This window comes from Patagioenas fasciata, chromosome 2 (genome assembly GCF_037038585.1).
Source record: "Patagioenas fasciata isolate bPatFas1 chromosome 2, bPatFas1.hap1, whole genome shotgun sequence".
NCBI lineage: Eukaryota > Metazoa > Chordata > Aves > Columbiformes > Columbidae > Patagioenas > Patagioenas fasciata.
Window position 1 is genome coordinate 76985173 of NC_092521.1, and position 137696 is coordinate 77122868.

The 137696-nt window shown below is 40.0% G+C and overlaps 4 protein-coding genes across 9 annotated transcripts; 2 read left to right on the forward strand and 2 right to left on the reverse strand.

The window, feature by feature from the left end:
- Window positions 1–1781: 1781 nt before the first annotated feature.
- Window positions 1782–10925, reverse strand: LOC136098828 (carboxymethylenebutenolidase homolog). 2 transcript variants are annotated; one of them, XM_065832546.2, is made up of 6 exons: window positions 10724–10925; window positions 7071–7284; window positions 6297–6404; window positions 4299–4441; window positions 3792–3883; window positions 1782–2154 (listed from the first exon to the last, which is right to left on the reverse strand). In XM_065832546.2, exons 2-6 carry the CDS (start codon window positions 7274–7276, stop codon window positions 1975–1977), a joined length of 729 nt encoding a protein of 242 aa, XP_065688618.1. In that variant the 5' UTR covers window positions 7277–7284; window positions 10724–10925; the 3' UTR covers window positions 1782–1974. The 2 variants fall into 2 exon arrangements, with proteins under 2 accessions (XP_065688618.1, XP_071660561.1); XM_071804460.1 differs by lacking the exon at window positions 10724–10925 and adding an exon at window positions 7553–7909.
- A 17032-nt stretch (window positions 10926–27957) lies between these two features.
- Window positions 27958–82711, forward strand: MARCHF6 (membrane associated ring-CH-type finger 6). Of its 2 annotated transcripts, none has more exons than XM_065831205.2 (26): window positions 27958–28065; window positions 33308–33404; window positions 34274–34347; window positions 42610–42753; window positions 46960–47032; window positions 49015–49183; window positions 50622–50814; window positions 50966–51027; window positions 52920–52952; window positions 54222–54273; window positions 56932–56990; window positions 57564–57644; window positions 58226–58294; window positions 58411–58485; window positions 59311–59445; window positions 62325–62444; window positions 63508–63608; window positions 64224–64361; window positions 66113–66314; window positions 70620–70689; window positions 71853–72034; window positions 73401–73535; window positions 75586–75675; window positions 77104–77236; window positions 78094–78229; window positions 80394–82711. In XM_065831205.2, the coding sequence occupies exons 1-26, from the start codon at window positions 28047–28049 to the stop codon at window positions 80482–80484; spliced, it is 2733 nt and encodes a 910-aa protein (XP_065687277.1). In that variant the 5' UTR covers window positions 27958–28046; the 3' UTR covers window positions 80485–82711. The 2 variants fall into 2 exon arrangements, with proteins under 2 accessions (XP_065687277.1, XP_065687276.1); XM_065831204.2 differs by having other exon boundaries at window positions 27965–28065; window positions 33305–33404.
- A 4794-nt stretch (window positions 82712–87505) lies between these two features.
- Window positions 87506–99582, forward strand: ROPN1L (rhophilin associated tail protein 1 like). Of its 3 annotated transcripts, none has more exons than XM_065832560.2 (6): window positions 87506–87724; window positions 89387–89544; window positions 91864–91987; window positions 92134–92295; window positions 94186–94361; window positions 95740–99582. In XM_065832560.2, exons 2-6 carry the CDS (start codon window positions 89414–89416, stop codon window positions 95801–95803), a joined length of 657 nt encoding a protein of 218 aa, XP_065688632.2. In that variant the 5' UTR covers window positions 87506–87724; window positions 89387–89413; the 3' UTR covers window positions 95804–99582. The 3 variants fall into 3 exon arrangements, with proteins under 3 accessions (XP_065688632.2, XP_071660564.1, XP_071660565.1); XM_071804463.1 differs by having other exon boundaries at window positions 87677–87766; XM_071804464.1 differs by lacking the exon at window positions 87506–87724 and adding an exon at window positions 87942–88157.
- Window positions 97504–106473, reverse strand: SNRNP48 (small nuclear ribonucleoprotein U11/U12 subunit 48). Of its 2 annotated transcripts, none has more exons than XM_065832562.2 (9): window positions 106236–106473; window positions 106048–106161; window positions 105805–105865; window positions 105026–105100; window positions 102191–102379; window positions 101122–101243; window positions 100555–100670; window positions 99369–99530; window positions 97504–97776 (listed from the first exon to the last, which is right to left on the reverse strand). In XM_065832562.2, the coding sequence occupies exons 1-9, from the start codon at window positions 106269–106271 to the stop codon at window positions 97737–97739; spliced, it is 915 nt and encodes a 304-aa protein (XP_065688634.1). In that variant the 5' UTR covers window positions 106272–106473; the 3' UTR covers window positions 97504–97736. The 2 variants fall into 2 exon arrangements, with proteins under 2 accessions (XP_065688634.1, XP_065688633.1); XM_065832561.2 differs by having other exon boundaries at window positions 99369–99533; window positions 106236–106384.
- Between the last annotated feature and the right edge of the window lie 31223 nt (window positions 106474–137696).

Consider the following 137696-nt stretch of genomic DNA (forward strand, 5'->3'; position numbering starts at 1 on the left):
GGATCTGGATGTTTGGCTACATGAGATACAGCTAGTGACCTCATATGTCCCTTTGGGTACCCAGGCTAACACAGGCTCGGATCATCATGCAGAAAACACCAGGTTGGCACGGAGATGCTGGGGGAGAGGGGGTCAGAGGAGGTTTGGAGTTGAAGGCGTCCCTGGAAATCACCGCTTCCAACCTCCCACCATGGGCCAGGATGGCTTCTAAGTCAGATGGAATCACTCAAGGTTTTAGCCCAAGGGATTTTGAAACTCTCTGAAGGGGGAGATTCCATCACTCCTCTGGGTAGCTTGCTGCAGAGCTTGGGTGTGAAACAGTCGACCTCTTGCTTGCCCATTGCCAGGAGTGCAAAGGGTGGTGTCAGCAGCTGGGATCTGGGGCAGGGAGGTCTCTGGGCAGCAGCCGGTGTCAGGCTGCAGGTGCTTCACCTCAGCAGGGTGCAGAGTGGCCTGGTACTCCCCGGGCATGGTGGGACCGCCTGGGGGGAGCCACTGGAGCAGTCCGGCCGGAAGGGTCACTGGTATTAAAGAGGAGCCTGGACAATGCCCTCAGACACATGGTGTGAACTGTGGGGTTGTCCTGTGCAGGGATAGGAGTTGGACTTGATGATCCTTGTGGGTCCCTTCCAACTCAGGACATTCTATGATTCTGTGATGTATTTTTATTTTATCCCTCTATCTCGATGTCAGAGGAAATGTTGCTGAGCAGCATATGGTTTGTACAGTGCCTTTAAACTTGTGACTTCTCACAGCAATAGCTCAAAATCCTCAGGCTGTTGAGGTGTGCAGACAACCAGCAGACTGTGACCAATTAGTTATGCTGACGGGATAGCGATGTGCAAAAGTGCCAAACATTTCTGATATGGAAGAGAAAGCAGGATCCGTTCAGTACCCTTGATTTATGACTACTTTGACAAGGAAACAGGGTAAGAGACTGACAAATGTTGAAGAAAATAAAAAGGGATGCAGGTCCCTTAGAGGATCTCTGAGTAAGCACGAGTTGCCAAGTCATTGCCAAAGTAGTGAGTTTAAACAAAAAAAAAAAAAGAAAAAGAAAAAAAAAAGAAAAAGGAAAAAGGAAAAAGGGATGGGGAGCAAAACTGGAGCCAGTGTGGTAAGAGTAAACATGGCTATTTATTGTTGTTTATATGTTGTGTACTTGTGAGGAGGTAAGTGTGATAAAGGGGAAGAACTTAAAAGAGGAACAAGGGATATAATGTTATAATGTAAAGCAAACAATGTAACCAGGACTGAGTGGAAGTATGTGTTTGTCAGCCCTATGCCTGACCACCATAGCATGAACCAGCACAATAAACCCACTGTTTCCACAGTGTGTTACTTGTTCAGCCAGGAGGGATGGGTTATGCTTTCCTTTGACATTGATGAAGGAATACTAGAAGTACCCTTCTTAACACTGCCAGGAGAATACCCAGGGGTTGCCACCTAACAATATAATTTCTTCGTCACTCCTTAACATAGCCAAATGTCCGTTTCATGCATGGGGAATTCTGCTCAATACAGCAGTATACCTGAGACAAACGCTTTGTAGTTAGTTAATTAAAGTCTATATGCAAAACTAGGGCATTTCTGGGTTAACACATGTGACCACCAATCATCATACCAAAATAAATCCTGAAACTACTCAGGTAAAGTCAGAATGAAGTCTTGCACACTAGCACAGACAAATGGATATATCATAACTATTGATGTCATAATGCAGAATAGTGAAGCAAATACAAAGCAAGATAAATTCAATCGACTTTTAATTCTGAATCGTCCTTTAGTCCAACTTTGGTTTCACAATCTTGTGTAAATTTCGTAAAAAAATAATTAAGAACTATAAATTAAAATGTTCCTTTTTTTCTTTTTGACAGTTTTTAAAACCAGATAGTTTTCTCTTAACATTTTCTTCTAAAAAAATTAATTAAATTAAATACTGATCTTGAAGCTTAATGTTACTTTATTCCTTTGTCAAATAAATTGTTTAATCCAATCAATCATATCCTTTCTGGCTTCTTCAATGTAAGGTTTGTCTTCAGGTTTCATATCTTCTGGCTTCAGCTGTGCAAACCCATGAACTTGTCCAGGATACACTTTAATTTTATATGCAACTCTGCAGTACTGTTTCAACTTGTCCTCCAGTAAGGTGATCTGTAAAATAAAATATTTTTTCCATTATATTGTGGCTTTTTTTTAAGTTTGCCAAACTTCTTGTTTCTCATACTGCTACATCTATGCCTTTTCTCAACTGCCATGCTTGAGGCAGGTTCTGTTGCTCAACAGATGAGAAAACCCTTCTTCGGAATGTGAGAAAGAAAAGTTTTTTAATAAGTGTGGGTAAGTCTGAGAACCTCAACAGTTACTGCAGAGGTGGTTTAGTAAATCTTATTGCCATAAAGGAACAGGTGCATTTTTATTCAGAGACTTAATATGGCTTGTAACCTAATTTTCAGCTCTGATCTTGAGAACACACTCCCTAAACCTCAGTGATTCTTTGTCCAAAATATTTGGTAGGCTTAATAATAGAGTATGAGAAAGCACAGGGTTTTTTAAGTTTACTGTATAAGAAGAGACACTCCTTTTCCACAATCTTTTGATGATAAGTACACATATGCTTACACAAAGTACCAATCATATGATTATCTACCTGCACACATCTGTAGACATTTTGCGCTCATTTCCATTAAAAAGTCAGGGAAAAAAAGGCGAATGTTCACTTATTTTACCCCTTCGAGCTTAATTCTACCCATTGTTCAGATTAGAGGCAGTACTGTAATTTATTTCATGTTCACTTTTTTTTTTTTCCCCCCCCCCCACAGAGCCTTTATTCCTCAGTGCAGAAAACAATATATTTGGTTTGAGGATTTTTTTTTAATGCCGGATTTTTTTCTTACACAATTTGCACAGATAGCTCAGAGAGAGAGCTTCAGGAGAAAAAGGTATGGTTTCAGTGTGTAATGCATGATGGAAAAAGTGTATTCATGAAAATTGTGCCCCTGGGAAAAAGATACTTTCCCCATAAAAGGGGGACAGGGAGTGAATGATTTGTTGTCTTGTGCAGAGGAGACACATATTTGAGGTACAGATCAACATACTGAATAACACAATTAGAAGTAAATATTGACTGGATTCTGCATTCCCAGAGCACACTGCCAGTTCCTCAGTTAGGCCCTACTTCTACATAACAAACTATGCTAGAGGTGGAATGTTATCCCTGTCACTGAAGAGGGCACCAGTTTCCTACCCGTATATTTATCCAGCCTCTCAGATACACTTACAGTAGAGGTTATATGAGAACATGGATGGCAGCCAGGAGTCAAAACAGAGTCCATAAGTTGTCATCGTCTTGGTTAAAATTCACATCCACTCTTCTGACACAGTTCATTTTGCCTTCTTGTACCAAAAGCAATTAGTCATTGGTCCACATCATCAGAAAGTTCAGTTACTAGGCTGAAATTACTTTTTTATCCATTCAAAGTCCAAATCCAGTGGTTTAACTACCTGTTCTCTCAGCCAAAGCAGCATTATCCAAGTATTTGTGGTGTTAGGGTCACACCAGCTGGGTCTCCCCGCCCAGTTTCACACTCTGCTTATCCAGCCACTCAGAGACCGACAACTTGTCTTTACTGCATTTGTCACCTCAAAAAAGCAGCTTCGAATAACCAAAGCAAGATATAGGGGAAGGTGACATATAAGCAAAACAATCCAGACTGTTTGATTTTTCTATCTGAAAATGGTTTCTAATAAGCTAGGATTTCTGTTTGGGATAAAAGAGTACAACAGCTTACCTGATCATAAGAAATAGTGTGGTCTTTCTCACCAAAAATGAAAAATGTGGGATTTAATAAATCGTATCTTTCTTCAGAGTCCCTAATTATTCCTAGAATGTATTTAAGAAATAGCCTGTTAGTGAGGTTAACATTCTTGCAAGATAAATGTCAAATTAAAAGACAACATTTCTATTTTGGTTTACTCAGTAAGTACTTTCTTAAGATCAGGAGAGTTTCTACTTTGATGGGGAAAAAAAGCATTTGGAAAATATATTTCCCCACTCTTCAAGCACTAAACAAATAGATTAGAAAATTTCTGTGCAAAAGGAAACAACTTTTTTTTCTGGTTTCCACCATTCTTAAATTTTGATACTAATATAGTACGTTGCTGAAATAATCATAATTAAAATCTGCAACTCACCTTTGAGGTGACTGTTTACAGAAATTATTATAAAGCAGTAACTAGACTTACAAACTACGCATAGTCATGTGAGCCCATATAAGTTTTCATGTGTTATACATTACCATAGAGGGATACCCCAGCGGCTAATTGAGAATTTTTCAGCATCAAGTGATGTGCTGCCATTCCACCCCAGGAAAACCCAGCGATACCAATCTTCTTTGCACCGCATTGTTCCTTTAGATACTTCAAGGTAACATCAGTTTCCCTAAGACATGTAAACAAAAGCAAACTAAGAAATCTATTGCAGAATCAATACTCGACAATTTAAGAAAAAAATTAAAAGAGATTCATTAATTTTTCTGCATTTGCACTCCCAATCATTTAAAACAGAGAATATTTTAAAAACACATTTCAGCCCAGAGCAGCAGCTTCTGTTCTTAAACAGGAGTTAACATCTCTGATTCTAGTGTAGGAAAGTACAGGAGCATGTACTTAAATGCTTATCCGAATTGTGACCTGCTTCTATTGTTTTCAAAGCAAGCAAATTTTTAATTGAATGACTTTGTCTAGGACAGGAAAACTAAAGACAAGACATATCTGCCAGTAGAACAACATCTTGCATTATGGATTGTAGGAACAGATAAGTTTCACTGCGCTATCTCTACAGAGTTCAGCTGTTTAGATAAAGATCTATCTTGAGTATGTAATTCCTGTTGCATGAGTTAATACTAAAATATCCTACCAAGCCCACATGCAATAACGCTATAATACTACTATACTAAAGTAGTAATTACTCAAAATTAAACTGTCAGTAAATATAATTTTTAAAAAAATCAGGTATCACACGATGTGCAATAAAAAAATATGCAAATTATTTTTCAAGTCGGTCAGAGTAGGAAAATTTTTTTTAATGGCTGTCTTCTTAGGTCTTGGTAGAATTATCTTTTTTGTTATCTACAGAGTTCAAAGTGAATTTTAAATGCAGACTGCACATACTAATAACTGTATTTTCAAATATTATGCCTAGCAGTGTCGTCATCACAGGTTTGGTTAGTCTGACAAAAAAGCAGTATGAGAGAGACATGATCAGAAGATAGTGTCCTAGGCCTACAGTATGTGTGCTGTGAAAGAATGAGCTCTCTCAGATTTTATTTGTTTGGAAGGGTACTAAGTCATGGATGTGTTGCAGTCTTTGTGCTCTGAAAGTACAAAATATCTGACCTTGAGGGAAGCTATAGGTGAACCCTTAAAAGACAGTACAGGCATGTCGTTGAGGTCTTAATTGTCTAAGGGGGTGCCCACATATCTACTCACTCTTTGGAGTAGGATTTTTACTCTTTACAAATGTTAGTCATTTGTTTTTTTTTTTAAAAATGCTCTTTTATGGTCAAAAGCTTTGCTGAAATATGTTGAGGTTAGGCCTCTTGAAAGGGTCAGCAGAATACTTGTGACTTAAAAGATGATAGCTTAGTAATAGGGTGTCACTGCCTCACTATAATCTTCTGGAGTTTTAGGCTGTGGTGATAGATGCTGAAGAAACAGGGAGGCCTTGTTCCAGGCACTGCTAGGCTCTACAAATAGTGGGCACTCTATTTCACATTGAAAAAAAGAGTATAGTTTATCAGATGTATCTTAGGTTTTGGGCAGTCTTGCAAATTTTGATCTAATGTTGCTCAGCAGAATATCATCTGTACCTATCGTGACTTACAAGGCAAAAAGCAAGATGGGCAAGTGACAGCTGGCTGATAACATGAGTAGTTGTGGAAGAGTTTTCCTCCTTATCTTGAGGAACTGGAGGCAGAGTCAGCACTTGTGGGTGAGAATGCTGAGTATTGCTCAGCCTGTGAAACATGGGCTATGAGCCTGTGCGGCCAGTATGGCATAGTTAGAAAAGGGCCAAGAAAAACAAGATGAGGACAGTTAAGCAGAGTGATGGACAGAGCAGATGATCCTTTCCGAATCCCAGCCAAGACAGTGCTCAGAACCACGGAAGAACCACCCAGAATAAGCAGTTGTGTGTGTGCAGCCAGCTTGCCCTGCTGTCAGGTATCACTTTTAACATTTCATACAAATACCCCTCATTTGCTAGATGCTCTTTAAAGTTCAAACATGCATCTTACTTGTCTACTTTCATAGGATCATGCTCTTTCATCCAGTCAGCAAAGTCAGCCCAGTGGTCAGTAGATTTCCAGGGTTCTGTTCCCTTGAAGAAGTCTGGGCAAATGGTTCTGTGTGAGACACGAAATCAAGTCAATTTTCACATCCAGGTGGGGAGAGTCTGTGGATGTCTAAATGTCTCCTAATGTCTTTTCTACTCCAGAGTACACATCTACACGGTTACTATCTGAATCATATTCTACTCATCCTGTTCTGGCAATCAGCAGAGCTAAAAATATATGTCTTTCTATGGAAAAAACAACAATAACAACATCACCACCACCACCACCAACAAGCTACAGATAAACTCATTGTTTCCTTAGATATACTTAATACAAAAGTAAAGGGATTAAGCAACACTCTTGATTTAATTAAACATATAAATGCCCCTTTGCTAGTAAAAGCAACAGCAACTGTTCAAAAGGTTTGGTTCTGAAAAGCTTATACAACTTAAAGATAGATACCAACATTTATCTTTACATCACTCATGCTACCACATAAGCACGAACACTGGCACTTCATGACTCTCCTTGTGGCTTTGTGCCCAGGTAGCCATGTTTGATGGGTCAATTTTGGTAGCTTGGGTGACCTCATGGGAACATTTTGTCCCTTTGTGTTTTTATTCACTCAGACTGAGATGCCCTGTGTCTGTGGGAAACATCATAGGCCATGCTTAGCTTTGGGCCTGGTGATCCATCAGTGCATTTAAGAGGAAGACAGGAAAGATGGTTGCTTACATGTATCCATGACCTGCAATCAAATCGACTATATATCTAATGTCTGGGAACTGCCATCCAAATACATCATGAATCACAATCACAGCTTTATCTGTGAAAAAAGATGGTCTGCAAACATATGCCTTGATGTGCTCAATTTGTACTTCATGTCCAAGACACCCATATGGAGATCTTTTCCCAGTATCATATATAAAAGGATTCGACATTTGGAAACCTAAAACAAAAAAAAAGACAAAAATGAGAGCAAGAAAGCAAAAATAATTCGACAACACAAATTATTAAGAGAAAATAAAGGTAAATACAATCTGCAGAAAGTAGTTCAATAACTTCTGTAAATAACATTGGCATCCTTGCCTAAAGGAGAAAGTAGAAAAAAAGCAAAAGCAATGTTCCAGTGCAGAATGGCTCTTAACCCACTATGTGTTATTAAGCTGAGAATTAAGAGAAATACCAAAAAACAAAGTTATTAAATTACAAGCAACCTTGACAGTTAGGTCCTGACTCCCATGTCATGTTTGTTTTTCTCCCATGCCACTCTCTCAGCACTGGTGTGAAGCACTACGGCTTCAGATGTTACTCTTTCTCCTGATATGGGGCCATCACACCCATCTTCATGGGGAATCCCATGCTGGTTTCTCTGAATTATGTGATGTGTAGGGACGACAGCACTGCTACAGAAAAGCAGATTGTTCCGTGCTTCTCTCTGTGCCGGTGCCTGCAAACTAATCTGCAGTTTTGGTAGCAGCACAACAGTTGTTCTGGGAGCAGAGGTATTTGGCACAGTTGAAGGACTGCAGTATGGATTTCTAAATTAGGTTCCAATGCCTTTGGCTCATATGCCCTTGAAAGGAATTGCAAGAAAATAAGCAGATATGTAAATCTCATTCAAAATATGTGAGGGTATTTGGTTTTGTCCCTTTTCCAAAAATAGTAATTACAGAGAGTGAGCTAATAGCTGTGTTAGAGAGATTAAAGTCAAAAGTTGTTCCGACTCTTCCGTGTCAGGAGCCTGGAATGGACTCTGTGCAAAAAGTTGAATGTGATCCTGTAATTAAAAGTAGTGTTATAATGCATTTATACAAGGAATCTAATTAAGTCTGCAGAGGCAGTGTTAATAGCAGCATTTCCTAGCCATGTACTGACTTTTATCCTCAATGATACAGCACGCACACCTGCATATATATTATGACTGTTTCAGCTTCATTATTTCTACATCACCCTATTATTTCTGTTTGCTCTGTAACACATACTTCAGATATCTAGTCTTCACGGAAGTGTGGTAAATTCTGTTAGAAATGTAAACCTTCCTCAGCTCTCCATTAGCCACAGCAGCAGAGAGCTAGGTTTCACTGAGTAATGGGAAATTTTGCCTAGGCAATACAGGCTCATTTGGAACCACAGTGCACACAGACTGAAGAAGTCAATGCCACAGAGTCTCACTGCTTGCTTGTGCTTTACACATTTCCCAGCTTGCGTGATTAACGCAGGCTCAATAACAGCACTTAGATTTTATATGCATTTAGATTGCCTTATACCTAAGATAATCAGCCTTCCCAATGTATATTGCAGGGACATGTTCTTCCTCATCCTCTCTCAACTCTGGGGCTGCTGTCACCAGGTCTGACAGGGCCAGCACTGAGTTTGAACAGATATGCTTGATTACATCTGTAACTCCTGGCTGATAGAGCATGGTGTAGAGATACAGGAACAGCATGAATGTGGCTTTACTGCTAGAATCAAGCTGCTTCAGTAATAGCCATGAGGTGGATGATCTCACTTCATGAGTAAATCCCTTGTGCTGATAACTGAGAGCTGCTCAACTTTGTTGATTATTCTCCCACCTTTCTCAACATCTGAATGTCTGGGTTGGTGCTACAAAGTGTAAAGTAGCTTGATCTTCAGTGCTAAGATTGGCATTGTATGAAAGTGGAAGTTGTAACATGCATGGGAGAGTATGTCCTAGTTTAAGCTCCCAGTAATAGGCCTGAACATGCTTGAGAGATGTCCGTTTATGCAAAAGTACTTCCTACCTCTTCTTTTTTAACCTAAGATGAATGAGCTTGTCGATGTGCAAGAGGCTGTCTGGAGAATTCACTGACACTCCCAAAGACAGCTAACATCACTGGCTTCTGAGATGGTAGCCACAATCCTACCCCAGAAAGGTCTTCCCTCAGAAGGGCACAACCTATGGTGTCCCCACAAGGAAGTTGTGTTTAGGAGGCATTAAATTTTGCAATAGTTGTGGAACAGCTTACTGCCTATTACTTACTGCCTGTTAGTTGCTTCCCATAAATCATTTCTTTGGCCTGTCTTGACTGATGCCTAGCCAGCTGGCTCTCCTCCAGGCACCAGGCTGTGGAGAACGTTAGTAAATAGTCAGCCACACCTGAACTGCTTAGAAGTCTTTGATGGGATCCTGTTTAGTCAGATTTATTTGTTCCCACCCGCTTTGTCCCACACAACACTGTGTGTCAAAGCAACAAGCCAGGATATTTCCTACCTTTCCTGTCTCACCTCATTCTCTCTTCCCACTAATTACATCCTTACACTTTTCCTTTTCCTGCTTTCCCCATGGCACGGTTCCAAATAAGCAGAATCTCACCTTTACGCCCCGTTCCTCATCGCTGAGCTCCAGTACAGGAGAGACATGGAGCCTGGCACAAAGCTGGGAACAGAGGAAAAACTGACTGCTGCTAGTAGGGAAAAAAAGAGTATTATCCTGAGTCTGCTGACATCTTTCTGCTCATGAAGGGAAGGCCGCCTTATAGCTTCTGCTTCTTGCCGGTGGTTCTGCTCTTTCTTGGGTCTTCTCAGTACCATTTACTTTTTGTGCAATAATATAAAAACTGATAAGAGTCATTTACTATTATCACAAGGCAAAGGTGGGTTCCCTGGGTGGCAGAACAGACCTGAACTACTACATTTTTAGGGAGCAACAAATCACATAGTTAAATCCTGCAGAGTTTTAGTTTTCTACAGGAAAATACAAATCCTTACTTGGGAAGTGGGGCTGAAAATCTTTAAAAAACAAACAGGTAAAACAGGGGCAAAGATAGCCCTAAGGATAATCCCCACTTCTGAGAAAGTAAGTATGAGCACATAATCTCAAAGTTCCATGCTTTTTGCCAGCATGTTGGACTGATGATATCAAGATATGACATCTCTGCTCTTCTCCTGGGTCCAGCGATAACCTTTTAAACTCTAGTAGTATTTAATTCAACAGCAAGTGCTCCAATGGACCAAATAAGGAAAATAATGGAAATTAATTGCCGTAAGGACAAAAGAAATTATTATGGTACTTTAAAATCATCTTGCTACTGATGGACATAAAATGATTACCACTGTCCTCAGAAGTGTTGCTGTGACACAGCTTGCAGCAAACACTCAAAATACAATCCAGTCTTTTCTAAAGTTGACACCTTTTATCCTCACCTTACCCACTCCCTAACACTTGTTTTTGTGCATTTTTTTACTGAAACAAAAACTAAAGTCTCTCTTTAAAGGAGTGTTTTTTGCTGAATGTTTTGTGCCTTTTCTAAAAGCTATAGCTAACTGCTTAGCAATTTCAGATTTCTCCCTTTCAAAACAGCTAAAGTAGATAGTCTTTCTCTGCTGACAACTCAATCTTTGTGGACCAGCTTGCCATCACATACCTGGAGTGCAGGATCCTGTTTTAAACCAGCTTGCTGCTTCTGCTCAGAGAGATACCAGCTAGATTTCTCTAAACGCAAGAAGAAGAAAACCAGTTCTGCTGACAGTTGTGCTGTTGCTGCTTCTCATCCGGCTTCCACGTGCTCTTCAACTCTTCTGGAGACTTTGGGATTGGGAGGTGAGGAGGAGAGGCTTAGCACAGGAGTCATCCAGACTGGAAGGGGTGGGGACAAATCATGCAGAGAGGCAGGGTGCAGTAGGCTGCACATCAATCACCTTTTACTCCACCTTTTATTTATTTATTATTTAAGGAGTTTAGAAAGCAAGATACACATAAACACTACACTGCACTTATTTTTTTCATCTCTTTAAATAAGTGTCATTCCTAACAAATAGTAGAGAAGTTGAAACAAGGCTTCTGAATGTTATTGTTGGCACACTTCAGTTTTCTGGGAAAATTTCCCTTCCAGATCAGTACACTAGAAAGCAAATTATGTTTGTGATGCAGCCATTTAATAGACTGCAGAATCTTTTGACCTCAGCATTTATAGCTGAGACATTTAGCATCAGTGGTGCATTTGCTGAGGCATTGTTAAATTCAGAAATGTATTTTCATATAGCATATTCCTGCACTTCTGCTGTCCATAGAAGATGTTTTTAATGGAATTTGTGCTGAATTAAGATGAATCTGTCTTGGCAAACTTGCAGCACAAAAACATTATGGAAGTCTCCCTAGCACAGATTAAACATATTACAGCCACGCCCACAAGTATTCCCAACAAGTCCGAAAGTGTTCCATATTATTTTTGATTAGACTTGCTTTCAACAAGTTAGAAATATCTGAGTCCGAGCTGCTTGTTATTGATGGTGACTCTTTGAAATTTTCTGATCCTATTTCCATAATGGGCTTGTATGCAAGGAACATTAGCTTAGCCCTCAGGCTGATATCCACTATAGCTTTAGTTTTCTCTATGTGTGCATGTGGTTTGTATGTGTGTGTGTGCATGTTGGGGGGGGAGGAGTGAAAGAGACAAAAGAGCTTAAAGAAAATTACAATGCTGTTTCAAGTCAAAGGTGAATGAAGAAATTTAGATCTTAAGTATATAAGGCAAACAAGTTCCACAGTCACTCTGTAAATCCTCAGCAGTATTCTGTGTGGTAGTGACCACTGTGTAATCTGAGGACTGTGTAAAACAGGTGATGATTTGATTCAGTTCACCAAGCTTTGGACATTTACAATGAGGCTGTCTATGTCAGCAAGGTGTCTACACTCCCACAGTTGTCATCAAGATTTACAGTATGATTCACACTCTATGGGTGTCTTCTTTAGAATGAAATGGATGGCCCCCTAGATGCCACCAACTAGGCTGGTCACAGAGTTTAATGGCAGCCTACCCACCTAGTGCAGGTATAGATTCCTGTGCGGAGTGCACCATCAGTCAGGCAAGATGAGTCCCACCTCTGTGTGTTGTGGGAGCTGCACGTAACTCAAAATTAAGGTTTGTCATAACTAGATAGAGGGAGTTTGCCCTGTTATACCTGTCAGTATCTTTGCACATCACGATTGTATAAGAAACCATTAAAAAGATTGCTTGTGTTGCAAGGGAGGGACTGGGGAGACTTTGCTGAAAAGATGCACTTTATACTTTGACATTCATGGCATCTTGCTTGAGCTTTTCTAACCTCACCTGAGTAGGCATGCTGTACTCAGATCCACAAGACTGAACTATCCTCTTCCTGCCTTGCACCGCCAGGACTTGGGTCCAGCCGAGCTACAGTCCCCTGCACAACAGATTGGGCCAGCAGAACCAGACATCTGATCCCATCTTCATGCCCAGCATCTCCAGTCGGGGGTGGTTAGGGTGAAAGGAGAGCAAAGGACTCGCTCTGCTGTAACACAAGCCTTTGCCTGCACACTGTGATTATGTTTTGCCTGCAAACCCCAAATCACTTAGAACTCCCATACCTGAAGAGACTGTCTCTTTGCTCATAACATATAATCACCTCTGTAATGAACTCAGGATTATGGAGTTCATTACACACATGCATTTCCTACAGTCTCAAGCAACTTATACATTTCAAAAATATAAGGAAATAGAAGAAGACAGACAAGGGTTGGAATGAGCACAACAGATTCACTTCTTCAAACAGGCATTGGTCAAATTTCTCCTTCACCTGAAACACACAGTTTGTTTTTGTTTGGTTTTAACTTTTTTTTTTTTTTTCTTTCTGAAGGTTTGCACCAGTACTCCTCGAATCGCTCCTGATTTTATAGAAATGGGTGCGGAATAAAACACCGAAGTAAATCATCATGGCTGTATGTTAACATCAGAAATAACATCCTAGGATATGCAAGCCTGTGTCCTGAGGCAAAAGGGAAAGATATTCTCTCCAAGGCAACTGCTGATAGATAAAAACGCAGAAAAGCAAATACTCTGCTGGCTTCTCGTGCAGAAGTGAAAGAGTCCAATGGAGAGACCAATGGATAGGTTTAAACATGCCCTGTTTGCCACCACCTGGTACAGTATTTGGAGTGCTGCTGGTAGCAACAGACTTGTCAGAAAGTTGAAATCATTACAAACATTATATTTATGTTGTGAAAAACCTGTTCGAAGATCCTATGATGAGTGATGCTCTGCACACAGCCTAGAAGTTGCAGGTGAGGCAAGAGGGATGTCAAGGCTCCCATCTTCTGTTGCATGGCTCCTGGCAGCTTTAGCAGCCTTGTTAAGGGGTACCACCGCTGAGGGCACCTGGTGAGGAAAGGTGGAGAGGGTCTCAGGAAGAGTTAGTGGAGAAGCATGGTGGGTTGGGTCACAACAGTGCAGCTCTGCAGGGCCAGCTGCAATGCCAGTGAGGGCTCTGTACACAGCACCTGCCCTGAGAGCAAGCAGCATCCCTTGGGATTCAGATGGCTACAGGAGGGGAGCATAGCTAGTCCCTCTCACATTACTTCACTGAAAGGAGAGGACCTAATTAGCGGGCCTGTAATTTGGAGCTGGGTTTGTGGCTTCTGTTTCTGTACATTAAGAGGCTGTGTACCTAAACGTATCTACTGAGTCATCACTTGGGCGTGAAGAAATATAGTTTAACAACTCTAATTTCATTTTCCAGGTTTCTGGCTTCAACCTCTAGTCAGTGTTTGAATAAGACCCTGGAAAATCTTGCCAGCTCTTGTTATTGCTTATCAAGTCCTGGCAGGAGGTTAACATGTAACAGATGCTTTTGTTGTCATCAGTGGAAAACCAGTCTCACACTTAAGATTTTGTTCTTTACCATTTACCTAGAATTGTACTCTGGAATTCGTGGCTGCCTTTGCCTGAGGCATTAAAGAAGTCTCCAGGAATTCTCTGATTTGGTTAGTAGTGAGCCATACCCCTGCTCTTTCCCATGCTTTTCCAAGTGTCTAAGAGGAAAGGCTCTAAAGTCTCTCCTGCATGGGAGTGACCTTATCTGCCTCATCTGCTACAGCACTTACGGGTACCGCCGTGTTCCTTGCACCCAGCAGAGTACCCGCTGTTTCTTGCCGGGCACCAGGACCCAGGCCAGGGCAATTGCTGCTTCTTTGCTATTAATCTTTGCATCTCTCGCCATGTTCCCATTCCCCTGTGCTTTTATTTACTCCTAAAAAATAATAGACTCAATCTGTTATCACCTCTCCCCTTTGGCCATCTTCTCCTTGGATCTGCTCCCTTTCCTGGCTTTTCACTTTACTCCGCTTCTGTAAGTTATTTGAAGCCACTGGTGTCAACTGATTTCTTGTTGTCCCTTTTAATGTCCCTCTGAGTGTCCAATTTTTCTTATGGGTAGGTTAGGGTCAGCTCTTGGAGAATACAACTCCTTTTCTCCCTAAAATCAATAGTATGGCTCTGACCACAAGGACAGAAGAATGACCTGCATATAAAATGTTTTCAATAGGTATGTTGCTAATTTGTTTGTTGGCATGTAGAACTGCTTGACCAAACAGCTTCTGGGTTTCTCATGCCTGGTTTGGATTAATGTTTACCTAAAATAAATTGCAAATGTTTCACCTCAAATTTCCAATTTTGCTGAAAGAGCTTGTGGGATTTCCGAGGGTGTATTTTGTGAATTTTATAGAAAAAGGGTGGAGTGTAACTTTAATTACACCAAAGCAATAACAGTAAAACTATTTTAATATTGCAGCTGACACACAAAGAGGCGTATGAAAATTACCTAACACTGTCCAGGTGTTTCTAGGTTATTCAGTAGCTCACCACTTTATTAAGAAACACTTTAATGGAACGTCAGTACAAGGCACAGGATTCTAAAGAATAATGAATATTAATAGCAATATATAGGAAAAATAGTACATTTTGGAGCAGTGGCTCCAAAATAGGTACCCCAGATCAGAGGCCACATCACTGTTTCACAGAACACTATAAAAAGAAACATGAGCAAGACAACATAATTAAGATTACATGGATAACTGCATGCCTTAAGGTCTGACTTCCTTATCTAAAAACCTGAACGTCTATTGTTTGCATTATTTAAGAATATATCTATTATTTTTTCTTACCAAATATTTTGTTGTCTTCTCTGAAACTACAAAAATATGGAATTCAGGCAATTGACTTCCAGGATGAATTAACTTCACATAGTTAGTCATTGACAGCTAAATTTTTTATACAGTTTTTTCCCAACAAAGTGTTGACATAAAAATACATATAATTGGTCTGTTTTGCACCAGGGCACAAATCCTTTCTCTCTTTTTTTTTTTTTTTTCCTCTTGGTATGAGCTCTCTCCTTAAACAAAACTCATCTAACGCTCATTTTTTTATTCCAGGAACTTTCTGGGATTAATCAGCTGGAAGGAGGTCATTTTGTTTGCTTGGAATTGGGTCTCTATTTGCACTAAGACATACACACAATAAGTTGCCTTGGACAAAAAGCTGCACCTTGTGCCAGTAGAATTTACCCCAGTCTTCAGAAAAGGCATCTTTCATGAATAGAAATCTGGTTTCTCCTCTGCAAACTCCCAGTGTGCACCTCAACAGTTTGATTTGGCTGAGATTTTCCAAGAGATCTTTTTCAAAGCAAAGAGAACCTGAAAATTTCCACTTATATATGATCCCCTATAGGCTATACATCTTCTAGATGACCATTTAGGCATTTTTTCACCTAACTGGAAAAAGGTGATATGTTTGCTACTGTCACCGATCAATCAACAATTCTGGCAAAAATTACTACACTAAATCAGTGGTTTAAACTCCAAAATTTTAAACAGAGCACCAGGAAAAGAAAAATTCTTCCCATGTTTGCTCAACTTTAAAACTCCGGTTTTGCAAACATGTCTACACATTACTAATCTTGGACTAGATTCAGGCAGCTTTGGACTGTATCCCACAAAGCAATACAGACACCCAAGTGCAACATTAAAGCAGCAAGTTTCAGGAAAGTAAATATAAGAGCTTCTAATTATATTACAAGGTAATTACCATACATAGAACCAGAGAATTATAGAATCATAAAACCATTTTAGTTGGAAGAGGCCCTTAAGATCATCAAGTCCAACCATTAACTAATTCTAGCACTAAACTATGTCCCTAAGAACCTCATCTATATGCCTTTTAAACACCTCCAGCGATGGTGACTCCATTTTTTCTCTGGGCAGCCTGTCCCACTGCTTCAGAACCCTTTCTGTGAATGATTTTTTCCTAATATCCAATCTAAACCTCTCCTGGCACAACTTGAGGCCATTTCCTCTTGTCCTGTCACTTGCTACTTGGGAGAAGAGACCAACACCCTCCATGCTACAACCTCCTTTCAGATAGTTGTAGGCAGCAATAAGGTCTCTCCTCAGCCTCCTTTTCTCCAGGCTAAACAGCCCCAGTTCCCTCAACCGCTCCTCACAGGACCTGTGCTTCATGCCCCTCACCAGCTTCATTGCTCTTCTCTGAAATCTCTCCAGGACCTCAATGTCTTTTCTGTAGTGAGGGGCCTAAAACTGAACACAGTATTCAAGGTGGGGCAGAGCAATCAAGGTACTTTATTAAATACATTTGCAGAGAGTACCTGTTCTTAACATTTTTCTAAAGAAAAAAATGAACTTTGGCCAAGAAGAAATACATTAAATTTCAGTATAATTCTGCAAATGGTTGAGTCTGTGCTGGAAGTGAGTGCACGTACACTACAGTCCGTGCCAGTTTAACAAAATTATTTTTTAAGTGCCCCTGAGCATATGCTGGAATAAACACGTAATGGAGGGTCTCAGCAGAGAGAAAGGCTCCAGGCAGGGAAGGGGTCAGCCCACTGCATGTCTCCTGTCCAGTGCTGCCCAGGGCAGGCATGGGCAGGCACAAGGGCAATGTGTATTACCTGTGGAAGGGAACACCTGGGCCAGGGAGGCCATCCAGACTGCAGACACTGCCTACCCGGTTGGTTCAGAGAGAATATCTGCTGTGTGTGCCATCAAACATCATGGTGTGGAAGAGGTTGTCTAGCCCTCCCCGCCCAGACATCTGCCCCTGTCCACCTGCACAGTGAAAACTTTTGTGAGGGCTATTTGTGCTGAAGCAGCTGTGCCAACAAAGAGTGAACTCCCTAGCTCACTCTTCCACAGATAATTTGGGAACTGGAGAGTTTCAAACTGGAGGTTTCAGCAAGGAGAAAGCATGAACTCATGGAGGAAACTTAAGGGTATTATCAGATTTGCTCTTAAGCACTGAAAGTACCACCTCCAATCCTGACAGTTTTCAGCATTCTGCTTCCTTCTGATCTGAAACAAATGGACCTCAGTTGCCTGATAGACCCCTAATGAGATCACAGAGAACTGACAAGTCATGGCCATGAGGCAAAAAGCTTAGGGCCACCTTACAGAATCCTTCAAAAGGTTCCTCTCTAACGTGCTTTGATTTTCACTTTTTTCCCAGGAAGCTATAGAGATGATGGTCTGTATGTACTTGACAGAGCAACTATCATAAGGCAGGCCCCCTCCAGGGCCCTGTCTTGAGCTGCATCTCAGATCTCAAGTCATGCTCACCTGTTCATCACAGCCTGTTCTCCCAGTTCAGGAGGAAAAAACAACCCAAACCTGAAACCCTTCTCCAGCAAGCTGGAATCAAATCCTCAGTCACCTGCCTTTCTTCAGAGAGACCAACAGTCTGCATCACAATTTATTAACCTCCCCAGATCTCCCAGCTTGCTTGTAGGTTTGTTGGGGAGCCAAGAGCCTTCTTTTTGAGTGAAATCACCACTTGCTTCTAGTAAGCCAGACCCCAGTGGCTTTCCTTTCCTCCTTGTGTAAAACTTCTTGTAAGCCCAGATACAAACAACAAACAAGTTCTCCAGGGTGTGGATGATCTTCTGGCTTGTTATCTGAATAAAGAGAGGGAGAGAAAGAAGACAAATTGGCCATCTTCTCCACAGAAGGCATTCATAGTGTGTCTCCACCATCATACTCTTTCTCATGAGACAGTAATAGACATTAATGGGATGGCATTTGTCTGAATGTTCATACAAGAAATAAAACTTGGATATAAGATAGGAATAATGCAGTGGAAGGAAGTCTTGGATAGACTGGTCCTGAAAGAAGGACCCAGGACTTTCTATTCAAGACATGCTCCCCCAGTATGGCCTTGAATATTTAACATAAATATGCTAGGCCAGAGATCCTTGTTCAAGCTACTGCTCCTCCATGCTCATTCATGTAGAGACTTCCATACTCACATGGCTACTTCTTACCCTCTGTCTTCTCCTGGAGATCCTGCCTTTGTACTGCCACTTAATTTTTAATGTAAGCAGGAACCAGAAGCCTGGTTCCTCTCATTCCAGTCAGATACCAGCATACTATTAGCTATTCAAACACCCTCTCCAATTTTTAGCAGAAATTGGTGCCTGTAGCTGATCACTTCCCCTGAAATTTCTTCAAAAGAGGCACTAAAACTGAATTTTGATCATGTGGATTTTTTTATGATGGTATGTATTTGTCCCAAAAAAATCACATCCAGCTCATTTCAGCCTCTCAGAATTAAACGTCATGGCTTAGCTGAGCACTACCATTTCTGTGTATCATGAAACAATTGTGATGAGTTCTTTCTAGTGAGAAAAGACATAAATGTCAATATTTTTAAACTCCAAGCTCTGAGAGATAGATGAAATTCCCAGGGACAAACCTATATCATGTGAGTTGAGAGCAAACAGTAAGCATGGCATGACACAGAACAGCAATGAAAACGCACACTGCTCAGTGAACTTGTGAACTATGCAAATAGGAAGTCAGAAATTAAACAACAGAATCATGCCCTGACATCTGTAATTAAGTGTCTTTATCACCTCACAAGATGCTTTTATAACGTAGGTTTGTTTAAAGGCCTGTTTTATGTTTTGTGCTTTGACAGGATGTAAAGTTTTTGTGAAGTCTGGGAAACAACTAGTTTCCCTAAATGTAAACTAGATTCTGCAGATTTCACCTGGGTATAGTTCAGAGTAAGTTTTGATGTGTTATGTTCATCTCCCAGGCAGCTGAACTACTGGCAGTCATGTTGCTTAGTCCTGGAAACCTCCCAGAGAATCTGCAGACTTCAAAGCCTGTTAGGAATTCTTCAAGTACTTTAGATATGATATCTTTTTGAGGAACTCTGTTTTCTGTGATCTCCCAACAGCAGCTGAAAGCCAACAATTATAACCTTCTTGTCACACCTGTAGCTTTCTTTTCTCTTGTACTAAATGGCTCTCCACTTACCTTAAATGCAAATTTTACAAAGAAGAAAAAATATTTTTCTGAATTTGTTTTTTTCTGAAAACAAGAACTATGTTTTTTCCAGTTTGTTGTCTCCAAACTTTTTTTTAAAAAAGAACATGACTGACATGCTGAAGAAGAAGCCAAACTCAAGTCAAGTTCAGGAGAGCCAAGCCAGTACAGGTCCCAGTCCTACAATGCACACCACTTTCCCAAGGCCCCTGGGCTCTAGAGGGACTTAGATTTGCCCATGGAACTCAGCACTTAATACATATGGCAATTTTGTAGGTACAAAGCATTTAGGATGGACAACTGGGTAAGTGAAAATTGTTATCTTTCAGCTTCTGACTTTCATTAAAATATGGTCATATTCAATAACTGAAAATGAGTAGGCAAAGAATCTTATCAAGTGTCTGTGATTATATGTAATAATAAGGTGCAGGACATTAGTAAATGCCTTTGAGAAGCTGACAGAGATAGATATAGCAACTGGAATATAGCACATAGAGAAAGTAGGGTGGAAAAGTCATTGAACTGTAATTACATTTTAGTAAATGGCTTGTTGCTCTGCATATTATAAATATGGGTTTTCAAAGATAGAAGAAGGTCTTTAATGTCTCTCTTCACATGTGTATTTTGGTGACAATCTAAATTCAACCCTTTTTTGGTCATGACAGCTGATCTGGAATTGATCCTACACCCAAAATCTAAAAGCCAGTCTAAAGTATACTGCAGGTCCAAGAATATTTCAAATATAATCACGAAAGATATCTTAATATAAATACATCAACATGTTTAACATAAGCATACATTTTCAAAACCCAATTTTGGACTGCAGTAGCAAAATCTAAAGCAGAAAACCAAGCCCAAGCTCTCTTTGCCATACAGATTTTCAGTTCACCTAAAATCACAGATTCCCATTGCTTAGACCAGCTAGATAGTTCTGGGTCCCCTTTCTTTTGACCTGCTTGGAATTCCTCCTGTCATTGCACGAAAGGCTGCTGGTCAGAACACACCAATTCACATACAGATGCTGCTCAGTAGGCCTGTGATGACATTTTGCTGGACTAGATCAAATCCCTCATGGGCAGGCTCAAACCACAGGCTCCTCATGTGAGACCATTTGGTGCAACAGTATTGAAGTGCTCCCACACCCCCACCCCTGCCCCTTGCCTTCTTCCCAGTGGGAAGCTAAAGCCCTTCTCTTTCCTTCTGACTTTTGACTGCTTGATACTGCTGACAGGACCATTTGACCAGGTAGCGTTTTCCATGGAACTTCCTAGATTTCAACCAAAAATTCACTGAATGGCATCAGGGTGACAGTGACCCCTACCCGGGCCCTCATCGATAAGGCAAGTTTAAAAACTCCCCGCATGTTCTTCCCACATCACTCTGAGCAGAGGAACAAGAGCAAGTTCCTAGGGCAGGAGCTGGGACTGGTCCCTGCTGGGGCGCAAGGATTGTAGCACTTTCTGCAGCTGACTGGAGGCAGTGACCATCAGCCACAAGTACATCACCCAGGTGCTCCTCAGGAAAGTACCATGTCTTCACACCTTGCCCCCCAACCACCTGCAGCCTCAGCTGAGCACAGGCAATGACTGACACAGTCAAAGGGGTTTTGGCAGTCTTGGGCTGTGATCTGGGGATTATTCTAGTGAAGATATGGCAGCCTGAAGCAGAACAGCAGATTGACAGACCCTGGTGACCCAGTGACCAGTGCTGACAAGATGCATGTCATCCGTGCAGGATGCTGTTTCAGGCGGTGAAGGCTTTGGACACCTGGAAATGCCCGGGGGTATCTCCAGTAATAGGCTTACTCAGGTGACAGCATTCAAGGCAATAGGTTTTCCAACATCAGCAGCTGCTCATTTCATGGCACATCAAATTGCTGGATGGCCCCTGCCAGGTGCATACTACTTCAGTCCCTGCCTGCCTGGCTCACTGCAGACCCCAGAGATGCTTTCCTCTGCTGTCTTCTTCTCTTAAGCCACGTCCTGGATCTGGAGCAGAGGTGCCCTCTTGTGGCACTCATGGAGCTCTGCCACCTCTCTGGATTTGCCCATGCCCCTGCTGTTGGTCTACAGGTCTCAGCTGCCGAGAGGTTCTTTCACTGCACATTCCATAATCTTTCTGTGGACTGAGGTTAGTCTGGCTGACCTGTAGTTCCCTGGATTCTCCTTAATAGCCTTGAAGATGGCTATGACACTTGCCTTTTTCCCGCTTTCAAGGACCTATTACCAGTTCTTGACTTCTTCTAGTATCTCTCCTAGCTCCTCTTCAGTCACCTGTACACACACCCCTCCCAACTCACCACACTCATCTTGGCCATTCTACTCATCACTACCCTTTCTACCATGCTTTGCATGTGTACAGCTCTGGATGTTCTTCCTGCAGTCCTACACAGTAGGACCTTAGTACAGAGGAGAAACGCTATTTGCAGAGCTTCAGCTTACCCCCATTGAGGGAGGAAGAGAGAGTTGGCCATGAGCCTTTGCTTTCCTTGAAGTGACTGTGAGGTTCAGGCCTTCTGGAGAACTCCCTATATTTTACTATATAAGTTCTCCCCTGTCCTTATATACAAGCAGGATCAGGAACTTGCTCAGGTGGACCAGGCATGTGTAAGAAAACTAAAGATAGTTCATCCTCTCAGGAGGCTATAAATCATTTGATGAACACTGCTTTCCTTCCTGCTAGAAGATCAGTGAGAGAAGAGAGAAAAGGAAGATAACGTGAGGATCCAGGGCGAAACAAAAGAGGAGAACCGTGTTTTCCACCCTGAATATAAAGGTTCTGACTATAAAATTTGGTACAGGTTTCTGACAGCAATTTGTGTTCTCAGGGCTCAGCTGATAATGAGTCAGAAAATACAGGCTCTCAGAAGACTCATCCTTCTAAACGAGGGATAAACTATACACTTCCAAAGTAGGAGAGACTTTCCCAGATGTTCTCCTTTGAAAATAACAGATTCCAAACAGGGTTATTCTCAGTAGCTGAGTGGCAATGTTGAGCTGAGCTGCTCAGATACTCTTTGGACCCTCTGTGGATAAGGCCATGAGAAAGAAGTACCATGTACTGCCATTTCTGCATGTTTCATCATCCTTCTGAGATGACTCTTTCTTTAGCACCTTTAACCACACTGAGGCCCTGGCAGAGGCCCATCTAATATCATGACTGCATTAAAAAATGAGTAAAACAAAATGTTTAACTAATACACAAAGAAGAGCCAAGAAAGTACAGGCTTTGAGTAGTAAATGTGTTTGATGTTCTATGTCAGTCACTCAACTGAAAATCTGCTTCACTGAGCCAAGCATTTTGCTCTTCCCTTTAGATATGAAAAGCATTAAGTAGTTTCTTCACTGTATTCCATGACCCTATAGTAAAGGCAGAACACACAGCAAATGCATTATTGCCACAAGGAAACAAGCAAAAGCTGAGGTTTATGCCCAAATTCTCAGACTGCAAGCTACAGTGAAGTGAAAGTTTCTACAGAAATCAGACAAACTCTTAAAACAGAGATCATTGACTCTGAGCAACCTGTAATAACTCTGACCTTTAGACCATAGCTCATTTATCCCTGGTCAAGACAAAATTTCCATCCTTTTTCCTGTTGCTGCAAATGTTTAAGAAAAAGTAATTACAAGTCATTAGAAATCTAAACCCTTCTGTATTTCCCTCCTAGTCAGTTCAGGAGAAGCAGAAGCAGTAACATAGATGTCATTATAGAAAGTATCTGTAGTGACTATGTGGATCATTCTCCACAATAGATATGTTCTCATGCTCACAGTTTTAAATGAAGGAGAATTGAACCCTGCCCTGAGTTCAACTTAATGTGGTTGGCAGGCATAACCTGAAATAACATCTGGAAGGTCAAGAAAAAGGTCTCTAGCAAAATAAGATTGTTCCTGCTAAATACTAAGGATAATCCCTAAATGCTGTCATCTGTAAGGATATTTTCACAGATTTTTGAAGACGAGAGAATCAACATGTCCTCAGAAGGACTTAAAAGCAGTCGCTTGACAACAGTAATGTGTTTTACATCACAGCCTCTATTATCAAGAAGAGAAAAAAAAAATCATCCTAATGTAATGGCACAAAAAAAATGACTTTCTAAAAGGTTCACTTGAAGTGTTTTATTTAAAGAACTGTATGCCCCAAATGATACTACAGTTATTAAAAATTATATATTCCAGAAGACAAACACAATGAGGTTTTCTGTTTTGAACCCAGGAGTCCCTCACTGAGCAACAGCAGCTGCAGAGCTCTGAATCCCAGGTAGGTTAACAGCAGCTACCGGTTCTACTCTCAGCATGACAGTGGGATGCCAACGAAGTTGATAGGGTCTATGCTTTAAACAGAAAATCCACAGTAACTACCAATGTGAAAAGATCCCTGCTGTTTTAAAGCAATGCAACTTGGTGATGCACATTCTGCAGATCTTGAGAAGAGTCATGAAGTTCTGCAAATATTTCTTTAATGCCAGGAAACAGATATGTGTCAATCATCCAAGTATTACCTAGCTTCTTGAAATCTAGACATCAATAAACAGCTTTACTTTTCTTCTCAGTCAAACCTATTCTGCAATGATTCCTCCTGTAATATCATTTTAGACTAGTTTTTTTTACACTCTAGCAAAATGTCACCTCTCTCTGAAAATGGTAGCTGACATAGTTTCTGTCTTGGCTGAAACATTAATATTCAATAGGTTAAACCCTGGTGCATTGTCAAGCATGTCCTCGGAAATATTTTCTAAGATAAGCAGATCTGGAGCCTATATCATGGCTGTGACTGATTGCGGTGAGCGATTTTGTCCATCCCTAAATGTAAATTTGGTGCAGTACTGTTACATGTTCCATAGCACACAGCAGGTGTTTGATTCTTCAGGTACTACTAATTGTAGCCTAGGTTTGGTAAGAAGCAAATGCCAGCTGAAAGGAAGCATGTCAGTCAAAACCAAGGCTTCAGAGTCAGTGTCAAACACCAGTGCTACAGCCTGGGCCTTCCTCCTGGTGTAGCAGTAAAGATTATTGCATATGCAGTACCTTTGAGATCACTTCTGTTTCTGTGGCAGGAATCCGCAGGCACAGCAGCTGTCTGCTGGGCAAGGGCAGCTTTATAAGATGTCCTGGCAAAACGGACACTCACTGGGAAGCACGTCCCCTCAAGGCCCTGCAGCACATGGGGTAGATTCAGGCTGGTAGTGGCGTTCACAGTGTGATTTTTGCAGTCTGCGAACCTTGTTCTTTCTGATTGTGCTGGGGTAATTTTCTGTAGGCCAAACCAGGGTGCCTGCTTAAGAGTTTCTCTCCTGTCATGGAAACTCTGGAGCTCCCTAGGAATGGAGCATCAGTTGTTTAGGAACCAGAGACATGTTCACCCCCAATACTGCCTGATTGTTCAAAATAAATTGCCATCCATTTGACTTTCCTTAAGATAGTACATTATGCTTTCCACATTTCTGTAACTTGCTGTTCACAACCAGCTGAACCATTTTTTGTCGTGAGAGCTAGGCAGACAACTGAGGAAAAGAACTAGGACAGCACTGAAAAAAAACACAAACAACTGGTTAAGAAAATAAATGTGTTTTGAAATGTTCAGCTAAAGAAAAACTGAAAAGCATTAGCTTTTCATGTTTGGCTTTTTCAATGCAAAATGCTTTCAAAATAGCTCTAGAAACTTTAGGGAATCATTTTTATTAAGTCATTTTAAAATGGAAGAAAATATGGACATGTCAGTACAAACGCTGGATAGTTTCAATCTTGCAATATTTATTCTGTATTCTCTTGAGAGAACTTTTGAAGAAATGACAATATATTTCCTAGCATTTAAATATTACAAAATCAAAATATTCTATCAAAATAAAACCATATTCAAAAGAATCTTGTCTTTCTTCTGCTCTTCTCACCTACTCTATATATGCCCTTCCTTTTGCCATAACCTTCTGTGATTTGAAGTTACATCTGTTAATGTCTCAGGTTTCCACCTGCAAATTTTCCATATTTCCTCTGTCATCCAGGTAATAACTCATTCAGAGCAGTGTAGGGCAACAAAGATGATTAAGGGTGTGGAGCATCTCCCTTATGAAGAAAGGCTGAGGGAGCTGGGTCTCTAATTTGGAGAAGAGGAGACTGAGGGGTGACCTTATTAATGTTTATAAGTATATAAAGGGTGAGTGCCACGAGGATGGAGCCAGGCTCTTCTCAGTGGCAAACAATGATAGAACGAGGGGTAATGGGATCAAGCTGGAACACAAGAGGTTCCACTTAAATTTGAGAAAAAACTTCTTCTCAGTGAGGGTGACAGAGCACTGGAACAGGTTGCTCAAGGGGGTTGTGGAGTCTCCTTCCCTGAAGACATTCAAAACCCGCCTAGACATGTTCCTGTGCAACCTCACCTAGACATTCCTGCTCTGGTAGGGGAATTGGACTAGATGATCTTTTGAGGTCCCTTCCAATCCCAAACATACTGTGATACTGTGAGATTTTTCCCGTATGTTTGTTTAGTGCCTGTTGGCACTAATTCTTGACCTTGATGACAGTCAAAACCTAATAACAATCTCCTAACATCCTCTTCTATAACAAAAATTAAAAACTACTTAAGCCATGGGTATTTCTTAGGTACAGAACCCCTAATATATTAGCAAATAGACAAGGATCAATATGTTCACCAAAACCGCCAAGTAGGCTGAAATAGACAGATTTTATTTTACTTACAATAAAATATTCATTTATTTTTCTTTTCTGTTTAAATCATAATGGTCTGCCTTCAACTCATATTTTCCAGTAAACTATTATGTAGCCCCTACTGAAAGACTGAGTAAGAACAAAATTTTAGGATTAATTATCTCTAAATGCTGAGAAGATGGTATAAATGTAATGTTTGTTAGGTAATTTAAATGGCTGGATAGATACTGACAGGAATTAAATTAGTCGCTGGCAACATACAGCAACTTGTTTCTCAATCTTCCTTTTAATTTAAAAAAAACCACTGTGAAAGACTGAAATTGGAGGATTATATACATTAATCCTGCCATGGACTTTTGAATGTGAACATAATTTAGAGAATTTTCTATGACATTTAATTTATATTTATCACATCAGAGTAAAAACATTTACATGTTTGGTAAATAAGGAGGGAGAATTATCAATGTACTTGGAAACTGAAATACACCATTTCTTTTTTTCATTTTTTTTTAATTTGTCCTTGTTCAGACAAATTGAATGTACTGGAATTTTTGATGTCATGCTGGCACTTTTCTGATATGCCAAGATAATATGTCAAGATTAAAATGAGCTTAATTTTAAAATAAAATGGACTTGTTTTTTCGTTTTAAGTTATAGGTGGAAGTTTTTTCACCTTGCCTTTCTGCAAGGGAGAACACAAAAGGGCTGCATATGATAGCATAGCACATGTGTTTTATTGCAGCACCTTACTTGAAATATACATACTGGAGTGCCACACCAAACCTTCACATTTTCCCTTTTTTTTTTTTTCTCTCTTTTCCTCCTTATACAGACCAGTATCTTGTATCCCACCAGCAGCTCTGTTGCTTGAAGAAGTTAAACCTGAATGTACTATTGTGGTTAATGTTGAGGGAAAAAAAGAGTTATAAAATTGTAACTTGGGCATGTGTCACCTTTGCACTTTAAGTCCAGACTTGAACTAGCAACTCTGCTGCTGACTTGATGGCCAAAGGCTTAATGTGAAGGATTTAATGACTAGTTGGACACAAACGGTCACACAGTAAATAAAGTTTAAAGCTGTATGACTCATTGATCAACTAGAGGGCTTAAGGTAGGTGTTACAATGGAAAGCTAACATAATACACAGATGCATTTCATCAATATAGAACTTATATTTACCCTTAATATAATGAACTTCTGTTTTCTTCCTTAGTAAGATTCTTGCCAACTCAGCAGAGACCATCTGGTAACTTTCTGTGCACCCGGCAGAGTACAAAGTCCTAATGTACCCTGCCTCGGCTGCTTATGCCAGCCAGACCTTAGCGCATAAATGATTAAACTAGAAGAGATTTTTGCGTTTTACTGAGGAATTTACTAGTTCTGTTGGGAAGTGGACAGGTATCAACTTCTCCCTGAGGAGCCGCAGGGCTGTTCCCAGGGCCAGGAGAAAACCCGTGGCCTGGAACGCTGACCCTCCCAACAGATTGGAGTATAAACGTAGAGTTTCTCTTTGGTTTGGCGTAAAATTTAGAAGAGTTTCTAGCTGTATTTTGTCTGGTGCCAGTACCCTTCCCGCTACAGCCGTTGCCCTCCAGCACGGCCGGCGCCCCCAACGGCCGCCGTGTGCCGCCCTCACTCCCCCTCCTGCTCGCTCCCCTCCGCAGAGGCAGAGGCGAGCCAGGCGCTGCCGGAGGGGGCAGTCACCCAGCAGGGACCATGGCGCTGCCACCCTGAACGCCGGGCCGTCCGCTTCGCTCCAGCACGGGCTCCGCTGGCGGGCCTCCCGGTTCCCCGCATCCCCGCCAGGGGGAGCCCGCGGCAAGAGCGGCGCTCTAGCCCAGCCAGTTGGGTGGTTCGGTCTCTACGGCGTCCGCACCGCTCACCCGCGCGGCACCGCCCCCCGTGGTCACACCACTCGTCCGGCCGGCGCTGCGTCAGCCACACAAGATGGAGACCGCCGAGGAAGGTACCGCGATCGCTTTGCGCCCCACACTAATCTCCGCTCCCTTAGAGCCGGGTGGGGGCTTTGCCTGTGCTACCTCGATGGGTGAAGGGGCGGGGGAAAGGGCCGTCCATGAGTCCGGGAGCCGCTGAGCGGGCTGGGGCTGTTTACGCCTGGAGGGGCTTCGCGTATCGGAGCTGCAGGTGTCCGGGCCGTGCTTCCCACCCGCACCCTTACTCCGCCGGGCCTGCCTGTGGTGGTTGCGGGGTGCAGGCCCGCGGGCTGGTGCGCACTTGGGTCCCCCTTACATAACCGCGGCCGTTGGGAGCCGGGCGTTGCGTGGGGGTGGGGGAGGGGCGGGCGGTGCTGTGGTAACACCCGGCGCGGGGCACCGGGACTCGTCCGGGCTGCCTCGGGCGGCGGGGACCCGCCGGTGGCTTCTACCGACTACGGGTCTTCTACATGGGGCTTTGCTAGGGGGGAGGTGAGGGTCTCGGGGGCCGCTTAGAGGCCTTGTGTGAGGAGATCCCGGCGCGGAAAGCAAAAGCCCGGGAGCTTACACTGGGGCGGTGTGAGGGGCCGTGAGGAAGGGGCTCCCCCGAGTCGTGCAACACCCTTGCCCGGGCTAGTTTTCACTTGTCCCACAGACGCTGTCATACCCTGTCCTGTAACTCAGAGAGTTTTAAAGTTCCACTTTCAGCTGAATAATAATAGGAGCTTTGGCTGCTGCAGCTTCTTTTGCAAGGTTAACTTTGTTATGTATGCTGGAAAATCAATTTGAAAAATTGAAATAATAAAATGATGCCAGAACTGACAGGTTTCTCTGTCTCTTCTGCAAGCTACTAACAATACATAGTAACATCTCATTTTAGAAACTAAGTTGACAAAGAGATCATAGTCATGTTTTTGTAGTGTATTGTTTCCATTTTTAAAGGGTATTGCTTTACTTGAGATCACATGTGGGAATGCTTTGTCAGCACTTTTGCTCTGCTCAGATAAAGTTGAGGAGCTGTGTAGTTCAAGCTGATAATGCAGATCTTTCATAAACCAGGACTTCATATTGTAGTGTAAACCAAAATAAATAAAGGATGTGTGTTGTGCTATGTTTCTTGCAGTATTTGAGCTTTGTTTGTCATCTTAAGCAATAACTGCAAGTATATATTACAGTAGTAAGACAGTTCCAAGGAAAACATTTCCATCTTGGATTTTGTTACTTTGACATAATTTAGAATGTAGCTTTTTATCTGGTCACACTTCATTTTTCCAGCTTGAGAGAATTAAAAATAAACACCCTGGAAAAATATGAAGCACCAGGTGAAATAACACAGCACCTTTGTAGAAGAAATGTTCATTGGGTTGTTCTGTAGACATATTTAGTACCTGTGAAAACAGATGGTTTATCAAAATACAGGGGTTTTTTAAATCTCAACTTTCAAAACTGCTTGCTGCAACTTTGTCATGCCTCTGTAGACCAACAGTTACATATCCTGATGAAATTAACCAAGTGAAACTTTGATTGCTTGGCTTCTGGTAGCGCAGAAAACCTGGATTGTTGTAAACTGCAAAGTGCATACTAAGAAATGACCAGCTGAGTTCCAGCCACTCTGGTAGTTGGTAAATGCATCTTGGTGGCTTTGATTCAAACAGCATAGTTCATAATTTGTTACAGGCTGTTAAGAGTGGTAGTCTTTGATCATACCTGCTTTTACAGGGTTTAGTATGGGGAACAGAGAGAACAGGAAGTGAAAGCAGAGGGGGCCGTTAGTTACATCTTAAGATATTGTGTCCTTTAACTAAACCTTCACGTTAAACTCTGCACTTGAAATTTGGACTTTTCTGATTTTGTGTTTTGGTTTGGTTTTTTGATTGTTTGTTGTGTTGTTTTTGTTTTTTTTTTGTGTGTGTGTGTATGTTTTTTGTTTTTTTTGTTGGTTTGTTTTGGATTGGTGGGGGGTTTTGTTTGTCTTTTGTTTTTTTTTTTTTAATATATCTTTAGAAATACATATACAGGTAACCTTGGATATTATATTGTAGTCTTATCAATGTTACCCTGAAAAGCTCTGAGTAGTAGGATGAAAGTAACTAGTCTATATACTCACTTTCCATAAATACCACAAGAGTGTTACAACTTCTTCTACAGTTTCAAACTCCAATTCCCACCATCAGAATTCCACAACACTTGCCAGAACACTGAAGAGGCTTTCCAAGGTTAGAAAGCTTTAAACACTAGTAGCAGAAAAGACTGCATTCGTCAATTAAGGAGGAAATCCTGCTCCAGTATTATTGTGTGCCTGATTCTTTGCTACAAAGTGTCAAATGGACTTTCCTAACTATTGATAGCTGATTAATGATATTATGTAATGTGAGCATTGCTTCTCTGTAGCACCTGATACCAGCTTTTGCTGATGAGAGGAACTTCTTTTTCTTTTTAGCTAAATAATATAATCTTCACTTTTGCATGTTACAGTGAAGAACATTCGGTTAGAGAGGTGATAGGCAGAGAGACGTTCTCTGGAGGAAGATAAAAGAACTGTGTTACCCAAGGTCATTCTTTCCAAAACACATGCATGAAGAACGGGATGCAAAGTGTATGTGCAAATAGAAAAACAGTGTCTGTTACACAGTGGAATTTCCTCTGAAACACGATAGTAGGTCATAAGGTGCATAGCTTCACATGTTGACCCTTAGCGATGTTTATTGATTTGAAGCTATCATCTGCATAACGGTCCATATTGTTACATTCATTGTATGTTTATTTGAATTTATAAAACAAGTGGGAATATCTGGAAACTCTCATAGCCTTTAGAAAAATAAGATTTACGTTTAACTGATTGTGATAAGCTGAGGAAATCCTTTCTGAAATAAAAAATTAATTTGCTTTCAGTAAAGCAAATTCTGTTTTTTTCCCAACAGTCTTGAGAATAAGTGAATAGTCCGCTGTTAAAGCCAATGGACCATTAATGAGTGGGTTCAGAGAGCTGTGCAGGTCTTTTGAAGAACAGTGTGCTTTTACTCTATTTCTTTGGTGCCAGACAGTGTTCTTATAAAGCAGCGGTTTCACATCCTGGCTCTAGTGTTTGTTTGACCTTTTATCAGACTGATCAGCATACAAAGTTGTCAGCTCACTATAGCAAAACAGCTCTGTTTGAAGGGGTTCTGGAGGAAGGTGAGCATGACACAGCTAGTGGTGGATCCTGCCTGTCCATTGAAGAGACCTGTCCTGTGCAGCCATCTGGAAATACTCTATGATAAAAATAATTTGTTAGGTGAAGTAGCAGTTTTAGTCTTTCTAGTCAGCAGAGAAACCAGAGGCTCTTGATGTTTGCAGTGATATGTTGCTGCTTGATATGGCTGTGATGGAAGTACTCTTTATGTCTATTTGTACTGTGTTGTGGTTTAATACCCACTGGCAGCTAAGCCCCACATAGCTGCTTGCTCGCTCCCCCTTGGTGGAATGTGGGAGAGAATCAAAAGAATAAAAGTGAGGAAAGTCATGGGTTGAGGAAAAACTAGTTTAATAGGTAAAGCAAAAGCTGTGCACACAAGCAAAGCAAAACGTGGAATTCGTTCACTACTTCAGCATCTCCAGGAAAGCCAGGCTCCATCATATCTAATGGTTACTTAGGAAGACAAACACCATCACTCTGAATGTTTTTCCCCTTCCTCCTTCTTTCCCCAGCTTTATGTACTGAGAGTGATGTTGCATCATATGGAATAGCCCTTCGGTCAGTTGGGGTTGGCTGTCCCCGCTGTGTCCCCTTCCAACCTTTTGTGCACTCCCAGGCCAGTGACTGCTTAGGAACAACTAAATAAAAATCAGTGTGTTATCAACATTGTTCTCATACTAAACCGAAAAGACAGCACTATACCAGCTACTGTGAAGAAAATTAATTCTATCCTAACCAAAACCAGGACATAGCATCACTGATGGGGGTATTGAATACGTTTCTGTTAATTCTAGGGTTTTGGCCTACATTAATGAATTCAAATCTCTCTGCTAGAGATAGGAAATTGTTATTTCTTTTGAATCACTTGAATTCTTATGCTTTATGTGTAGAAACTGTTCTAATACTGTGCTATGGATATAATAATATTGTGATTTCTTTATAGAAAAACATTAATATTTTAAAATTTGGTACCTTTTGGAACTTTTTGTAGAAAAACATTAACTTTTGAGGATTTCAACCAAAAATATGTGATTCGGACTTGAAAAAGTGCATTTTTCGTATTCTTACATCAGTACTTTAAGTTGGTATTTTTCTAACAAAGATCTCTGATGTGTTTCTGTTACAGTCTTGCAGGTTTGCTGAATAGAGGTTGATAGAGAAATAATTAACAGAAGATGAAATGCTGAACTTTAATCTTCTGTAATAAATAGCCATTTTATGTTCATCTCCTTAACAGAAGTAAAAGGATGAGTAAATGGAAGATACCATGCATATGTCAAGCAACTGAAATATTTTTATTTATATTTGCTTGTGTGTTTAAGTGCTCTGGATAAATGAATGATATTAAGATAGACATCTATTCTTTAGAAGGAGAAGTTTACACTAAATTCCTTGTCCAGAAAGCATCTTGCACTCTTTAGTTGTAAGAAAAAGTCAAAAACAGAGAACAAAGAAAGTGCGGGACCTATTGAAGTATTACTGAAATTGTTAAATAAGAAACAGACAATGTGGCTGGACTGTGGACTGCTAAATGGCCGTATTCTACTCGGGTAGCAAATCCACAAAATACCTATTTCTGTTTATTATGATGGGGTTTTTCCCCTTCATTGGGCGCACCAAGAAATGTCCATGTTAGGTTGAAGAGTAGCAAATGGTGTGTTTAAATCATTGTTAGACATTAGTAAATCTATTTACTCAGCCTCCTTTTATCTTATTGAAAATTCAGATGGAATTTTTCCATTTCAAAGTCTCCACTTTTAGGAAGATTATCCTTAACAATCTATATGTTGTTTTAATGATAACTTTAGACAAAGAGCTCCTCAGCATGTAGTTTTATTGTGTCTGTTTCCTGGAAATCTTAAAAATACAGTAGGACATGATTTTTACAATATGATCCAGCAGATAATATTCTCGTTGCTTTTTCTGCTGATCTCTCTTCATATCTTACATCAGATGAAATCTATCTTTCATCCTCTTTCGATTGATTCTGGCTTCTTTTTGCTTCATGATATATTTGCTAGAGTTTAATTGTATAATTTATCTTGTAAATTTGAGTTCTTTAAGCAGTAGTGTAATAAGCTTTATGTCCTTGTCAGCAGATATATGCAGAGTCTGTCGATCTGAAGGAACTCCTGAGAAACCTCTCTATCATCCATGTGTTTGTACTGGCAGTATTAAATTTATTCATCAGGAATGGTAAGTTCTGTGTTTGTGTGGGAGTATTTTGTTGTGTGTGGGTTTGGTTTTTGTTTGTTTTTTTTTTAAATAAAACACATTACCATGTTTGTAAAAAGAATACTCTCTAGGTCTTCAGGTTAACTAGTAAGAAAAAACAGTTTACAGTGGCTAGTTTATTCCAGTTCACCAAAAAACAAAAAAACAAACAAAAAAAAATCAGTAACTACATATTAAAATTAAGTACTAATAATTGTTTTTTATTAGGACTACAATTCTGCTCATCTATCAGTTTTATGAAAGCTAAGCAGAAAGATCGATATGTTGGAGCTTTTTTTTTTCCCAGTTATAGTTATAAATGAAAAGAAGTAAAAATACCCTAATACTTTTTGGTCATTAGAGGTGTATGTTCAATCAGGCAAATGCTAGAATGAAACCTGTAATTCTGGTCTATAGCAGATATTCTTTTTGATGGTGTTTTAGTAGCCATTCTTTCACAAATACAGCAGTTCTGAATCTTAGCTGTGTGCATATACGTGGCATATCTTGAAATATTTATAAGGCTTGCTGTCACTAGTGGGTGTCCATGTCAGGATATATACTTTGAGTTACTAGCCTTTTGAATAACATACTCAAAGAATGTACTTTCAGGACTGTAAGTGATGTAACTGAAGAGTTGCTATGACTCCTAGTCAGTTTACCTTCTTTACTTTTTGAAACTTACTTGATGGTCTAAATGGACTTAATAAACATGCTAATTTAAGTTCTACTTGGTAGTACCAGTGTCCTGATTTATGTTTTAAAACAGATAATTGGTGTGTTTTACTTAATGGAGGAATAAAGCAGAGAGATGTAATAGCATGTATTAACATGGTCACTTTTTGTTGCAGCTTAGTTCAGTGGCTTAAACACAGCAGAAAAGAATACTGTGAATTATGTAAGCACAGATTTGCTTTCACACCAAGTAAGTGTATTTTACTGTTCCTATTTTTTCAGAATTTGTTTTCTTTTTTTGTCTTGGTGTGTATGAAGTGATTACTTTTTCATTCAGCATGATGCATCCAAACTTGTATTTTAACTTCTACATTTTTGTTTGTATTGCAGTTCTTATGTATATTATTGCAGACTGTGTTTGAATGATGGATAATCTGATTCTTTCATAATCATACGTGAGCCACAAAAGTAGTATTCTGTATTTCTTCCAACTGACTCAGTCCCATTCTGTTGTTGCCAACATTAGTGTTATGGTGTATTTTCAGCTTCACTGATAAATTTAAGTGTTTGGAAGTCTGAATGTTAAGGGTAAGCCACAGCAAAGTTTGAATTTGAAAACCAATTTTCAGTTACCTTTGAGCTATCCACGTGTGATGCTACCACATGAGTTCTGTCAGTTTTGATGCAAAATATCTTGACAGATAATGCAAATGGTAATTTTTTCAGTCAAGATACAGTGACTACTCAGTATTACATTGCTTTTTGTTAGATTCAACTAAATAAGTTAGGCAACTTATGATGAAGAGTGACTATATATTTATAAAGTTCCAAGAGGCTTCTTAATGACATTTTAACTGATAGTAGTAGAAATCAGTGAGGCTTTGGCTTGGTGGCAGGCTAGGCTCATTATCTAGTATTGCCAACTTACTTCTTGTTGAACAGGGAAAGTGGTTCTTGTGCTGTGTATTTTTCTTGTTAAATTTATTCATGCTGATTTATTCTCTACAACCGCTGAGCTCAGTTCTTCATGATGCAGATATGTAATTTATTTTTTTTTTAACTGACGAGTATCTGCACTGTAAAAGCTGTCTTGAATTGGGAAACATGATGAGGTTTGGCTGTTTTATATCTGTGTGATACCATAAAAATCAAAGCTCCTTTTCAGGGTAGCGAGTCCCAGTTAGAACGACAGAGTGCTTATCCCATTTTGTGCTCCCTTCTCACTTTTTTTTTTTTTTTTTTTAAACATTGGTGAAAAGAACTGAGGCTAAGAAACCAGGTGGTTTAGTTGGTGTATTTTCTGTTCCAAAAAATCCTATAATCCATCTTCTTTCTATGTATTGAACCTCAGAATTTTCTTTTTCTGCCAACCATTAATTATACACATTAGACCATTCTTTTTTTAAATTATCAGCAGAGAAATGTATGACATTAACTCTGTCTTACCACTGTGAGGAGAAAAGCGTATTTTATGTTGATCACAGCAATGCTTTCAGGTTATTGTTTTTAAGTAGTACAGAGACTTGTGTAAGAATAAGAGAGATGTCTTCTGGTTGCAGGTTTTGTTGAACATTGTTATAAAGGGATTATATTGCTTCTGTTTGGAAGCTTTGCAAATTAAGAGTGATCACCAGTTCTGGAGCTCGCTACAAGTTAATTAGCCACTTTAAAAAATGCATTCTGCTGCTTGGTCCTCTACAGAATTTAGCATGCAAGACCAGAAAACTGGATTTCAGTGATTTAGTAGTTCTTAAAAAGAAAGAAGTAGTCTTCTATGAAAAAAAAAAAAGTGTATAGCATACAGAAAAAAGAGGATGAGAAGTTCTAAATGAGATGCACCTTATATGTGTGTTACTATTGGTGACTAGAAAGCTTATTCACTGCCCTTATCAACAGAGGTGTTCTGGCAGAAATTTAATCCTTGACTGACATAGCTGTTACCAGCACAGCTTGTAAAATAGTTGCAATTACAGACACGTGAGAAAACATAATTGAATTACTGTGTCTTAACATGTTACCATTTGTCATAGGAGCCTTGGAATTAGTAATAACTAAAGCTTTTTCTTCACAGTGTAATAGATTACTTCTTCCGCATTTAGCTTCTAGCAAAGATTGTCTTATCCTCCTGTCACAGACTGGCCACTCCCTACACTACGCACCCTCAGATGATAATGTTTTCTTCTTGACTTTCCACATTGAGAGATGTGCTTTTTTCTTACCAGGCTGCACACAGTGCTAGTATGTGTCAGGTGCCTTGCACAGATTCCTCCAGCCCTTTGTGCCCAACATGTCTTGTTTTTGTTATTTCTCTCATGCAGTTATAGATTCCTTAATTTGTCTTATCTCTCTTTGTTTGGAAGATAATGTGGTTGTCCAGTCTGGAAGCTGGATCTGCTTGTGGGAGCTGGGACAGAGTCACAGGTGCTAGAGAGAGACTGATAAGGCAGAGATGGGATTGATGTATGCGCCAGTCATCCAAAACAAAATTGGATCTGACCTATAACCATGCCATGTTTAAAGCACTTTTAGATAAGTTAATTCACCGTGGGATGTGGTTTAATAAATTCATGTACGTAATCAGTATCTGTGCTTCAAGGGAGAGGCACTAAGTTGATAATAATAGTGCAGTAATACTAGCAACTCATCTTTTGATTTAGCTTTGTTTTGCTTGTTAAGGCTGTTGCTGTCATTCTGTCAAAAATGCTCCTTTGCTGGTATAACATTTTGTGTATGGAGTATTTATAAAACATTCCTAGTGCATATAAATTCTGTAACATCTAGTGACTTCTCTAGCACCTGAACTAGTAGGTTAGTTACTGTTTGTAAGGAAGGAAGGAAACAGTAGAAGGTTCAACTCACATCTTGGCAGGAGTACAAAGGAACTGATTTTTTCTTTTAAGTAATAGCATAATTCTCTAAAAATGTTTAATCATGTAAGTAAATGACTTGATTTTCAAATGTAGGCTTTGAAGCTAAATTTTACGTGTTTAAAAATCGTTAATTTTCTGTAGTTCTTCAAACTGTGAATTAATACAGCTATTAAAAAGAACCACAACATAGCTTTAGACTTCTTAGACTTTTTTTAATTATGTCAGGGTGGTTGTTCATTTTTAACTTTCGACCCACATGGCTTCCTTTCATTTTACGATCAGATCGAAGGAAGCCATGTGAGTAGGATGTTCTTCAGTTCATAAATTATTATATTCTGAAATGAGCTTTTGATTTATGCATGCGAAGTTACTAATTCAAGGCTTGCATGCACTTGGACCTCACTGTATTGTTGTAATCCTGATTTGTTACTGTTATTGTCATTTGCCAGCTTTGTTCACATGTAAATGTTAATATGAGAGATTTTTTGATCATTTAGATTCATTGAGCTTCTAAGCTATCCTATAGCATGCTGAGATTCTCCATGTTGAGTACTTAAGCTTGGGGTTTTTTTAATTAATCCATAGGCCTTGATACTTTTTTTATCGTCTTAAAACCTTCTGGATGTGACTAGTATATCTAGCTTAATGTGAAAGAGTTCATGGTTAATAGATTTTAAGGTGAAGAAAAATGAGTATCACTGGCATAATTGTAAAATATTATATATTCACGTTTTGAGTAACTTGTGCAAAAAATATCATTTAATAATTGCATTTTGTTTGTAGTGATGCTGAATTTATGAAGTTCCAAACTTTTGGATCCTCAATTTTGTACACAATTATCTGTAAGAAACATGTAATTATACTAAAATGAGTGACCCATTTTATTGGGCTTATCATCCCAAGTAAATAAGATTTTATTGAATGAGCTAATTTTCTTACTTGTTTATTCTGACGAACTTTAACATGGTAGTCCATAGCTTCAGCGTTTCTAGAAAGTCTTTCTGGAAAGACAAACTTCTGAAACAAAATACGACATACTGGCACAGAATTCAACATGCGTGCTGCCAGCTCCAGGGTGCAGAATTAACACGCAATTCAGTTATGTATGAGTGTAATTCCGTGTTTTGTTAGACCTGTGGCTTACATGAGAATGGATAGTGCTTTTCTCCTTTTATCTTAGCAGTCTGGAGCAAAGTCTATGTAAGTCTCAAGAGTGTAAAATGTGGAAACATGGAATGGTTTGGGTTGGAAGGGTCTTTGGAAGATCATTAGTCCAACATAAAGAATAACCCACAACTCCTATTTTACCAAACCAGTGCTTTAACCCATGAGATATAAAACACAGGGGTTTTACTTATGAGTTACATAGTCTTATTTCATGATCAGTGGTGCACAAGGATGATTGAGGTGGCACATAAATGGCTTGAAAGTGTAATAGTCAATAGAAAATGTATGGGTAAGACGACTGTAAGTGTGGAAGTTCTGTGAAGTAGGCTAAATTACAGTTTTACCTAACCAAAGATAGATGTTTTGCTTTCTTCCACATTAGGCTGACTTGGATGGGGAAAGAGTGAGAAATGAAATAGGATACAGTTGCATTGTGATAGCTGTGGAGCAAAATAAGACTATTAAAAAAATTTGAGCCTTCATGATAGTTAGTGGTAGGGGCTTTTTGATATAGCACATCAGAAGGCTGTTTCTAGTGTCTTTCTGCAGCTCTGCTTCTCTCAGTGAAAAGATGGTGCAGTATATGAAGGGACTTGTGGGAGTGAAATCTGAAATCCGTAGGTGTAATCTGTATATTATAATCTGTAGGGAAAAAATATGTTCAGGATCTTTATTTCTTTTTTTTGGGGGAAGAATAGCATTTTTAAAATGCAAATGGCAAAAACTACGGATAGCTTTCCGTTGTATTTTATACTACTTCATAATGATCGTATATCTGACTTCTCTTTTTATCTACTTTTTACCTTGTGCCAGAAGTGGCCATAAATGTGGAAGATAAACATATTTAAACCTGTACAACCTGTTTTCATTTATTGGGAGTAAGCCCTTAGAAGACAGGGAAAGCCTTGGACCATTGCCTTGGGGCCAGTTACACATTGCTGTTTCGAGGTGGATTTGTACAGGGATTCTATTGCCAGTATGGGACAGGAAAGAGGAGCAGGAGAGTTTTGGGTTTGGGAAGAGCTTGGTGGTCTCTCTGTATTGTTTGGGTTTTTTCTGTTGTGCAGCTGGCATTTTGCAGCTACAGAGAGTGCCAGTGCTCCTGATGTTGCTGCTGCTTTTTTCTCCTACTTTTTTTTTTTTTTAATACAAACAACAAAAGCGAAGTCTGAAACTATACAGGTTTGCTAATTTTTATAATTGTAATTATATATTACATTATCAGAACATACAGGTATTAAAAAAGCCCCTGTTATTGCTCAGATACTGCTCTGATCAGAGCTCCTTTCTGTACTGCCCATGTCATGACTAAATATCTCTCCTATCTCCTTCCAAGGGAAATTGTGTAGGCAGTATAGTTTTCATTTAGATTAAGCTTTGGTACTTTGAAAAGGCTGGGAAAGAGAGATTAAATTAAAGGTGTTAGTTTGTTTTATTTCTTCTTAAGTTTGGTGGGAATTATAGCATTCGGGTTCAGCAGATTGTCCCTATTGTGTTTGTCAAGTGCAGTTGTGTGATGTTTGTATTAAAAAGCCTCTGAGGAAATGGGAATGATGAGAAAGCTTCCTGTAATAAGCTTAAAGGTATCACTGTGGTAAGCCAGAGCACTGGGAACTGATTTTTTTTTCCCCACTTTCCTGTTCTGGATTTTTTTTTGTCAGCAAACTGTTTCCCTGAAAACAAGTCATCATTGCTGTCTGCTTTCTTCCTTATTTTTTCCAGGAGAAGGAAAATTTAATTGGCCTCTAGTAGAGAGATTTTTATTTGGAGGAACTGTGGTAAATAATGCAGGAAATCAGTTTCTCAAACTGTTAGGAAAGATGACCAGGATGGGAATTAAGGGATGGAGGAAGGATAAGGAAGGCACGTGTGCGAAAGGGAGTGATGAGGAGGTTTACTGCAGTGGCAGGGGTCAAAGTCTCCAACACCACAGTGGTAGCGGGGTGTGGAAGAAAGAGGTGGAGTGTGGAGACAAAATGACAGTCAGATGCAATGATGACAGACGCAAGTGGGGGGATTAGCTATGAAAATCACTAGAAGCAGGTTTCAGTGCTGCAGTGTGCTTGTGCACATGGGGTTCCTGTTGTGCTAGGAGTTTTTGCCTTTCACCCACCTGAATGTTGTAGGACATAGAAGGGCTTTATCTTGTCATCAAGGTATAAAGCTTCGAGTGGTAGAAGCTTTACATATTTTGAGGTGGTGCAAAGCAGAGGAAAAACAGCAGTCTTGCCCCACCCCAGCTTCTGAGATCATCAAAAGTCACAAAATTGATAAAATCTGGTGGATGTAGCTTGTCTTCTCTGTGTAATAGCTACATTGTGCATTTATTTGAATGTTCAGTTGTAATCTTAAAGATTTTAGAAAAATGAGTATGTAGTGGTGCTAATATTTATAACCACTTCAGCTTTACTGAGTTAGGATGGGCATCCTTTTTTACAATTCCCTGTGTGAGTGTTCAGTAATTCCAGAAGGATGATTTAAAAGAAAAAAAAAAAAACCACAACTTTAAACTGTCCCAGCTTCCCCTAACAAATCTGTCACTAATGTTTTCTTTATAACCTCTGTTGCGGTTCCAAAGTGTTGATCAAAATATATTTTTTGAAAATGGAAAAATATAAGCTTCAAAGTATCTCCTGAGTTCAGTTTTGTCGGAGTGATACCATGTGTAACAAATATACTCTTAAGTATTCTTCTAGCACCCTTAACAAAGGTTTACTTGTTTCCTCTGATAATTTTCCACAATGTTTGTTCAGTGTGGGCTGAGATATCATTAGTAAGGCGTCAGGTGGCATTTTCTATGGTACTACCAAATTGTGTACTAAATCTGTTTCTGTAATAAGAAAATTGTAAATTGGTAGACAGCATCAAAGTATGTTTATGTCCTGCTTTCAATTTACTGCTCTGTGTTCTCACAGCTGCATTTCCCTAGTGTCATATTTTCAGTCCTTTGTTTTAGAAATTCCAGTTCCTTGCCAGATACCTGACAACTAAGAACCTTTTGAAATTTAAAACCAGTTACTATTTGTCTTATGGTTACTGTTTTGTTGTTACTTTGTGTCAAATATAATCCACACATTAAGTGCACCAAACTCTCCACATTCTCTGTCTACTTCTGCACATTGATACTGCTTTTCTATGTTCTTTTCTCTTTACAAAAAAAGAAGTTTTTTTCTCCAATAGAGGCTTTGTCTCTGAGATTAGTAAAAGGATGATTAGGAATACAGGTAAAGGTAGAAGAGATGTTAATTAGACAAAAGGGGGAATGCAGGTAGATTGCATGAAGCAGTATTTCTCAGATTTTTAAGTCAAAGGATTGTCCATGAGAGGGAAGGAAAACATTTTCTAGTAGTTCTTACAAAAAACGGATTTCCTTATGTACTTAAAAGTATGTGATGTTTTTAAAAATAGTCCATTAATTAAATGTGATAAAATCTGCAAGCTCAGCTGTTTCCAACATAACCGTTAAACATGCAAGTAGCGATGTTTTTGCAACTCCTAACTGTAGTTTATCTGTCTTCTTTATTCAAGTCTGTTATAGATACTGTGCATTATGACTTCTTGGCATCCATATAAGTGTGTAGAAGCTAATGAAATGTAATGAAACTATTAGAGATAGATGTTTTGTAGTTGTTTGCAAAAGAAGCAGCCCTTTCATGTTTTTTCTTGGCTTTTGAGTAGAGAGAGGTATAGGTAATATGTAGATGTTGAATTTAAAAAGTCAAGAACTATTATGAAAATGTCTATACAGGCTGAGAGATTTGCATTATGTTCTGTAATAGGACTAACCTTGAAAGAAATATTGTGTGGTATGAAATAGATACCCATTGAAAGTAAAAGTAATTCTGTAAATGTCAATGTCTGTAGATACTTCAGTTTCCTTCAGTTTTCCAGTCAGTGTGGTGCTTTCATTTTGCCAGTTTGTTTTGAGGATTTTTTTGTTGGTTTGCTTGCTTGTGGTGTTTTGTTTGTTTGGTGTGTGTGTGTGTGCTGTTGGAGAGCAAGTGGAATCTAAAATATCCAGCACAAATTGACAGTATGCAAAACTGCTGATTGCTCTTGTTCCTTGTGCTCTTTCCTTGAACTAGGTTTATAAATAACACTCAGGGATATCTTTGAGGTAGTGCTGAGTGGGAGGGCTGCTGAATTTAGAATCTGCTTTTTCTTGCAGGCTTGAACTTGTTTTGAGATAATCAGAGTTTAGAGCTGATAAATAAAGCTATAAAGAAAAGTTCTCTAAGTCAACAACTAGCTCAGAGTTTATTAAAGTTTTCCTTTCTACTCAGTACACAATGTAACAAATGTGTCATGTGAAGGGTTTTTTGTTATTTGTTTGGGGTCATCTCTTGGGAGTCTGTAAAATATGCTTGTACTTCTAGTAAGCTTTTGCCAAATACAAACATTTTGTAGTTGGCAGGGCTGTTACATAAAGGCTTCTTTAAAGGAAGAACTGTTTCATAAGTGCCTTTTCTACACAGTTTATTCCCCAGATATGCCTTCACGGCTTCCAATCCAAGACATCTTTGCTGGACTGGTTACGAGTATTGGCACAGCAATACGATACTGGTTTCATTATACACTTGTGGCCTTTGCATGGTTGGGAGTAGTACCTCTTACTGCATGTAAGTATTAATTTTTTGTACTGCAATACTCTTATATGCACTTATATGCCACTTCCTGCAACAGAGTTTTGTGAGACCATTGTTCATTTATTTAAACAGAGTAATCGTAAGTTCCAAGTCATTCACTTATTTTCACTCAGAACTTCTAACTATTCGACTCTTAAAGCCAGTGGTGTGATGCAGGAAGGTGGTAAGAGATAGGAGAAAATACATAAAAGAGCTTTTAAACTTCTTATTGCAACAAAATGCCTCTTTTCAATTATCTTCTTTAACATCTACATAGAAGGGTTTTCTTGATAAGTTTATTAATACTTGGATAGAAGAATTGTCCTGTTTTTTCTGACCATCTATAAATGGAAGTGCAATATTTTTTTAGTATGCAAAATGAAATTATTTTACAGTCATACATAAACTGATTAGTAAAACTCTTCTTTAAAAAATCTTAAACAAAGGCCTATAAGTAGTAAAGGAATTTAACAGAAAAAGAGAGCTCACATTTAAGTTACTGTAGTATGCAGTTTGAAATTCATGTTTCAAATACAGAGAACCATTGATGTTTCAACAAGCTAAAATACAGAGCAGATGAAGAAAGACAAAAGGCTTATAGTGTTCAGTCAAGGTAATAATTGGAAGTGCATCTTTACAAAGTAGTATACCCATTGAACAAAAGAGCAGGGAGACAGTGAATGTGTCTCCCTAGACAGTTTCTCAGTGTGTTTTGTGCTTTTATTTGTAGCTGCCACTGAGTTAGTTTGAGGATAGCACAGCATCAGCTGTAAACAAGTGATCCTGTTTCTACAGTCTATTCTTCCTGTGCAAGAGCTTTTCTGGGCATGGATTAAACAAGGTTTAGAAACTGTTCTGCCTTAAAACATAATTCAAATTTCTTCACTTGGTTTTTAGATTAAAACTTGGTTTTCCAGCGTTGCCTTTCAAAATGTGAATCACATACAGTTTTCTTACTAAACTTCTGAAGGACAGCAAAATCATATTCAACAGGTTAATTAAGGAAGTTATGTTTCATAACTGTCTGAAAACATGATGCTGGCTCTTCAGTAATACTGAAGTATTGCAGGAAGTCACCACCTATAACTTGGTTATCTAAAACTTTTTTTTTTTAGCAAATGTTATTTTTGGTTTTTAATACTTGTTTACTAAGCCAGTGTAATGGACTTATTATTTTGATTTATGAGCGACCCTTTTTTTTTTTTTTTAACATTGTCTTAATGTCTGTCTCTCACATTGCACATGTACCCCTGTTTATGTATTCCTTTAAGAATTAATGTTTTGTGAAGGGTAGTGTATTTGCACAGGAAGATATCCAACATGATTGAGCCATTCAGTCTATCAAACCTTGAAAAATCCATTTACTTTTGAAATTTGTCAGAATCTGTCTCTTGGATGTGATTTTTGTTTTCTTACATTAGATACCTTTAATGTAATCTTTACTTTTCTGTAACGTTTACATACTTTTTATTGTTGTCTTTTGCCTTCCTCATTTCTGTCACATTGTGTGTGGCTGACTTCACAAAGAAGTAGTATTCTCATTATTTTATTTCTGAAAGAAAAAGGTGCAGCATAAAAAAAAAAACTTGTCAGATGTACCATCTCTTTGATGTATGTTTGAACAAATCTGTCCTCCGGAATAATGTGCTAGTCATGCAGTTATCCCACTGTAGGATAAATTCTACAGTCTTTTTTGGTAATTTGACTTCTTTATTGCATGCCCATCTTGTATGGTTAAGTAAAAGGAATTTATCTCTCTGTGCACACTCTCAGCATAATTCCAGAAGGCCCTGTTATGCTGTTAGTATCCTGTTAGCACAAAGCATATTTAAATTAGTGGATGAAAAAAGCCAGTTATGCAATTTTCTACAATCTGTTCAGAGAAGTAGGATTAATTGGACCAATTTAATCCAAAGTGATTTTATTCTCTGTGATAATTGTATTTAGCTGAATGGTTTGTAGGGTGAAATACCCAAGGTACTTACACAGTACACAGAGTAAGAGAGAGACATACACACTGAGTAAAGTGAGTGTGTATACTAAGGCACTAGGAAATCCTAGAGTGAGAGTTGTCTGAAGTACCTCCTTTATCTCAAATTTTAAAAATCTGCTGTTCACACACTGATATGGCACATGAATGTACCTCTCTGGAATGATTCAGTTGCCATTAAAACCAAACAAACACAAACAAACAAAACCCCACCACAACACAGCTGAAGAGAATGGTTTATGTATGTTTCATGTAATTATGTAGCAGTTAAAATTGTGGGGTTGTGTAATAGATCTACTTAAATTGGCATGAATAAGTATGAATGGAATTGCTTATGTGAGCACCAGAAGAACCAGCAGATGAGCTATAAGGAGTGTTTGGTGGTTGCCAAAGAGCTCTGTATATGTGATTTCATTCAAATCAAGAGGTAAAACAGACAGACTAAAGGTGTCAAGAAAATGAAAAACAAGACTAGAGTTTTAAGGTATACAGATAAGGAAAACAGGAGAGCTCTGAATTTTGCTTCAGACTCAAGAGGGGTGAAACAAAACAGTGAGGCAAGGATTCCAAATGGCATCCACTCATGAAGAGTATGAAAGGCAAGTCTAAAATCAGTTCATAAATGCAAATTAAGAAGAATCCAAGACATATAAAATGGGGATTTACTAGCTAGTATCCTTTGTCTTCAGTCTTATCCACTAGTGATCCTGTCCACACCACTTGAACATACATGTGTTAGTGCTTGTATGCGAGTGAGCAAGTGAAATCTGTGAGGGAAAATATATTGCTTAGAGATCAGTTTGTTTAGGGGTTTTGTGTAATAAAATCCCCTTTCTATTCCATAAAATCTCGCAATGACTTCTGTTGCAAGGGTTTCCTTCCAGTGTAGGGTAATTGGAAGTTATAAGGCTTGTGTTCTTTGACCTTTTCTGCCTGTCAAAGTTCACAGTGATATCTAGCCTCTTTGAAGTTCCCTTGCTGTGTGGCTAGATGGTAGGCAGAGTATTGAAACTCCCTGGAAGCAGAGGATCAGTATCATCTTGCTAAATTTGATTCAGTGATTGTTCAGTAAAAATGTATCAGTAGTACTGACTACAATGAGACTGAACATTTTTATTAGATCACATACAGCCATTGTCTCTCTTGTGTTCTATCTTACTCTAGACCTTTTAATATTGCATTGTTATTTTTGTATTATTTTCTGTCCAATGTCAGAACTTCAGTAGGAGGGGTGGATTGCACTGAGGATGTAAATGTTAACTTCCTCCAAGCGCTATATTATGTCTTATATATAAGGTGAGCATAAACAGTAGACCTTCAGGGCATTTCTGGTGGATTGGTTCATGAGAGATGTAGAAACACAAACTTTCTGTATGTTCCAAACAGGTTTAACCAAGGGCTAAAAACTGAGCTATTTATTCTAGGTCACAGGAACCATAGTGTGCCAGTACATGCTTGGGTACCTATGCCTGTCTAAAGGGTGCAGTAAGAATCTTAAGAATTGTATTTCTGGATATGAGTGCTTTCATTCTTCCCTCACCCTGTTCTGAGCATCTGTGTCATCCTCCTATGAATCTGAACCTGATTTTTTGAAGTAGACTATATACCCTGATGACCTACTTTTCAGATTATTTGACTGAAGAATTGTGGTAAAAAGCTACCATTAACTATCCTCAGGTAGTCATCCATAAAACAATTATTTAAAACAGCTAATGAAATGGTGAGACTCATAATACCAAAAGTTTATACAGGTTCAAAGTAATGGAACGAATTAATGGGAGGAAAAATTCCATCAAAGATTAATAAACACTGAGATATTGTGACACAGAATCTGAGCTGCTTTGCATGAAGGAAATGAGAATGTACTGAGGAAGTATTGCTACATGTATCTTTACTATGCTTCCATATTGTTCCTTAGGTATCCATTGGTGTGCCAGTGTGGGAGACAAGTCTAGATGAGTCTTGTGTCTAACCTAGTATGGCAATTCTTACACAAATGTATACTTTATTAGGAAAGCTGAGATAAATACAGCTTTGTTCCATGAGGTTGTGTATGGTCTTGAGTTCTGTTAGTTCGCTGAAAGTTGAGATTTTTTTCTTTGTCATAAATTTAGTTAGAACACCAAGTGAAAAGAGATACCCTACGCTCCTTTTCAAGTGAGACTACAACCAGATTTGAATTTATACCACGGTTCTGTTTCTTCATGCAGGTCGTATCTACAAGTGCTTGTTTACTGGCTCTGTGAGCTCACTACTGACACTGCCGTTAGATATTCTGTCAACGTAAGTACTTGAACAGTTTGATATAAAATAACTTTTCTAGTCAGATTACTGTGAAAATGGTTCCTTTGGAACATAGTGTCCCTTTCTTCTGGTTATGCTTGTCATCTTCCATCATCTTACATGAGCAGCTGCCTGTTACTCTTTGCATAATGAGAGGTATGGCCACCAGTATTAGATGAGGTTCTGTTATTCAGGATTTTTTGAGTTGGAAAACTCACTTTACAAAATGGGACCTGGTTAATGAAGATTTGTGTTTGATCTCAAGAAATCTTACACTGCAAAATTACAGTTAATAATAATAATAAAAAAATCCTACAGTTTAAATCAGATGCCATATAGTAGAATATTAATATATATTGCCAATAATGTTCTGTTTGTTTCATTACATTTGTTTTATTTTGTAATTTAATTTTATCCATCTTTAGTCTCTTATGTGATGGGGATTTTTTTATTATTGGCTTGCCTTCTAACTGACACTTAATGTATGTTGATTGAAGCATTAAAATCTATTGAATGCTGTCTATTTTTGTCTTTTCTCAATCAATTTTACTTAAGAATCAGTAAATACCAACACAACAGAGTTTCGGTCTGGTTCTTACTTTTGTCACTATCTTGAACCTAAGGAACTGAAACTCAGTTTGAGCAGAATCAGTTGCACATGAAGCAAATTTTGAATTTATTTCCTGTGCATTTTGGCTAAGTCATCTCACTTGGGCTATTTGATTTGAGACATCAGGTTGTGGTATTTAATTAATTTTTGTTAACAGAGAGACATGCTTGCTTGAGATTAATAACAGTATTTTTCCTGTTATCTCCCAGTAAGTGTAATTTTATATTTCTGAGAAGAATCTGAAACAACTGAACCTAGGGCACCTCTTCTCATGTCTTTTACAGTCTAGGAAGAGAATAAAGGACTCAAGTACATGTCAGATTTTAATGACATGTGAAGCTGTGCTTTGACATTTATTTCTTTGACAGAGTAAATTTCAATAGCATCTTGTGTCATCTTTTCATTTTGGATGTCCTGTCCCCATGGTACACACTGTGCTGTGCAGACACAAGTGTTTGTGGGGCTGCATGGAGCCAGATTGGTACTTCTTTGGGAATGGCAGAGGGCTATGGTGGCATATTTCTTACTTATTTTAAAGAACACAGTGTAGTTGGTTAGTTTCCTGGGCAAATTCACTGTGGTCAAGGAGTATTACAAGGGTGGAAACAGGTGGGAGGGGGAACCTGGAATTAGGGATGAGAGTTGCTTAAGTCAATTTAAGTGTCTCTTGTATTGCATGAAAACCTCATTTCAGGTGGCTAGCTGAACTTCGTTTTGCTACTGCTTTAGAGTTATGTATGACTTGATAGATTAGGATTTTTAAACTATGGAGATAATACCTGGGGTAAAAGACTAGCTGAAATGTAGAGCAGTCGAAGGTGAACCCTGCAGTTCCATTCTTTTGGTTAGGGTAGCTCAGAAGATAAAATATTTCAGTGTACTGGATGTTGTGCATCTAGCCATTTAAAGAGGCTTTTTAATATAGCAAATAATTTACTTAGTGACTATTGTGTTTCTGTTATTCTTAAAGATTGTGTTTCCTGAACCACTCCTGAAGTTTTTCTTCATATTGAGTCAGATCCTGTTTTGCAGGAATATTTATATTTAAACAGTAGCAATTTCACAAACCAAACCAGAGGGAAATAAAATCTTTTCCAAATCAGTGTTTATCTTGGCACTTAAAACCATTTGTATGTGGGTACATACAGCCTTCCAAAGAGAAACATTCTTTGAACAGATTTTTTAAAAATTAAATAGAAGTTATGTCTAGATGCTTTCTTCATCTAGACACATAAATTGAGCTTTTTGCAGAAATACTAGTTTATATGTCAGTTTGGACTGGGAGGGTCTATTTGTGGTCGTTAACAAAGACTAAGTTTAGTCTTATTAGCAAAATATATTTGTCATTGATGTGTTTTTCTTTCTTTAACAGGGAGAACTTACTGGCTGACTGTTTGCAGGGCTGTTTTGTGGTTACATGCACTCTGTGTGCATTTATCAGCCTTGTGTGGTTACGTGAACAGATTGTTCATGGAGGAGCACCGCAGTGGTTGGAACAAAATCAGCAACAGCCACTCAATGGTGTTGGTCAACAAAATGAGGTAAAACTTAACTGCTCAGTAGTTCATGATAAATTTAGAAAATGTAGGTTTTTTGTGAATTAATACATTATTAGAACCCAACAGTTATGTTATTTTACTGCATGGTATCTTTATTAGCTGAAGTTGAACGTGTGTTCCTCTATAAACTCCATGACACCACTGTTACATTTTTGAAGTTCTGTAAAATGGAATATTAACGGATTTGTTATAGGATAATTTTTGGAAAGTAACTTTAACATTATTTAGATTCTCATGTCTCTATCTTTACACTTTTTCAAAAATTGTCAGCCGCAGTCCATTAAGATGCAGGTTGCTTTTGTGTTGTCTTTTTCATAAGTATTTCAGTAGTTCATGAGGTAACAATTCACTGTTCTCAAAGCAGCTGGAGGTCTTGTTGAAACCTCTGAAATTGAAACTTCTCTGTCCGCCCCCCATCTCCCAACACACACACATGCGCCCCTTTAGTGCTTAGAGGAGCCTCTTGGGCAGGAGAAGAGATGATAAAAGCAAGATGTGCGTAGGTGGGAAATAATTAGAGTTTTGTTTTCTTTTGTTAACAAATGTAATTTTTTTAAAGACGGACAGAGATCCTCAGCTTGAGGACTGACTTGAGCTGTCTTTGAATTATCATCTTTCTGATGTAATTATAGTTTTCATAAAATCAAGAGAGTTCCCCTCTATTGAGCACTGGTGAGACCACATCTGGAGTTCTGTATGCAGTTCTGGGCTCCCCCAGTACAAGAGAGACATGGACATGCTGGATGAGTGCAGTGAAGACCCACCAAAAGTAAATAAAGGACTCAAGCATCTGATATATGAGGAGGGCAGAGAGAGCTGGAACTGTTCAGCCTGGAGATGAGAAAGCTCAGAGTGGACCTTATCAGTGTGTATAAGTGCCTGATGGGAAGATGTATAGAAGAGCGAGCCAGAGTCGTATTGCTAGTATTAAGTGACAGGACAACAGGCAGTGGACTCGAAATACAGGGAATTCCATTTAGACAAAACTAAAATAAATCTTTTTCTTTTCTTTTTTTTTTTTTTTTTTTTTTACTGTAAATGTGAACAATTACTGGAACATGTTGATGAGCAGGGTTGTAAGGTTGTGAGCGAGATTGTAAGGTTGTGAAGTCTCCATCACTGGAGTTACTCAAAAGCCAATTGGAAACAGAGCAACCTGATGTAGTTGACCCTGTTTTGAGTAGATTGGTGGGTTGATTAAACGATCTCTAGAGGCCCTTTCCAACCTTAGCTACTCTATGAAGAAGTCCAAATGTTTCTCTTCCTCTTCTAAAAGGTTTAGTGGTCCCAAATTCAATGCTTATATAAAAAACTACATTAATAACATTTTTAAAAATACTATTAGTTTCTTCTGTTTACAGGATAAAAATCCAGAGAGAGGTTGATCAATTTATTTGACTACTAAATCCTGTTTCTGCAGGCTCAGGCTGTTGTAAATGGAGGTGTTGAAAATGCTGTGCTTGATCAACCTGCTAACCAGGCTGCTGAGAATGTAGTTGTAGGTGAGAACCCTGAAATCCAAGAAGAGCAAGTAGATGAGGAGGAGGAAGATAACGAAGATGAAGAAGATGCTGTAGTAGAAGATGCAGCAGATGCAAACAATGGAGCACAAGGTAACAGGTGACTCAAAACAGTAATGTTCTAGTTCTTTTTTTTTAGTGTAAATGAAATTGTTGAAATTGTTCATTTAAAACATAGCATGGAGTGGATACATCTTGTTTTGGGTGAGTCTAACAGTTGTAAAAATGGCCATTGTCTCCTCAGATGACATGAACTGGAATGCTTTGGAATGGGATCGAGCAGCAGAAGAGCTTACTTGGGAGCGAGTGAGTAAGAATAATTTTCTTGAATAATTCAGGCTCATACTTGATTTGGAGTACTGATGTGTTAAAATCCTTTTGGAATAGATTTGGATACCATTATCTAAGCTTTAGTGACCTAAAAAAGTCATTGTATTAAAACCAAAATGCTGCTTGTTAACTGTCAAAAAAACATTTCTCTTGATTTGAAATACAGAAGCAGCTTAAAATATATTTTAGAACAGACTTTTCTGAAATCTTCAACTGGGTCAGGTTTAGAAATTAATTGCAGCTTGCATTGAGGATGCTAGGTCAGATGAGGAGCGCATAGGTGTTATATATAGTTTAATGCTTAATTTCTGTGTTCTTGAAAGCATTAAACTAAAAGGAAGAGACGACCAGAAATTTTTGTCAATTTATTTACTGGTTTGCAAAAGACAAATGTATTTCTCAGAAAAATGATGGAGCATTTTAATGGAACATTGCTTCTGTTTTGTTTACAGATCCCAAATTTCATAATTAGAGCATGAAGTGCATGTTGTACACTGTATTAATAGAGCAGTGTGGAGACTCAGAAACTGTTTTTTTGTAGCTGGTTTAGAAGTAGCCAGCATCTGAGTTCAAAGCTCACCACATGCAGCAAAATCTACATGAAGGTAGATGCAGCAGGTACATGTGATTTACCAGTGTCACTACTGCATATGGCAGGCAGTTGTAAAGCTAGTTGCTCTATGAGCCTACTGTATGCAGGCTGTGATATAGTTGTTGCCTTGATTGCAGTGTAGTAGAAATACAGTTTTCATTGTGATGGACAGGTCTTGATTTTGTTTTGGTATTTAGTGAAAATTTCTTAGATTGTTTTGAAAGATATTTAGTGAAAAAAAGGTGTGCATAAATACAGGTTTCTGAACCATTCTACTGTGTATCTCAAGATGAAAGTCTTATATTTCTGAACCCTATTTACATGCTGAGAATTGTTGATACACTCTTCACTGAAAATATTTTGATGCCTCTCCCTGAATATAGAAATCAGTTTCAGCAAACTCTCATAACCATTTCACATCCTGTGTGCTGGCATAGGCAATAGACATCTAGTTGGCACTTAGTATCAAAAGTGTGTAGGCTTCTCTGCTATTTAATCTTGTGAAAACAGCATGCAAACTTTCTGAATTTTCGCAAATATTTATATCTGGGTTTACTTTGTAAAATATGTGCAATATCTTGGAACTTAGTGCAAAATCCTGGTACAAAATAGCCTTGAACCTGGTGCTTTACAGCATTAATCATGGAGTAGGAGTGTCTGGATTGAAATAGTAAGAAATCCTTGAATTGAGGGGGAAAGGAGAGTTGTTTTGGTTTGGTTTTTTTTTAATAGATACTCTGGTTTTGGCTGTTCTGCAGATGCTTCCTGTAACAGTTGTGCAGTGATGGAGGATTTGTTTCCTGTATTCCCTAGCTTTATATCAGTTTCGTTCTAAACTTAATAGCATACAGTGTAGCAACTTTATCCTGTTACTAGTTATTTTTATATATTGAAAGTAAAATATTAGAATTTGACTTTTCTCAGTGCAACATAAACTGATACTTTGCAATTAGGAAGCAAAAAAAAATGTTCTTGTATCTTAATATTGAGTTATTTAAGCATGTTTTTAAATAACAGTTCAGTCACTAAAAGATATTCTGCATGTATATCACTGCCTTTGACCAATTGAGTTTACTGTGTTGAGCAAGAACTTAATTTCTATCTTAATCTTTAAGAATTTATGTCCAGGTTCTGTTAGTTGAGTGATTAAAAAAAAGCTTTTGTCTGTATCAACCGTTAAAAGTTGGTGAGAAAGAGGCTTCTATGAGGATTATTTTAGATGCGTGTTGTTTACTTTTTCTGGTTAGTAAATCAAATTAATTCTCATTCTTTACAGATGCTTGGACTTGATGGATCTCTGGTCTTTTTGGTAAGTGAAATCCTGCATTTCAAGAATTTCTGTAGAGGGATTTTTTTTTTTTAAGTAAATGTATTTTTTTTATTTACATCATTCTATTTGAATTTCATATGATATATAATCTTTAAAGAGATTTTCATATGATAACATGTTCAAGCAAACTGTCTCTTTTAGGAGTTTCACAGGTAGGATTGTGTGTGTGTGTGTGTCATAAAAATGTCAAAATGACAAAGTGGCAAAAAGATTTCTTAAAAGACATAAGTAACTTTGGATCACATACTCCGCTGTAAATAGAAAATAGACCCTTTAAAAAAGCATACACTGAAAATACATGTGTTCTGGCCTTAAATTTTGCTCTTTATGTTATGATTAAAATAGCGTCCTCATACTGACTTCAAACACCACTAGTGAATTTTTAGTGTAGACTAGATTTTTAAACTTAAGATCTTCGGGTTATGTTTCTTGACTCGATCTGGGATTTGATTTGTGTTTTGGTGGTTTTTGTTTCTGTTTGTTTTTGTTCCTCTCTAGAATTTCTCCTCTCCTGAATATTGTTTTAATTTATATTCATATCAATTTTTTTTTAATAAATCTTCACACTAGTCAGTCTGTCTTGTAGAGCAGGTATCGTTTCAATTGGTTTCAAAAATCTTTATAATTTAGCAAAGCACTCCTAAAAAGGCTATTGGGTTTTTAATATTTGTCTGTGGGTGAATCCATGGTGATTGTGTCCCTGACAAACTCTTACATATGTAATGCATATCTTCTACTAGGCTTTGTTATCATTTATTTGAAGGGCTGTCCTGTCTTAGCTAAAAGTAATATTAAAAAATAGAGACAGCATGTCACTTCTAGAGTGAGAGCTGTCAGTTTTGTGACAAAGTCTAATTGTTAAAAGTTCAGATGAAGATTTTCTCATTTATATAGCAAATATCCACATACATTTCATGTAATTGTTTTAAAGGGTGGAACTACTTATATTGATTCTTAAAATAGAAGCCTATTTTTACAAAATAAGAGTGTTAAAGCAAATACAAGCACTCTTATCTAGGTAAATGTTCATGAATGTAAACAAATGCTTTCCTAATCTGCTCTGCATGTTTTGGTCTTTGTGTTAGAGCAAATTTCTTGGCTCTAACATGAAACGTGCAAGTTCTGGTAATAATAGGCAGTTGAAATAAGAAGTTTAGATACAGAAGTAAAGTCACTTATTTAAATGACTGATATTTATATACTGTTTCCATTTCATCTCCCTCCCTTTTTCCCCCATACTCCTCACAGGAACATGTCTTTTGGGTGGTATCTTTAAATACATTGTTCATACTTGTGTTTGGTAAGTATCATTTGCTTTTAGGTTTAAAAAAGATCTTTCTTTGTGAAGTGATAATGCTGGTTAATTTTAAGGCTGTTCTCTCAGAATAAAAGTAGTTGTGACATCTAAAAATAGAACCACAAGTGAACTGAGAATATAAGTAATAAATCTTTATTGCTTCTAGTTTTATCATTTTAATTCCTTTAAGTGCATAGCTTTAAAGTAGGAAATCTACCAAAAACATAATGATGTCAACCAAAGCACAGAAAATAATTTTGTTTACCAAAGTAAGTGGAAGCCAGTTGTGTTTGCCCCAGCTGAGCAACCCAGTATTTTGGAATTCAAAGAAACCAGATTCCTTACAGAATAGTAACTTAAGTTCACATAACAAGCCCCATAACTTCAGATACTCCAAGTAACTAAGAAACTGGTATTTACTAGTACCAACAAAGCCTTGTTTGTGGCCTGTGAAACCTTAATTCTATATGAAACATGGTAATCTGGATCCAGAATGCCACCAGCTCCAAAAGCAACTCAGAGCTGTGTAGTAGCCTACTGTATGTCTGAAAGCTAGGGATTAGAGAGCTATTTTAAAAATATGTGTATACACTTTTTATTTCCAGTTGCTAAAGGATGATGAAGTAAATTTTGAAGAGCTGGGAATTTCTACATGACTGTAATAGATGGATGTTAACTGTGATCATGTGCTAAAACTAAGAGATGTACTAGTTTTTATTGTATCAACAACACTTGCTCTGAATTGTCAGTTTAGAAAGGTATTGGTTTTGTTGCTTTTGTTCTTTTTGAGCGGTCTTTCTTGGCACAAAAGTTTGAGCTTTAACAATTCAGGTCATACTGTAGATAAATTTTTGCTGGCGAAGTAGAGCTTGCAGTAGTGAACCAGTGGTTTGAGCATCTAATTACTGAAACAAATCAGCAGATCAGAAGAAAATAAAATAATTATCATGTATATTTAATTCACAAAGCGCTATTAACTGTTATAATAGGAGTTGGGAAATACTTGAATTATTTCTTTCTGATCATTAGTTATGAAATTTCTAAACCCTTTATTTAAATTCAATAAGTGAGTAATAAGAATAAATAATAAGGTTGTAATATAGATGTGTTTTCAGTAGCTCTAAGTGTGCTTTAAGAAGTGGGAATCTAACAAGTAGAGAAGGGAAATGACTTTCCCAAGCAAGTGAGCAGGAGATCTAGGAATTTAATTTGTGCCTCTCAAGCCTATTTTTAGTGTCTTTCCCACTAAGTAATACCATTTAATTTACAACTGCCAAATCTCTAGTTATTTGTAAGTACAGTCCTGGTGAGTTCCAATGTCACAGGAGGTACTTTGTAGAAGATAGAAGGGAAAGCATTTGAAACCTTAATTACTGTCCAGAAAATCTTTTGTGGTGTTCTCTTGGACAAGTTAATTAAGTTTGACTTAATTCATATTTTCTGTAGCTCATTGTAGTGCTCACAGAGGAGTTTGTACTCCTCCATGCTTTTTATTAAAAGGGATCTATTATAAATTCTCTCTTAAATAAAGTTATTTAAAAGACATGATAAAGAATGCACTCTGATATCATAAAACACTGTCAAAAAGATACAAATTTAACTCATGAGTCTGATGTCTATTGAAGTTTTGAGTGTGTTTTTGTTTGTGTTTTTGGTTTTTTTTTTGGTTTTGTTTTGTTTTTTCCTTGTCTTTACTGGGCAGAAAGAGCTCAAGTCCTCACTTTCACATTTTTGTGATTCCAGTAACTGCTGATTTATCTGAAAGGGACATAAACTGAAACTTTCTGGTCATTGATTAGGGTAATACAAATCCTGCTAAATCTTTTCCTAGTTGTTTGGGTTTTGGTTTTGGGGTTTTGCAGCCCACTCCCTATTGACTACTCCTATTCCTGTAGGAAAATAATGGTGAATTCTGTAATCCTTTATAGATTGGTTGGAAGACCACAGAGTGAGGTCAAACAACTACCTGATCCTGTTGCAAATAAAGAGGTGTCCAAAAATGAGGAAAGTGCTGTGGTTTTTAATTCATACCTCCTGAGACCTCAGAATTGACAGGAGTCAGTTTTCAGGAAAGACAGTTTTTAGTACATTAATTCAAAGTAGGACTTCTCAGTTGCTCCCCATCCCTTCACTGGAGTGTCATCTTTTTTCCCCCTCATCATCTCTTCCCTTTGCAAATTTCTGAAGGGCTTTCATTTTTCACAGTATTCTTAAGAATTAAAGCACTAAAAACTGAAACCTTGCTAGAGCAAGTCCCATCTCACCAAGACGTAAAACGGCTACTTAAGTCTTCTACTGCATGGGAAGGAGTGAATATACAGATGGGTTCCTACAGCAGTCTATGAGACTAAGACCACCTTAGTACATAAGAATGAGAAATTGAATTAATTTACACACAGCAAGATGAACTAGTAAGGAAAGCTGTCCTCTTATTCTGTGTAGTTTTATATTGTTTGTAGTCTTTCAGTGTGAATTCTGATCTGATTTTCAATGTTTGTAAAATTATAGAAATATAACACTTGTAACTATTTTTTTTTAGTTGTTTTCATAAAATGGATAAGTAAAATAGTTACCTTATTACAATACATGTGCTGCAAATGAGGCTCCATTTAGCAGCTTTCATGGCTTTTTTTTCCCCTTCTTTCTCCTTACGTTATGCAGCATTTTGTCCATACCACATTGGTCACTTCTCCATTGTTGGCCTGGGCTTTGAGGAATATGTAAGTACTGTTTTATAATTTCAAAATGAAAAACTTGCCACTATTTATTTAATTACAGTACTTTTGTAGCACCCTTCGACTTTTATTTGTGATCACAAAAGTAACCTGCAGTATGTCTTATTTTTTCTCCTCAGACATTTTTAAATCTGTAGTTACAAATGTTCTCTCAATCTTTCCCACTTCCTCCATTATTTACATTACAAGTGAAGTTTCCTTCTTTTACAAAAAAAATGCGTAAGTTTTTGGTTTCTTAACAGCATCATATTCCTCATATCATTTTTAATTTGTGTACTCAGTAATTTTCATGGTTGATAATAACAGGTAGTGAAAGCTAGGAGATAGTGTGGTCGTGTAAGGTGACACTTTTTGTTTCATATATGGAGGTTGTTTCATGTTTGAAGAAAGTAGTTGTTAGACTTTTCCTGTAAGTGTGAACTTTTTCTGCTGTTGACAGAGATATCAAAAAAGCACTGGATTGTTAAAATATGTAAAAATGAAATTTATCTTAATTACTTACAAAGGAGAGATAATCTTTTAAGAGACTGATAAACCTTATTTTTTTTTCCCCTCCAGGTTCAAGCATCTCACTTTGAGGGCCTGATTACAACTATAGTCGGATACGTTCTACTAGCAGTGACTCTAATTGTTTGTCATGTATCCTTTTGTCATCAGTTACCTGGTTTAGATTTTACACAAAGCTAACTTCAACTTTAGACAACACTATACCAATGTGCTACTTAAATGTGGTAAAATGGTTGATTGGCATGTCTCTGTTTTGCCTCCTAAAATAAAATTTAGAAAGATACATAGATATAGGTATATATGAAAGGTGAGAATTCGTTTCAGAATGCATGAAAAGGAAAGGTACCATTAAAGGTAGGCCTTCAGTTTCAAAACGTGCTTACTTGTGGCAGATTTTTTCAAGGCAACAGTTTATTTCTTGAGAAACTTTTGTACACTCAATTTAAGGAGGCTGGTAGCATTGTTATTTTTTTATTCGTTCATTCATTTATTTTACGTGCATGTTTGGGGGGTTTCTCCTGCACATCGGATTGTGATTTTGAGAGTCACAGCCAATACTGAAAATATAGCCCTCATAAAATACATACTTCCTGTTTCACTTTGTTTTTTATAAAATTTCCTGTTGCTGAAAGCCACATAATATAGTGTTTCATCTTAATCAGACTATGTTATAAAGTATTTTTCAGTATCATTTTCTTGACAAAACTGTTCAGGGTCTGGCAGCACTTGTTAAATTCCAGCGCTCGCGTCGTTTATTAGGAGTTTGCTATATTGTTGTCAAGGTAATCCTATTTTTTTGTGTGTAGCAAGAAAAACCCCTCTCAATTTAAGCTAACGTTATAATTTTCTTAGCAGTTTCTGTTAAACTAGTAAGATGTCTATCTTTTTTTCCCTAAAGGTTTCCTTGTTAGTGGTGGTTGAAATTGGTGTGTTTCCTCTCATCTGTGGTTGGTGGTTGGATATATGCTCTTTGGTAAGAATGGAAATAAATGGGATAAAGTATTTTTTAATGGTGTTCATATTTAAAGGAAAAAGAGTTCTGATGAAAAGAGAGTTATTGATACAAGTTTGACAGCACTCTTCTGTTTTTTATAAACATAGTGTTTCCAGAGGGATTGCATTTTTTAGGTACTGCTTAATGCTATTTTTGTTTTCCTTTATGGTAGTAAATACAAATTAACTTGCTGTTATGAAAATAAGAAGTTCCTAATCCTTTTTTACAGCATTTACAAGACCACTGTGCTAATGAACTTACTCAAAGGCAAACTTGTGTACTGAATAAACTTATTTTTGTAGCCATCTTATGTGAAGTGGTAATGACTTGATATTTTAATAGTTGTCCAAGCTCTTTCTGATTTGAACAAGATACAGTCTGTGTTTGCTTGAAATTGAGAAGGACAGTTTTTCTGTTCTGAGAAAAAAGCTAAGTTACTACCTTCAACTGGAGAAAACTAGTTTCTTGTAGTCTTAGTTGAAATAGAATTTTACTTAAGGGAATAGTATTTGCTTCCATCACAGTGCCACTTTGAACTCATTTATAACTTATGTAGTGTATGTTAGTGTTAGGGTTGACTTCTTCTTTCTGCCAGAAAAAGAAATTGAACAGAAATTGATATTTATTTGTTGTTCTTATTGTAATTTATTCATTTTTTTCTAATTAAATGCTATAATTATTTATGTGTTAGCAAACGGCAGGCATTTAAATTAAATGCCTGGTAGTATATATAAACCAGGGTAAACAAAATGAGTAACTGTGTAAGTTTCTCAAACTTTATTCATATTTGTTTACTACTTCTAGGAGATGTTTGATGCCACTTTGAAAGACAGAGAATTGAGCTTTCAGTCTGCCCCAGGTACCACAATGTTTCTGCACTGGTTAGTTGGAATGGTTTACGTCTTTTATTTTGCATCCTTCATTCTTTTACTGAGAGAGGTAAGTTTATGAACAAGTTTGGTATGTAACATAGTGAGAGAAGCTTGTGTCTTGAACTGTTAGTTAAATCTTTCATGTGTGGGTATTGCAGCCTTATGTTCACAAGCCCTGGTCCTCATGAGGGACATCAACCACCCTGATATCTGTCAGAAGGACAGTACAGCAGGGCATAAGTAATCCAGGAGGTTCCTGGAATGTGTTGATGATAACTTCCTTCTCCAAGTGATAGAGGAGCCAATGAGGGTAGAAGCTGTGCTGGACCTTGCACTTGCCAATAAGGAGGGACTGGTGGGGAATGTGAAGTTCAGGGGCAGCTGAGGAAGGAGGAGCTCAAGATCCTTAGGGCAGCGAGGAAGGAGCACAACAAACTCACTGCCCTGGACGTCAGGAGAGCAGATTTTGTTCTCTTCAGTGATCTGCTTGGTAGAGTACCATGGGATAAAGCCCTGCAGGGAAGAGGGGTCCAAAAAAGACTGGTTAACATTCAAGGATCACCTCCTCCAAGCTCAAGAGTGATGCGTCCCAACAAAGAGCAAGTCAGGCCAAAACACCAGGAGGCCTGTATGAATGAACAAGGAGCTCCTGGACAAACTCAGACTCAAAAAGGAAACCTACAGAGAGTAGAAGCAGGGACGAGCAGCCTGGAGGAATATAGAGAAATTGTTATTGGGAGCAGCCAGGGATCAGGTTAGAAAAGCTAAAGTCCTGATAGAATTAAATCTGGCCAGGGACATCAAGGGCAACAAGAAAAGCTTCTGTAGGTGTGTTGGTTATAAAAAGGCGACTAGGGAAAATGTGGGCCCTCTCCAGAAGGAAACGGGAGACCTGGTTACCCAGGATATGGAGAAAGCTGAGGTACTCAACAACCTTTTTGCCTCAGTTTTCACCAGCAAGTGCTCCAGCCACACCACTCAAGTTGCAGAAGGCAAAGGCAGGGACTGAGAGAATGGAGAATGTACACTGTAGGAGAAGATCAGGTTGGAGACCATCTAAGAAACCTGAAGGTGCACAAGTCCATGCATCACAAGGGTACTGCCAGATGAAGTTGCTAAGCCACTGTCCGTCATGTTTGAGAAGTTGTGGCAGTCTGATGAAGTTCCTGTTGACTTGGAAAAGGGGAAACATAACCTCCACTTTTGAAAAGGGAAAAAAGGAAGACCCAGGGAACTAGGGGCCAATCAGTCTCGCCCCCATGCCCAGCAATATCACAGAGCAGATCCTCCTGGAAACTATGCTAAGGCATATGGAAAATGAGGAGGTGATTGGTGACAGCCAACATGGCTTCACTAAGAGTAAATCGTGCCTGACGAATGTAGTGGCTTTCTACGATGGGGTTACAACGTTGGCGGATAAGGGAAGAGCAACTGACGTAATCTACCTGGACTTGTGCAAAGCATTTTACAGTGTCCCACATTACATCCTTGTCTCTAAGTTGCAGAGATTTGATGGATAGACCACTTGGTGGATAAGAAGTTGGCTGGGTGGTCACACTCAGAGTTGCAGTCAACAGCGTGGTGTCCAAGTGGCGACCAGTGATGAGTGGCCTTCCTTGGGGGTCAATATTGGGACCAGCACTGTTTAACAGTGGACAGTAGGACCGAGTGCACCTTCAGCAAGTTTGCCGATGATACCAATCTGTGTGGTGCAGTCAATACACTGGATGAAAGGGATGCCATCCAGAGGGACCTTGACAGGTTTGAGAGTTGGGCCCACGTGAAACTCATAAAGTTCAACAAAGCCAAGTGCAGAGTCTTGCACATGAGTCAGGGTAATCCCAAGCAGAAATACAGGCTGAACAGAGAACAGATTTACAGCAGCCCAGACAAGGAGGACTTGGGGCTATTGGTTGATTAGAAGCTCAGCATGACCCAGCAATGTATGCTTGCAGCCCAGAAAGGCAACTGTATCCTGGGTTGCATCAAAAGAAGCGTGACCAGCAGTTTGAGGGAGATGATTCTCATCATCTGCTCTCTTCTTGTGAGACCCCGCCTGGAGTCCAGCTCTGGGGCCCCAAACATGAGAGGGACATGGAGCTGTTGGACTGAGTCCAGAGGAGACCACTAAGATGATCAGAGGACTGGAGAAGCTCTCCTATGAAGACAAACTGAGAGAGTTGGGCTTCTTCAACCTGGAGAAGAGAAGGGTCCAGGGAGACCTTATAGCAGCTTCCAAGTACATAAAGGGGACCTACAAGAAAGGATAAACATTTTACAGGGACAGGTAGTGATAGGACAAGGGGTAATGACTTTAAACTGAAAGAGGGTAGATTAAGTTAGAGATAAGAAAGACATTTTTCACCATGAGGGTGCTGAGGCACTGGAGCAGGTTGCCCATAGAAGCTGTGGATTCTCCATGCCTGGAAGTGTTCGAGGCCAGGCTGGATGGGGTCTAGTGAGGGGTGTCATTGCCCATGGCAGGGGGGTTGGAACTTAAGGTCCCTTCCAACCCAAATCATTCAATGATCCTATGCTGCTACTGTGTTTTGTGTGTATATTGGATTTCAGCCTTATCTAAAAAGGGACACACTGGTACTTACTGCAGTGGAAAATGATGATTTAGGATATATTTTGCTTAGAGATTTTTAGTTTACAAAGAGTTCTTCAGCATGGGTGTTGCCTTCAAATGGATCTAAATACATTTTAGTTGTTTAAGGTTGTTTAATACCTGAAAATTAAGCTTCTAATTGGTTATTGCTTCTCTATTTCACTATGATAATGCTACCTTTATTCTATTTCTGTACCATTTTGTTGAACCTTTTGAACAAATACTCCTGTTATATTTAAAACTTATTTGCTGCAGCAGTGTGTTGTCCAAAATAGAAAACAAAGAATGCAAAGATAACTTTCTGTTCATATATTGTTTTCTATTTCCTACTTCAGGTATTGAGACCTGGTGTCTTATGGTTTCTCAGGAATTTGAATGATCCAGACTTTAATCCTGTGCAGGAAATGATTCATTTGCCCATTTATAGACATCTCAGGAGGTTTATCTTATCAGTGGTAAGGACTTTTCCAAAAAAATTCTCTATTTGGAAAGAAAATTTCACATGTTAGGTCCCATATATGCTACTGCATATTTAAGGAAAGACATTTTCACCATGAAGGTGATTAGGCACTGGAAGAGGTTGCTGGCACAATCTACATATTTTGAGGTACTCAGAACTCAACTGGATAAAGTTCTGATCAACCTCATGGAACTGGGTCTGCTCAGTGCAGAGGGTTGGGATAGTTTACTTCTAGAGGTCTCTTCCAGAACAGATTTTTCTTTGATATCTTCTCCTTATGCAAAATCTTTTGAGACTTCTACAAGTTGCTTGAAAAGCCGGCCACTTAGAAACAGGAGGAACCCAAAATTAGTAATCCCAGTGCTGGGGGAGTGGGACGAAAGTGGAATTGTCTGACATTATCCCGAGTGGCAGCTGGCCAGTCCATGCTTATTCAGCTGCAATCCTATTTTGCAAAGGCATTTTAAGCATACTGGTCTGCCTAGGATCTTTCTTCATAGCGGCCCATGTCCTTCTGCTCTTTGGATCAGTGGCTGAAAGAGTGTTGCTAATGCACAGATGTTTTGGCTGTGGCTCAACAGTCCTTGCACAGCATCAAGACTTTTCCTCTTCCTTGCTCTGCCCTGCTTCCTCACCCCTCCAGCGAATAAACTGAGGGTTGGGAGGGTGATATACTGGGACAGCTGAACCAAACTGGCAAAAGGGATATTCCCATATCCTACAACATTGTGTTAAGCAGTAAAAGCTGTGGAAAGGGAGGAAGAAGGGGGGATCATCATGGTTATGCGTTTGTCTTCCTGAGCAACTGTTAACATGTACTGAGACCCTGCTTTCTAGGAAGTTGCAAATCAGCTCTCTGCTAATGGGAAGTAGTGGATGAAGTCCTCTTTTGTTTGTGTGCACACCTTTTGCTTTCTTTATTAAACTGTAATTATCTGAATCCACAAGTCTTCTTGCCTTCTCTTTTCTCCCCATTCAGTCGGAGAAGGGAATGAGCAAGCAGCTGGGTAGATGTTTGGCTGTTAGCCAAACTAACTTGTTTAACCTCCTTATTGCAGATTGTCTTTGGATCAATTGTACTGCTCATGCTCTGGCTTCCTATACGCATTATTAAGTACCTTCTGCCTCACTTTCTTCCATACAATGTTATGCTATACAGGTAAGCATTTAATTTAAAAACATATTTTTTTCAGTTTCCCTATAACTAGAAAAATGTGCATTTGCACTTTTGAGCATTTATGTGACATTGGTGTGTACTGTTAGTTTTCAGTTAATCTAAACTTCATTGTTCTAGAAAAGTAAAAAGATAAAGGACATGGATACATCATACAATTTGTCAAATAAAAGGTACTAAGAAAAATAAAAGGCATTTTTGTATTATTTCTGTAATGATAACTATTCGGTTTTTATATGCCCTCAAAATACTTTCCCCTTCAACTTGTTGATAGTGAAGTTGCTGCCATGTTTGTCTTTCACATTCACTCCTAATTATCACTGCTTCAAGAATAAAAGAATGTCTGTAACTGCATTTATTTTTAATGATAGCACTTTTTCTTGAATTTCTTGTGCACCTGAGTGCCTATGCATGAACAAACACTTAACCTGTGGTCAGAGCAGGATATAAGGAAAAATGTCTGCAAAAATGTAAGAATTGTTCCTGTTGGTGTCCAATATATGTTTTTTTTATTGTGGTGGTGGTAATATGATTCAGTGTAAGAGATTACTATCAGAATGTTCCTTATGTTTGCTTTCCTGCTTTTCCCATCGTTTCTAGTGATGCTCCAGTAAGTGAACTTTCCCTAGAGCTCCTTTTGCTTCAGGTGGTGCTTCCAGCTTTGCTAGAACAAGGTCATACAAGACAGTGGTTGAAAGGTCTTGTGCGAGCATGGACTGTTACTGCCGGATACTTGCTGTAAGTACAGAAAGCCAAAATCAACTACAAGCATTGTGTCCAGCTTAGCCTTTTAACGTGAAAGCAACATGCTTTCAAGAAAGTTATCCCAACAAGTACTTTAATAGCTACTTTACAGACAAATATGTGGTGAAAAACTTGTATAGTGACTACCTAAGGAAGCACTTTTTTCTAAGCAGTAGTTGTACCAACATCTGGTAAAGAAAAATCTATAAAAGTATGACTACCAGCTTGTTAACTTCCTATTACATGGAAAAATTAAACAGGTGGCAGGAGGGTGTTTGCATGAGTCATCAAAGTAAGATTCATGTGCACACCCTGCATTTCTTACTATAAGAAGGCAAAAAAAAAAAAAAAAAGGAAAAAAAATATCTAGAATGTTAAGCTGAAGAAGTGCATACCTTTAAATTGGGGTTTTAAAGTTAAAAGTTCAGTCCCTAAAGAAAGATAAAACTCTGTCAGCTAAAGTAAATGATTACACAAAATGAGGTTCTTTAATTTAGACTGCCAGGCGGATTTCTAGCACTTGAAGTTGTTTTTCAGTTCCTATGTTGCTTGCCCAATTAGTCAGGGAAAAATAACATTGATTTTGTTTCTGTAAAGTTTTACATTTAAGTTCATATACTTACTGACATTCTCCCACCATGTCTTGCTCATTGTGGGTTGTGGCAACACAGCGCTATTAGGATGAAGATTTCTTCTTTGTTATGTCTGAGACTCTGAGAAAATGAATGAAAGACTTTTTTCTTCCACTGCAATCCAAAATATTTATTTTAGGTTATCATAAGGAAACTCTCCTCACCCTGTTCTCTTGGTTTACACTTTGGAAAGTTATTTTTTTAATTAATTTGTTCATGCTTTGATAGTGTTTAAATATGACACAAGGAAAGAATTTTGGACATGAATATATAAATGGCTTTGCTTTCTCCACTGTTGCAGCTGTTAAGAGCAATTGTGAAATACTTCTTCAGCTATTTTAGTTGAGCAAAGATGAAAAATTTTCCCTCCTTTTTTTTAAAAAGTGATGTGAATATGTTTTCATTGTCTGACAGTAGAATATCTGCATGCATCTTACTGCTAATTAAAATTTTGCTAAAGCTGAGGAAAATTAACTTCTAAATGTTCGTGTTGTAGTTTGTTTGGTTTTTTTAATAAGATTGAAATAAATAAATAATGATGTATGCAGGAAATATCAACAGAATACTTTTTAAAGTAGATAGGCTCTTCCTAGGATTGATTTTCGTAGAAAATTGTGAACAGGTTTTGAGCAATTTGGAATCTTCTTGAAAGACTCTATCTGACTGTACTTTTCAAAACATGTCAATAGCAATAAAGCACTGTCCTCGTACAGGTTAGGTTTGAAGGCAATTTCCAATAAAGCTTAGTAGCAGCAAAATAAAAGCTGTCAGTTGAGCTACCTGCTTACACAAACTGAAATATCGATGCAATTTTCATTTTATGTGCACAACAGCTGTAATATCACAAGTTGGTTTTAAAGCAGACAAAGAGTTAAGTGATCTTTATTTGTGGCTGTATTCCCGCTGTTCTAATCTGCATCCAAACTAGCATTTTTCTTCTAAATTCTGTGTTTAGAATGGCATTGAGTACGTTATCAGAAAATGTTTTATTTTATTTTGCCAGTATCCCTGTGTAAGTTTTGTGCAACTTGTACTCATTCTGAGTAGACCTATCTTTTTGTAAGACTCTCACTCATCTCAAACAGAACAAAACTGATATTTTGATTGTTACAGAGATCTCCATTCTTACCTACTTGGTGACCAGGAAGAGAATGAAAACAACGCAAACCAGCAGCCTAACAACCAGCATGCTCGCAATAATAATGCCATTCCAGTTGTGGGAGAAGGTCTTCATGCAGCCCACCAAGCCATACTTCAACAAGGAGGACCTGTGGGTTTCCAGCCTTATCGTAGGCCTTTAAAATTCCCACTCAGGGTAGGTATATCTAACATATTTTCAGATGCCTTTCCCTTTTAATCATTTTTGGCCTATGTGTTATCAGAAGTGAAGTGGTAGGTCATGTTGGTTTGTGTTTTGTACAGTTTGCATCTTTTTAAAAAGACTTAGAGTTATTCTTACGTATAGCTTTTTCCAGCCTGTAACTTAAGAACTTACAATTTTATTTAGAGATCCCATGCATAGACCTCCAGTTACCACTTATAGATCACATTCATGCTGTGTATTATCTGTTAGTCCAAATCTTGTTTTCTTAATGATTATAATGGAGAGAAATATAATAACCCCCCAGCAAACAGGTAGTTCAGAAGTGTCTCTAACAAGGCATGGCTTTCAAGAGGGCATACTTTGGTCTTGTAGTTGAAGTATATTTTAAACTTGTTTTATTAAAAAATTAAATGGAGAGCCTCTGTTGCATCTATATTAAACACAGAAAGTGTTACAATACTACAGAGTTCTAAATTCCTAAAATTAGAAAGGAAATGTTGTTGGCAAATACTTGACTTTCTAGAACAATATATAGGTCAAACTAGATAGATTGTTTTGTTGTTACCAGAACTCTAAGTTAATCAAATGTAAACTTAAGCACAGTTCATTTACCATGGTATCAGGTATAGCTCAAGAATGGAAATAATAGCTAAAGTTAGAACAGTGTACTATTGCTTCTGAAGTTTCCTTAAAATGCTGCATCTACGAGAATTCCCATAACAGAATACAAAATAAAGCTGGTTTTTTTTTCACCACCCCCTTCCCCCCCATCCCCTACCCCCCTATAAATCTCAACATAATAGAACTGAAAGCAAAGTTGAAAGTATTTTAGGATTTCACAAGTGTTTAGCTTCTGGGTGTTTGAAGTTAGGGCTTTAAGGGGGTGGCGTGAATTCCCACCACTGCTGTTTTTACCCTCTAAAATGGCTCTCCAGAAGAATGCATGAGCTTCAACACTTGTAGAGGAAACAGTGGGAGCAAGTAGCTCAGGGATGAAAAGGCTAAGGAAGCAGAATGAACTTGCCCCTCTCACAGCAGCTGCTGCTACCTCAGTTTGGTCAGAACAGGATGTCAGAGTATGCTCTGAGACCAATTTCATGTAGTATAAATACACACTTAGTAGTGAAAGGAGTGGTGCTGTCTTCTTCCCCTGGCAATTGCTCCTTTCTTCCCTTAGCATGAATGCCTGTGCTAGAACATGCACATGATGGACTGGAATAGGAAACTGATCTAGCTGAAAACTGAAGTAGTAGACAGAAGGCATTAGTTAGACATGTTTGAAAGTTCAGACAAGACTTTATAGTGTTATGCATAAAGAAAATTTGATACTTATGACCTTTTCAGTTAGACCAAGTTCATATGAAGTTGCTGGGTTGAGAGACAGGTTAATTGAAATTAGTTCCCTGTTTGGCTGCTAAGGTGGTAATTAAAGTGGATTCTCACTTACTGTGACCTGGCAATATATAACAACTAATGTGGACATGCTGCTATCAAGGAAGGGGTGTGTTAATCCAGGGACTCATTAAATCCTTTCTAGAACTACCTTTGCATGGGTTGTTTTATTTTTGTGGAAGCCTCTAGATAAGGACATGCTGAAATAGTCTTCTCCTCTCAAACCACTGAATAATATAAGCTTTCGGTAATTTGTGGTGCTGATTTTGAACTGGTGGTAATTAACCAGTTTCATATTCAGCTTTTAAGGACTGTGTTTTTTCTGGTTTCCTTACCTTCATCTAGACATTTTCAGTTGTTCTTTGAAGACTTCTACAGAAATAAAAGAAAATATGATTTAACTGACTTTCCATTGTTTTCACCAAGAGCTACGATGACCTCTTGCACACTCTCAAACACATGGTAGCTCACTGATACAGTTTTTTGTCCCTGGTTCCACTTGTTTGAAATATTTAAGTAATGATTCATTCAGGATCACTGTAGCTGCTGCTTAGATAAGTTCATCTTATGAAAAATGTGTCACTTGCACAGATTTCCACCATGGAACAACACTGTATTTTAATAACTGTCTCAACTGGGATTTTAAGTATTTGAGAAGAAAGAAACCGTGTAAACATCTGATCTTTTCTATGCTTTCATTCTTTTTTTTTTTTCTTTTTTTTTGTTTTAACCAAGTTGTAAGAACCTAGAAGAACCTAGAAGAAAGTAGTTTATGTTCAGTTTTTATTATGTGAGTATTTTCCATTGGAACTCGCTCATGTCCATGTGGATTGAGCAAGCAGTGAGAATTGATACTTCATGTTATTTCAGTTGCAAATAAGCATATAAAATTATGGTTTTTATTTTTTTAAAATTTTAATTAAGTACATACTGTTAATATCACCTAAAATTAAAATATGAGGGTTTTTTATTAGTCTACATAAAAGCCTATAATTAGTTTTATAAGGTGATCTAGATAATTCTTCCAACTCATTCCTTTTTCAAACAATGGTTCTTTTGTGGGGACATCCCAAAGCCTCTCCAGAACAAATGCTGATGTGTAGAATTTGCTGAATTTTTACACTACTGCCTTGTCTTACTGTAACCTTACTTCCATAATCCATCGTTGTCATCAGAGCCTGCAAACTCTTTGGCAAACTTTCTTCTGAGGATTTTTAGATTGTATTACTGTATTGTTAATATTACAAAAAAAAAAAAAAAACAAAAAAACAAACCACAACAACAACAAACAATTATCCATAAAAATAAATCTATAATTACTTTTCATAGACTTGTTATTTCTGGAATCCCTTTTGACTTGTCCTACTGTAGTTTTGAATTTCACTTACCAGATTTTATCCATATTCTGAGTTTTTTTCCTCTGTGGATTTATTTCTTCTGGAAATATCTTCTGGAATCCATTTTTATTTTACTGTTTACTGTGACAACTTTGGAGACAATTTTTTTTAAGTCTTATGATTCGTAGTGTGAGTTTGTGCCAAACCTTCACTTCAGTATATCCAAATGCATCATCTCCTGTAAGCATTTTTCCTTTCAACTACTGTTTTTGATATTATTTTTTAATAAATATCCTTACTTTAGCTTGCTCACTCTTTTTGAAATATTGTGGTGGATTTTGGAGAGAGAAGGGCTGTCCTCGCAAGATCTTTGAGTCTGAATACATCATGATCGCTGTCAGTGCTGCTTCTGTGATGAGAGTGACCAGCTGCCTGTGCAGTACTTAGGTCCAAGTCAAGAGTTACTCTTTCTCTTGGACATTCTCTTACACACTGACCCAAGAAGCAGCTGTGTGTGGCATTTAACAGATTCATATCAGCTTTTGTCCTTCATATGTTGTTTATTCCCACATGGACTGACATTTCCCCAGACAGTATCAATCCCAAGCAAGTCATACCACGTGTTCGTCACTGTTGAAGTTTTTTTGCTTGCAATACAGTCATCAGCTACTCTGGTTTTCTTCTTTCTCTCATTTGGGATCCCTAACCCTAGAGACAGTATTCTGTGTGAAAAAGGGTATGTGGCTGTCACCTGTCAAGTAATTGGGTATTGTGGAATTATCCCTCTTCACCCAGGCTAACATCTACAAAATCACAGGATTTTTCCTTCCTATAAGTAGCGCTCAAGATCCTAACCTAGAGGTGAAACTGATCTACATTGTCCCCGAAAGTCTAATCAAGGAATATGTGTGTTACAGATATAAATTTCTCTCAGTAGTTGGTTATGTGTTTGTTTTCCCATAGTAAGCCTTCTTGTTGTGTGGCTGTGATTAGTGAAGCAGAATTTCATAGCATGTGGTGCTTGAGACATTCAAGTATTTAAAGAAGTCGAGTACGTGAGAATTCTCTGATAAGATACAAGCCTGACTATGGAGCCACCAGCTTTGCTGTCAGCTACTGGTTACTAAACCTGAGGGCATCTCAAAGAACTTTCTCAGCAAGGTTTTCCTTCTTGTAAAACCGCTGTCTTGCTTGTCTGACATACAGAGCTAGAAATCTCTCAGCGTTAACTGAGACTTGTGCTGGTCAGTGCAGAAATAGAGAGATTATTTTTTAATGTAATATAATGAAGAACTTCAGTCATTCTGGATTCAAAATGTTCATTTTTACTGTTGTGACAATTGATGCAAATTCTTACGTACACAGCACTGTAGGTGTGTTGCGTGTACTGTGGATAGCTTTCTTATGACTGATTTATTTATACAGCAAAACATCACTTGGTAATTAACATTCTAGTTTAGCTGCCTTTTTAGGATGATACATCTTTTTATTTGTGGGGTTTTTTGTTTCTTTTTACTTGGGTTAAGTAACTTTCTTGTAAAGTATTTTTCTTTTTTTCCTCTTTCAGATATTTCTTTTGATTGTTTTCATGTGCATAACATTACTGATTGCTAGTCTTATCTGCCTTACCTTGCCAGGTAAGTCTCTTATTGTAAAACTGTGATTAAAAAGAACTCAGCATGTTGCCATGTTCAACAATGGCAGTTGCTTTGAAACCATTGTTTAAAGTTAAAAGTAGAAAACATGGGAAAGCTGTCTCATTTTTAATAGTACATAATGAAATTGTAATAGTCTAAAATTTAAATGATAATTACCTATATTTAAATGATTGCTACTTTCTTTGTTCTGTTTTAGAATAGTTTTCTTTTAAGGGCAGGGCTGCAAGTGCTGAGACGTTCTCTGTAGCATTATTGACAGAAAAGGAGAATTGATACTCTTGCACCTGCTTTACCATTTAAAGAAGGAAAATATATAGGTTGTTACCAGGTCTTCTACACTATCCTCTTTAATTAAATATTCGGAAGTGTCAACAGGTCACTAGGAGACTTTGAAGTGATACACATGCCACTTCTCAAATATGTACGAATAAGTACTTTAACCAAAAGAAAAGCACTTTGTAGTTATTTTTAAAGAATTTGGAACAAATTAAGACATGTAAACTCATTTGAATTTTATAACTTAGCTACCAGAGTACCATGTCATTTTTATTTCCCTGAATTAATGATCCTAAAGTCAATAGTGTTGAGGGCAGAGCTTTGAATTTTGTTATGGTTTAATAGTAGCACATAAAATAATTCCACTATAATACTAGTGAATAGAAACACTATTAAAAAATAAATGTAGCAAATGAGTCTCCCATTTTTGTCAGAGAGATTCAGAAGCCCCATCAGTAAGTCTTAAAAAATTACATGAGGCAGTGGAATAACCCAAACATAGCTCATAAGATTTAAGTTCAAGCTTATGCACTAATCCATTATTGCCTTCGCAATTCTGAAGGCAGGTGTTTAGGCTCTGAGTAGTTCTGTATTCAGTGCTTTCCTTTAGTTAAGATCACATTGCTGGTGTTAAACAAATTTAGGGAAAAAAAATTCTACATACATATTTGTCATCATCTATGTAATTTTACGTAGTGCTTTACACATTCATGCCTTATGGATATAGTAGCAAAATACTGGTTTGTGCTGAATACTATTTGTGCATTGATATTTAACAATAAATTCGGTAAGCATTTTTTTTAATAGGCATCCTTGCTTAATACATCAAAAAGCATTACTCTGTTTAACAGTGTTTGTGTTTGCAGTATTTGCTGGACGATGGTTAATGTCGTTTTGGACGGGGACTGCCAAAATCCATGAACTGTACACAGCTGCTTGTGGTCTTTATGTGTGTTGGCTAACTATCCGAGCAGTGACGGTGCTGGTTGCCTGGATGCCACAGGGTCGCAGAGTGATTTTTCAGAAGGTGAAAGAATGGTCTCTTATGGTGAGTCTCGAGGGAAAAAAAAATACTGAATTATCAAAAAAGTAGCTAACAAAACTTGTTTCCATTTGCTTGCAGGTTTTACCCTGTAATGTAGACCACATTTTCCTTTTCAGACCATTTTGAAGCTTTTGCAGCCTACATTCTCACTGCATAGGGCAACTGTATTTTTGGAAGCCATTTGGCAGAGTGTTAAGCAATCAGTGTAAATCAGTTTGCGTATATATGCTTATATATACATGCATATTTTTCTGTTTTCCTTGAAAAGTGAATATGTTACATTATATTATCACAAATGTCATATGCCCTCAAATACATTTGTTTTCACAAATACTTGGAAGCTTAACTATTACTCAATTAGCAACTTGACATTACCAAATAAGAAAAACTAGTAAAGATGATAAATGATGATGAGCATGTCTGTACAAAGTAGCCTGATGCATATTTTCAGAAAGATCTTTATGATTTGTCAGATCCTTGTGTTCAAATTAATATTTTTAAAGGAAATATCCTTTTGCATTACCAGGAGTTCAAATTCTCACCATGGCAACAAATTTATATCCCACCTTTTTATCTTGGTTTTGAGGATTTCTATAGTAGATTTCTTGCCTAAGTGTATTAATTTTAAACATTCATAGCATAAATGGTATTTTGTGATGGACATACCTGCGTGCTTTTTTTTGGACTATAACAGTCAGAAGAGCAGTGTAGGTATTTCATGTATTACCACATTTCCTAAATATCCATCATTTTCATTTGGGAAATTGTAAGCTTGTTTAAGGAAATTCAGAGCTAAAAGATAATTCTCTACTTGTCCTTTGTTCCTTCTCCAGATCATGTTAATTTAGGCAGACTTGTTTGATGTTATTTTTGGATGATGCATGTAAATTAAGATAATTCTAGGATAAAGGAAGATTCAAGAATGGTATTCTAATGGAGTCATAAGTTGGGAATATTCCATAATGAGTGAATTTTTAAGGTTTGGTTTTCACTGGAGAAAAATCAGGTGTTTTGAAAAGATTCTTCTCTAATTTTCCAACATACAAGAATACTTAATGTAATTAAATGCCATTGGAGAGTGTTCCCTACCAATAACAGTCAGATTTAAAACTATATGGAAACCAGTAGGCACAGTCATGCTTTCTTCTGGAGGGGGCACAGAATAGGACTGAATCTTGAAAACATATATTGCAAAACTATATATGTAATAAAAATTATTTCTAGAGGTGTATATGTATGAATTAAAGGTCTATGTAGTTTTTTATTCCCCAGCTTTATCTGTTTGTGTAGTTTAAATTATATTTTGAAGTTAAACAAAAAGAATCCTCTGATAAACATATTTATTAAATGTCTTGGGATTTTTTTTTAGATAATGAAGACATTAATAGTGGCTATACTGCTAGCTGGTGTGGTTCCACTTTTGCTGGGTCTCCTGTTTGAACTGGTTATCGTTGCACCTTTGAGAGTTCCTTTGGATCAAACACCTCTCTTCTATCCTTGGCAGGTCAGTTGTTCCCATTCTTCTGCTGTTGATACATTGCTTTACTTAGAAAGGGTATGGGAGTTCTTGTTTCATGTTCATTTGGTGCTTCAGAGCATTTCCCATAAATATGTTTCTATGTGGCAGAGAAAAGACAGCCATTCTGGGTGTGAGGAGTATTTAAACCAAAATGATAGGCTTAGGAATCTTAAGTATGAAAAGTTGAACTTTGTTGGATGACATCAGAATACCTTTGCACTTTTTTCCATAAGTATAATTGTAAAGTTATAGACAGAAGTTAGTATAGCTGTATGTGTATGCACAGACACGCATACTCTGTGTGACCTTTCTGGAAAGCTTTCTGCCTACAGCTATGCAGCAACAGGTTCAGCTGATTTTTTTTTCCGTACAAGGTATTAATTCAGTGATGATACAAACTATGAATAAAGTTTTGACATGCTTTATTCTGCTTTTAGGTTGAGATGTCAAATCATTAGTAAAAGATTTAGTGGTAGTAGCATTTTGTTTTTCCTCAGTCAAGTCTTGCAGGTTAAGGCAGTGCAAACTTTTTTCCTGCAAGTTGGTGGAAGAAGTGAAGATACAGTGGATTGAGTGACAAATGCTTGCATCAGCTAGGCTGAATTATGACAGAAGTTGTAACTCAAAGAAACCCTGAGGGAATGATAATTAAAAATATCTAGAATGTGTATTACTAAATAACAAGAAAGTGTTCAGGAACAGTGATTTTTCTAAGCTGTCCACAAACAAGCTTTCATTTACTTTCATTATCCAAATGTTTGAAAGCCATAATACAAAGAAGAATTTGTCTGCTAATTTAAGTATTCCATTATTTTTATAATACAAGTATACTGTAGAGGTCTCTGAGTAAATTACTAAGTCAAGACAACATATGATTGCAGTAGTAGAGGATCATGATTTCCAAACGATTTTCAAAAGAATTTGTAACACGTGAAGTTCTAAAAATTCTTAATTTTTCCGTGTTAGTTCTTTAGAAGTTTGTAATTAAATATACTGAAAGATATTATTTTCATGTGGCAGAGCTTCCTCAAAATATCGGATCAGAGGGATTTGAAACTTGTTTTAAATTAACAAGGAGTTATTGAAATTGAGAATAATTTCAGTTCACAAAAGAGAGTTACACAAATGTTACATACTTGAGCAAACACAAAGCAACTTCAACACTGACTTTTTTTTTAATAAGTTTTAAAATTTTTTAACGTGTCTGGGTTAATACATGTTAACAAAAGCTGTCTCTTGAAATAATTGGTTAAAGAAAATATATTTCCCCAGCAGTTTAAGAAAGTTACTTAACCTGTTATGTCTTAAATCTTACCAGTTCTGTAGCTGTTTATTCTGCCTTGTCAACATATAGTTTGCATTTTATTTTTGGTGATTTTTATCGAAGAATCTCTTACAAATGTCTGTAATCCAGAGAGGATTGACTCATTATGTGCAATGTTTACTAGAAGCCTATAGTTGTATTGTGTTCTTTTAATTCCATGCCATAATAATTGCTATATATGTTAAAACATAAATTTTCCGCTAAGTAGTGAAGAGCATCGCCTTGCTCTGTTTAGTTTTGCTCACATCAGGTAGGGTTTTCTGAACATTTAAAATTAGAAAAAAATGTTGTTTCATGACATGTGTGAGCATCTTTTGTACCTTGTTTCTCTTTTTGTTTTTTAAAGGAATCAAAATAACTTCTTTCTAGGTAAATGTTAGCAATGTTAATTAGTTTGTAACAGAATGTTAGTCTGTTGCTTTAAATAAGTGTAATGCTTTTATTTTGTATTTCCTTTTGGTTTACTAGTAGTAGCTGATTTTCCTGGTTCCAGGGAGCTGAGTATTTTACGGCTGTCAGTTAAGCTTGAGAGCATCCTGTTTTTCTTAGGAGTTTGCAGCAGATGTCACCTCCTCTAGACAATGTCTCATGTAATTGGAAAAGTAATCATTTTTTCACTTATAAGTAATATTAACAAGTTGCTCTACATGCTTTTGGTTTCAAACTATTAAAAGGTATGTTAATGCTAACAGTTTATTTTTACAAAATTAGGACTGGGCTCTTGGAGTTCTACATGCCAAAATAATTGCTGCCATAACACTGATGGGTCCCCAGTGGTGGCTGAAAACTGTTATTGAACAGGTATGAAAAAATTGTCCATGTGAATTACCTGTATAATACATTTTGTATGTCTTTGGAATGTGAGAGTCAGAAAGCAGCGTTACTGATTTAGTAATGGAGTAATTTGAGTAAAACTCAACTAGTTTTATAGAATCCTTTTGAACTGTATAGCCAGTAAGATACACTTAACAATAAAACAAAAATAAACCTCAGAAATCTGAAATCAAGAAAATGCTGCATATACTTATATGCAATTTTAACAGGTTTGTATTAAAGTGAAAAACATCATTATTTCTTCAGATGAGTTCACATGTGTCTAAATACTGGACATTATTTATGTCCATCACTCAAGCAGAGAATTTCTGCCTTCTCCTGAGCTGCAAAGATTCCTTCATTCGTAGATGAGTGCATATGAAAGACAGCATTTCCATTCCCCTTTGATTATTAAGCAAGACAGAACAGTTTCTGTGGGTAGTTCTGAGTCACACAGCCTGTTGCTTTCTTTGACAGCAGTATTTTTTTCTTGATTATAACCTCTAAGTTCTACACTTACCATCTCAATGAAGTATCTCAGTCGTTTGTTGGAAGGTAACTCTTCAGCCCTGCACTATATTTAATGGCTATGGTGCATCTCCTGGCCTCTGTACAAAAGCTGCCTTTCTTGATTAGGCCTAGCACATAGTCCCAGTTATTAAACTGTTTACTGATCACTTTAGGTGTCACACTAGAGAAATGCAGCCTTAGTTCTGTGAGTACCTTTTGATGTGTACCACAGCTCTTGCTTCCATTTTGCATGCTCTCCCTGGGCATGTTTGTTACACACATGCTCTCCTGAGCCATCCTTAGAAATGGTTACATCCAGATATGGGACAGAGGCCATCGTCTAGCTGGGTGTGGCAGCCATTTGAAATCTGTCTTTTCACATGATTAGTCATGTTGAGACCTTAGCTCCTCAAGAATTGTGGAGGCTCTCTGTTCATGCAGAGACTCCACATGCAGAGGCTCTGGTCTGCCCAGCTAAGTACAAAGTGAGATCCTGTTTTGTGCCTGTGTTACCAAATTTAATAGATTTGCTCTATTAGCATACACAGGATCCTCTTTCAGCAAGTTAATGGCACAAAGCGGTCCCAGGTTACCCCAAAACCACCATCCACTACTCTATTTAATGATCTTTCAGCTGGTCTCTTATACTCCTGCAACCAAATCACAACACTATTCCAGATTAAGTTGCTCTCCTGGGCACTAACTAAATGATTTCCTGGAACCCTCATGATGTGGATGGGCAGAGAGTCTTGCCACCTTTGACTGTGGCCATAGTAGTTTTCTTCAAGTCAGGAACACTTGTTTCTTCTCATAAGGAGAATTATGTAAACCCTTGTAATTATTACTGTAAGCACAAAGCGTGGCTTTCTTGATTGATGCATTCTACTTGTAATTTGTTCTTCTTAGGTATATGCCAATGGGATTCGTAACATTGATTTACACTTCATAATCCAGAAACTGGCAGCACCTGTAATCTCTGTTCTGTTACTTTCCCTGTGTGTACCGTACATCATCGCTTCTGGTGTTGTACCTTTATTAGGTATGTATACATTCAGAATACCTGTTTAGCATCTGATGGTTTAGAGCAATGTAAATATATCTGTGGAAATAAAACTTCAAGCTCCAAGTTATTAAAAACACGTTTAAACCCCCCCACCACTATTCTGCCAGCAAATGCAAATGTTTAAGCATTGCTGTGCCACCTTAAAGGTTTGGGGTGTTTTGAGAAATGCAATACATTACTCTGACTGGCTTTTTAATAAATCAAGTTCAGAATACATCAAGACCGTGGGACTGTGTAATATCTAATGGAAGAAATGTAAGGATCTGGCTATTTTGGGAAAGGGATGATTACTTCATTCCTTCAGATAGTCAACCTTTAATTTTAGTCTGTCTTTAAGAGCTACACTAAGCTTAGGACATATTTTCTGACTTGTCAAATTCTAATAGAAGCTTAGAACAGGTGAAAATATTGGGTTTGTTTTGAGGTTTTCATTGAGTATTGAAGTAAAATGTAAATTGTAAGTATAGATTCTTTTTCTCAGTCCCAACCTCTCACTTGCTCACTTGAATGCAGACCTTTATAGTGTCAACTTTTTTTTTTATATGAGGTATATAGAAGTCAATAAGTAAGAAGAGCTGATAAGCCCATTTTTTTTTAGTGTGGATTTTCACTGTGTTAGTGGAAACTTTAATGCTACAGATGAAAAAGAACAGCAGCTGTCATGTTGGATCTGTGATACAAATTGATGTATTATTTATGGATGTATTCTTTATTTCACAGCCTTTCTACTGAAGTTACAGTATTACAAAAATTACGGAAGCAAGTACAGAAGTAGAAATGCACGTGTTCCTTTAGCCGTGTTAATTATGTGAGGGTTGTGTCTTATTTTGCAGGAGTTACCGCTGAAATGCAAAACCTAGTTCAGCGACGGATTTATCCTTTTCTGCTTATGGTGATGGTTTTGATGGGAATTCTCTCCTTCCAAGTCCGCCAATTCAAGCGCCTTTATGAACATATTAAAAATGACAAGTGAGTATATAGTGTGGGTTTTTTAATTTTTCCATTTTTAATTAGAATAACAACTTCAGATTAAATATAGGTGTTGTAGATACTTAGAGTTAAAAGGGATTTTAAGAAGCTTTCTGGACAAGTGACCCTTTGAGGCAGGCCTAAACTGTTCTTGACAAATGTTTTATCTGTGGTTCAGGTAGATAAGCACAGGACTAGACTGTTGTTTCAAATGGAAGACACTTCCCTGTGTCTAACTTGCATGGTTTTTACCACAAACAAAGCTGACTGCTTGTTTGTCTTCCCCTCTGCAGTCTTGAAGGACAAGTGAATGTAATAATTATGACCTATTTGGAAGTAAAATCATGTCTCAATCTGTTGTTTATAAAACCATTTCTTCAACCTTTTCTCCATAACTATTTTTCTTATTCTTTCTACTTGTTAGTCCAATTAACCTGTTAAAGAATGTTCAGTTGATTTGAGAGTCTGTCCTTCCAAATTTTGTACTGTTTTCTGATGTTTTCAGTAATTATGACTCTGTATTATTGAGATGCCTGAAAAAAATATTAATTTTCTTAGTGCTTTTTTTTTTCAGGTTATCCAGCTTAGTTTCTAAGCTTTTTTTGTGTTATCCATATTACCTTATTTTTTCTGTTACCCTAATTACCTTATGTGTTGATTATTTAGAAAAATAAGTTTTGGATACCAGCAACTAGTCTTCCTAGGCTGCTTTTGTATTGCAAAGGAATAAATGAGTTTGTGTTTGTGTCCTGAGTTACCCTAAAACAGTTTTCCACTGTCTACCAAAGAATCAAACCTAAAATAAACTTAATTGAATCTTAAACATTAGAAAGTTACAGATACACTAAGTGTTTGGTGTAAATGTGAAATTAATAGTATCTAGAAATACTGAGGCAGCTGTAACTACAATTAAACTCTCAGCAGATCAGTTTATATTTTAGCACCATTTATTTGAGCCATGTGACTTAAATTCTGTTCCCCACTGGCCTTCATAACATGTTCTGTAGTATTTGACCTACTATAGCATGTATAGCTGGTATTAATATTTACAAATGGGTTTTGAGATAAATATTAGTATCTTTCAGGCAGTATGGATATTGAATTGTGTTAATGTTACAAGTTGCTTTCTTGTGTAAATCAGGCATGTAAACAGTATACGAAGCTATGAAAATTACTTTTATATTAAGTGAACTTATTAAATATTATAAGCGCCCTTGTAGACATGAAGTTTGTACAACTTACGTTAATTATATCATTTCAGGAAGTGAGTATATACAGGCTTTTATGGTATTCTAAAATGTACAAAATGTATGTGATGGTTGGTTGGTTATGGAAGTGTGAGAAAATGAGTGATGGTAAAAAAGTTTCCAAAGGAAATTGCAGGTTTCAGGGGAGGAATTCATAGGTGTATATGGCTCTTGTACAAGTAGAACCAGCATACAAATAAGAAGCATGGAAAGGCATTTAGATGGCAAAAAGTAGAAGTGTGAAACAATGATATAGAGGAGGTAAGGAATAACGTGAAAAGTAGGAAAACTGCTAAGCTGATGAGATGTTGAAACAGAATTTGAATAAAGGAGCATTGCAGCCCCTAGGCTTGACATGGAGTCACATTAGGGTATTTTCTCTCTATTTGAGTAAGATTGAGTTGCAGTAAAAGTTCTTCCTTTACAGTATTTACTTTCTTCAACCAGGGTGTTTTTCATTGGATATATGAGCTGAGCTTCTCTTACCCAATGCATGTTCTGCATTGCTGCAGATTCATTTTTGAACATCAAACCTTATTAACACTCTCATTTGGTTTTATACCTGAATTGTTGTTCCAGATGTTCAAGTGGTAGTGGCTCCAACAAACACTGCAAAGATGCTCTTTTAAGTATCATCCAGCAAAGGGGCTGGGTATATAAATAATGCAAACACGGTCTTTATATTTCATATTTTTATTCAGCTTATATATGTCTGAATTGTATGATTACTGAGGTTAGGGCTGTAATACCTGTATTCCATTATGAAACACCTGGATGTTGAGAAAGAAGATGAGTATATGGTTGAAGTGCATTAAGTGGGGAGGGATCACTTCTGCAGCAAAGGAGATAGAGTGGATTTGTGTTACAGAATGGTAGTAACTTTTATTAATTTCTCACTGTTTTTACTATAATCCCAGGTACCTTGTTGGGCAACGACTTGTGAATTACGAACGGAAGTCTGGTAAACAAGGCACATCAACAACTCCACCTCAGTCTTCACAAGACTAGATGGTCATATTAAACATGTTGACCTTCCCTTTGCCTTTACATGTCTTTTTTTCATAGACTCTTCTTCAGTCTTTGGATATCTCTCAGTAATACTCTCAGCAGTGTTTGGGCTTCTGTTAGTAGCATCCAGATAGCAGTTAAGGCTCTGTTCCTTATCTGCATTTTCTGATGTTATCAATGCTGTCTGAGGTCTGTATATGTGTAAATAGAAGTATCCTGACACCCTAAAACCTCGGATTAAAAAGAATGTGCATTGTACATCTTTTAAAAAAGTATATTAATTTATTAAATCTAGTTGTCACTTTATTTTGGACTGCTGTTCTGTTGACAATGTGCCACAAAGCAATAGTGCAGAGGCAAGATGTTTTTATAAAATTTGGAGCTTACTTTATGGTGTTCATAACAGTTCTTATTGTAGTAATATAGTATGATTTTTTCATGAGTGGAAAGGCCACACAGCAAATATCGAAAGTAAATAACTGTCCTTACAGTCAGCAATGAAGTGACAGTGGTGAGAACATAATGAACTATGTATCTTGCTGTCAAGTCTTTTTTATTGTTTTGTATAACACCAAAGCTGTTGTACATTTTCTATTGCCTGATTGTTTTTCATGTGTCTGAGTTTGTAATATTGTACAGTTGCTGTTAAATCAAGAATATATTTCCTCTCTAAGAATTCAGATGTACTTGTTGAGGCTCAGCTGGGTTTTTCTGTTTGGTTGCGGGGCAGGGGGGGCATTGGCTTTGGGAATCAGAATTTCCTGAATTGAAATGGTAAGTAAAAAATTTATTAAGGCTAGGTGATGAAAGCATTTAAAGGTACCAAGGAAAATTAGGTGGGTTTACAACTTAAATTGTAGCCAATTTCTTAACAATAATAGAATTTTTCAGGACCTCAAAAACAGGGAGGAACCCTAGCTGATGTGTTTGCACAGAAACATAGAGCATAATGTACGCAACATTCTGACATGGTCCTTAATTAAAGAGCTTGAAATAATTTTTCTGTAAGTAACCAAAGTTGCAAATTGTAGTATGGATTTTATATTGCGCAATTACTTTAAAAAAAAAAAAAAAAGAAAAAAGAAAAAAAGACCACCACCAAAATATCTCTTTTCTTTCAGAATTGGTCACTGTGAATTTTTATGGGAATAATATTGAGAAAGTGATTCATCATGTATCATTTATTGCCTGTGAGGCAGGGAAATACATATGCTATTAAACATGCAAGGAAAAGTTAGCAGATTTCTTTGCAAGGACATGGTCAAACAAGAGCCACCAAATCAAGTCTGTGTTATTTCTATATGTAGATAAAGTTCTTTGTCAGTAATGTTTGGGTTGGGGTTTTTTTTATGTAGATATTTTAAAGAAAATACCTGAGTATCACAAAGCTTTAAGTAGCATCAAACCATATGCTTAGACTGCAGTATTTTCCTAGATCAAATGGGCGAAATGTGAGTATCTGTTGCAGTAATCAGAAAATTGATGGAGCTTTTAACTTGCTACTCAGTACGCTGTCCTTCAGTATTCTGTATTTAGCCATATGTATATATAATTAATATTTGAGAATCTGGCAGGTGCTTCGAGAGTGTCATCTCCTTCTACTGAGGTTGCATCTCTGATCTGGCATATTTTGAGCTACTGTGGTCCAGCTGTGATGGTGGTAGTGCATTTTTTGGTGTCTGGACTCAGGTTCTAAAGCAGTGAGCACAAGCCAAATGCATCTGAATAGAGTGGCAGGAGGATTGGTCTGTCACTATCAGAAAGTCAGAAACTACTATTTTACAGAATTACTGTTGTCTCAATGGTTTTGAACGGCAAATATTACCCTTTGGAGTGATTTGTTAGGAAATTCCAGTGAAATGAAATAATAGAAAAATAAGCAAAATACTTCTCTCTCATTCACTGTTGCTGACTAAATGCTAAATTGAGTATTCGCTCCATATATTTTTGATGTGCATAACTATTGCATTTGACTATTTACAGTGATGTACATTGTGGGACAGATATATTTTCACAAGATTAAATTTGCTGGTAACATACATTGTTACTTATACCAAAATTCTGTCTTTGACATATCTTTCATAAACAGTTCCAAAATGGTCTTGCCGCTCAAATATTGCAAGCACTACTGTGCAATCGTGCAGAATTTGCAGTAGTGTAGTTCTTGTAACTTGGCGTTTTTATTCAGACAAACTGGTCTTAACATTAAAATTTATTAAGAAAAAGCCTTTGTGCTGTTTCTTATTACTGTTATTTTACAAGTCATGACAGAGAAAACTGAATTGGGCCAGTCACATAATGTGAACTGTAACTATTCTAATCTAGCTTGCATTATCCATATTTGCTTTTTCTGGTGGAGAACTGGTTTCAAAGCAAACAGTTGTGTTTGCTTTTGCACTGCTTTACAGATCCCAGGTGAAGTTTGTTTCTGGAACAGTTAATCATGAACTTTCAAAAAAAATCTCCTTATTTTTTACATCTATTTTGACAAAGAAGGTGAAGGTTGTATAAAAATGGAATTAAATAATGCTACTTTTATTGTTTTAAGATTTAATAGTTTGCCTTATTGTGCTCTGTGTACTGCTCTGGGATAGAAGCTTGTCAGTAAACCTTTAAGTTAATTGGCTGTTACTAAGACAGCTGATGAACCCTGTACCAGTGGCTCCATCTGTGCTTAAATAATCCAGCGTGCAGGGGTCTTGTATTATTCTTCAGGTGGGAAATACTCTGTGTGTGGGTGTGCTTTCACCACAATTTGTGTTGACTTCTGGTCTTGAATAGGGAGGTTGAAGAAGCAACTGGCTTAATTGTATCCCGTTTGTGGTGTTGAAAATCTAATGCCATTAGTTCTACAGGCCTTCATCCAAGAACTGTCAGATGGCTCTGGCTGTCTTTTGCATACTGAAAGAAGTTAATTGCAGCATGGCTTTGACTATTTTTCCACAGATTATCTTATATTCATTAAAAATAGCTAAAACTCTGCATCCTTTCTCTGACTCCCCCTTCTCCACTGGGTAAAGCCTGAGTTACTAGTTTTCGGTTTTGAGGGCCATCTGGAACATGTAACTATTTTCTGTCAATAATTTCTTCAGTAAGATGCCAGCTCCAACACCAATTACAGTATTCACATCACTTTTCAGCTGAGTGCATTAATTCTTTCCTTGCATTCCCCTAAGTTCAAGCAAATGTCTTCATAAAAATCTGCACAGCAGCCCCACTATTCTTTAGAGGACTCTGTATAAAGCCCTTTAATTACAAAGCACAGTGGTTTGGCAATTCACTGCCCAGCATGCTGATCCGTGTCACTTTATTTCTTTGTACTCTGTCTGTCTGTCTGTCTATACCTGGATTGAAAATTCTTTATGACAGAGTCAGTGTTCTTGTTCTGCTTGCACTCTGCAGCCTGGGCATTGAATGATTGGGGTTCTTAGCAGAAATGATGATACAGTTAATAAAGACATTAAACAGGGAACTAAATCTTGGTGGTAAAATGAAGTTCAGGATGGAAAAAAAAAAAATAAAGCTGTCTTCTGAAACAGACAAGAAAACAACTTCTACAAAGCATAATGGTAAGTTAGAGCTCTCTGATATTTCAGTTCTTAATTAACTGGAACTAAAGAATTGCATAGTTACAAGCAATTATATTAAATCTATTATTCCAGAAAAGCTATGCTTCTGGTTTTAATTTCTTCCTTTAGACATTACCATAAATCAAGAAATGAAGCTGAAATCAAAGTTACTCAATAATGGAAATATTTGGAAGATGGTACTTCCAGAGGTCAAATACTATTCTGAAATAAACTGAATGTTTTGAATTCAAATAATACAGAGGAATGAAGCAACGAGATTATTTCACAACTCTGCATATCAGTTATGCTGCTTATTTGCCTGCTTGCTGTTATCTCCTACTTGGGGAGTAGTGGCCAATGCCAAAGCTAAACAGGCACACTTTTTTTGCCCTGTTTGAGGAGAAATCAAACATATCTGGAGTTGTTCAACATCAAGTTGGGGGGTGGCACTTAAGCTTCCATGCCTGATTTATGTTAAATCACTCTGCTTTCAAGAAGTGTTTCTGTTCCTGGAAAATGACACTAGTTTTACCAGGAGAGAACAGACTTTCTTGTTGCTTACAAAAACAGAGAACACTGCAAAGATTGTTTATTTATATTGAATAAAGTTTATACATTAGAACCTATACAGTGAAGATCTGCATTGGTGTGACTTGTTCAGCAGGTGCAAATTGTGTAAATGGCATGGTTGAGTTCAGTAAGAAATGTGCTGAATCTAAAAATACTGCTGCATTATCATGAAGTAGACATGGGATATTTAAGCTGGTTCTGACCAGGAGTCATGGAAGCAGCAGAAGAATTTCTAAGCTGAAGTCAGGCAGTGCTGCTATAAAGCAACAATTACATCTATGGATATGCTTTTAAATACTCTATATAAAAGATGGATCAGTAAAATGCATGGGGGGAAGTGCTTAGCATCTAGGAAGAATCTGAGTTACTTCTTTCACTGAAGCTACACTTGTGTATTTACTACCTCTGGTTTCACAGAGTTTGATCAGCTTTTTCTTAATGTAAAATGTTTAAACCTTGCTACCTTTATAACTTTGGGCCAAGCTTCTCAATATGACCCATCAATGTCCCTCCCACTGTGCCTTTCTGTGATCTCTTCCTGGTTGAAGGGGATTTGTTAACCTAACAGCCACATTACTTAACTTTTGTAATCCTGAGTTTCCTTAAACAACCTTGCATTAACTTGCCTCTAATTAGCAACTGATGACACACCACCAACCCTGAAAACCTGAACCTGAAGCCTCCTACCTGTTGATCTTAATTTTTTTTTACTCACCAACTCTCAGAATTTATTCTACTCTAGTATTTGGTATGCTCTTTTACTCTTCTTCCTTTTATATCCATGTTTTACAGTAATCTTTAAGCACATGTTTTAGTGTAATTGCATGTGAAAAGCATGCTGCTTTTAGCTAAAAGCATTAGTTCTCTGAAGTATCAATTACTTCTTAAAAATGACTCAATATCCAAATATGTCAAACTTGAAACATGAGTAATTATGCACATATTAATACTTTGTATATTGTTAACACAGGAGTAATGAGTAGAAAATGTGCAGTACATCTTGTTCTGCTTATAAATCAGGAGTCTGTGTAGTAACGATGATGGTAGCTCATGTAACTGCTGGTATTTGGGTCTTCTCCATCTCCCTCTCCCTACCCCACAGTTAAATCCAAGATGATCTCTGGCCAGTCAACATCAAAGGAGAGAGGAGAGGCATTCCCACACTGCTCTCTCTGCTGAGGTCAACAAGCATGTCCCCCTGCAGTTGTTTTATGACTTGATGCAGTATGCTTTGTTAATTTTTGTTACATGTAAGCATTTATACTAAGATCAGTTTAGTCATACCTTTACAGAATAAGTATGTTCTGGAGCAGCATGTGATTAATTGGTCTCTTATTTTCCAATTATTTTTCATTCTTGTATGAAAATTTTAGCCTGTCGCTCTTTCCAACAGTTTGCAACTCATATAGATGTTCTAAGAATACGTAGTTCTTCATTAAATACTCATAGAAAATCTTTCCTCTTAGATGCTGCTGTGTCCCTTAATGTGGTCTGGCAGCTTTATGCATGATTTTGCTGCACTAGACCAAGTAAGTGAAGAATTGTGGGTATGACATTTACTGTTCGAGCATCTTTAGTAGTTCCAAGTGCATCCAAGGACTGCAGATCACAGAAAATATGAAACTTTTGCTGTTTGTCCATTATCCCTAGACAACTTTGAAAAACTGCATTGTGAAATTAATTTAATTCCATTCTGTAAACCCCTGTGGGATGTTTGCTACAGGTCTGCTTTTTTTGCTATAGCGTTCTTCATTGTTTCAAAGCATCTGCCCATTTAAAGGGTATGTCATGATATGTCAGAAGTTTGCTGTTGTCATGTAGTTGCAGGAATCTGCAAAGTATTTTGAGGTGAAATGCTTGGCCTGCAGCCTCTGCAGGGTACTCATGTTTTATGAAAGATTAAACCGTTGTTAAAATGTGTGCTTTTTGTTTTCCAGAGACCACCATTTTATCTTTGTCCTGCACGGCCTTACATGTTTAGCAGGGGGAACATAATGTGGATTAAGAAGGGCAGGCTTCAAATAAGATTGTGGTCCATTTCATGCATACAGCACCTAAGTTTCTTTGGAGCAAGGGCTTGTGAAGGCTTTCTGAAGCAAATAATACTATTATCGGGTTCGCTTGAGTGCTTGGGCTACTTACGTCCCATGTTAAAACAGAAGGAGCATGAGGGGCATTTCATTATAATCAAGACAGGAGATGGACTAGCATCTTTACCAAGGACACCATGCAGGTTACCTTGGGTGCTGGTTTTATTTGCAGTGGCAAGAGCAGAGGTCTCATAGTCCTCCTCCAAGACTCAGGGATGGAGCAGGCGCTTTGGCTCCTCTGTTCCGGAGTGGCAGGAGCGCCCACGTTGCCATGTCAGCACACACAGTGCCAGGGTGGAGCAGCAGATCCTGAGAAGCAGCTGGCACTGGCTGTGCTGTGCTCCGTGCTGTCCGGCCGTGCCAGGACCCTGGAGCTGACTCCAGCAGAGGTGCTCTTGCCTGCAATGGAAGCAGCAGCTACTGCAAATAATAGGGAACATGTTACCCTATGTCCATTTTGCAGCTCAGGCAGTGTTTGCTCACACCTCATCCAGGCCTGGAAGGGAGGTAGGAGAGAACGAAAGTAATGAAGGATGTGCTGCACCCATGCTGCCAACCGAGTCATGTGCAGGGGTCTGCAGAGACCAACCTCCCACTCCGAGCCCTGCGGGTGGCACACTGTTAAGGTGTTTCATGTCGTTTCACAAGTTAATGGAACAGGCTGCCCAGGGAACTGGTGGAGTCACCATCCCTGGAGGTGTTTAAAAGGCGTTTAGACGAGGTTCTTAGGAACATGGTTTAGTGCTAGAGTTAGGTTATGGTTGGATTCGATGATCCTGAGGGCCTCTTCTAACCAAAACAGTCCTGTGAGTCTAAGTTTGCAGAAAACACGTGTTGCTCTTGCCTTGTAAACAACGCAAACGATAATCACCTTCCCTGGCCTGACCCCGCCTTCCCCCGTCAAGCACCGAGCCGGCCCGTTCCCCGTGAGCGAACGCGGGCCTCCCCCCCCACTTCCCCCATAATTCCGCCGCCGCGTTGCCAGGGCAGCGGGGCCGCGGAGCGGGGCAGGTGAGACCGGCTGCCCGGGCCGAGCTTCCCGCGAGCCCCGAGGTAGCGGGGGCGGGGAGGCCGCTCGGGGACGGCTCAACCGAGCGCTGCCGTTGCGGTGGGCTCCCGGGGGCGCTGTGGGACGGCGGTTGGGCTCCTCCGGCGCCGGGGCCTGGCGGCGGCCTCTGAGGGGTGGCATCCGGCGGCTCGTAACGCTCGGTGCTGCCGGGGCGGCCTGGGAGGAGGGAGCGGGCACCGGGGCCGAAGCCGGAACAGGGGAGGTCGCAGCCAGCCGTGCTCCTTTTCGGCTCCGGGCTTGTGAGTCGCTGTCACCAGGAGCGTGGTGAATCTGGTTTGCGTGCACGCACTTGTTGAGTTTAGCGTTGTACGCAGAGCACCTGGGGCTGCGTTTGGATGCGTGAGCGGAAAAATAGAAAATAAGAGCAAATAGAAGGTGAGGGAAATCATTTGACTTTGGCGTTTAGCAGGACAGTAACCCATATTAGCACACAAGTGGTAGGTATTGCCATGACCGAGGGCAAAAAGTTGCAAAGGTTCACAGACCCGGTTGCTTTTTTCATTGTTCATTCAGTGTGTACGTATTTGTGCATGAGGTTCACACGCAGCACAAACAGCAACACAGGAGGTTCCCTCTGAACACCAGGAAACACTTTTTCACTGTGAGGGTGAGCAAGCACCAGCACAGGTTGCCCAGGGAGGCTGTGGAGTCTCCATCCTCAAGAGAAATTCAAAAGCCATCTGTGCATGGTTATGGGCAGCCAGCTCTAGCTGACCCTGCTCGAGCAGGGGGTTGGACCAGATGGTCTCCAGATGTCCCTTCTGACCTCAGCTCTTCTGCAACTCTGTGATTAATGGCTTACTAGAGAAAGCAGGTCTTACCTTTGTTTTTTTCCTCTATTTTTTCTTTTCTGATAAGTTTTTCTTATTTTCTTTGACACACATGTATTCCTTCCTCAGGGTTTTTCTGTTTTGTCTTATTCTGAAATCCCCAACTTTTTGCCTTTAGCTGCAGTCCCTTGGTTACAGTTGCATTTTTGAATCATTACTGGAAGTGTGTGACCAGTGCAGTAATTAAGGGCACTTAAGTCTGTCACTATGCAAATTTGCTGTGTTGAAGTAATGAAGATGCCATACCCTGCCAGTGTGTCTCCTCAAATGAAGTTCAGGGCAGCCTTGAGTCACAGCAGTCCCATTCCTTCATCGCTGGCATTTAGTCTTTTTGATAATTTCTATAGCCTCTGTACAAAAATGACAAGATTCTTCTTGGCGTGCACTAGTGAGTTGCCACCATAGCTGGCTTTCATGTTGGCATGTGTGGTGTGACTTGTCTGGAGTATTTGTTCTACAAATATGGATTCTGGTAGGTTAGAGGAGAAAAATCAGTTACAAGTTATATAAAGATATCTGTTCAAGCAGTAGTTCTCTTACCTGGAGCTGTGATTCCAAGCTTTTTTACTTGGTGGCCATCAAGTTTAAGGTTTTTAGAGACTCATGGTACTTGTCTGTTGACTTTTCTGAGTTTGTCAGTTCTCCAGTAGCCCCAACCATCAAGTAGAATGGAAGGTGCTTTGGTAGAAGCCCTGTTCCCCTGCCATGTGCACACACAGGTGTTCATTGACATTCTGCATCTGTGAACTGCTGTTTTATTACTATTTCTTCCAGGTCCTTGTAACTGAACATAAACAGAGGATGCCTCCTCCGGAAACCATATTTTGTGCTCAGCAGATCAAAATTCCTCCTGAGCTACCTGATATTCTGAAGCAATTTACTAAAGCTGCTATTAGGACTCAACCTTATGATGTTTTGCAGTGGGCAGCTGCGTAAGTAGGATGTGGATGTTCACATAATGACGTACCGCTGTGTGTATGGACCTGCAAAACCTCGCTGCTCCTGTTTATTGTACAGTAGAACTGGCTTGAGTATGAAACCAGTCTGTGTGTTGCTTGCATATGCACTTCTGTGCATTAATGCAGCATGTGAGCCTATAAAAATAGTGAAGAACTTTATTTAGTTTCTGTTTCATTGAGGATTAGGACTGGCATATTTCTGGAATAGTATGATTTCCATACAGAAGAACACTTGTTGTTGATTGGTTACTCTGTCCTTTATTATCGAAGAGGTCCTTTAAGACCTTAAAAGATCAAAGGTCTTATTTTTCTCTTGCGTGAGACTTGATTAAATTCTTGGAATTTAAAGGAAACCTAGAAATAGCTTTCTAATTCTTAAGTTTGCCTAGGTTTCTTTTTGTTCATTTCCAGGAAGAAAATTAAGGACTCTCCTTAAATGTTACTGAAATAGGAAAAGATCCTGAAAAATTGTAACTTCTAGACGATAGTCCACGTAATAAATCTCTCATCGTAAATTTGGTTTGAGATATTTAAATGTTTCTTCTTCTTTAACTGTTTGTTTGTTTGTTACCTCAATCATTCACTATCACTTTTTCCTGTCCTAGAGTTTGTGTGGATGAGCTCTTGAAAGGTATCCGTGAAATGTTCTCAACTGGTGGGGGTTTAGAAACAGTCCATGCTGTGTATGTGAGGGAGGGAAGGCTGTTAAAAAAGCCAGGCTGGAGTCTGGCTTGTACATGGAAAAAAAACAAAAACAACAAAAACAAACCTGAAGCTGCAGTGTTGGACAAAGGCAGGGGGAACATCTTAAAGCGCTGTGGCGGTTCTTAATAACATGATGAAGATGTGGTACGGCGCACCTCTGGGCGGTGGCCGTGCAAGGAGCTTGCCCCAGCCGAGCAGTGGGAAGCAGCAGCCGCCAGGTCTCTGGAGGATGCTGATATGTGGGGTTGGTGAAAGCAGGGGCAGCGTGGCCAGACCCCAACCTCTGTTTAAGATTAAAATTAAAGACGGCACCAGCTCAGTCAGAGGAGCCCCCGCAGATGGGCAGGTGGCCGCTGCTGATGGCACATCCCTTTCTGGAACATGCAGGTTTTCCTTGCCCAGTTCAGATTGCTGGCCAGTTATGGCAGAGGTGGTATTAGAAGGGGGGTGGTTAGTAGGTCAAGAGAGGTTCTCCTCCCCCTCTACTCTGCCCTGATGAGACCACAGCTGGAATATTGTGTCCAGTTCTGGGCCCCTCAGTTCAAGAAGGACAGGGAACTGCTGGAGAGAGTCCAGCGCAGGACAACAAAGATGATTAAGGGAGTGGAGCATCTCCCTTATGAGGAAAGGCTGAGGGAACTGGGTCTCTTTAGCTTGGAGAAGAGGAGACTGAGGGGTGACCTCATTCATGTTTATAAGGATGTAAAGGGTGAGTGTCAGGAGGATGGAGCCAGGCTCTTCTCCGTGACAACCAATGATAGGACAAGGGGTAATGATTTCAAACTGGAACACAGGAGGTTCTATTTAAATTTTAAAAGAAACTTCTTAATGGTGAGGGTGACAGAGCTCTGGAACAGGCTGCTCAGGGAGGTTGTGGAGTCTCCTTCTCTGGAGACATTCAGAACCCACCTGGACACCTTCCTGTGTAACCTCATCTAGGCGTTCCTGCTCCAGCAGGGGGATTGGACTAGATGATCTTTCGAGGTCCCTTCCAATCCCTAACATTCTGTGATTCTGTGTGATTCTGTGTTCCTCCTAAGGCGCTGGCAGCCTTATACTTAAAAGGATCTGCACCTAATTTCCTTTTCTGCTCTAGTCTTAAATTTTATTTCGGAGTGGACAGAAATAGCAGAAACATTGATGAGAGAGTTGCAGTGTAAATAGCCAGTCATGCTTCTCAGGTAGTGTGAGGACAGCGTTAAACAAATCAGCCCTAAGGTGCTCATCAATCAAATGTGAAAAGCCTGTGCTTTGGTTTGCAAGCCCACTCTGATATTTATAAATCTTCCTTTGCCTCTGCCAAAAAGGGCTAAGTGTATTGTGCACAAAATAAGTTAATTGCCTTAGGAATTATTAGAGTATCGTAAAAAGGAGTGTGTAAAGTCTAAAGATTGTGGTTTCCCCTAAAATGAAAGGTGGTGTCTGGGCACAGGGAGGTGGGACTTGTGCAGGCGAGCAGGTTGCTGAGTGTTGCCACTCCTGCACAGGAGCATGTGGGTTCATTCACTGAACTCTAAGATGATTTACTTTTGTGCAGCTTGTAGTGGCTACAGGCATTGAAGTGTTTTGCTCTTCCAATTCACCCAGGTATTTTTCAGCGCTGTCAAAAGGTGAGCCCCTTCCTGTGAAGGAGAGGCTTGAAATACCTTTGGCAACAGAGAAAACAGATGCTGCTCTGACTCTAGGATTCCTTAAAGTCTTGCACAAACAGGTACAAACATCCTTTATCAAATGCACAATACTATCGAGGTATGCTGATGTGTTGGGGATGGTTGGGGAGAGTGGCTGTCAAGTATTTGATGTATTCTGGAGAGAGTTTTCAGCGTTCTTATTGTGGTACTATGATTTTGTTTAAAGCTTTCTCCCAAAGGCGTGGTGAATGTTGCAGAACTGAAGGAAAGATGGAAACACTTGTGCTTGCCCGAGGAGCAGCTGGAAGCTATCTTGCAGCTGGACGACTTTGGCGAGGAGGTGGAGTGGATGAAGGTTCTGGCGCTTGGGTGCAGTGTTCTTGGTGGGGTACGTTCCCAGCAGGAGCCCTCATATCCAAACACAGACAGTGGTATATTATCACATATGAGTCAGACCATAGAACAATGAATGCAAATGGACTTTGGGGAATGGGGATTGCTTTTGCAGTAGCTGCAAAGTGTCTTGTATGTTTACTTCTACTCCCCGCCAGCTTTTGTTCAGGGTAAGTCCAGCAGAAAGAGACGGCTGCATCCGCATTTACTGGGATGTCAGTAGAAGAGCAAGTTGTATCCACAGGGAGCTTGGACCATGAGAGAGAGGATGATAGAGGAATTATGCTTATAGCATCACTGTAAATGTCCATGGAGGAGAACTAGAGAGAGAAGTTAAAACATCAATGCTTAATTGATTGTTTAGTCCATTAAATTTTCACAGAAGCAGTTAATGTTTCTAAATCTACATTTAATTCTTTTAATGTCAGTAATAAAATCTCAGCAGAGCATTTCAACAGAATGAGGGATTATAAAATGCACTAAGCAACGTTCTTATGAAGTATAATATTTTTAATGGCTTCTGTAGTAGGGAAGAAGGGGTAATAAAAAGCAAATATGTGTTTAGTAATATTTTGAGAATGTTGCAATATCTGGAAACCCTAAATGTCGACTTGGCCTGGCAATGCAACCGTGTTTGGTTTTTTTTCTTTTGCTCATTTCAACTATGTATTTCTTGAGTCCAGTCCTCCTCCCAAAATAATTTCATAATTTGCATTCTTCATTTAAAACGAATAACAGCAATGTTATTTTTTTTTTAAGAAATCAAAACAAAAAAAGGGTCACAGGAACATCATTCTGAATGAACTAGACAGACTAAATTTACGTCCTTCTGTCCATCTCTTCAGTCTGCCATCATGTAGACAACTGCCTTTCCTTCCCCTGAGAGGCCTCCCAGGGGAGGAGCTATATTAAGTAAAACTGTTAATGACGCTTTTCTGGCCAGTGTTCTAGATTGTGAACAGATACTGCATTTATTTTAAATATTATTGTTCTACTGCTAGGAAATACTTACTCTTTACAAAGTCATTGCTTGCTTATTAATGAAGAGCTAAGGATAAATTTTGAAAATGTTATAGCAAAAAGATTACTATTTGGGTTAAAAAGACCTGTGTGGATTTTCTTTTGTTTTAATAGCATCCAACCAGTCTAACTCTGTGAAGCTCCATGCTGAATTTTTCCACGTTTCCCCATGTAGCTCAGCATGGGCCACTAGACTACAGACATTCTATTGAATGAAGGATTTTTTTAAAGTATATTTGGAATTAATACTTTGAGGCATGTTTGTTCTAAAGGGAACTTGGATGCTACTTGGCTTTGACTAAACTGAAACATTCTAGAAGTGCTTTTTGCTTCAGTGCTTTTTCTGCTAGCTACTAAAATGGAACTTGCTTACAAATAAGGCAAAATAACAGCATTCCTAAAAAATAATAGGTAGTATTTCATAGAAAAAAATCATCTGACCTGTATTAATTTTCTATTTTTTGAAGATATCTCTGTCTTTGCTGCTGAGAATTCATTTACATCTATTGAGATTATATATATACACAGATATACATACATACATACAGCAAGGTATAGTGATATTTGAGCTTTTATGGTAGGAGAATAGAGCAATTTGGCCACATTGGAGATAGAGACTGGAGATCATTAAACAGAATTCTGATATTTTTACTCCAGTTTCTACTTAAACTTCATTATTGTTTCCATCCCAGCACCTGTACTGGAGGGTAAATTTGGGGTTGAAAGCCAGGTAATGAGATGATAAAGCCTTCACCTCATTTACACGCACACTCAGTGGTTTGCAGTGTGGATTTTGTCATGGTACACAAAGGACGTTCATGGCTCTGATAATGTTTCTCTCATTTCTTGACTGAACCCCCTGCAGTCCTTACTGAGTTCAATGAAACACGCCTGTGAAATCTTAACAAAGGACCCAGATGGTGGAGCAGCTCGTGTTCCCTTTGAAACATTTTCATTCCTTTACTCCTATTTGGCCAGTATCGATGGAGAGATACCAGAGGAGGAAACAGAAGCGTTCCTCTGTGGAATTAAAGAACAGGCGTAAGTAATAATCCATACATGAAATTTTAAATTTGGATAACCTCTGGGTTCTCCATGAACCTTTAATTGCAGAGAAATAGTCCATCTTCACTTTGAGTGTAACCATAATGACAGGAGTAAAGGTTGGCCAAGATTATATTGAAAGTGGTCAGCCTCAGGGTTTGAACTGCTAAATGATAAATTGTTATTTATTCATCTTTCTTTGAAATATTGAAGTCATTACCTGGTGGTATAGCTTTCCCTGTACAAAGCAATTACAGTCCAGGAGAAAAACCAGGCAGGTCAACATAGCAGTGCAGGATTTTGGGGTCTTCTAGGTGCTCTCCAGTGCTCTGGGTGTTGGCAAGATGGTCCTGAATGCTGATGTAGGGTCCTGAATGCTGATGTAGGGTCCTGAATGCTGATGATGCCTCACCTAGAATATTTTTTTTTTTTTTTGTATTCTGGTTACCCCCAATATTCCTTAGCGTCCTCCTTACAGGACTGGGTAGAAAATACTCTGTCAATTCAAATTGTGCTTCCATTTTCTGATGTGCTCTCACGATTGCTGGTACTCACAGCTTGTTTGTTCTGAGTACATCTAGACACCTGCACTTTGTGATGATCAACAGGGTATTTGCAGAGTTTGGCTACCTTTTTTTTCTTGAGCACACCAACACTATTCTGTTGCTTTAGACTAATGGTTGATCATATTTTTTGTCAACTTTCACAACAGCAAAAACTTAAAAGTTCATAGGCTTGTGCTAGAAGCTCTGCTCACTAAGGCTAACTCATGCTAACTGCTATAGGTGAAAAATCTCATCTCTACTAGGCTTCAGGTCTTGTGCCCACAAAATTCAGAGTCAAAACCCCTTAACTTTTTGGCAGATGGAGGAAAGGATCCATCAGGATATTGCATATATTCCTGCTAGAATTAGCACAGAATGGGCATGAGGAATGTATGGAAATGACAGTGTCTTAAATCCAGCTTTAAGAAGTGATCAACTCCCACTCATTTTACCCATAGTCACACACAGGTCACACAAAATGCACTTTATTTTTACCTGTTTTTTTAGAAGATCCCTAAGAGCCTTGTCCCCTGAGTGCCTGCGTGGCATGTTTGCACAAAGATACTGACTCTTCCTACCATCTTTCTGCCAGTTGGTCTTTCTGTCTTAGACTGCCACCACCTCCATGCACATGGGAGCTCAAAAATGTACAAACACACACATGAACTTGTTTTGCCATATGTTACCAGATGGACAGTTTTTAATAAATACTTTTTAATAATAGTGCTCTTGCTTGCTGTTAATATAACCCTCAATTATATCTTGCCCAACACACTATGATTTACCATGTTGAAGTGTTGTTCTAAAACATCTGGTTTATTCCTTTCCAGTGACCAACAAAGTGGCATGGTGCTGCTCAGAAACTTTCTGACCCAGCCCTCAGCAGTGTTTTGAACAAGCCTACTCTTCAGCACCAGATGAGGAAAAAATAAAAAGGAATAAGTATGTGCAACTGTTCAAGGAAATAATTTGTGTTCAAAGGACTGTTATTTGCACATTGCAATACAAGATCCTCTTCTCTGACACTTTTTCTTTTCTTTATTCCACTCTTGAAAAGGCCTTTCAGTGGATGTTAGTTGAATACATGGTTGTACTGTTCTTTGGCCTCTCAAATACTGATGCTCACACCTAAGGAGTGATAACTTCACTCATTTGTTTGTATTGAGTAAAATGTATTTTGTTATGGATCTTCCTACTTTGTGATTGTAAGAAAATAGGTAAAATGTAAAATTCAATTTAGAGAAGACTGGACAGCTGTAGTTGGTGCATTTCCCATTATGTTTTTAGATAGCACTGACTTTGACTCTTGTGCAAATACAGCTTTTCTTTTGACTAGCTTGTCTGTGTGAACAAGCTCTATTAAACGAGTAGTTTTCCCATGCCTTATTCAACACAAAGAACCCTGTGGCTGAGCTGGTAGAAGAAACATCAATTCAAGAAAGGATGGAAATGTTCCAGATTGTTTTCCCTCTAATTAGGACTTAGATATCCTTTTCTGTTCTTAGACAGACTGTTCTGGTTGAGGATCTGTTTTAAAATGGGTCTTGTTTTCTGACAGGAAAAGATACTGCATGTGTCACGTAGGTTAGGAATGCCTGACACAGGGTTCTGCGTGGTTTTGATTTGAAGAACTCTAGTAGGTCCAGAAGTCTAAATCAGTCGGAACTAGACTAAGTATTTGGTGACAGGTAATCACACTGAACTGCAGAAACAATTGAGATAAGAGACAGGATAGTAGTGGTTACAGTAGAACTGGAGAGATTCCAGTGACAGAGGTCAAAAACAGGAGCAGACGGAATGCCCTCTCTTAGCAACTCGGTCAAGCAGAATAAAGTGGTGTAGGGGAAGAGATATTTGCAAGCTTGTTCTTTCACAGTTGCTTTCTTCATTGAAGTAACAAGCATGGCTGATGATGACAGACTGTGCTGAAGCAGACTGTGTGAGGAATTAGCAAGACTAAATACTGATACAATAAAAACAGAATTGGAGTCCTCCTGCACACCCTTACTATCTACCTCCATGTCTTAAGTACTAGTCATAAAGGCTGATAAAACAGTAAGACTTAGGTGTTAGTCTATAGGATAGAAGCTCCTGCCAGTTATTTCCGGAAGGAAATGGGTATGCACCTGGTGTTTGAAAATGGCAATCAGCAATATTACAAATGTTCTTGCTACCTCCCCACTAGTTTCTGTGGAGAGCTATATTCTCACTGTCTTTGTCAGATGACATCACTTCTAAATTTCTTTGAGCATGAGCTTGGGAACAGTAACTTCACCATTACTGTTTTTTTTTTTTTACCACTAGCTGCCTTTGAGCCTGGTGGAGAACTCTGCCCTGTCACCTCCGGTACATGCTGTAACTAGACAGTAAGCGCTATCTTTTCTGGAACACTGCTCCCAGAGGTGACAGTGTCAAGTGGGAGGATAGGACAGGAATGGTCTCCATGCCTTTTCACTTGTAACTGATCCTAGACTCCAGGAATTAGCTCTGTTCTATATTCACTAACTATGGGCCAGGAATATAAATTAGTACAGCCTCTCACAGACTGTATTCTTCAGCCTTGTCAGACTAAACTCAAATAGATGACACCACTGTATGTTATTAATAGATGCATTCATTTTACAGACTTTCTGACATATAATACTTCCATCCTGACAAACTTAACCCTCTCTCATTTTTGTCACAGCTGTGATGCAAGACATTATGTACACTGCAACAATGTTATGTACAGAGCATGGCTGTCCCTGGCACAACAGCAGTAACAATTGTTCCTGGGGCAAGTAATTATTTTGAATGGCTGACAAACAAAATAATCAGGTTCTTGCTTCTACTTTCTTCTTTTATGGCTGTGATATTTGTCTTCATCTCTGAAACAAAAAACAAACATTGTGGGTACTGTTAGGCTCAGACTGACAGAATCTGAAGTAACAACAACAAATAAAAGACTTAGGAAATTGAAAGCTTTAGTGTAATGTAATCATGTCCCCTTCTATAGGAAATGAACTAAGACAGTTTATTTCCCATACTGTTTTAATCAAAGTGTTGTCATGTGTTGCCACAGTAGCAATTAGTTTAGGATGAATGGCATCCTTGTGTGATGAAGCCAATTTTGAGACAAGCAAGAATTCCCATCCATACAGTTAATCTACAGCATTTCTTCCCTGCACACGATGGATAATGCAGCATTTTTTCTGCACAACAGCCTAAGTCTTTGCTCAAACACAGGTCCCACACACCTATGGTTTTGCAGATGCAAGTGTGCCCTTGGTTATGGTATTAAAGGTGTGGCCTAGATGTGTTTTCTTTTGCCTAAAAATATGCCCAGAACTGCTGAAGACCAACAGCATTGTTTTGAAGCACCTACCACGGAAAAGCTAGTCAACTGACTGTATGTACATACAGCTGAACATGAGCTAGCAGTGTGCTCTAGTGGCCAAAGCAGCCAAGAGCATCCTGGCTTATTTCAGAAATACTGTGGCCAGCAGGACTAGGGAAGCGATTGTACCACCGTGCTCAGCACAGGTGAGACTGCACCTGGAATACTATGTTCAGTTTTGGGCCCCTCACCACAGGAAAGACATTGAGGTGCTGGAGAGAGTTCAGAGAACAGTGATGAAGCTGTTGAGGGGTCTGGAGCATAAGTCTGATGAGGAGCAGCTGAGGGAACTAGGGCTGTTTAGCCTGGCAGAAAGGAGGCTGAGGGGAGACCCTACTGCTGTCTATAACTACCTGAAAGGAGGTTGTGGCATAGAGGGTGTTGGTCTCTTCTCTCAAGTGATGGGACAAGAGAAAATGCCCTCAAGTTGCACCAGGGGAGGTTTAGATTGGATACTAGGAAAAATTTCTTCATGGAAGGGGGTGTGAAGCAGTGGAACATGCTGTCCAGGGAAGTGGTGGGGTCACCATCCCTGGAGGTGTTTATAAGGTGCATAGATGAGATTTTTTTGGGGCACGGTTTAGTGGTGGACTTGGCTGTGTTCGGTTAACAGTTGGACTTGATAATCTTAAAGGTCTTTTCCAACCTAAATGGTGCTGTGATTCTATTATATCAGTAAAGCAAATAATCATATTTGTTAAGTCTCAGTGCAAACTAGGGCAGAAACCAGCATTAGACATGACAAGCACAGTTAACTGTTTAAATGGACAATATGTTCCCCTATGCATGTGTTGATCAAGAAGTAAAACAGCCTGTGACAATACTGTGTTCATCCTGTAGCATGCTGTTGAAACTGTCACCTTTCAGATGCGAGAGCAAATTCTGGTCTGGATCACAGTTTATGGTCTCACAGCAAGTTCTGTTTAGTATTAGTAGCCTCATGCCACTGGCTTGTAAAACTGTGACATTAGCGTAGCTTTTTATTGGACTAGATATTCTAATTCTCTACATTAAATTATCATAGACAATGGCTACAGCTGCCTGATTCAGAAGCAGGAGTCAGCTGTCTCTATTTATGCTCACCTCTCTCTTTTTCTCCGAGAATCTCTGTCTTTGCCTCTTTCACGACTCCTTTTTCGTTTATTTGGACTCCTGCTGGTCTCTCTCTTATGTCTGGTGCGTTCAGTATCCTTAGAGCTTTCGCCAGACTGCCGTGAGTCCACTGAAGCAGACCGCCTTTCTTCCCTTCTGAAAAAAAGGTTATTGATTTTATTCAATAAAAACAGTTTCACAGTCACTATTGTTTTCATTATCAGTTTTGTAACAGTATGACCTACTAATGGTGTAAGACAGAGGATATATCCATTATTAAGCTTCTCTATCTCCCTAAGAAATACGATACCTCCCAAAAGAGGCCCGAAGTCCATGCTCTTCTATGTGCACATCTCATCACACTATTTAATCCAGTTATTTACAAACACTTGCCCTCAGTCTTATCGCCTCTGCTCATGAAACAGGAGACAGTGGAAGGTTTAAAGCCCTAGCTTGTCAGCCACTTGCCTCAAGCTCCTACCTACAGCTGGAGAACCCAGCAAGCCTGATCTTTGGTTCGGCTGCTTCATTCACCTTCATTCTAATGCTGAAAAAAACCCACCTCAAGTGTGACCTTTGTTTCAACAACTTTTCATCTCAAAGATCTCCTGAAGAAGCACAAATAGACTATAATTAGGTCATGATTCCATTTTTATTTCAGTGACAAATGTTTGGAAGAGGGTGTGGTGTTGCTTGACAGAGGAAGAAATATGTATAAAGCAAACACGCTCCCAGTTGGCACAGCAGCATTCATAGTGATAAGAACTGAAAGGGTCCCCATATTTAATAAGTTATGAAAACCTTTTCTCTGAGGTATTTTATAATGTATCTACCATAGTATTTCCCATTATGTCGTAGGGAAGGGGAAGAAATTGTGTACTTGTACTTTCAAGTGTCCTTCTGTCCCCAGCTATATGCATTTGACCACAGAGGGAGCACTATTCATTCCCCAGCTCCACCAGAAACCACCTGTTCATGTGGATCACTTGCAACTTTTTCCCCATCCTTCACAAAGACAGAGCTTCTCAAGCAAGAGCCTGACAGAATTAGTATAAAATAAATTGTGCATGTGTCTCAGCCAAGGTTGGTAAATGTCATATTAGAAAGAGGTAACAGGGTAACATTACAGACTGTCAGGCTGCTGACACCCCTGAGGAATTTGTCAGCTGTGACATACCTTCCTGAAGATTTCGACTTCCCTCCATCACTTATATCTGCATTATCCAACCTATTCTCCTCCTGCCAGTGATTGCTGAGTTCTTCCATATGCACACCAATCACGTCCCGAATCACCTGGAGATTAACATAGATTAAAAACAACCAACACAAAAAAGCAAGATGTCATGGCAGTTACCCGAACTAGCAACTAGATAGCAGAAAGTAAACATCTCTGAAAAAAAGCTCTCCCTGCAAACCCTACACATCAGAAGTTTGAATGGGAAGTCTTATTGGGAGTATTGGGTATTTCAGCATAAATTTAAATAGCACCATTTTACAACAGACAGTCAACTACATCTTGCTGGCATTTTCACATTCAAAATTTAATAGTCAGAAAGGCTCCTGTTATTTGTAACTTGCTGCAACAAACCAAAAAAATTCCTCTATAGTTTGCAACTCTGATAAGGCAGGGACAAGAAGAGGAAAAAGAGAGACATTTTCTTCATCCAAAAGGGCTTATCATTGTTTATGCTGACATACAGTAAGCACTTCAGTGCAAAAATCCTCTTTATTTTCAGATACTCACCTCAGTGTAGGACTTCTTTGTTATATGAACGTTCTTAGCCCTGTATGACTGTCGCCGCCTTTTGTAGTCTCGCATTTCCGCCAGAATTTCAAGATGGGACTTTGGAGCTCTCTGACTATCATCTAGCCAAAAAATGGAAGTAAACAAAATGGTCATTAGCAGGATGTTAGCACCTGCAGGTATGCATCTCTGGTGCTTTAGTAATAAAAGTCTGAAACATAAAATATATTGTGTTCTTTCTGAAGTTTTTCCAGTCGTTAGTAACTATAATTGATTTATCACAAGCTTCCTCTCCAATCTTCTTGCTGTCTGTTTACACAAGACTAATAAGCCACCAAGCAAATGTTATGTGACATCAACCTCCTAACAGTGATCCAAATCAATATACAGGCTTGTGATTTGGTCAGATGCCTACAAAATACAGGCCATGTTTTCAAAGCCAGTATTACAATAAGACACAAAGACTGAGAAAGCCAGATTCTCTAAAGCATTTACCTGTGTAGATGACAAACAGTTTCCTACCTCCTAGGTAGTAATCACCTCATAGCAGGGCCCACAGGGTAACACAGATGCTTATGTTGCACTTGGTATAGTTACAAACTGGCATTACTCAACAGAGATGAGAGGCCTCAATCTAATACACCCATTTGTATAATATATTGCTCAAGAGCCTCTATCAGACGACTGCCAACATTTCTTGTTCAGCTTTTACTCTTAAGTGATCTTTAATCTCATCATCTCTTATGGCAAATAGCATTCCAAGATGTACAATAAGTTTGCAACACTGAGCAACCTGAAGTCAGTTGCAGCAAAGACAAAGATCCATCCACTAAGATACACACAAGTGTGCCAAGAGCAGAGCACTAAGGCTTTCTCAGAAGGAAAACAACATAAAGGACACCAGCCTAGTGTTTTCTGACACCAGGTCTTCATGGTGACTTTTAAGAACAGTATGCTTTTCACAATAAAAGTAGTACAAGCAATTCTGTCTGGCATTCAACAAAACTCATCTAACTACACAAAGGGAAAGTTCTGAGCCATAAATTCAACACCAGATAGTTCTTCAAACCTTGTGTGATTTTTGCTGCTAAATCCACAAAGAGATCACTGTCATTTTCTGTGATTTGGGATCTAGACCTCTGTTTCTTCGTCTCCTCAACAACATAATCATAAAGAGCAAGGCGATCAGCTTGAGTCAGGTCACAGGTGAAACGCTTGTGATTTTGAGGAACCTCTACAGGCAGTAATGAGTAAGATCCTGGAGGATGAACAGACAGTTATTAGTAAAATAGCATAATTATACAGGAAAACACTGGGAAGCTCAACAAACAACATAGTAAACACCCATGCAGTTTTCATGTTTCTCCTAAATATGTGTAAGAAACTTCATCCTTCTTAATTTGAAAGGATAAAAATTGTTTAAATTAAAAAAAAAAAAAGGCCCCAATCCCTCTCCAGCCTCACGCAGGCTGTATAACCTCTCTTGACTGCTTACACTGTTAGTTACAGGTTTTCATATGCTTCAACTTGAACATACTAGATTAGACCAAAAGGACACCCTGTATTGTCCCATCAGTTTCAACTCTTGGTTTACAAGCTACAGCAAGAGAGAGGAGGCTGCAGCTCTAACCTGTGGGTTTGTCTTTCTCCTAAAATTGTCTGTAAAGTACTAGCTGCAAAATACCTGCTGTTCTGCCAACAAGAATGAAAGCTTCTAGGAGACCAGATAACTGGGCACTGTGTAAATCAGTCTGACTCATGCTGTTAGTTTCTCTACAGAGCTTTTATAATAGACTGCCACAGGCTAAAAGGGCTACAAAGGCACTTTCAAGATGGTCCAGATCAGATAACTAACTTTGAAGCTACGGAAACAGACACACTGCTTGCACACTCTTCTTTCCTTGAATGATGTGCCTGGTACCCACACTTCTCATTCCCAGTTAAAACAGACATCCTCCCAACAAACAACAAATCCATTCTCAATCCATTGCAACAGCAGTGAAGTGGCTTCCCTAAGGATACAGGATGCAGTATTCTCAGATACCGCCTGCAGAACAGCATTTTACTTGAGAACATTTAAATTCCCAGTAGCCATTGACCCGACCTCCTTAATCCAGCTCCCTGTGAGCCAACCATCTCCCTGCAAGGCACACGCCCACACATACAGTTCATCTCCAGGTAGACAGAAGAGCCAATACATAAGACAAGGTGTATGCAGGCCTCCTCACAACAGCAAAGCCACTGCTTCTCTAGATCACTCAGCACTTAACAGAAGCTGGGCAGTCTTTCACATCCTGCTTTCACTGAAGACACCAAAGAAGAAGAGAAGGAGCCACAATAACTCTACAACAACAAACCTAAAGTACAAGGTTTCCTCATTAGTGTACTTGGAGCCTAAACCAGAACTTTTCTAATCCGAACTAACAGATTTAAACATGAATACTAGAATTTTATTTTTAAAACGTGCTGTTCTTGCAGTGTCATGGAAGCCCATAAAAGTGCCCTAGTAGTTACATGCTTGTGATTTTAAAAGAATTTCACAACTTGTGATTAAAACCAGCTTTCTTGCCTTCTCATACAGCTATCCTAATATTCTAAATCTGGTTAGATTTTTTTAAGACAGAGAAAGAAAACTACTTACTTTGATACAGGTAGTCAAAATGAAATTTACAATTAAAAATGCTTTCCATTTGCTTCTGTTGCCAAATACTCTTAATTAAACAAACAGTTCCAAGTAAACCTTGCAATAGGCCAAAATGCCACAGTGAAAACCACCCCACCCTGTTTCAGTGTTATTCTCAGAGAAGTGCAAGCTTGCAGTGAAAACTGGATGGCAAACACTGGCATCTAGTGGCTCACTGACACATCTTTGCAAGGCGCCGCTTGATCAAGGGTTTATCTGTTTCTTCTCTACTGGGATGTGCTTTGTGTTGAATCGATGAGTTACCACTTCCCACCAGAGCAAATGCATCTGATGTGCTCCAAACATGGTGCCTATCACATGAAAGCTCCTTCCCAAGCAAATGACTGTTAAGGTTCCTTTTGCTATGCCAGAGAAACAAAAGACAAGATGAAAATCTATGCCTGAACAAGCGTTGCTGCATTTGTCTTCCAGGAAACTAGAACAAATGCACTTTTCCTTCTGCACATATATGTTTACTAAAGTAAAGTAAATGTTGTATCTTTCAGGCATTGCAGTGATTTCCAAATGACACACTGCAGCTCTACAGTCGTTTCTATTGGCAGTCCTACTTTTCCACTCGATCTTGGTGTGAACTCTCAAAGAGAGCCCCAGCCACAGGCTGGTCAGAAAACTCACTGAAAAATGAAACATAAATGAACTACTGAGCTGAGAGCAAAGGACAACATCATATTTGCAGATCTGTCAGCATATTTCTTATACAGCTTCTTAGGACAGTGCTGAAACAATCCAACATAAAAACAGGCATATTATTGTTCTTTGATCTGAGGAGTGGTGGTCAAGCACAGACAACTCACATCTCACAATTAATCCTTTAACAAAACACTACATGAAGAACAAGGCTGGAGGCGGCATTAGAAGAGTCTTGGCCACAAAGAGGAGAAGGATAACATCAGAAAACGCAGGGAGAAAGTAGAGGGTAGATAGTGGGAAGGGAAGTGAAGGACTAGTGCTTTAAGAAACTCCTAAATTTTGCAGTGTTGATTTTCCAGTCCTAAAGAGAACTAGAGCTGTGAGCACAACCGATTCAAGCAGAGAAAGTAGTTATACTCCAAAATATACATGGGAGGGAATATTAACAATTAAAAAAAAAAATCTTCACAGCAGTTCACAAGTAGAATGAAGGAAGTTGAAAGAGGAGACACAAGAGCAGCTCTCACATAAGAGCTGATAAAGTTTTCTAAGTATCTGCTTGCTACTTACCTTCACTGTAGCCTGTACCTTCTTTTGCACTTTGAGCTCTAGCTTGCTTAACAATGTGAAACTGTAAATCTTTATCTGCAGGCAGAGAAGATAAAAACATAACGGAACTTTTACATCAAGTACTTAGCAGGGTTAGTCTTTATTTCACAGCCTCTATTATGAGGCTTATGATGTGTTACAGAACACTGTAGTTTTATTTATGCATAAGCGAGACTCTGACATTAAAATATAATTTTAATCTACTTAATTTTAACTGAGGGAAGGAAAAAAAAAAAATAGAGGATTTCCAGGTCACCGGAGGGATATGGAAAAAGAAATGTTTGTACATTGCAATTGTCTTCTGTACCATTACTATGTCCCCAAACTCTAAGTTTTTCACCTTTTGAGCAAGTGTTTTAATACACTTTCAGCACTTGATGCAAGGTGAACATTGGAAGAACCTGGAAAATAACCTAAGAGAGGGAAAAAAAGACCTGCCTTGAATTTTAAGATGAAAACAGCCACACCTACAGAACAGAATTACACAGTGATAGATGAGTAATGATGGCAAATTAAGGCAAAGCACAACAGTGAGAAAGTTAACCTACTGATGGAAACACTCAGTTTTCCTAAGAAGCCTTAGAGAATCTATGGCTGGCAAGGCAGAGGGCCGTGCTGTTGTGCTCCCGGGGCTCTTCCCTCGGCCTCTGTCCCCCCGGGGCTCTCCCTTCAGCCCCATCCCCTGACTCCCCCCGATCTCCCCTCAGTCCCAGCCGTCCCCCCCCGGCAAAGCCGCTCACCCATAGCGACGGTAGGAACCTTCAGGTTTTCATAGAAAAAGCTGGAGTCGTACATCTCAGCCTGCGGAACCAAGAGGCTCAATCAAGACACGGGGCCACCCCCAGGGACACCAGCTCTGGGCTCTCGCCGGGGCCACCCCGGCCCTGGCTCTCAGGCCGCGGCCACCCGCTCGGCTGGGCAGTCGACACCCCCAGACCAGGAGCGCCGTGTTCGCCCCCCCCGCCGCCGGCCCGGGCGCCCACCTCCTCCTCGGCGGAGTAGCCCATCTTGCGGAGCCGGCAGGACGTGGCGTGCCTCTCCAGCGACGCCCGGGGGACGCGGTGATGGACGTCGTAGGGGCACAGAGCCCACTCCACCTGCCAGCGAGACACGGGTCAGCGCGCACCACCCCCATCACCCCACCCGGCAGAACCCCCAAGCACCGCCTTACCGGGTCCCCAAGCCACACTGCACTGGCGGCGGCCATCGCGGTTCAGGGCTGACACCGAGACCTCGTGACGGGGGGGCGGTGCCAGCACCATGTTTACTGAGGGCGCTCCTGCCGCAAAGGATGGTGGGGCTGTGGCGCCGTCTTGCCCAGCGGCGGGTTGCTGAGGGCGGCAGCCTCAGTCTCCTAGAGCGGGGAGGGGCCGCAGCGGCCCTGGCGCGGCACCCGGGAAAAGCCGGGGCGGAGAAGGGCACGGGGTTCGGTGCCAGCCTGCCCGCCATCACCTTCCGTCGCCTCCGGGTGGCGGCGACGACATACGCCAGGGCCCGCAGCGCGGCAAGCGGGCGCCGCCTACCGGCGGGAGGGAGCAACGGGGGAGGCCGCGGAACTCGGGGGAAACGCCGAGCCCGAAATTGTGCCCCCAAATTGAGCCCCCAAAAGGCGCCTGCCTGTTAGTGACCAGGCAGGAGGAACATCAGTCTCCTCAGTGCCATCGAGCCCCTGATACCAGTTTACCTCTTGCAACACGAGGGAGGAACGCGGTGCGAGAGGGCAGCACCTCTAACAGCCTCCTGCCGTGGGCTGCTGCTGTCCCAAAAACAGGGCTCCTTCCGGTGTGCGAACAAACGAGCCAAATTTAGCACACGGAGGGGAGATACTTATTACATAGTCATGCAAGTCTGGATGCTGGAATAAAGCCAGCATGCCAGCGAGAAAAGTAAAAGGCATCATATACAAAATCTTGTCACTACATTCATGCCCTAAAGAGCCACTTGGTTACACATTTGTATACTGCATTATGTAATCCTTGTAGTGTATAATGAGGAGCACTCAGCTAAAGGACACTTTATCCAACAGTCTTGAGCTATGTGTTAAAGCAAGACTCAACTAATCGTGCAGGCTTTAAAATGTCTAAAGCTGCAAGGTCAGCAGCGTCTGAAGTTCGTGATCAGCTGTTTTGCAAGTCACTCTTTGTTATATGAACAGACCGACCTAAAGCTGAAAGGATGTGCATATCGCTAGGTTAGCAACTGCAGACAGGATTAATTCTTTTCAGTGGTGACAACACTACATGAGGGGGTCTGTAAGGAGCTCTCCGTGCAGTGCAGGGCCAGGATGTGTGTTTCTCCACAGTAAAAGGATGGGTGTGGGAGGCAACTGTGTGGCTGCAGCATACCCCAGAGAGCCCTGCCCACCTGGCTAAAATTACAAGAGCCTAGAATCTCCCCTAGAGACTGAATGAGCATCGGGCCTCAATAAGACTAACACAGCATGAGGAAAGAACGCATGTCCCAAGGAATAAATTTTGTGTGATTGACATTTGTGCTTACCTATTTTTGTCATCTATGAGAAAAGCACATATGACTAGAAGGAAGAGTGCATTTGACAAGGGGGATGGGGAGGAAGCACAACAGATGTAGCTGCCAGAATGACTCTTGTGCATCTGCTTTCGTTAGCAGATTACAGCCCGTTCTCTCCTGCACAGTGAATTTGAGACTCAGCTGGGATTTTAGCCCTTTGAGAGATCTGCTGTCTCTAACTACGTTTGCCTGAGGATCTTTGACTTTGTATGATACAGAACACTTATAGTTGAAGACTTCCCAGCTGCCCTTGCAATTTCATCTGTGCCGTACTAAAATATCCTCACTAACATTAGCACATTTTGTCAAAAGAGTAATAAGAACAGCTGTGCAAAATTGTTCTAACCATCTCCACTGTAAAATACCATTTCTTCAAAATTATGGAAGCTGGACAAAATAACCAAGCAGATTAATTTTTTAAGAGTAACGATTAAACAACATTTTGATTTTTTTTAACTTACAAATTAAATTAATAGTTAAGAATCGTTGTCAGAATAGATGTTTTGCTCTACTAAGCAACAACATTTTGAATTATTAAAACTTATCTCAGAGGTTTCTTTTCCCCTAAAAATACCAGTTTTTGGGATCATGAAGCAAAAAATGTTGTCTCTTATTTTTTCTATCCTTCGTAGGTTTGGGGCAATGCCAGAGAAACAAACAAACCACCGAGATGAATGTTTTCCATTCCAGAGCTCTGGGAAAAGCCTCCATCCTGTGATACAGCACATCAGTTAGAAGGCAGATTATGCTAGGAAGTCTGCTCGTCCCAACATCCAGGTAACGTTGCAGCTCTTCTACTGGGCAGCAGAAACGTGCCTTGACTAATGGAAATGAGGCTGCAACGTGGAGAGTGAATGCTCAGCAAACAGTGTCCAGATCACTGTTTGGGACCCAGAGAGATGGACTCACAGTATCCTGGCTCTGGAAAGGAGCAGAAACCCTCTTTAGGGTCTTGAAAACTGCCTGATGGATGCATTAGCACAGACCACAGCAGGGCCTGGAACAGCACAGGACTAAGATTCAGCCTTTTGAAATAGGTTTACAAGGAAATCAAGGACAATAGATGAACCAAGGCCTTTTAGTACACAAGGTACTTTGCCACTCTATGTTCTGGCCGCAACCTTTCCAGAAGCAAACTGGCTGATGAGAAAGAGGATGACAGCTTACACAAGCTCTCAGCACCACTTTCCCTTCCAGGCTGGGGTGCGCTTATGTTGGTTTCCCATCAGCTGTGGGGTGGGATCACCACAGACTTTAAGCTACATCGTCTTCCGCAGCTGATTCTCTTCCCTCTGTGGCATAACCTCTTCTCTTGCACCCCAGCACTGTGCTGCCTGCAGGACAGACACGTTGGGATTTTGTCATCAAATAATGTGATTAATAATGTATCATCAAGTTGAATACATCTTGATCTCTGTAGCACCCCTGAGGAGAGGAAACTCCACAGCTGCATTTCCCCAGGCAGGACTGTCACCTGGTTGCAGCTTCCCAGAACAGGAGTACAAGAGTGTGGCCCAGTCCTTTTGCAAAGCTGCAACACGGAGTATGCTGCTCGTGTGACAAAGCGTTTTCCAGAGGCTTTTTCTGGGCAATACTGATCTCCAAAGAAAGTCTCTGTGGGAACCAACCACAGATGTCCTCAGTATGCACGTTTCTGGATGGGGTAAGGGCCAGGGAGCAGGGCAAAGTAAGCCTAAGGATGAAAAGAAACTTCTTGGGACTACTCAAAAGCCAAAGTGGAAGCAGCCCAGTTTATGACCCCAGAGAGGCCATGCAGGCCTGGCAGGCAGAAAAGACAGCTTTTGACCTGCATCTGTGACAGATTTTTGCTGGGCTGCACCCCAACATATTTGACAAAGTTGTAACCAAGTTCTCAGCATCTAGCCTAGCAAAGACCACGGAGTAAAGCAGCCAGCGCCTGGCAGACCATGGTCTGTCCTGCAGCAGGGATTGCTCCTCCAGGGCATGCACGTCGAACAAGGAGGTGGGGGTTCCCGGCACCCCGGTGGTGAGATTGACCATACTCATCTCAGAGCAGCTCTGCTGGTTTGCTGTTGTAGTGATACCACCTCTTCCCCCTTGCTCCTAGAGCCCACATGTCAAACTTATTTTCTCCAGAGAAGGAGATGTGGTATCCAGGCTGATAGCGTGGGTGTCACTCAACAAAAACTACTAAACCAGAGAGAGATTTTTTGTAAAGATGAAGCATGCAGACACTTGAATTTCAGTTTTTTGTCATTGCTGCTGTTACTCCCTGCTATCTTAGACTTCAGATAAGATGCCACACCCAAAATCTGTAGCACAGATTCAGCTGAATCAGCTTTGTTTTCTACAGGGACATGAGGTGAATTTCTCTAGCACACATGAATAAATTTATAGAAATATTCTTCATGGCACAGACAGATTTTTCAAAATTGTCTTCACCAGACCCCTGACCAGAGTTTAATTTTCATCATTTGCTCTCTGACCTGTAGTTTTGTTGCCGTTCCAGCTCATCCGAAAGTGCCAGTGTGGAGCAGTACAGGTGCTGATGACAACCAGAGAAACCAGAGAATGCTCAGACCTCACTGGTTCCTCTGCTAGGGGAATGAAGCTGATCTGTTCCTTCAGCTGTGTACCCCTCCAAGCTTGTTACAAGTTCTTGGCTCCTGGATCTTGATGCTTATTCTTTCGTAGCTTAGTCCAGTTCACAATTACAGCCTAAGGTATATTTTACAAACTGCAGTACACTGGACACTTCCAAATTGATTTATAGGTGCCAACTCTAGCAGCTGTTAGTACCTTATTGATTCCTCTTTCTGCATCTCCTTGTGATCTCTCATGGATTCATCAGATGTGGATCAGTTTATCAGGTTGGTATAATCCTTATCATTAAAGATAAAGCAATTGAAAGCTTGCTGTTGCCCCAATGTGCCAGATTCGTGTGGAAGCTATGTAACCATCCGTGTCTAAACATAGTGACAAGACATATCGCTGTAGGAATATTGACAGAAAACATTCTCACTTGACAGAACTGGAAATGCACCATTGAACAGCCAGAAGTAAATTCAATGTCCTCTTGCATGCTGAAGTTTAAATATGTGTGATTTTGAGCTTGTATGGGGTTTTCTCTTTAAGCCCTACCACCTTCACAGTTGCAGCACTGTGATCCTTGACCCTTTGCCTGCTATCTCTGCCCTTTGCTCTTAGCTTTCCAACTGGGCAGTACCTGCTACCTGCATGAGGTCAAGGTTCCTCACCTGCCTTTTCCTTCTGGGTTCTCAGTGGCCTGGCAGGCACAGTCTGGCATCTACTTTCAGCACATTAATTTATTTAGCACCCACTGTGATTAAGCATTATCCCTTCGAAGAATGAGAGCCCCTTCCGCACTTTTTTTTCACAAATACTGCTGAGATGGAAACCAACTAAACAAAAATGTGGCGGAGACTCCATAACTGGAAATTGGAAACTTCTAGCCAGTGACTTGGCCGCTGCTTATGCTTAGCTGTGTGCCACAGGTGTGGAGACCCTTCCAGCTTGGGGATGCTTGTGCTCTTTGCCAGAAAGGACAGAGCAGCCTGCAGTTTTCTTTTAAAAGCACACTATTGAAGTGCAATTGTCTGTTTGAAATTAAGAGGTAACAATAGACTCATCTACTTGCTGTTGCCATGTGTCAGTCTTCTTGGAGAGACTTTACAGCTCTGTGCTTGATGTGAGGCTTTGTAACATGTCCCAGGCAGGAGCTCGGGTGCTGCCTTAGCTGCTGAGCAGTGTTGTCTTGCCTAGGGATTGCTCCTTACTAGTGACTATGGGCTGAGCAAGAGAGGCCAAGCTGTGCATAGCCCCATGTTGCACTGCAAGCTGCTGCGCTTTGCTGACCAGGGCTACAAAGCCACTGCCAAGGTCAGCCAGCTGATGCCAATGAAGAGGCAGCCAGATATTTTTGATTTGCGTGGTAAGGTTTTGGTAGTGGGGGGGGCTACAAGGTGGCTTCTGTGAGAAGCTGCCAGAAGCTTCCCCCATGTCTGACAGAGCCAATACCACCCAGCTCCAAGATAGACCCACTGCTGGCCAATGCCGAGCCCATCAGTGATGATGATGGCACCTCTGTGATAATATATTCAAGAACGAGAAAATGTTACTGTGCAATTGCAGCCAGAGAGAGGGGTGAGAGTATGTGATAAACAGCTCTGCAGACACCAAGGCCAATAAAGAAGGATGGGAGAAGATGCTCCAGGTGCCAGAGCAGAGATTCCCCTGCAGCCCGTGGTGCAGACCATGATAAGGCCGGCTGTCCCTTGCAGCCCATGAAGGTCCATGGTGAAGCAGAGATCCACCTGCAGCCCAGGGATTACCCTATGCTGCATCAGGCTCCTGACAGTGGAGCCTCTGGGCCTATAGAGAAAGGAGCCCACGCTGGAGCAGGCTTGCTCGCAGGACTTGTTACCCCATGGAAGGGACTGCTGGAGCAGTTTGTGAAGAACTGCAGCCTATGGGAAGGACCAACATTGGAGAAGTTAATGGAGAACTGCCTCCTGTGGGAGGGACCCAAGTCTGGAGCAGGAGAAGAGTGTGAGGAGTCCTCCCCTTGAAAAGAAGGAGCAACGGAGACAAGATACGATGAACTGATCGCAATCCCCATTCCCCATCCACCTCTGCTGCTCAGGGGGAAGAGGTACAGAATTCAGGAGTAAAGTTGAGCCTGGGAAGAAGGGAGGGGTGGAGGGAAGGTCTTTTAACATTTGTTTTTATTGCTCATTACCCTACTCTGACCTGATTGGCAATAAATTAAATTAATTTTTCCGAGTTGAGTCTGTTTTGCCTGTGATGGTAATTGGTGAGTGACATGCATGTCCCTATCTCGACCCATGAACCTTTCGTTCCATTTCCCCTCCCCTGTCCAGTTGAGGAGGGGGAGTAATAGAGCAGCTTTGGTGGGCACCTGACATCCAGCCAGGGTGAACCCACCACACCTGACATCTGACGTAATATTGTACAAGTGTGCACCCCTTCTGGAAATACCCACAGGTCCTTTGGATTGCAGGTAGCCTCAGGCTGCAGCCCTGAAGGTATCAACATGAGGACAGGTGTACCAGATTTGGGAGAGGTGTGAGGGAGGCTGGAGCAGAGCCTCCTGTGTCAAAGTTATAAACCAGGACATTAGATAAAGGTGCTGGGTATGTTCAACAGAGGTGGTCACCTAACAGTGCTGTTTCTGTGAGGAGGTCTGAGGTCAGGATTTAAATGTCCAGTGAGCAAAAGACAGCAGAGACACCCGTAACATGTGGCCATCTCCAAAAAAGTTATGTTTTACTGCCACTTGGCTTCATTTTCTGCAGACAGGTCCCCACTCCAGAGCAAGAATTCAGCAGAGCAAGAATTCAGTATTTGTTAATTTGTTATGTGCCTGAAAGGTGTTATCCAAATTACATTTCGCTCCTTCTGACAATGCATTTAAGGCTACAGCAGCAGATGAATGCTGCTGCATGTGTCAATGCCCTGACTTTCTGCCAGGCCTTTGTCCTTGGGTCGCTGTCACCTTTGCCTGCTGTGCATTAATAGGATTGTATTTCCTCAGCATGGGGAACCTGCCCAGCTGATCACCTGCCAAAGATCAGCTGGAGCAGATGGTTGCCTTGCTGCCCACCCAACCCTTTGTCAGTGGGACACATGGAGGTGCCTTCCAGGGAGGGGCACCGTCCCTCCCTTTGTGCCACATGCAACCTCTGGAGCACCTCCTGCTGCCAGGCAAGCCAGCTGACCCTCAGCTGACCTACATCACTGCACTGCAGCCAGCTGGAGCCCTTCCACGCTCCAGCAGATGAACTGCAACGTGGGGCAAGGCAATGAGGAGTTGAAAGAGCACAGACCTTACAGAGCGCTCATCACTGACACTGTTTCAAAGGCTTTATAGCAACGCAGAAGTCATGTGTCAACCACATATTACAGCTGATGCTCAAGTCCCCCTTCCGTTTGCCATGTGGGCATGTCCTAAGTGTGGCCTACTTGGTGCTGGTACAGGGAACTCCAGCTCCTCTCCTGGGGGCCTCGTGTATGGCCCAGGCCCCATGGCAGCTTCACCTGTGTGGTGCCAGCAGGCAATGTCTGGATGCATGCAGATCGAGTCACTTGCTTTTGCTGCATCTGCAGACTTGTACAGCTTAAGAGGTTGCTTTGAAAATGTGGCCTATCACGTTCAGCACTCTAAGTGAAGTGAGTAATTATAGCTGTCCCTAGGTGTTGCCATTTCTTCTCATAAGGGTATGTGAAACAATCAGTATTACTTTAAACTGAAGCATTATTTCAAAGGAAGTCCACAGGAAGGAGAAACTTACTCACCCACAACAATTTCTTTGGAAAAAAGAGTCATCAGATGTGACAGGCGAGGTTTTATAATAGGCTTAATATCCTGGGTGTGGATTTGCAAGTGCTGCCTACAAGCATCCTTCCTCTTGCAGAAGGATTAGCATGGGATTACAGATGCCCTTTGAAGATATTGGCGTATGCTCAGATGGTCACACCATCTCAGGCTTCCCAAGCACTTGGGGGCGGGGGGAAGGAGAAAGCGAGTGCAGAAGAGAGATGGAGATCCTGCTCAATAATTGCCAATGGGCAGAACACAATATGGCTTTGGCTCTCAATGGGACTCATAATTCAAGATCACTGTATTTGCTGAGCTCATCAGTGATGGAATTTCAACAGGCTCAGTGCAAAAACTGCACACCAGCAGCATCACATTTGGAAACTCAGCCTCTTGGCTGAGACACGAAACAGAAGTGCTGCTTGTTTGTGGTCAGAAATGACCCTCAGGCACTTGTGTGTGTTTGAATTACAGTGTCAAACTCCATGTCCTGGCCAGCGTCCCTTGACTCTAAACACAGAAGTCATCATGAGTTTACAGTTGAAGTTCTGTGCTCACCACAAACACACTGTGGTCTCCACATCGCCCTGTTCCTGACTGTGGGCTTCTTTCCACCCTCTGTTACTTCTTTGCAGGCTTTTCCCCCATTTCCTCCCCTGTCGGGCCCATGGTTTTGCTGTCCTCTCCACCCCTTCTGTATCCCTGCCCATCATGTCAGCAGTTCTGTGCTCCCAGGTCTTTCTGATTCTATTCACTGATGCTCAAAACTTTCACTGGAAAGCAGGAACTGCTCCACTGTGCTGTTACAGTATTACCTCCAAACAAGAAACATTCCTCAGCTGAGCAAAACACCCCAATTCGCTGAGCCCATCATTATTTCTGCAGCTCTGTACTGTCTTGCTGCATGTCCTCTCACAGGTGCTTGGTCTCTCGCAAGGCACAGCCTTGCACAACAAACAGTGACCTGGCTGTAGCGAAAAGAAAAAGCAACCTCATTCACTTCACTGGTTGCATCTTCCATCCCAGCACACATATGCAGCACCCCAGGACACGCTTCCCTGCAAGTGTGCATGAAAAATAAGGTTATTTTCTTTCAGTGGTTGTTTATTCCGCTTCACAGACACTCAGGCAAGAACCTCACATATGCTGTTCTTCGTGACTGTCAAATGCACTGTGCAGTATGGTGTCTCACCTCAAATATATCTCTGGGCCACCACAGCAGAAGCAATATAGAAATAGTAACAGGACATATCTTAAGACAACAGCTCCATTCATATCAGCAGAAGCTATAGCCGAAGCAAAAGCATGTCAGTAATCAACCCAGTGTCCACCTAATACATACACATAGTCATAAGCTGTGCTAAAAGAGCTGCTTTAAAACTACATCATTTAAGCTGCAAACTCAGATGTAGGAAAGCCACATTTCTAGCTGAGAGTCCACAGGCTGTCATGTCTGTGGCAGGCATGGAGAACAGCGGTGCCTTGGCGGGTGCGCGGCAGATTGTGCCCGTATGTATTGTATGTGGCAATTCGCTGACAGAATGAGCTGAATTAAGATGTCGTGCACAGCTGTGAATTACAAAACTATCGGTAAGGCTGCCGGGCACCAGGATTACTTTGGTCTATTCCTGGCTCCGGCAGCAGAGTCTTAATGGGTATGGCTGTGATTATGAACAGGATAAGCAAGAGCCCACGGCTGGAAGGACTCCCTCTGAAAATCTCTGTGGCTGCCTCTGGGGGATTTAGAGCTGTTCTGCAAGCTGCACCACCTCTCCCAAACCTGGCAGGGACTCCCTTGTCACTGAAGTAAGAGGAAAGTTATTTGCATGTCTTACAGGAATGGAAATGCAGCCAGGGACACCAGGATACCCAAACTCAGTCTTACCTTTCCTAGGCTGTAGGTGCTTACACAGGAGACCAGAAGAGGAGCTGGGTAGAAACACTGATTTAAACCAGATACTTTCACAAGGTACAGCAATGTTGTATCTGCTCTTAAATTCCTCACTCAGTATCGGGAAAAAGCAGCTGCTACTGTGTACCACTGAAAAATGCAAGATCCTGCTGTTTTTCAGTTGCAGACATAAACCTCAGTGCTGAAGATTCAGGATCCTGTTCCCTGACACCCAGGCTTCGCCCTCACTCCTTATGGGATTGCTCAGGTGCAATCACCCAGGCAGCAGCTGCAGGGTCGGAGGCAGAGAAGAGCTGTTTGGCTACTACTTCTGTCTCTTCACCCTGGCATATGTAGGGGTAGCAGTGCAGCAAGTTGTAAACACGCACTTAGTAAAAAAAAGCTTTAGCTGTGTTTCCTCTCACTTGTAGAAAGCAAGCCTGATTAACTGGGTCGATGCGTTTTTTTACCTCATGACCCTGTGGTGCAGAACCACACTTGGGGTTGCACCCAGAGTTGTCACTGCTCACGACCTGGTCACGCTGATAAATGAGAAGGCCATCCCCAGTTTACCCCAGTAAGCGATACTTGGCATAAGAGCCAGATGCCAATTGATCCGTTCTTAGAAATCCCAGCTGCCCATGGCAGCTGCAAAGCTAGAAGGTGTCTGGTATACCAGAGCTCCTCCTGGGAAGGTGCAACGCTGTCCTGGGCATGGGGCTGTGGTACTCGCCAAGCACCTCAGGAAGCATTCACGGAGAAGCAGTTTGTGTTAAGCACAGGGAGGAGAAGAGCAGGGGGAAGTTTTGGAACAGCTCTGTAAAGGCTTCTCTTACCATGGCTCGACACCAGCTGGGGCTATGGAAACTGCAGCGAAGGCCTGCAGCACCAGCTGCTGGCATAGGGAGCACTGAGGTGCTCCCTTTCCTCAAACAAAATGTCCATGGCTTCGTTTTGCCACCCTGGCACATCCCTGCCTGCTGCAGACAGCAGTAGGGGGTCTCACCCCTCACTGCCTGGAAAAGGCACAGCAACACAGATGCATTGATATTTCAGTAATGAAACAGTTGCACAAGCCCTTTTCTTAAGCTTCTAGAGTGATGTGGTGTCTTTACATCAGCAGGGGTAGCCTTCAAACTCCTCCCAGTGTAAACCTGGAGCACATCCTTCACCCTGCCTTGTCCCATTTCATTGGGGCTTTTCTTTCCTAACCCTAAGAGGGACACTGGAAACCTTTCCTGTCCCACCAGCAGCTCAGTGCTCTCCATCTCACTACACCACCATTCCAGGAGCCCTGCACAAGCTCCAGGAGCAGACGAGGATGGCAGGGACTGGGGCTGCAGAGGGTAGAGAGACAGAGCAGGAGACAGAGCTGCTTTCCTGAGCCCTCTGCCAAGGGGCTCCCCAGCCAGTCCCAGCCATGCCCTGCCGTGCCCTGCTCCCAGCCAAAATGGAAACACTTCCAGGCTGACATTTGCATTTTGCTTGCATTTCACTTCTCTGGGACTATGAAATAGAGATACAATAAGATTTCAAGCGGAAGAGCTTGTGCTGAACTCAGGCTGAAGGTACCACAGGACACGCAGAATGGCTGCGCTCGGGCAAATACCACAGCAGTAACATGCCATGAGCAACTCTGCAAAAAATCCAGTTTCCTGCAGGCAGGGAGTGGGATTTTTTCTGCTTTGCAACTTAATGCCTCAAATTAAGACTACTCCTGTGTTTATCGATTGTCTGGCCCATTGCAACGCTGTTTCAGACAACACAGAGGATATTGGAATCTGTCAGCTATTCCTTGGTTTCCCACGCTGCCTCCCCTTTCCCCCTCACTTCAAAATGTGAATTGTTTAAATCCCAGAGGATTTCACAAGACTTTGTTTATTACAACAAAATGACAATAGAAAGAGTGGCAAGATAGCAATTTCCCACTCCAACATTCTCTAGCTCTTGCTCAGTCTGAAATTAGAAAAACAAACAAACAACACTTTCCAGAAACAAAACAGGCCTCCAGGTTCATCTGTGCAGATGATACTTTTCAAGAGGCTCCTAGGAATTTTCTAATATCTCTTTGTTTCCCTTACACTTCCCCAGGCTCACTCATGACCTGTATGAGTTGAAAGCCAGAAATTTTTAATTTAAAGAGAAAATCCCCAAGGAAATAAGATTTTTTTAATTATACACATATATATAATGCATATATGTTATTTATATATATTTAAAAGGTCAACAATGCATATATATAGACACATGTATAAATATATGTGCATATATGCATTAAAGGTCAACAGATGAGTAAAGAGAATCTCAACGTTTTTAGCTGTGCTGTCCAATTGAAAAAATTCTGGAGGTCACCTCAGATGGCAGTAAAGCCTTGTAATCATTACTCTCTTCTGCAGGTTTTATAGGCTTACCTGCAGAAACCTCCCAGCTTTGGAGAAAATATCCACACACTCTATTTCCACTAAGCCTGGTAAATTAAACCATGGGATGGTTTCCATCTAATTAGGGGTGGGGGCAGAAACACAACTTCAGATTACACTATGATGTTTTTCCAAACCACCCTAATTTAAAATGAACTAAAAAGCCTGCATGAGACCAATCAAGGAGAGAAAAAAAGTGAGGTGTGTAACAGATGGTCCCAGAGTTAGGGGAATCTCTCTGAAATGAGCTCAGACTAAGCTGTTAGAGGCTTCCAAACAAAGAGGCTAAAGTAGCTGCTGGTAAATACTGTAATAGTTATCTAATATACAAATCTGTCTGTAACTGAGACAGTTTTTCTACTGAAAGCAAGACTGTAAAAAGTACAACCTCCTTATTCTATATATTTATTAAAAGTATGCATTGCAGTTTGCTTAAGTGACAATAGTGAACTTTTATAACATACTTACCTTTGTCCTATCAACCCAATACAGGTGTGAAACCAAGAGATGCTTAGTTTATAATTATTGCTAGGGGGTCAAAAATCTGATTTCAATAATCTTAGTTGTATTCCTGTATTCACACCTCAACTAATGGTTGGTTGAGGTCCTGATCCAGCAAAGCACACAAATGCATGCTTAACTTCAAGCAGGCCTTGCTTTGTAGTTTCCATTACTTCAAATCAATGGGAAGAGACATGACACATGCTGACAGCACATGCTGGAGCATGTCCCTGGGCTCAACCCACCAAATTCTGCATGTTTTGACCTCCACGTAGGTCATCCCTGGGTGAGGATCAGGCTGCATGGGCAGCCAGAGGCAGAAGCAGGACCCTGCTACGACTGACTCTGCCAGAGGATGAACTTTCAGATTTTGCACAAAGTTTATAGTCACTACTTTTCCCTTCTGCAAACGTGGAACAGAATCAGCACAACATGCTGAGTCTTGAATTTGCATTTTTTTACCAGTTTCATAAGGATGCGAGGTTAGCGTGACCATGTTCTGTGCATCACTGCTTTACCTTCTTCCCCAGTGTGCCAGAGACAGAGTTTGACTTTAAAGTTGACAAAATGGAGAAACAGACTGTAAAAAATTAGGACAAAATTTTGTCAAGGCAAGTATAAAACACACGCTTGGGCAGGAATAATCAATTTCATGAGTACAAATTAGGACCAAATAGCTAGGAAGTATTGGAGAATAGGTTCTGGGGATCACAGTGGAACATAAACTGAACACAGGCCTGTAGCAGATTACTGTGCAAAAGTTGAGCACTATGCAGGACTGTATGAACAGGAGAACAGCAAGCAAGACCTACAAGTAATCCTGCAAGTACTTCTTATGTTCTGTTGAGCATTTGTAAGGCCCTGCTGGAGGCATGTGCCTGAATTGGGCACTGTCTGTCAAAAATGAGAGAGATCTGGAATAAAGTGATGTCAGCAAGGCTGTGGAAACTCAAGCATCAGAAGATTTTAAGTACAAATTAGCTAAATACTAAACAACATCAGTAACGTTTACTCCTGTGATGTTGTCCTGGGCTTCACATCACCTCTGTGGTGACAAGCCATAAGACACATGTTGACAGGACAACAAGGCTATGTGTTTGAACTTCAGAAGACAGTATTATCCAGGTACCTATCATCACCATGGACATATTAACAGAGTCAAAAAATCCCTTAAGTGTAAGGGAAAAGTCCCGAGAGGGGGAGAAAAAGCATAGTTGCCAAAGATCCCATATCTCTTGTAGAAATGTGGGAGCAGCACCAGGGAAGACTCTGGAAAAAGAAAACAACACTTTAAATTACCCCTGTGGTTGCCTTTAAAGGGCCAAACATAGTTTTAGGATTGTATAAATGTAGGAGTAGTTACACCCCTGATTTAGACAGTAAATACATGCTATGGCAGGCCCCTGTCAGTTCTTTTTTCTGCCTTTCATGCTTTGTGTTTTTGGGGCAATAAGGAAGATCATTGTGCTGCTCCTCTGCACAGGCATTGGTGCCAGGGGTGTCATTGCTCCTCTGCAAAACACCACACAGAAAAGTGCAAAGGTATAGCAGCACAGATTAGCTAATGAGATTGTGCAGTTGGTTTCCCTAATGGAGAAGGGTCATGGGACGGGTGCTCCTGCCTGACCATACACTGCTAAAAGAAGGTTCCACAAAACCAACAGAACAGTTTCTTAACAACTTGCCACCTGAGTCCACCACAGACATGCTTGGCTTTACCTGTCTAATCTTGGTAGCAGGGAGGAAAATCTGACTGCAATTAATCTTGCTTTACAAATGGAGAGCAGACCCAGGGGGAGAGCAGGGTGTGCTATAGGCAGTGATGTAGCTGGGCAACAGAGCCAGGGTGAGAATTCAGTCTGATCTGACTGAACTCCCCTGAGTGGGGGGACATAGCTTCAGTTGCAGGTGGGTTAAACCTTCAATTGCAGCTGTGAGTAAAAGCACCATAAGTATCCATAAAGCAAACACACTTTCTTCCAGTTCTTGCTCAACTCTGTAACTACCAACACTGTCAATAAATATTCTTATCACTTTTGCAAATGAGTCACATTCTGCGTTAGATACTGTGTTACACTGCTGTTAACATCTACTCCTCCCATGACTCCATATGCAGAGCAGCACTCTGGCTATCTCATGCTGGAAAGGAGATATTTTGGTAACAAAAATGAGATTTGGCGAGCAACACTGTGATTGTACACATCATGTTGGACTGGGGCTAAGGAGAAAAGCTGACAGAGGGGAAAGTATAATGTGGCAGCACAGTATGAGTACTACTCATACACTGAGAAATCTATATATGTAGCAGTACAAATAACTTCTAAGTACTGGCATGAGAGAAAAAATGTTCTTTCATATATACATGCATGGAAAGAATGAGAAACAGCATATCACTATGTAGTACAAAGTAAATTGCGGTGGACACGTACATTTTTCAGAGAAAAGAGATTCTTTTTATACCTACACTTTCATTGAAAAGACTGTGGAAGGAGAGACTATTTAACTGTTCATCATGCTCAATTTAAATTTTTATTGTTTTTCTTTTAAATACACATAGTTTTAAGCTGCTATATGTATTGCTTTATGTACTTTTCACTGGTCATGTTAGAAGGTAAACATGCCCTAGAATAATTGAATAGCTCACCTGTAAGTAGCACAAAGGCCAATACAAAGATTTTTTGCTCTTTTTAAACTGTGATAGCCAATATGATGGCTTTTCCTAAATTGCAATGTTAATGGTTTTGCTATTTCAAAATATGTTCAACTGTTTTGCTATCTTGTTTTGGAGCTTGTTATTTCCCAACTGGGAATATAGCAGACTGTGGGCTGAGTCAGCTGGCAGATGGACAGAGAGGAAGGACTGCCATCCCTCAACAGGCTACACCCACACTTGTTGGGGAATTGGTTTCCTCAAAGCACAGCCCAAATTTAGGTTAGCTGGCAGCAATTCAGTTTTGAAGAAGTCTTATGATATCCAGTGTCAAAAGAAACAGAGTAAAAAGCACTAAGATGTATGGCTACATCTCACTCACCTTTGAAGCAGCAATAAAGCCCTACGATACATGATAGATCAACAAAAGATTCTGTCACAAATGAAGACAGTTTTCCCACCTCACTCTTCATTTTCTTATGTTGTAAGCTATGCACATTCAGAACGAATGGAAAAAAGCCCATACAGCTGGTTTTCATTTTGTCATGATAGCTGCATCAAGTGCTTGATACAGTGGAAATACCACTTTCTCCAGCCAAGATTTTGAGTCAGAAGGCCAGGCACTCTCTTTTAGAGGTCTAAGAAGTAGTCAGAGTGGACTTCTGAGTGATGAAACATGGGGATTCCCAAGGGCTATTTTAATTGGTGCTATCTACAACAACAGCAAGAAATAAGGCTTCTTCTGACCTTCCACTTCAGAAACTGTTTGACTATGCAGCTGGGAAAGTGAGTTTCTTGTGGCTGTGTGGTCTGTATTCCAAAATACATGGGAAAGTGCTCACTGTGTACGTGGGACTTGACTGGGCAGTTTTCACACAGTCAGAAAAGCAAGGGAGCAGACTGGAGGATCACAAGGCTGGGCCATAAACAGCAGCACCAAACAAGGACTTTGGTTTCAGCTGCTGTTGGGAGCCCTGAAGGGCACTAGCCCTACTGGCTCAACAAGTGACTCCCTGAGTCTCCTCCAGGTGAGCCCTCAGTCAATTGGTGTCCAATTGTGCTGACAATCCAGAGAACAGCAATTAAGAATTTTAAACAGACAAAATGTTGGATTATACATGGCAAAACTTCCCTTCCACTACCACTGACCTGTTAGCATAGAAAAATGCAGAGGTGCTGTATCTTCATTAGCCACCATGAAAGAACAAAATTAATGACTTCTCTTAGACATTTATCCTGCAGTAAAGTTGGTACTACTAAATGATGGTAATTATTTACTAATGACAATTTTTAGCCTATTAGTAAGATCAGTGCTTTAAGGGCTTCTGTCTGTCCAGAAGGCAGAGACTACAGGGACTTTAAGCAAGTTGTTCATTTCCCTGTGCTCTCAGTGAATTTACCAGCTGTAAATAACCATTTCCAAATTAAGGGAAAGGCACAGTATATCCAGGAGACCTTCTGGGATTTACAGAGACTCATAGCAACAGCATTCACTTGGCAATCACAGCAAGTTATTGGAGCTGCCCTGCACTACGCTATTCTTCCTAAAGTGAAAGCTGCCTCAACTTTGTAAGGAAACAAAGCATATTATCTAAATTTTAAAAATGAGTACCAGGTCCTCCCAGCCAATTTTCATTTCTGTTCTTGGGTGGCTCTAGTCCTGTGACTGACTGCTCCCATGCAACTGTATTTACATTGCATACAGATTAAGAAACACACTCATACACTGTAAATTATTATACTAGAGCCTTAGACTTCAAATACTTCAGGACAAGAGACTCCTTTTAGCAGGGGTTACATACAATGCATAATAAAAGCCCTGTGCATATAACATAATGGTGGCCTACTACAGCTACTCATTATTATTGATGATAATATTATAGTAGTATTAATAATTTGCTTTATGCCAAAATTTTGCTAGAAAGCAGTTCAATTGCTGAAAGCACTTAAAATTTTCCTTTGTTATCCTGACCTGTGGCACAAATATAGACCACTGAAACCGTGAAGAAAAGCAACACACAGGCATTCTTCATTCTCTTACTAAAATGCACTTTCTTTGGGGGGATGTTAGTTGTTTAATAAGCAATGTAATTCACCTCATCAACTCACTTTGCTTGGCCTTCTGGAGCTGGGTGCTATGCCATCTCCCAAGCTACCAGCTCCATGCAGCTTGGTGCCCCTGACTGCAGAGCAATTGCTGTCACCCACCCAGCCCCAGGTATCAGCCCTGCAGCCACCCGTGCTGCAAAGCTGCTGCATTGTCCCCAGCACATCACTCACTGGCACCCGGCCAAAGAGCTCCCAGGCACTGGACAGGCGTGAGTGGGGGGCTGCTCCCACCAACAGTCTGGATGCAGCCACATGGTTTTGGGAGGTAGGGGAGAAGAACCATATGGATGCACACTGTACCATGTCAGGCTCAGAAAACAGGACGTGACCCATTTTAGTGACTGCCATAGATGTTGCTTGTGGGTCTCAGTGCACTGCAGCACTTTCTCCTTCCACCTCTTCATATCTGAGCACACTACTGCCCTGACATGGGCCCTCATCTTCCCAGATGTCCAGATCTGGGACACAAGTCTACATTTAAGCATGTATTTTGGCTTCCCCCCACAACAAGCACAGCAGAAGGAAAGTTTACATCTGCACTATGTCCCCTTGAACAACTGTTCAAGCAAGATCCTCTGCAGAACTGGGGGAATGGCAACAGTTATGGCTGCATGTGTCTCACCTGAATCTACCATCGAGGATGAAAAATTTGTCCTTTAGCACTGGCTGATACAGTCTTGCAGTATTGAAAGAGAGTAGAATAACAAATGTAGGGACCCTTATACAGCCAGTTTGGGATCATATCTGTCCTCATTTAAAAAAAAAAAAAAAAAAAAACACCTCAAGAAAATATATTTGATTGCAGCAGAAACCTACATTCAGTAATTGCCTGACCCTGGGCTGCCCTCGAGCAAAGCAGAGACAACACATCATAAAGATGAGTCAACAAAATAAACAGATAAAGACAGGGCTGCAATCATGTTTCTAGGACAGAGACGCTCTTCATGGAACTGTAGCTCTGCATCCCACCTGCCGACCTCTCTCCCATCTGATCCCTCCAGCACCTGCTTTGATCTTAAAGAGGTTTAAAAAAATAATTGTCATCACCTTTTACTTTCCCAGAGTTCTCTTTCGTAAGTCTTCCTTGATCAGTCTGAGCAGATCCCTATCTTGTGACTTTGCTGGGAAAAGACCATTTTTCTAATATTTAGAGCAACTGTCTTTCTGCGCAAGGGCACTGTTGGCTCTGTAAAAGTATGGATTAGGCAAAGGACAGATTAGGCCAAGGACTGCCTTTCAAAGAGAAACCTGTGGTTTGAAACAGGTAAATATTGAGACCCCCAGGAGCAATTAATATCCAAGCTGGACATACACATTTTCTAATCTAATGCACTGTATTCTATTCCTAAACATATTGTAAAAATTATGGAAAAGAAAAAAAATACTTTAAATGGCCATTATAGAGCATTTAACATACTTTAGCAAGGCAGTATTATGCCTAAAAGATGACCAGAGTCCTATTAAAGAATCAAGGGAAAAATTAACAGCACCAGAAAGAAAACTCTCTGCTGTGGAAATTGGTCATTAGCAATATGGCAGTACTGCAGCAGTCCAGCCAGACAGCCCAATTTGATTGTCAGCCTGCGGGTTGTGACCATTTTCAGGATGTGACTTGTTGTAATAACTCACTTTTTTTTTATTTCTGAACACTGTAGGTTAAATCCTGATCACTCTTAATATCTGTTACTAGTAAAGAAATATACTTGAACAGTAAAAATAAACTGTTGCTCACAAGGTTTTTTAAAGATAGACCAATACATTATGTAGTTACATTTTTTAATAGAAGTCTAAATCAAGGCTTGTGTTGTTTTTAAATTAAAAGCATATTAACGGCATATTATCAGACCATTTATTCAAGCTTAGGAAAAAAACAAATGGGCTTGATTAATAAGTACCTGCTGAAATACTCTCTTTAATCAGAAACTTCATGTCAATTGTTTTAATACATCTAAGATCAGGAGAAATGGAGAGTCACTGACTGCTTATTAACAACATTCAAACCTTATCTGCTTCTGTGCTACAAACTTTGCTTTGGTAGATTAAAGCATTTATTGGCTCCTAATCCAGATGTTATTTTCTGAAGGAGCTTTCAGGAAAGTAGGGCTTGTAGCTAGTGGAAAGGTCTTATCTGTATTTCTAAACAGAACATAAATATACTGTGTGACCTGGGGGAACTCATTATGCTGTTGGTTGCTTCACTTTCCTCAAAGAAACTGAATACATCTTTTATTTACTGTGGTGTTTATTTCATCAATACATGCAAAAGAAAAAAAAATCTCCAATGGAAGATAAAACCCAAGTACTACTTCTTTCCTCCTTTGAAAATTTTTGGAGCATAATGATGTGAAGTTAAATTTAAAACAGGTAAAATTTTATAGTTTTCTTCTGGGTGAAGTATATTTTCTTGACTTGGCTCCATCTCCTGGTGTTGAGCCCATGTCTCAGCCCCCAGTTATAGGTGCTGTACCGTCGACAATACAGCCACCTCTAGTTTTAGGATGTGTACACAACCAGCTGCTAAGTTATCTACACATAATGTAAACCTCCTTTTCAGCTGCTCAATTATTAATTAAAATTACATGTATAACACCATAAGATGGAGTCCATGGCTCTTCTAACAAAGGCCAAACCACTAGGGTTGCTGAGTGGCTACCCGTTTGATGCAGTGTCACCATCTATAGCATATTACGTTTGAGGCTACACCCCTGTGTTAGTCTCTCAGTTTGTGCTGTAATCAGCCAAAGGTTGGTTTTGATGTTTTTGGGGTTTTTTTTGAGTGCTTGGGGGTGTGTGTGTGTGTGTTTTTGTTTGTTTTTTGTTTTGTTTTAAATGCTCTAAGGACTGTCTTTCAGACACACTCTTCCCTGTACAGCTAATGGGCTCAGACAGCTCCATCTGTAATGAGCATATTCTCATTAGAGTATTGTCTCAAGGTAGCACTCCACAAATTTACTTTTCTGATACAGTGAAAAATTTAAAGTGAAATACCACAGTAATATTTAGTAGATTTATAGTCTTGCCATCAGAAAGCCCTGTGGCAATAACAGGAAGAATCACAGAAGGGCTGAGATTGGAAGAGAGCTCTGGAAATAGCCTGGTCCACCCCCTCCAATCAAGACAGGGTCATTTAGAGCAGGCTGCCCAGGAACTTGTCCAAACAGCTTTTGAATATCTCCAGGAACTCCACAACCTCTTCAGGAAACCTGTGCCAATGCTCAGTAACCCCCACAGTAAGAGTGTTTCCTGATGTTCACAGGGAACCTCCTGTGTCTCAGTTTGTACCCATTGCCTCTGGCCACATCACCAGGCACTGCTGAAAAGAACCTGGCTCCATCTTCTTAACACCCTCCCTTAAGATACTTCCACATACAGATTGATAAGACCAGCTCTGAGCCTTCTCTGGGCTGATGAGTCCCAGCTCACTCAGCCTTGCCTCTTTTGGAAGAGATGCTCCAGTCCCTTCATTTTGTAGCCCTTCACTGGACTCTCTCCAGTATGTCTACACCTCTTTTATCCTGAGCCCAGAACTGTCCACAGTGTACCAGGTTTGGGCTCACCAGTGCTGAGGGAAGAGGAAGGATCACCTCCCTTGACCTGCTGGCAATGCTTTTGCCTAATGCAGCTCAGGATACCATCCACCTTCTTTGCAGCACAGGCACCTTGCCAGCTCATGGCCACCTTGGTGTCCCCCTGGACCTTTTCTGGAAAGCTGCTTTCCAGCTGGGTGGCCCTCAGCCTGTACTGATGCATGGGGTTAATCCTTCCCAACAAGGTGCAAGTCTTTGTACTTCCCCTTGTTCAATTTCAAGGTTCCTGTCTGCCTGTTTCTTCAGCCTGCCAAGTTCCCTCTGGATGGCTGCATAACCCTCTGGTGTACCAGACACTTGTCCCAGTTCAGTGTCATCTGCACTCTGCTCCATCACCCATATCATTAATGATGTTGAACAGGATTGAGCCCAGTATAGGCCGTAGGGATACACTGCCAATTACTGGCCTCCAACTAGACGTTATACCATTGATCACCACTTTTCAGGCCCAGACATTCAGACAGTTTTTCAATCCACCTCACTGCCTGTTCATCCAGCCCACATTTCATCAACTTCTCTGTAACAATCTTTTGGCAGACAGCGTTGAAAACCTTACTGAAGTCTAAGTAGACAATATCCACTGCCTTATCCTCATCTACCAGGCCAGTCTTTTCAACGTAGAAGTTCATCCAGTTGGTCCCATGGTTATAGAACCCAAAAATGCTGTTGTGAACACCCGCTCTGCAGCGAATTATTGACCTGTACTATCAGTGCCTTCTTCCTCCTCCTCATACTCTTTCCCCTCACCAGAAGAATATTAAACCACCTTGGCTCTCACACCCTTGACTACTGCCCCTAGAACTCTGTTGTCACTTCTGATATCATCTGGGTTTTCCTGGCAGCATCATGTAATCATTTTGGTTGGAAAAAGATCTTTAAGATTGAGTCCAACAATTAACCTAGCACTGCCAAGTCTGCCACTGCACCATATCCCTAAGAACCTTATCTACACATCTTTTAAACATCTCCCCTGGTGCAACTTGAGGCCATTTTCTCTCATCCTATAACTTGTTACTTGGGAGAAGAGACCGATACTCTCCTCACTACAACATCCCTTCAGGTAGTTTTACAAAGTGATAAGATCTCTCCTGAGCCTCCTTTTCTCCAGGCTAAATAACCCCAGTTCCCTCAGCCTCTTATCATAAGACTTGTTCCATACAAAATAACAGCAGAGGAGAGTAGTCAGAGGGTTGGATGAGCTTCAGCAGTCCCGCCATGCTGTTCGCAGTCATGGCCCCCAGCAGGCAGCAAACCTTTCTAGACATTAGGTCAGGTCAACAGATCGCCACCCCTCTCTCCTGCAGCAGGGAGTCACCCATTTACATGGACTCACCCTTTCTTCCAGGTGGTCTTGCATTGTTTGCATCAGGTGGACCAGATCCTTGAACGCATATCTGGCTTCTCTTCAGCTTTAAGAATGATTAACATACTTTGCAGCTGTAAGCCCTTAGGTGGAGCAGGAGCCTTTCTCTGGCTGCCGGAAGTCAGTAGCTTCCATCCTTTTTATTCTCCAGCGGTTGCATTTATCTTGACATTAGGGGTGAACACTGCCTGCTTCTCTGCTGCAGTTGGGGCCTGGGGTTCTTCAAGCTGGTGCATCTCAGAGAAGACCCCATCTCTCTCCCTTTTCATCCTCTCTGATATTGCACAGCCTGCTCAATTCCTCCTGTAACTCCACTTAGCAGCACAGCTCCTCCAAGATAGCACACATCCTTCAGGACAACAGGCCATCCCTTAGGGTATTGGAGACAAACCCCAGGTACTCCCCACAGCCCAGGACTTGGAGGGTTGTATCTGCCATCCAGAGCTCAGTCTGTCCCAAAGCCGCTGGTCTAGCAGTGGCAGCTGCTCCAACACCTGCTGGGCAGACTTACCCTGTGGCACATCACCACCACAACTGAGACTATCACCACAGTACAAATTCAACAGAGCCCCCTTTCCTTATGCTCTGCTATTCAAACTTCTGCTTCTAGAAGTTAGGCTCTGGCCCATGGTTCTTATATAGTCCACTCCTGAGTGCAGGCCAAAGGGTGTTTCACCCTCCCTAATCAGAGGCAGCTGCAACAAAGGCTCCAGGCACCCTGGGTTAAGGGCAGCTGATCATGCTCATTAGAAGCTTCAAAAACTTCCTTGAGCCCACACCCTGATGTCTTCCTTTCTCTTGTCCTTGCCTAGCAGCAGCAGGCACCCTCCAGTTTCACAGAGGGTTCTCAGGTGTACCCAATGATCCTGGATCTTGTCTCCTGAAGCTCCAGAAGTTCCCAAAGGAGAATGCAGAGACTGGTGCCCAAACAGCTGCCTCTGTTGGCTGTACCCAAAAACATTTAACTGAAATCTCCAGATACTGATTCCTAGAGACCTTTGTGTGCTCTGTGTGTGTTGACTCAAGTATGCATTTAATCTGGGTGCATAACCTTCAAACATATTATGTGTGTATATATATGTAAATGTATTTTTATATATATGTAAGTCTAATGTATAAATGTCTGTGTATATATATATATATATATATATAAAAATTTCAGGTCCACTGCGTACTGGAGGTGTAGGTAGCCTAAATCACTGATTGATCTTCCTCATGTGTTTAACTGGTCATCATGAGAGCTGTGCATAACATTTCTGGATAGCATGCTTGAACTCCCATTATGTTTGGGACCCAAAAGACTGCTGAGTATGCAAAAGGTGAAACTCTAGGGAGTTTAAATGTAGCAACGTAAGAATAGCTGCACTGCATCAGACCAATGGTCCCTCTGAATGCGTCCTATATTAGATGGCTATAGGGGCAGGCCAAGCAAGTATAGGTACTTCCCCAGCCTCCAGATGTCTGTGCAGCAGAGTAAGTCTCCTTAACTCTGTAAGCCCTCTGCCAAACCATAGGTTCAGGCTGGGATGAGTTCGGATTTATTCACAAATTCAGCTGCTTTGACCACATGAATCATTCAGGGTTTACTGAAAGCCATTAAAACCAAGTGAGTGAAATATTTTCTCTTTTAGAGCTACCCTTAGGGTATTTAATTAAAAATAGGCTCCTGACCAAAAGAATTTCATCAGATTATCTTTCATGAAAGTATTACTGTGAAAGAAGGTAATTGCTTGGGAGACTTACCCTGTAACATGTTCTTCTATTATAAAAGCCATTTCCCTTGACATTCCAGGTATTCTGCCAAGAAATGAAGCACTATAGCTGTGTATATGACTTTTTTCCCTGTTACTGGGTTTTAAAATGATTTGACGTGTATTTGACAAAAAGCCCTTTTTGTTTTGTTCATTAAAGCAGAAGTTAAAATCTTGTCTCTCATGGAAGGCTGTGATGACGAGGCAAATACTGAATTGTCAGTCACTTTCTTGAAAACAGAGTAAAAAAACAAAGAAGACTCAAACTGCTTATACATGTCAGAGTTAGTTTTATTTTTGTTATGCTTACTTAAACATATAAGGAATGCCTTGGAGAAATCCCATTGTGGTTAGGATCCATTTAAAAAAAATGTATTATTGCTATTCCACTGGTCTTGCAATTCTGTCATTTGTCCATGGTACTTTAGCATGTCCCATTCATTAATATATTTCTCCTTTAACACATTTGTGGATTGCTATTACTCACATGGTTATAGTTAGAGAAATGAGGCCCAAAAAGAGCAAGTAATCCATCTATAGCCACACAGAAAGTCTGCACAACATGAACCTTGATCGTAGTCGCAAGCCAATGTGTTAACTAACCTTTGGGACATCGCAGCTTACCACCCACCAGCCCTGGAAACACTCTCTTACAACTGAAAACCCAGAATACTCTCTTCATAGACTGCAACTTGGAGTTTTTATGCCAAAAAATAATACAAAATAAATTAATTAAAACCAGTATATATTGATTTTTAATATCAAATATAAGTCAAAATGGAATAAATTGCAATGTTAAAGTCAGAGAAAAATGTATCTTGTGGTTCCAGTGGTTTTTGGACATTATTGAAATATTTTGGAGAGATGGTGAAAGCCATTGTAATTGATTTGCTTCCATCTAACATGTTGTTAAACGTGCTGCACTAGTACAAAAGTCTAAAGTATTTGCATTCTTTCATGGGAATCAGCTCTTTCAAAAATCTTCCTCCAGTGATAATCAATAAATAGGCCAAATGCTTCACAGAATCACACAGAATCACAGAATGTTAGGGATTGGAGGGGACCTCAAAAGATCATCTATTCCAATCGCCCTGCTGGAGCAGGAACACCTAGATGAGGCTACACAGGAAGGTGTCCAGGTGGGTTTTGAATGTCCAATCTCATTGTTTGTGATGATGTATTTACAGCTTAATCTTTCCCAAACAGAGCTCACGAATGGACAGAGAGCAGCAGAACAGTTAAAACTTACTGTTATATTAATCCTCAAGAAACAGGGTTTGGGAGACTTTCTGGACATCTGGTATCCTCCAAAGTTGTTCAGCCATGATGCCATCTCATCACAAGGAGAAGCAACTAACAGGGCATTGGAGTTATCTCTGTTTCTCTGCTTGTATAGCACAGACAGTGGGGCACTGGCCCATTCCAGAGGGAGCAGCATTTTCCTCACTGTGATTTAAAGACTTGAAGTTGGTTACTAGTGGCATTGCTGGTGTGCAGCAGAACAACCAAGAAAAAACCCAGACCTTGAGGACCATCCATAATGACATCACTGTTACCTTTCCCAGATGTAATGTATGGAATGGATGGCAAACTGCAACTGAGAAAGTCACATTCCCAGGCCAATGAGTTGGCAACAGAATTCAGGTGGTGTTTCTGCCTGTTTTCTTGTGTATAGTCCAATGGCAGCAAGTCTCCCTCCATTTAAGATAGGCTTTTTTGCAAGGCTAACTTTACTGCATGAGTAAATCTCAGTAAGAGTAACATCTACTTAGTGGATTTGGACTGCCATCAACTGCAACATGGGAATAAAGCCCCATCACCACCACCAGCAGCCCTTTATGTTGATGCAGCAATTTTGTATCTATCTGGAAGGCTCTTCTGCCTCAGGCTGCTTCTAGAAGGTGCGTTATGGCTCTTGGCACTGAAGTCTACATCACTTCTGGCTGGAATTCAGAAATTTTGGGCACTGGTAGTAATTGTCAAGTCACTTGAGCAGAGTATATGAACCTCTTTCCAGTGGAAGGCCTTTGCTTACACAGCCATCGTTCAGTGCTGGCAGAGACTCAGCTGCCCCTGGTGTACTTTTTTGCTTCAACATGTGGGTTCCGATCTGTATGCCTGAGGGGTTATGGGTAATTTGGAAGGGTGATGAATTACTGCTCATCTGAGGTCTTCTGCAAATTCTCTGGTGTCACACTAGTACTAACCTCAGTCTGTCTTCAAAAGAGGCTCTCCAGCTGAGACAAAGGAGATCCTGAGAGGACATAAAGGACATGAGTATGCTGAGGGTGAGGTCCTCCTCCACTACTTGAGTTGAGACACTCGTCCTGTAGCAAAGAAGAACAAATGCTGGAGGATTCAGGGAAAGAACAGATGTGTGGTGCCATGAGTCACATATTTCAGCTCTTGTTGGCTGGAAAAGTTTATCTCCATCTGTACGTACCTGGACTGCAGTTAATTAATACTCCTGAAGCATGTTTGAACTGTGTGTTCTCTAGAATTTATTAGGTTTTTTAACCTAATTACCAATTTGAGGAAAGGACCACATTACACAAACATTCTAGAGACTCCATTACCTTTTTTTTTGGGGGCACAATTCAAGCGAAATTGTCCTCTGTTTGTGCCAAGCACTATATGTCAGATTTAACCTCCTTAGTCCGTAGATTCTACCATGACAAATGAGCAGTTCAAACAGCGGCATAGATTGTCTTTCCTCCAAGCTACTCCGACTACCATAGATTTGTTCAACAGTGTAGTTAAAAAGAAAATCAGGCAACTAGATTTACAGAAGGGAAGAGAATTTTAAAGGGGGAGCAACAAGCACCATACTTACCTCTCCACTGGTCCAATCTGTTTGCATCAGAATCTAAATGCAAACTTGCTCCTTTTATTTGCATTGGTGTCATCCTGCTATAAATCATGTTTTGCTTACTTGTTCTTTGATAACTTTCTCTTTGATCAAATTAAAAAAACAAAACCAAAAACAAGCAACAACAAACAAAAAACCCACAAAACCAAAACCCCATGCCTGCTACTCATTTGCCTGAAAATATTAGCAAGGCTATATCTTTTATAAATCAAACAACTCCTACTTGAAGACTTGATTTGGAAAGAAATGTCAGGATTGCCTTCCCACTTCCCCTGACCCACCTCCGTAGTTTTTACCATCTCTTCTACCTTCTCTGCCTATGGAAGCAGAGTCATGGGTCACGGTTCCCTGACTAATGAGCTATTCTGTCACCTCTTTTACTGCCCTATTCTCCAACTAAAACTGATGCAATTTTTTCTTCATGGGAAGGGAATCAGTAACTCAATTAAACAGGAGAGCATTTTAACCTCCTGGGGAACATGCCATTCAGAGACAATATTTTTGCCCCCAAACTAATTAACCTCTATGGAGCATGAGAAACAGAGAATTCTGCTCTACACTGAAGCCTTTCTCAGATGTAAGATGCTTATTTTTTTACACCCCTTGGTGCACTTTATTGTGTTGAGCCCTTTAATGATGCTATTCTGAGACCGGTGGGATATCAGTACTAGCACAGACTTGCCCTAACACAGCCTGTGCAGTGAAGAACCAAGATGTCAACACCTTAGAAATACAGTGTGCCAAAAGGCACCACACATTGTGTAACACCATACCCCTCCGTTTAGGCAGAGGCTGACCTTTTCAGAAGAAAGATGGCAATACACATTCATTGGAAAAAAACAATTAAGATAGGATATTTAAAAGCACAACACTGGCCTAAAACACTTCTCACATTCAGAGCTGTGGCTGAACTGCCTTCCTGGTAGGAGGCCAGTTATCCTGCGTCCAGGTTCACAATACCCTTGAAGTGGCCTACACCCACAAGTCCTAATGCAACTCTAATTCCTAAATGATTTAGACATTTTGTTAAAACCTCACTTGCTCTGTGGGACCACTTTCTACTTGCTTCCTGTCCCAAAAGCACTGAGTGCTGACACCAAAAGCACTCAATCTGCCTGGATGCTGAGATGAAGGCATACGACTGTCACAGTGAGCACATTCCTCTTGCTCTCCAGAGTGCACTATGGTGAGTAGAGGCATTACCAGACCTCCCTCCTGTACACATCAATAGCTGTGGGTTCAGCTCAGTTACATTAACCTTGGTGTAATTCATCACTGTCACTTGAGTAACAGCGCAGTTATTATCAAATACTCAGTGTGGTCATCTTTCCCCTGGAAAAGATTTTTGCTTTCTTAGCTGCCCCCTTGGCTGATATAATTCTGTAAGAGCCTGGAATAATATGTTCCTCACTAAATTTGCCATGTAATGACCTCTACAACATTGCATCAAATCAATGTCCAGTTCCTCTCGTTTACACCCCCAAAACAGTGCCTTTGGGTAAACTGTGTCTTCCCTCATTCAGAATTTGACAACATTAAGTTTATTCACCACACTGAGAAAGAAGCATTTTGTTTACTCTACACATGACAAATATGCCAGAGAATTATTCCTAGACTAGGTATTAGGAAAGATCGTACTAAGAGATTTTGTTTCACTGGACAACTAATTACACTTGCTGGGGATGGCAGCTTGAAGAGTAATGTAAACAAACACAGTGATGCAGTAATTCCCCTCAGGACAGGCTGTGTGCAATTCTGCAATAAACAGTCAGCTGAGAGCCTCTTGGCCAAAATGTCATTAGTGACATTAAGAAAATGCCACTGCTTGCTGATTTATGCAAAGTCCAGGGAACAGAGCAAATGTTGCCTGTAAATTTTAAGACCACCAAAAAAATACAGTTTCATACAGATTTTGCTGGTATTTTTGTCATTCTCATACTTCAATCTAAAACAAACAAAAAATTAAGTTTCCTACTTCAGCCACTGAACTAAGAACATGATTATTTACACTGAAACAACAGACTTCACACTACAAGATTGCTAGAAGATTTTTAAATTGACACCTTTTTTTTGTTTGTTTTTTAATTCCAGGTCCCTCTACAGGGGATATCTAGTTACACGAATCTTGCTGCATTCACTCACAGTTCACATGCATACTCTCTATCACATTTTTCTCCCTGCCCTTAGAATCCTGAATGATTCAGACCAACACCACTCTCCAAGTAATTTATACAGGAAATACGCAATTCTCTCTCTTTTGTGCCATTGAGGGCTGCAGCACTGGCAGAGCTGCAATACTCAACCTAACTTCTAAAAGGCTAGGTGAGATTTTTATTGCTTAATTTTGGGTGACTGCAGTGCAGTAGCTATAGCTGAGCCAGGTGTAGGATCCACCTAATGCTGTTGGTGGAGAGCAGAGTCACACTTAGTCTCCACTGTTCGTGCAAGACTCCACTGACCATAGATGGAGCCCACATAACTGTCTTATGTAGATATAGGTGCCTTATGCCATTGCAGACACAGGAGAGCATCTCACCTCCCTCCCACCTGCTGCACCACGAGGGTACAAGGACACTGTGGGCCCTGTGTCATATCTGACTACATCTCATCTCATGTGAAAATCCCAAGCTTCATGCCACATAGATATAGGAAACTCATTGCCATTTAGATCACTGACTTGCTCCTATCACAGTGTAAAACTTTTTAACACAGACACAGCCCATGCTGTTTGCTTCCCTAAAGTTAAACAAAAAGTATCCCAAACACTTCTGCTCTGTTGATTTTATCAATCATGTACAGTCACAAAGCAATCTAGAAAGATTTTTCACATCTATTGTTGAAGCAGGTTTGTGTGTGCTGTGTAGCAGTAGCAGAAATGCTGCAGATGCCTTCCCCTCACTTAAACAGGCGTATTTGCCATCAGAGAAAATAGAACCTCAAAGCAAATTCTCAAGTCTTTAAATTCCAGCTGTAGCCCTGAGTCCCAGCCCAGTTTAGCAGGTTTACCTAGCTCACATACAGCACCACGCTGCTTCAGTGCTGGCATAATTCATCTCTGCACCTCCTGGTTCTGCGTGGCAAAGGCATAGGCAAGCCAAGTGAGACCGCAGGTTCCTACATTTGCAAGACTTTGCCACAGGAGGGACAGCAACTCTTAGTGGTGCCAAATTGGTCAAGGCTTTCTGTATCTCTTTTTGAAATACCTGTGGCTCCTGATCCAATGTCATTTTTCCTCAACATTTATTGTATTTCTTTGTGACTTCGTGTCATGGCTTATTCCTTTTTGATCAACGTCCAGATGATTCTGCTCTTCCCAGATTTCTTTACTTGCCTCTAAATTGACCATTGGTTGTCTGACCACACTCCTTACACAGTTAACCACAGCAGAGACTTTGTGGAACACCTCTGAAAGCCATTCAACCTTTGTACCAAACAAAACAAACAAACCAAAAATTAACATAGTAGGGGAAAAAAACCCAGTGCATTCTTAACCTTATACTGGAACAGTGGGACCATGCACCCAAAGCCAAAGCTTGAAAACACTTCATCAAACTGAAACTCACTGCTCCAGTTCTTGGAAGGTTTTCCCCCATCAGGCACTAGAGCTGCTTCCTCTTCTGACACAGGCATCCACTTACAATACTAACTGATACTGGAAGATTATCTTCCATCTGGAGAAGAAAGAACAGTTCCCTGCTTGGAACTTTACAAAGGTAAATTGTTTCATTCTCACCTATAAACCAGACCTGAAATGGGGATGGTCAAACAGCTTTTGAAGACTAGCACCATCAGCCCACATTTATATCAACAGTGTTGGCTTCATCTTATCTGTTCCTGAATCATTTTGCTTTACATCACAGAATTTGGAATGACTGAACATCCTTGCAAAATCCTCTACTATTTTACTAGTTGCTACAGCTTTTCCTTATTTTCAAAAAACCCTCCTTTTTATACACATCCTACAATTTTAAGCAGAGAATCTGCTCTAATTTTCTTTTCCAGTTTTCTTTGAATGTCATTTTCCCATGCTTCTGTTAGGAATAGAGCATAGTTAAGTAAATTTATTTTGTCTGTGGTTAACATAAGCAAAAGTAATATAATTGAGATGGGAGTTCCAAATAAAATCTGCTGCTCAATTTCTTTCAATTATGTTTCATTAAAATTATCCCATGTCTTTGGTAACCATTATATCAGGTTTATATGTCAAGAGAAGAAGACAGCTTCAAGCGACAATTTTCTACCACAGCAAAACCAAAACACTTCTGTAACTACATCACTGAGCATCTATATTATCATTCATCAGATGTAATTTTCTTTATGTCACCTGTGAATAAATAAATGCATTCTTCCCTAATAAAACTCTTAGATTCACCACTTAGTTTGTGCACATATTTTTTTTTTTTTTTTCCTGTAATTTTAACAGATAATCAGTAGCTCTCTACATCTTTGTATTCAAAGAGACACTAGTTTTGGGACACAGACAAGAATTACACACCGCTTAACTCTGCTCTAATAATATTTGAATCATATAGGGGAGTAGCCATCTTGATAAAAAAACCCACAAGCAAATCTGTTGCAGTCGTAGTGCGAGGAGTTCCTTTCCAGAGATCTCAAAGTCATCA

Coding starts and splice junctions, on each gene's coding strand:
- LOC136098828 (XM_071804460.1), bottom strand. CDS start 7,583: ATGACATGGGAGTCAGGACCTAACTGTCAAG. Junction 6,405..7,070: donor ATTGCAGGTCATGGATACAT/GTAAGCAACCAT, acceptor TGTCTCACACAG/AACCATTTGCCCAGACTTCT. Junction 2,155..3,791: donor ACACTATTTCTTATGATCAG/GTAAGCTGTTGT, acceptor TTTATTTTACAG/ATCACCTTACTGGAGGACAA.
- MARCHF6 (XM_065831204.2), top strand. Junction 58,486..59,310: donor GGTTGGATATATGCTCTTTG/GTAAGAATGGAA, acceptor TACTACTTCTAG/GAGATGTTTGATGCCACTTT. Junction 75,676..77,103: donor TGAAAACTGTTATTGAACAG/GTATGAAAAAAT, acceptor TGTTCTTCTTAG/GTATATGCCAATGGGATTCG.
- ROPN1L (XM_065832560.2), top strand. CDS start 89,414: ATGCCTCCTCCGGAAACCATATTTTGTGCTCAGCAGATCAAAATTCCT. Junction 89,545..91,863: donor GTTTTGCAGTGGGCAGCTGC/GTAAGTAGGATG, acceptor CAATTCACCCAG/GTATTTTTCAGCGCTGTCAA. Junction 91,988..92,133: donor TTAAAGTCTTGCACAAACAG/GTACAAACATCC, acceptor TTTTGTTTAAAG/CTTTCTCCCAAAGGCGTGGT.
- SNRNP48 (XM_065832561.2), bottom strand. CDS start 106,271: ATGGCCGCCGCCAGTGCAGTGTGGCTTGGGGACCCG. Junction 102,380..105,025: donor AGGTACAGGCTACAGTGAAG/GTAAGTAGCAAG, acceptor TTCATCCTCCAG/GATCTTACTCATTACTGCCT. Junction 100,671..101,121: donor CAAAGAAGTCCTACACTGAG/GTGAGTATCTGA, acceptor GTTAATCTCCAG/GTGATTCGGGACGTGATTGG.